General features: G+C 41.8%; 1 protein-coding gene across 6 annotated transcripts; it reads left to right on the forward strand.

The window, feature by feature from the left end:
• The first annotated feature begins 31,853 nt into the window (after window positions 1-31,853).
• On the forward strand, window positions 31,854-97,557 carry LOC147894113 (phytyl ester synthase 1, chloroplastic-like). 6 transcript variants are annotated; one of them, XM_087385194.1, is made up of 18 exons: window positions 31,854-32,358; window positions 39,548-39,752; window positions 39,891-39,995; window positions 55,728-55,907; window positions 56,077-56,174; window positions 80,320-80,506; window positions 80,612-80,662; window positions 80,790-80,864; window positions 81,132-81,211; window positions 84,781-84,829; window positions 90,138-90,194; window positions 90,268-90,374; window positions 90,765-90,902; window positions 91,208-91,307; window positions 92,648-92,663; window positions 92,812-92,876; window positions 96,976-97,082; window positions 97,303-97,555. In XM_087385194.1, exons 1-17 carry the CDS (start codon window positions 31,931-31,933, stop codon window positions 97,042-97,044), a joined length of 2,010 nt encoding a protein of 669 aa, XP_087241320.1. In that variant the 5' UTR covers window positions 31,854-31,930; the 3' UTR covers window positions 97,045-97,082; window positions 97,303-97,555. The 6 variants fall into 6 exon arrangements, 5 of the variants coding, with proteins under 5 accessions (XP_087241320.1, XP_087241322.1, XP_087241323.1 ...); XM_087385199.1 differs by lacking the exon at window positions 55,728-55,907 and having other exon boundaries at window positions 31,855-32,358; window positions 97,303-97,554; XM_087385196.1 differs by lacking the exons at window positions 92,648-92,663; window positions 92,812-92,876.
• Window positions 97,558-127,921: the final 30,364 nt, after the last annotated feature.

The raw sequence follows: 127,921 nt of genomic DNA on the forward strand, positions 1-127,921 counted from the left end.
ATTAGTGGTTGGATCCAACACTTCAGATCTGCTATCCTAACAATAGAATCTAGAATAGATAGCATGCATTGGGGATAGCTTATGCCTTCTCAATTGTATTTCAAGCTTACATATTTTTCTCCTTAATGAGCCTATGATCAATGTTGCATCTGATACCACCGATGAATATTTAGCCATGTACATAGCAAACCACCTTCAGCCCATATTATTTTAGCATATAGGCTTGACAAGCTACCATGCCTTATCAAATTTTCTAGCCCCTTGAGTACATTATAGTACCGTACTTGCACCTTCATCCCATACTACTATGCAACCCTTAGATCACTCTACCACAATGACTATGTGATCTTCTATGGCCGTAGATCCTATGATAGATATTACTTAATTACCATAATGACTATGTGATTTTCTATGGCTGTAGATCCTATGATAGATATTACTTTAATTACCACACACCTCCAGCACTATTATTAGTTCTTTTGGTTTTTTTTTTTCGAGTAAAAAACATTATATTTTTATATTATAAAATTTTAATTCCAAAGTAAAAAAGCGTTGTGCACATAAAAAGACGATGAATATTGAGCAAGCAAAACATCCAAGAAAGCCTCACGATTCTTCCCAAAATGTTGTGTAGCCCTAGTGATAGAGTCTTTCAAATCTGTGCTTAGTGCCTTTGACAAAGGCACATGCTAGAAAATGACTAGATTTTGCAACTACCAGATGTGGTGAATAACCACTAAACAAACAAGAGACCACACAAAAGCCACTCAAACTTCTATTGAGGCAACCACAATAGCGAAAGGAGGAACATGTATAATAATGACCTTACCCTATTTACTAACCGCCATTGCCACGCATCGAGCAGTTTGCAAAGGTTAAGCATTTATGACTAGAAAGGTCATGAAGCCTAGAGGGCCCAACCTTCAACTCTTAAAAAGCACATACTTGAGGTCGATAACAATGGACAACTGCAAGGAGGGATGATAACTTCCAGTGGGCACACAAACCCTAGACGTTCCAACTTAGCAGACTGACTTCTCGTTGATTGCGCATGATATTATTGATTATACATTACATCACCATCATCCTCAGAAAGGTCGAGCAAAGGCACATATAGATTCGTGAAGGAAGATTGATGGCGAGCAACTCCTTTGGCAATCGAAGATTGTGGCATAGGAGCATGAGAAATAGTGCCATGCAATTGGGGTTCGGCCACTTGTTGCTTTGCATGCATATCATTGCCTTGAATGGTGCATGCTTTACTCTGCTTAACTATAGGTTACCGAGGTGGAATAGCATGGTACCTTACCAAACACTGTATTAGGGTGACCGCCCCCGTTAGCAGTGGAGCAATGATGTACAATAGAATCCAGTGCTACCACAATGTCCATTGCTAGAGGAACATGCACAATAGCAACGTGCATTGGAGAGGATGGAGGCAAATCAGCATTCTGCACACGACTAGAACATTGTCTAGCCAAATGACCAGTCTGCTTACATTTGTAACAAGCATCAGGAAAGGATCCAAAGACAACCTTAAATAAAATCTCCCAGTCATTAGGAGTGGATAGTGACATCTGCATGGGTGACTCCTCCTGCAAAGAATACATGCTTTGGGACTAGAGTGTTTGCCTTATGAAGGGGGGAGGTATAGCACCCGTCCCAATGAAGATGCAATTTCATGCAATTGTGAGTGAAATAGCTTGTGTAGTCCTGGGAAATGCGCCCATACAGGGCAATGATGTTGTAGGATATCATCAGTTAAAAAGGTGGCTGACCAAGGAAGCGAGTAAACCAGATCACCCCGAAAACCAATCGAACAAGACTAAATCCAGTCCCTTTCCACAGTAGAAGTAATTGATGCTTGAAAAATACCCCGCCCAATGAAATGAAAGTCCCTAAGGGAGCACTTGCCTTTCAAAGGTTTGATCAAACCATCACTGGAATTCATCTTCCACCCAAAAAAAGAAGGTAGAAGCCATAGGAATGTAACCAATTATACTCACACAACACACTATCAGGAGAAATAGACACATTAGATTTGAAAAGACAGATAGTGTCATGTTGATCATGGTGTTTTGCATTTAATTCCTTGAGATCACGAGCGAGACAGTTGTACAGTACCGGGTTCACAGCATGTCTTTTCCACTCTTACTATCAATGGTTTTCTAGATTTCGAGATTCTTGGGAGCATATAATTTGTTTTGAAGCAAGAACCATCAACTTCATCAATATGGAACACATTTGGGACCACTAGGAGGGACAAGTTTGATCACATTTTTCTTTCAAAGAACCTTGCTCGAAGAATCAAGTACTATTCATTCATGTAGTTTAAGAGTGTTTTTAGTTTTCAACTCAAATGAGGGTCTATCAGAGCAACTTGCATGGAGAGATTCATTATTTGGATGTGTGAGCTAGAGGAGAATGACGTGAGCCATGAGCAACTTTCAATGGTAACCCAAGACACAAGGTCTAATCACCAAGCCTACAGAAATAATTAGGTAGACCAAAAGTCAGCCCTTATCAAGATTCACACTAGGCACCCATGAATAATTCCATCAAGGTAGACATTGAAACGACTCATTTTTTAATACGATCTCATCGATTTATACGTTATTAAATTAAATACCCTTTGAGTTGATATCCCAATAGTATTCATGCCTAGATTTCATATTTCCTCCTTGGGCAAATGTAGAGAGGATAGAAGCAAGCTATATAATCCCTACACATTCCATAACCAATGGTTTGTTTTATAGGAATTCACAAGATTTAGAGAAGAGTGTGTCAAAAAGGCTATGTGAACCTTAGTTGCATGTCGTTTGTGCCCTCAAGCTCATCAAAAGTGTGAATAAAGTTTTAAGAGATTATCAATACTCCACAATGTTCAACAATGAGTTTTGATTTCAAAACTCCTTGTTGAATACTATGGACAACATAGCTCTAAAGAGGTCCCATATGTGCAGTGTGATGAGCAAATAACAACTGAGTGCAACACTTATATTAATCCAAGAGATCCATGGCCAATACCAATAGCCAGGTACTGCATAGACTCATGCCTCGACTCAAGCAAACCACTTACTCTTGCAACAAGACACTATGACCACCCAAAATTGCTTCTCATACAAGATACTACGAGCCAAAAACTCATTTCTCTATTACAATAAGACTCTTATAGACTAGTTTCCCTCTACCATGCAATTCTAGCAATTGACCTACGAAATTCCTATCTAGGAACCTTACCTGCTGACTGTCGCTAACTATCATTGGACCAATTTGGTGTTGATGTGCTGCTTGTCCTTACTACCAGAATCTCCACAACTTGGTGCTTGGCTACCCATTGGGCCAACTAGGGTGTCTAGTTGCTAGGCCCTTGGTTTGGTTCTTGTGTCAACCAAGAGTCAACACAAAGGTTTTGAGTATCCATAAGAAAAACCTCTGTGCAACAAATTCTCGCCTACAACTAGAAGAGGACGGAGTCTTACCCGACAAACATGCCAAAGGAAGTAACCTCTAAGTACCATCATCATACATGAGGTTAAAGATGTTGTTATTGAATTTTGGACATTGGAGACTTGAGTCTCCCCCAACAAAAAATATATATGTACAAGAGGATGTAGAGACATGATTTAAGAAAACAATACAACATCTGTGCTCAACAGATAACAGGAATTCGTATGCAAGAGAGAAAAGAAGATAGTATGGAGAATAAAAAATTTGATTACTGTAAAATTGATACAATAGATGGCGCTACCTCCCAGCCATGCACTCCTATGTGAGAAGCTTCGATGGCATGCTGGAAACAGTAGAGGATGGAGCTGGATGCTAAGGAATCAGGGTTGCTATAGCCAGTGATGAAATGGGCTTCACGGGCTTGCTCTTATATAGCCACCAGTCATAGTTGGTTAGACCCAGTTGGGTGATCGACCCAGTCTGCCCAAAACGACCGACTGGGGTTCCGTCCCAAAATAGGCCATCGACCACACGATAGAACCGTGGCACAAAATAGAGCAACTGCCTACAGTTCCCTATGATTCTCGTTCAGCCCAGAGCCATCTGGGATCATCTGGGGCTTCAAACGGACCCCGCAATGCGAGAGTGGGCTGCCCCGAGAAATGCTCCATCTACCCTTAGTGCGGTCAGTCATGGGATGTCTTCCCACACTTGCATGTAGCCTACTTGTCAGTGTGCCAACTCTATCTGAAGCTGTCCAACCATCAAGCCACACATGGCCCCCATTTGGTGTCTAAACTAGGACCTATCGGATAATCGAGCTACTCAAATGCCTTCTCCTCATATGGGGGGAGTGGAGCAATGATATCTAACAATGATTTTGTAAATCATCCCATATATTTGATTGATGAGCCTCATGTTCATACTCTGCATTCATCGAAGAAAAATTAAATGCAGTCCTAGAGCATCTTATGGTAGCCTTATACTTGTAAAAAGTAGATTTAAAGTACTTTACACTAACCCAACACGCTTTTAACATATCTACACACTTTTAGGTACTAGAAAAAAACTTGTACCTTAAAGTGGTATGTAAGTAATTCCAAGTGGTCATTAAACACTTGCATATTGTCCTAAAGTACTTTACACTTGTTGTAAAGTACTTTTACTAGCCCTAAATAATTTTTGGGTGGACTTTCAATGGCACAAATCAATTTATAATAATTTTAAAGTGATACTAAAGCACTTCAAAGGATTTTAGTACTACTTGGAACAACTTGATTATCCCTTAAAAATACTTGGAAGTACACTTGGAAAAACTTTTGTTCACTTGAAAATGCTTATAAGTACTTTTGTGCCATTGATGGTTTTGTAGGACCACCTAAAAGTGCTTCAAATATTTTTATAAGTACTTTAGGCCAGTGTAAATTACTTGGGGAGCATGTATAAGTACTTTAAATAGTTCCAAGTACTTTTACAAGTTTATCCAAGTGGTCATATAAATTTAATACTTTTAGAAGTACTTCCAAGTGATCACATAGAACTTGTATTTAATTTAGAGTACTTTGCAAAGACTTGAAGCACTTTTAATAGCTCTAAAGTACTTTGTAGGTCACCTTAAGGTGCTTTGAATAGCTCTCAAAAGCTTGTATCATTTTTCAGTGACCTTGAAGTTCTATTAAGTGCTCCTAGAGTACTTATATCTAATTCTAAAATCTTTTGCAAAGGCCACAAAGTACATTGAGGTCCCATAACCCATCGAAAATCCCCTATCAATTCACACAACTAAAGATTGTATGTCATGGGACCCACACTGCCTTCCAACCCATGTCATGCTAAAGAGGATTTAAAGAAACAGAAGAAAGCATCCCTTTCATGACCCCATTATATAGCTTTGGAATAAAGGTGATGTGGACTTCGTTACTTCTAATCTTTAATTGGATGTTATCCTTTCTACTATCTATGTATTGAATTCCCATCTCATATCCCAACTAAAGATTATATGTCATGAAACCCACACTAACTTCAATACACATCACATTGAAGAGGATTCAAAGAAATAGAAGAAAGCATTTGTTCCATGACATCATCATCCAAGATTTGGAACAAGGAAGTGTGGATTCCATGACTCATGGTCTTTAGTTGGATAATATTCTATCCCTTCTCTATGCTTCCTATCGAGAAATAGTATTTAGTGGTCCTTAAGTAGCACTCAAGGATCCAGAAGTACTACTAAGAGGTCCTTAGGTACATATTTGTGGTCAAATACTAAGTGTCCTAGAAGCACTATTGAGATGTCTATTAGTGCAACTTTATGACACTTAAGTACTTTTAAGTGGTCCACAAGTACTATTACATGGTTTTGGATTGCTTTTAAGTGGTGCAGACATACCATTAATAGTATAGAAGAACTTTTAAGACTCAAAAGAATTTTAGACCCATTAAAAGTTATTATACATGCTCCTCAAGTACTAAATGGTGTTATTTATTATTATTTAATACTACTCACATACCACTCTCAGCTAGCCACAATGGCAAATCACTTGTGTTGCACATTGGCCTTTAATGAAGTTATACATATTTTTCCAATACCTTGATGCCACGTCTAATGGAACAAGATGAATAAGAAAAGAGGATCATAAAGAATATTGCTATCTCCAAATTGTACTCCATTATATTTAGAACTTCATCAAAGGTCAATGCAATTAGTCAATTTTTTATTGAGCCTAGGTTAAGTGTAGATTCATGTACTAAAGCTAATATGTTGAGCCCTCCTATACCTTACATATCTACCCCATCTAGAAGTACTATTAAGTGGTTCTTAAGTATTATTAAGTGATCCAAAACTTTTACTAGTGGCCCCTATGTACATCTAAGTGGTCCAAAGGAACTATTAAGACATTCTTAAGTGCTTCCTAGTTGTCCTTTAGTACTTTTAAGTGGTCTATAAGTAGTATTAAGTGATTTTAACGTACTATTAATTGATATAAAAGTACTATCAAGTGTTTTAAAATTGCTATTAAGTTTTCCTAAAGTACTTCTAAGTTGTCCAAAAGTGCTACTAGCTGCACTTCCAAGTGGTCCAAATGTATTATTAAGAACGTCTAAGGTACTACCTATTGGTCCTTAAGTACTTCAAAGCTATCCAAAAGTACTATTAAGTGGTACTATTGATTATACAAAGGTACTCTTTATGGCTTTGAAGTCCTAGTAAGTGGTCCTAAAGTACTCATAAGTGGTTCATAAGTGCTATTAGTGGTCTTTAAGATGTCTAAGTGGTCCAAAAATATTGTTAAGGGGTCATTAGGCACTTTTAGGTGGTCCAAAAGTACTATTTAGTGGTCTTCAAGTACTTAGAACTGAGTGGTCAAAATTACTATTAAGTGGTATTGAAGTACTTCTAAGTGGTTAGTAGTAATTTTAAATACTACTTAATGGTTTTGAAGTACTATTTGATGGCTCTTAAGTAATTCTATGTGGTTAAAAGTTCTATTAGGTCGCCCTTAACTGATAGTTAGTGGTCTAGAAGTACTACTACCTGGTACTTGTGCATAGAAGTAGCAATAAGTGGTATAGAACCACTTTAACACTTAAAAACATGTGTATTAATGACCTTGTTTTGTGATAAGTGGATAATCACTCGCTCCTTCCTTTGAAGGTCTTGGTTTAATAGATGAAATATAGTGATTTTATATGCTTCTTTACACACAGATTAAGAGTTTCATTCAACACAATTTTATTTGCAATATTGAGAAGTTTCCATCTGTTGTTGTGGTCTCAATAGTTGACTTTGCTAAGAATTACTCCTTTAAAAAGTAGAATGAAATACAGTCCATGCACTTGTATAATTATTAGGTTACAATCTTAGTGCACATAACATATGTGTGCACAGATTCAAGTGATGTTAGAAAAACTCTCCATTTGCATATTTCAGGTGATAAGAAAGAGAGAGAGGGAGGGAGAGGGAGAAAGAGAGAGAGAGAGAGAGAGAGAGAGAGGGAGGGAGGGAGAGAGATTTTTTTCCTTAAGGAATCTCCATATTTTGGCTAAAGTCATACATAGCATTGATGAAACACTCTGCATGACCATCTTCTAACCTTTTCAAAGGTACCAAGCTATTAAGTGCTAACCAAACTTGAGCTTTTTCCAATCTTTTTTTCCCCTTCCCCCTTCATTCACATGCATGGTGTAATTTTCTCCATACATCAAACTCATCAGCACGTTTGTGTCTGTCATTCTTTTTCTTTGCAGAAAGAAATTTTAAAGTCTTGACACCACCAATGCTTGGCTTACAAGGAACATTGCCTATTTTTCCTGATCTTTTCTCATCTTTTGTAATCTTAACTTGCCCAGAGTGTAGACCCATATCTAAAAGGGCCTTTTCAATTCTTGCAATCATCCTTTCACTCTCTTGTTGGGGCTTCAAGTTATGTGCATCAATTATGTATAGGTGCACCAGCTTTTCAATTATTCTGACAATATCATGAAGGGCACAAATATGTAATCTCTCAAGAAGAATTCAAGAATTGGGCTCCATGATGGATATTTCCCTAGAACATCATGATTTGGTTCCTTAGTTTGATCAATCTCCGCAAGTTCAAGAGCCCAATGCTTTTGGTTCTTTTTACCTGCCTGCAATGGTACTCTCTTCTGCATGCATAATGGATAAGGAAGTCTTGTATTTGCTCCATGTGCCACATTAAACATACATTTAATAGTATTGAGGTCAACAGCTAGATGCCATTTCATATGGTAGGAATCATAGCCCTCAACTTCAAGCATCTCACCATTGTCATGACCTTTGATCACACTTGGGATATCAGTTTGGTCAAAGAACCACTTCAAAATTGAAGGTGACTCCTTCCACACTTGCAAAATGGATTCACATTATAATTCAAAATATTGTAATCATTTTCCATTATGAAATCAAAATTCAAATATCCATGAAACCTAGAATGCAATTAGAAAACAAATCGAATGCACTGATTGCATGTTAAACTACCTTGCATTATCAAGCTTAACCTGAAGGTCCAGTATTCTATTCATCAATGTCAAACTAACTCTTTCTAACTTTTAACCTTTTACCACTTCACTTTCATCAAGATTTATTATGATCTTTAGTTGACCCATTGCAGTCTTCCATAGGCGTATCATAAAATCTTACCATGGCCTGCAAAACTCTTTGAACATCCATCACAAAGTTGTTGCTGACTATGAGTTCTTTGGAATCTCTAGTCTTCCCTTTTGTAGGAATAGGAATGGAGAAGGATTGTGAACACAAGAGAACAAGAAATGAACACAAGTAAAATCCAATTGAAATGTTCAACCAAATGAAGTACACGTACTTGATATATATAGTCCAAGTACAGGAACACTCTAAAACTCCAAAATAGACAAAGTCCTAGTCTATCTTGCACCACCATATCATTGTATATATCTCTATACCTTTCGTAGTTAGTGTACTACACACATGCTAAGGCTTGCCAAACTAAATCAAGTACACCCAAATTGAGAGCATGCATTGCCTTATCAACATCAGTTGGTTTTGGAAGCGGGGCTTTAATTTTTTATCCTACAGAAAGACATGCTTTCTCTAAGCTCTTACACATGAGCTGATATGCCTTTGTACTTAGTCCTATAGTATCACAGACTCCCTATGCATTACTTGCATTGAATTTCTCCACAACTTTGTTCATTGACTCAGATGTAATCTCTAATTTTAGACTTATAGAATTTGGAATGTTGTATAGTAGAGTCCAATATCTTTTTTGTAAACACTTCGCCCATAGCACCAGAGTGTTCATCATGGATAGATAGAAGTTTTGAAGTAGTCCTACAAGCTCTCACTCAATGCTTCCAGTGACTACCTTCCTTGGATATTTCATTCATTGGATGCAATTTCCTCTTATGAAGCCTTGGACCCATAGGAGTATACTTCATGAATGCTAATTTTCACAGATGTGTTTTGCACCTGTAAGTGAATTGCATTTACAATGTGATCTCCCAATTGACTATCTAATGTTTAAACTTTTACCTGTAATTCTTGATTTTTATTCTCTATGCCATCATACCATCTTTCTTTCACAACCATCAAATACTTGTAGCTTGCATAGATGATACCAAATGTTGATTCTAGGACTTAAGCATTGCAATCCTTTTGTCTCTTTTGTTAAGCAAAGATTGGTAGTGAAGGCTACTTGCTCCATGAGTAATCAACCTCTAACAATATCCTAACAAACTATCCTCACCCTTATATAGAAAGTTTATTAAAACCTAGAATTGAGGAGCTTGATAAGTTTGTCGATCTACTAGATAAATTTGCCATCCAACCACAAATCCATATTTGTTTTGCCTTGATTTCAAAGAGCAACATAATCACTTTCACTCGCTAAAAAAAGGAGGATTCAATCCTCTTTAGAGATGGTGCATTCTCTGCATCAATTTGAAAATGGATGTCCAACTTTCTCTTTTTTCTAGGGGCCTCCATGGTTTTATACACTTTACACCTAACGTAATATAATATTGACATCAGCAAATAACATAACAAATATAGAATCCCTACTGTATACAAAATCTAATTATGGAAATGTATAAATCCAAAAATACATATACTTAGCATCAAGTAATAAATGATGGTTACCCAAATCAACCATGCTAACATAAAAATAAAAAAGGTCAATAACGTCAACACATATAACATGGTAAAAGGATGACAATAAAACTAATATCATATATATGGATCCCATAGATAACAAATAAAATGACCTTAATTAGAAAAAAATAGTCACACAAGTTAGTAAATTACACAAACAAAACATGTATCCTAGGAGGCTGAAGTTGATGGATCTTGCTCTTTAAAAAATTATATGCTCCCAAAAATCTCAAAAACTATTTCAAACAATCTTCTATCAAAAGTTGTACATAGTAAGAGTGTATGTGTTTGAAAATATTTATTTGCTTGAAAAGATATCCAAAATGACTACTTTATGATTGTTGCACTATTTTTTCTTGTAAGAAATCCTCTTTGAGCTCACTTCTCATAAAATTTATCTCAAAACAAACAAGTCTTTCAATATTTTCAAACCATGTAGTTAAAGAAAACAACACAACTAGAAAAAACGAACTACAAATTAACCGGTTTTCCAAAGTTGCATCATTAAATCTACATTCTTGTCATTTTCATTTTCTTGCATTGCTACAAAGGATATCTCACCTCAACCTCCATGGAAGTTGCTTGGATGGACCCCAAAACTTCATAAGTCTTTGAAATCATGCCTCCCATAGAACAGTGTTGAGAGATGGGCAAAAAAAATGTTTTATTTTCATGCATAAGCAAGTGTAATGCCTAAAAATCAATCTTCTTTCATCTTTTCTCAAAGAATCTCATCTAGTAGCTCCTTCTAGGATCGAAACACCTTGCATCATTCATGGTTCATCCAGAACATGATTGCCTCGAGTATCTGTATGAAAACTATTTGTGATTGCAATAGAATCTTGGCTGAGAGAAGAAGTGGCAAGATTTAAAGGAGTGGCCAAAATAGAGCAAGAAGAAGGAAAAGAAAATCTCGTTCAAAAACCTTGAAAGTTTTGAAAGAATGAAAGTGAAATGGGAGGGAAATAGAGAAGGAAACTGATGAGATTTTGGTGTGAGATTATGTCCCATGATAGGGAGAATAGAGAAATGATATTCCCTCTCAAAAGAAAGGAAGATATTTAAAAATAGGGTTTGAGTAAGAAAATTTTGAAATGGAGCTTAATTGATTGCCCAACACCAAGTTCTATCAAGAATGACCTGTTTGCCCATGGCATAACATAATATCTATTAGCCACACTATGGTTATTTATAGATATGGTAAATTCCACACAACCTATTGCAGTCGAGGTCTTTCCATTCACATCACATGTACCATGACACAAGTAGGTTCTAGGGTTACCTTAAATGTCAAGATCTGGGTGCACATCTCACAGGATATCAGGTTATGGCTTGCCCTAGGGTTGCCAGAGGCTTCCACAGAGCAAATAGTTTCCCTACATAGTTGAAAGTCCACTTGTACCCTAGCAGGGAAAATAGTGAGATCGTCCATGTGGATTAACCCTTCTACACATGCTTTGCAAGTTGTTATTAGCCCTAAGTTTATTGCCTTGGCCTACTAGCAGGCTCTAGCTTCCTCTATTGCTTGCTACTTCATGTGTGCAACCTCTCTCTTTAGCACTTCTTCCTGATGGATGGCTTGCAGTGTTTGAAGCATAAGGGGACCGTAATAGCATTTGAGCTTACTGTTGTTGATGTAACCATTCATCTCAACTCCATCAAGGGTTGTGATTTGGCATGACCCTTGTGGTGTAATTTCCACAACTCTATATGAAGTGTTCCTCATATTATATAATAACACAAGTTCTCCTTCTTTTAGGTCCTTGTTCTGGAGGTTGTGGTCGAACCATTTCTTGCACCCCAGGTGCTCTCAAAACATCCCTGGTCTTCCTTACTCTAGGTGTACAAACAGAAGGAATATCCTTCCTTCTCTCCCACTATCTTCACATAAGCAAGGTTTTAGTAGTCTCAAATGTCCTAAGAGGAGAGAATTGGACATTTGATGGGTTTTAGATGGCATATTGGAAAATTTTCTTGCTAATTTTGTACTTGACATTGATGTTATTAGAGGATTGTAAGTACTAAATGATTGAAAACCTTGGATGGTTTGCTCTTCTGTTAAATGAATTAAATCAATATATTTGATTCATTGGAAACACAATCAGACTTTATAGGTAAGAGAGTCCTTCTTAAAGGGTTGACATTGGTTTAGGATTGCGAGTACTTATCATTTGGCAATCATAAAAGTGCTAGCTCAAAAAGATAGAGAAGAGGTCATGAAACAACCAATTTCTTGGACTAAGGTAATGCCATTTGAGGATAATGTGCCTTGATATGGTTGCTTAAATAAAAATAGCATTTGATGGAATGTACAGTGTCTACATGACATTAAATAAGATCATGATGAAGAATTCATATGCTAACCCAAAGTGCATAACAAAACTTTTTAATTGACTTATTATTGAACCAAATCAGAGATGGTGGCCAATATTAAAGGGAACTTGCATGGCATGCCATTTGGGCTTGACTTATTATGTCATTAAGGATTGATCTGTGCTTTAGGCTCCCTTCAAAACCTCAAAAATTCTTTCAAGACCATCCTAATGAATGTTCTTTTTTCCTCCTAAATGGTAAGTTGGAAGCCAATTGTTTTGGGACAGTTCATAGACATTATGGAGAAATGAGTTTTGTATGGTTTTGCAAAGCTAAATGTGGATTCCACTTTTAACAAGAATGGTGATTAGCCTAATATGGATTGTTGTCTCACATGTTTTGTTTTCATGTTTAAGTACTCTTTGTTCAAGCCAATAAACACATGATATAATTTTGACTACACTAACACATTATTCAGGTTGGTCTTCATTCTGATATGGCTAAATTTTATACAAATTTATAAAGGAGCGTTGTATAATATTGTTCATGGGAGTAATAGAAACATGGCCACATGCCAAACACTCACATCACATTTGAAAACCCTTTGCCCTTAAGGTGCCCCATCTTTATCTCTCCCAAATTCAATTTCCAAAACAAAATAATGCATGATCATGCCAAATTTTGCCAATAGATATTTTTCCACCTTGCTAATAGAATATGAATTGTTTCTTATCACTAGCATATTATATGCAAACAAAGGGAAATAGTGATATCTTGATTTTGACCTTTCTAGTAGAATCTATAATCTACAAAAGATTGTGTTTAGCATATGTTCAACCAGCATTTGGGTGCTTGTCGTATGATATAAACTCTTCATTTTAGATCTTTCTCAACGTACTATGCATATCTAGTTATTAATGTAGGTATTCCATATAGGGGTGTATGCTACAATACATGTTTCATTTTTTCATGGAAGATGGTAATATCAAAAGTTTAATGTTTTGCACCTAGTGCTTATGGACATTGTGCAAGCTTTTGGCAAACATTTTGGCTTGTATTTCTTGATGCTTCATGAATTGTATGTTAACATCATAAAACCATTTATTTGCATGGCATTTTCCTTGGCAAATTGTACATTTACGATGTTTTGTTAAACAAATGCATTAATTTCCTCGTCAATTCTTGCTTCCAAGTAGTGCTTGAGTGCATATGCAAAAGATTTTGGATCTTTAGTTTGCATGATTGTTAGCATTAAAATAAACTGGTATTTTTGCATAAATTTCTTTGCCTCTTCAAGTATATGTCAATTGTTGAGGTCTCAAGTTGATCTTCTTGGTTCTTGTTCACCTTCATTGTCTTGATCCTATTGTTGTCTTTCTGATTGACCTATTTCTTTTCACTCTTTTAAGTTTGCTGGAACTTTTACTTCTTGATGCGATGAGGTTGTCTCCATTTACATCTTCCTTCATACCTATATCTTTGAAACCAATGAAAATTTTGTTTGTTGGATCTTCAAACTATTGGTTTCTGTTTTGTAATCTACCATGTTGCATTCCTTGATTAAGCAAGTGTGATCATGATTGATATATATGAGCATTAGCTATGATCCTAAAAGTTATGAGATATCAAATTTTGGCTAGTGAATTCTTCGTGTCATGCCATCACTTGTTGGTAGATCATTCAGCAAATACTTGTCACTATTTTTTGCCTTTATAACCAATAATATGATGTTAGACGTTTTTGCATTCATCATGGCTCTAGCATCTTTGATAGGGTATCAATTATTCTATTTTAATTGCATTTTGTGATGTGTATGTGCATATCTTTGATATCCTCATCCTTCTATTTTTACTTTAATAATGTAAGCCAAAAGAAAGTGCTAAAATAATCAATAGATGTCAAATAGTACAATGAAACATTTATGCTTCTTGTCTTAGCATATGCTCACACTTCTAAATGCATTGCGCATAGTGTTCCATTAGATTTTGTTTAAATATTTCCAAAGATGTCTTTGCTTGGTTCATAAATGTCTGATATAATGTCGTACAATGAGCAAGGGCCACATTTAGCAATAGTGAAGCCAAATCTAGTGGAATCCTATGCTTAACAAATTTAGATGTGCGGGTATAACACCATGAAGTGGCATTCTCATCCTATTGGCTTTTCTTTAATAATGTAAAGGTGCTAAAATTATCGACTTGTCAAATGAAACAAGAACCACGTTTGAGCATATACTTGCACATCTAAATGCATTAAGCATAGAAATCCATTTATTTGATTTTGCTATTGCCAAATATTGGTTTTATACATGCCTCATACGTGTCATATCATGAATTGAGTTTGTTGCTAGAATTTTTATTAAAGTAATGTTTTCTACTTAAGGATTTCACCCAATAAGATGCTATTAGATGCTAGGAATTTATCATGGTTGTCGTAATTTCCACTAATGTCTCATTCTTTCTCTTTGCAATTGCACGTTGGCATGTTATCTTCATATGTCTTACAATAATTTCTCAAATTCTTTTGATGTTTCTTTGACAAAGCACACCTAACATTGTGCTAAAATCATCATAGGTGTCATATATACAATGAACCATATATGGCTTCTTGTTTAAGCATATCTTCATACAATAGTCCACTAAGACTAATATTCATGTGGATTTGGTTGTGGTACTATCACCTTCTTTGATAGCTTTGGATGTATCTTGTGTCAGACATCTAATTGGGCTTTTTGGCTTTGCCTTTAAGGCAATCCTTATTATTCATCTTTCCTTTGCTTAAGCCTTTGTAGTGACTTATGCATGTGTCCCTTCAGTACACTTACTACAATAAACCTCCATTCTTTTAGTAGAGCATATGGTCCCTATGTTGAGAGTTGTGATTCCATGAGCACAAAATAGAGGGAAAGTATGAGTAAAGGTGTGAAGTCAAGAGCTTGTTGCCACATGGCAAAGAAGAATAGTTGAAAAGATGCTTCCAATAGAGGCAACAAGGAAGGATAGAAGTAACCCAAATGAATTACTAATGAGCTAAACTAAGAGAGCTCTAATACCATGTTAAAACATGAGTACCTAAGGGTCTATGGAGTGCCTAAACTAATCTAGTGTGGGTAGATCCTAAGTATAAACATAATGATGAGAGCTGGACTAATAAAGCAAGACTCGAGTTCAATTGGTTTACAAGATTTGGACTTGTGCTCATAAAGAGACTTGAGATCTTACATATATTTTTGCATGAAAATGACCTCCCTTTTATAGCATCGGATACATAGTTGCATCAAAATGACCTCCCTTTTATAGGAGTCGATACATCATTGGATTGCTTTCTCATGTGTTAGAAGAGTGCCTATTTGTGTTCTTTTCTCCTCCAATTCTATAGAGGGGTTGAAAAAAAAAAAGGAAGTTAAATGTAAGGGGTGGAGTATTGAGAATCTTAAGGATTTTTGTATGGAAAACTGACAACAATTCAATTACAAATTCAATTACAATCTGGTGCAAAAGTTCATGTTGTCTTATTTTATTTCTACAACAATAGTTGTGCATGATTAGGGATTAGCCTTGGCCATGAATGTCTATAGCTCTCTTATGATTGAGAGTGCTCTCAACGAAAGCAAGAACAGAAGAAGGAGAGAGAGAGACAGAGAGCCACACAAGTTTGGTGGGTGCAGAACCACCCTAATCTTCTTTTTCATTCATTTATATATGTGTTTGAGTATTGTACATAACCGGGGTTAAGGCACAGTGACCTTTAACCCCACAACCTCCCACTTAAAGGACAATGTGCCTTTAAGGGAGAACAACCAGTGAGCATACTATCCAATGCCCATCAATACACGACAATACTCAAACCGCTGACTAGGCAGACTCTTCGTCAGCATATCTGCAGGGTTATCATCTGTATGAACCTTGACAAGCTCTATGCGCTTGTCCTCAAGTACCTCCCTGATGAAATGGTACCTGACCTCAATGTGTTTGGTCTTTGCATGAAAGACCGGATTCCGTGCTAGCTGAATAGCACTCATGGAATCACTATGCAATGTCGGTACACCTATATGAATCCCCAAATCTCCCACTAGCCGATTAAGCCATATAGCCTCCTTGCAACCCTCTGTGGCTGCAACATACTCAGCCTCTGTGGTAGACAAAGCAACGCACTTTTGTGCGCGAGACATCCACGACACTGCACCACCTGCAAAGGTGAACACATAACCAGAAGTGGATCTCCTACTATCCAAATGCCCTGCATAGTCTGAATCTGTGTACCCAAGTACACGCATGTCTCCTTTACCAAAGCAAATGCACATCTCCTTGGTACCCTTCATGTACCTCATGATGTACTTAACTGCCTCCCAATGCCTCTTTCCTGGATTAGCCATATACCGGCTAACAACTCCCACTGCAAATGCAATGTCTGGTCTAGTAGCTATCATAGCATACATAAGACTCCCAACTGCTGATGCATAAGGAACCTTAGCCATCATGGCCCTTTCCTCATCTGATTTGGGACTATCTGTATGACTCAGTTTCACATATGGAGGCAATGGAGTACTCACTGCCTTCCCCCCCTCCATATTGAAACGCTGTAATACTTTTGTAACATACTCTTTTTGTGAAAGCCAAAGGAGTTTCCTACTCCGATCACGCGTGATGCGCATACCAAGAATATGACCTGCAAATCCCAAATCCTTCATATCAAAGGCCTCATGCAACTTGGCCTTTAATGCATCTAGCTCATAAGTATTCTTGCTAGCCAATAGCATATCATCCACATATAGTGCCAGGATTATCAGGCTACTATCCTTAGCCCTTTTAGTGTAGAGGGGCAGTGATCAATTTCACTCCTTCTAAAACCCTGGGACCGAATGAAAGCATCAAACTTCTGATACCATTCTCTAGGTGCTTGCTTAAGACCATAGAGACTCTTCTTCAGTTTGCAAACTAAATGCTCTTTGCCCTTTTCTTCAAAGCCTTCCGGCTGCACCATGTAGATGTCCTCATGCAAATCCCCATGCAAGAAAGCTGTCTTGACATCCATTTGCATAAGCTCCATATCCTCTACTGCCACTAGTCCAAGCATGCATCTAAGTGTGGTCATCTTCACAACCGGAGAGAATATCTCATCAAAGTCCACACCCTTCTCTTGCTTGAACCCTTTAGCAACCAAACGGGCCTTATATCTAGGCACATCATCACCTGTGACCTTCATTTTGTAGACCCATTTACATGGCAATGCTTTCTTTCCATGTGGCAAAGAAACCAAGTCCCAAGTCTTATTCTTCATAAGTGAACTCATCTCTGATTGCATTCTCTGATTGCATAGCATACTCCCACTTGCGTTGATCCTCACGCATCATAGCCTCTCTGTAGCAAGAAGGCTCCCCGCAATCAGTAAGCATCACATAGTCTACCCCTGGAACAAACCTATCAGGCGGTCTAGACACTCTAGATGATCTTCTCAAGGGCATTTCAGCTTGCTGTCCCACTTCCATATCAGCCACATTTGGCTCATCATTTCCACCAATAGATGATCCATCATCTACCCTTGATTGTATACCTGTGGGAGTACTTGGTTGTACCATTTCTTGCACATTTGGTGCATGGACAGCTTGCTGTCTATCAACATATGCAGGTGGATTCACATCCTGGAAAGTGATTCTCCTCATTTCCACATCCCTCATGGGTGCCTTATGCATCTTCTTCTCATTGAAGACCACATCATGGCTGCGTATGATCTTCTTTGCTTCTGGATCCCAGAGACGATAGCCCATCTCTCCACTTTCACCATAACCCAGAAAGAGGCATTTCCTAGACTTAGGATCTACCTTCTTTCGAAGCTCTTTTGGCACATGTGCATATGCCTCACACCCAAATATACGCAAATGAGAGTAAGAGGGCTTCTTGCCACTCCATGCCTCTTCAGGAATACCACCATCCAAACTCTTACTAGGTGATCTATTGATCACATGCACTGCAGTCTTCATTGCCTCAGCCCAAAAACCACTAGAAAGACTTGCATTGGAAAGCATGCATTGCAACCTTTCTTGAATGGTATGGTTCATCTTTTCTGCAACTGGATTTTGCTCTGGAGTACGAGGGGATGTGAGCTCCCTCTTAATCCCACGTGTATCACAGAAATGCTGAAAGTCATGAGAGAGATACTCTCCACCATTGTCAGTCCGTAGGCATTTAAGCATTTTACCTGACTGATTCTCAACCAAGGCCAGCCATTTCTGAAATACCTGGAATACATCACTCTTCCGAGCTATAGCATAAGCCCACACTTTCCTAGTTGCATCATCAATGAATGTCACATAGTATTCGGCCCCGCCTAATGACCGTGTAGGCATGGGACCACATACGTCTGAATGCACCAAATCAAGCATTTCAAACTCTTTCTTTCCCCTTCTTTTATGGGCTGATTTAGTTTGCTTCCCATAGAGACAATGCTCACAAAATTCAAAATCAGAGAAACTCAAATGCGGTACATAACCCAAACGGCATAAGAGTTTCATTCCATTCTGGCTCATGTGCCCCAACCTGCAATGCCACAAAGAAGTGCTTGGCTGCTCCGTTATTGCAACAACATGATCAAATACCCCTGATACATGTAAGGGATACAAAGTCCCACACTTGGCACCCCTAGCCAAAAGCATAGAGCCCTTTTGAATTTTCCAACTTTGAAAGCCAAAAGTGGTGTGAAAACCAGCATCATCTAGCTGACCCACTGAAATAAGACTCTTGGTCAGCTTAGGCACATGTCTCACATGTTTCAAAACAAATGCAGACCCATTTGCAAAAGAAAACTTTATGTCACCTGCTCCCACTATGTCACATGCATAGTCATTTCCAAGATGCACACAACCTGTCTTTCCACTATCATAAGTGGAGAACCATTCCCTATGGGGAGTAACATGGAATGAAGCACCAGAATCCAAAATCCAATCCTGGGAATATGCATCATCTGAAGTGGTAAGCAACTCTGCAGATAAAGTAGACATGAAGAGAACATCATTGTCACTATCATGTGTGACTGCATTGATCTCCTCGATCTTCACTTTTCCTTTGTCCTCCCTTGGACTCTCTTCCTTTTGATTTGCACCCCAATTTGCATTCTTTTTCTTATCCTTTTGCTCTCTTTTCAGCTTGTAGCAATCCTTTTTCATATGGCCCTTCTTGCCACAATGGTAACACTCAATGTTCCGTGCCCTGGATTTGCTACGTGACTTCACTCTTTCTTGGGACTTCCCCCTGAACTGTGATCTGCCCCTTTGCACATTTAAGGCTGCATCCTGCTTGTTGCCATCCATAGACTTCCGTCTAATCTCCTCGGCCAACAAGCTACCCACAACATCATCAAATTTCAGTACTCCACCAGGTGCAGAGTTATTGACAGCTGTACGGAAGGTATCCCATGAGGATGGCAATGAACATAAGAGAAATATTGCCTTAGTCTCCGCATCAAAATTCATCTTCTGAGCCTGAAGCTGGCTGAAAATAATATTGAATTCATTCAAGTGAGAAGCAATGGAGACCCCTTCCTTCATTTGTAGCTCAAACAACCTCTTCATGAGGTAAACTTTATTAGAGGCAGTTTCCTTCTCATAAGTGGCACACAGTTTCTTCCACAAATCTTCCGTAGTCTGCTCATTTACTACTGTGAAATAAACTGACTCTGCAAGATGAAGTCTAATAGTAGACTTTGCTAATGCATCCAACTCATTCCAATCATCCTCAGACATATTTGCAGGCTTAGCTTCAATCCCTGCCAAGGGTCTAATCTGCTTCTTTTGAATAAGCACATCCCTTATTTGTTCTTTCCATAAAGAAAAGTTTGTCCCATCAAACTTTCTAATGCTGAAAAACTCCTTTTCAGACGTGGAAGAGGATGCCATGATGCAAATGAAACAAAATCCCAAATGCTAGTGCCTGCAAGAGAGAATCACACCAAATACTAGGTGCACCCAAATGTGTATGCCACAATAGAGTGAAATGTCACCAAAACTCAAAGCTCAAAGCATCAAAAGATGCATCTGACTCATGTGCATATACTATGCATCCATATGAGCAAATCTGGCCCAAAAGAAAATGCCAATAAGTGCCAAATGACTCAAGCATAAACACCATCCACTGGCATATGCATCAATAATATCTCATCCAAGAGAGCATAGCACTATCAGTGCATCACCAGCAATGTGTCAAAGCTGTCCCTCAGCATAAAATAGCATCCATGTGCAAAGCGTCCATAAAAATAGCATCCCACAAGGCAATTTGGGCCTATCAGCGCATCCAACAAGGACCGCAATGCATCCAAATGGCCTATAAATCATCCACTGCAACCCAATGCATACCACGAATGAGCGCACACTGCTCAAACTGCAACCAGAGTGATCTGCATAAGGTATGCTCAAGAAATCATAGTCCCACGGTAATGAGCGCTACTGAAAATAGAACCTGAGATGCCTCAAAACATGGGTGCCATTGCATAATCGGACTCAATAAGAAAATTTGCAAATATCTCTCTTCTGCCAGAACTCCAAAATCCCAACCGATGAGTGAGAAATGGGAGTCAACACTTATCCATTGCCATGTGGCATAAATCTAAGGTTTCAAAACCTTAGAATGAAAAATGCATAACAGAGAGACGAAATCGAATACACAGAGATCTATAACTCTGAAAATCCTCCACCAAATCGCGCAAGAACTGATAGGTAGGGGTTTTTGGGCGTCCGGAACGCAATGGGATAGACGGTTTTGGAAACCGTGGTCTCAATCACTGGGTCCAACACACGGACTGAAAAACGTTTTTGGAAACAGAGCTATCTGTAAACTCCACCGGAGTGCGAATGATGAGCAACATAGAAGTTTTAGGACCTCCTGAGTCCACCGGAACTGACAGATCTGCAAATGGTTGCTCCAAACTTGAGTTCCAACACCCGGGCAAAAAACGCAGGAACTGACACAGTGAGTCAGAAATCCAATGAAATGATCCCAGATTCAAGAATGAAGGTGTTTCCAAGCTCCTGAAGTAATGTGGACAGCAAAAGCAAGCAATAGTTGCCTCTACAAGTCAATATGGAGTCTCTGTCATCGAACGGCATCGAACGGAACAGGGAAAAGCTCAAAAAATGACTTTTTCTTTGAAAGCTCTTAACAGGCTCTCAAAACCACTTCGTAAAGCCAAAGTGACTTTTCCAAAGGTTTCTCCAAGGTCTCTGCACACTCGGATGCAAGTAAAGTCACCCACAAAGCTTCCCACAGAGCTTCTCCTTCCTCCCACAGAGTTGCTGAGCTTCCAAGCATTCACGCACGCTCAGCTAGATCACCCAGGCTCTGATACCAGTTGAGAGTGCTCTCAACGGAAGCAAGAACAGAAGAAGGAGAGAGAGAGACAGAGAGCCACACAAGTTTGGTGGGTGCAGAACCACCCTAATCTTCTTTTTCATTCATTTATATATGTGTTTGAGTATTGTACATAACCGGGGTTAAGGCACACTGACCTTTAACCCCACAATGATTAATTGAAGATTTGTTCTAGACAAAATAGTTATGTTTTGTCCTTGGTCGTGGACCTGCACCCGGGGCTCCGAGAGAGTGAGTTTCCTTATCAGAATGCATATTGCTTATAGATAGTACATGTAAGACTATCATATCTTCTACCATCTGGGTGGCTTATGTGAACAAATTGCTCTATACTTTCATTACTAAATCTATGTTAGATACTTGAAGGCCTATCCTTTTGTATTTATATGTTTGGAAATCAATGATTCATTCAATGTTGGCATGCAGGCAAAAGCCACAGAATGGAAGGGTGTGAGAATTTGTGAGCTTCAAGAAGGAGATATCTAGGGCAATGTCACTTCAACTAACAACAACACAAATGTTCTATGCATGACAAACAATGATGTCAAAAACACACGCAAACAATGATTGATAATAGAAAGACACAAGCAAAGTAGTGGCAAATAATAGGACAACTCAACAAAAGTAGACTGCATGCAGCAACACACATTGCAACATAGAAGACACGAGCAAGAAACAAGACAAAGGCATAACAAGAAACACTCTCACATGAGTAATGCCACAAATAGCCACAGGACACCAAAAGTGATAGCCAAGCATGACACAAGGCAAGAAGGAGGACTGTGATAGTAGACAACAAATAGTCAAAGAAAATCCTACAATCAACACAAACTACGGGCCAAAAGTTGAGATTTGGTCATCAGCTGTGGTAGAAAGTCTGGTAAACGCACATGGTCATTGTTGGAAGATTTTCTTGCATCAAGAGTGAGTGCCACCTCCTTTCCAAGCATGTGTCCTCAAACCAAGATCATACTCTAAACCGGGCTGGCAGTCAATGGAATCTCATTTGCTGACATAAATTATCGTCAGGAACTAGGTAGAGTTGGTGCATTAGTTCCAAAAACAGTCCATGGAGAAGCTGTTACACCAAAGCATTTTAGCTTGCTATCCCACCTGCATATCAGCCACATTTGGCTCATCATTTCCACCAATAGATGATCCATCCTCTACCCTTGATTGTATACCTGTGGGAGTACTTGGTGGTACCATTTCTTGCACATTTGGTGCATGGACAGCTTGCTGTCTATCAACATATGCAGGTGGATTCACATCCTAGAAAGTGATTCTCCTCATTTCCACATCGCTCGAGGGTGCCTTATGCATCTTCTTCTCATTGAAGACCACATCATGGCTGCGTATGATCTTCTTTGCTTCTGGATCCCAGAGACGATAGCCCATCTCTCCACTTTCACCATAACCCAGAAAGATGCATTTCCTAGACTTAGGATCTAGCTTCTTTCAAAGCTCTTTTGGCACATGTGCATATGCCTCACACCCAAATATACGCAAATGAGGGTAAAGGGCTTCTTGCCACTCCATGCCTCTTCAGGAATACCACCATCCAAACTCTTACTAGGTGATCTATTGATCACATGCACTGCAGTCTTCATTGCCTCAGCCCAAAAACCACCAGAAAGACTTGCATTGGAAAGCATGCATTGCAACCTTTCTTAAATGGTACGGTTCATCTTTTCTGCAATTGGATTTTGCTCTGGAGTATGAGGGGATGTGAGCTCCCTCTTGATCCCACGTGTATCACAGAAATACTAAAAGTCATGAAAGAGATACTCTCCACCATTGTCAGTCCGTAGGCATTTAAGCGTTCTACTTGACTGATTCTCAACCAAGGCTAGCCATTTCTGAAATACCTGGAACACATCACTCTTCTGAGCTATAGCATAAGCCCACACTTTCCTAGTTGCATCATCAATGAATGTCACATACCCCGCCTAATGACCGTGTAGGCATGGGACCACATACGTCTGAATGCACCAAATCAAGCTTTTCAAACTCTTTCTTTCCCCTTCTTTTATGGGCTGATTTAGTCTGCTTCCCATAGAGACAGTGCTCACAAAATTCAAAATAAGAGAAACTCAAATGCGGTACATAACCCAAATGGCATAAGAGTTTCATTCCATTCTGGCTCATGTGCCCCAGCCTGCAATGCCACAAAGAAGTGCTTGGCTGCTTGATTATTGCAACAACATGATCAAATACCCCTGATACATGTAAGGGATACAAAGTCCCACACTTGGCACCCCTGGCCAAAAGCATAGAGCCCTTTTGAATTTTCCAACTCTGAAAGCCAAAAGTGGTGTGAAAACCAGCATCATCTAGCTGACCCACTGAAATAAGACTCTTGGTCAACTTAGGCACATGTCTCACATGTTTTAAAACAAATGCAGACCCATTTGCAAAAGAAAACTTTATGTCACCTGCTCCCACTATGTCACATGCGTAGTCATTTCCAAGATGCACACAACCTGTCTTTCCACTGTCATAAGTGGAGAACCATTCCTTATGGGGAGTAACATGGAATGAAGCACCAGAATCCAAAATCCAATCCTGGGAATATTCATCATCTGAAGTGGTAAGCAACTGTGCAGATAAACTAGACATGAAGAGAACGTCATTGTCATTATCATGTGTGACTGCATTGATCTCCTCGATCTTCACTTTTCCTTTGTCCTCCCTTGGACTCTCTTCCTTTTGATTTGCACCCCAATTTGCATTCTTTTTCTTATCCTTTTGCTCTCTTTTTAGCTTGTAGCAATCCTTTTTCATATGGCCCTTCTTGCCACAGTGGTAACACTCAATGTTCCGTGCCCTAGATTTGCTACGTGACTTCCCTCTTTCTTGGGACTTCCCCCTGAACTGTGATCTGCTGCCCCTTTGCACATTTAAGGCTGCATCCTGCTTGTTGCCATCCATAGACTTCCGTCTAATCTCCTCGGCCAACAAGCTACCCACAACATCATCAAATTTCAGTACTCCACCAGGTGCAGAGTTACTGACAGCTGTACGGAAGGTATCCCATGAGGATGGCAATGAACATAAGAGAAATATTGCCTTAGTCTCCGCATCAAAATTCATCTTCTGAGCCTGAAGCTGGCTGAAAATAATATTAAATTCATTCAAGTGAGAAGCAATGGAGACCCCTTCCTTCATCTGCAGCTCAAACAACCTCTTCATGAGGTAAACTTTATTAGAGGTAGTTTCCTTTTCATAAGTGGCACACAGTTTCTTCCACAAATCTTCCGTAGTCTGCTCATTTACTACTGTGAAATAAACTGACTCTGCAAGATGAAGTCTAATAGTAGACTTTGCTAATGCATCCAACTCATTCCAATCATCCTCAGACATATTTGTAGGCCTAGCTTCAATCCGTGCCAAGGGTTTAATCTGCTTCTTTTGAATAAGCACATCCCTTATCTGTTCTTTCCACAAAGAAAAGTTTGTCCCATCAAACTTTGTAATGTTGAAAAACTCCTTTTCAGACATGGAAGAGGATGCCATAATGCAAATAAAACAAAATCCCAAATGCTAGTGCATACAAGAGAGAATCACACCAAATACCAGGTGCACCCAAATGTGTATGCCACAATAGAGTGAAATATCACCAAATCTCATGTCTCAAAGCATCTGACTCATGTGCATATACTATGCATCCATATGAGCAAATCTGGCCCAAAAGAAAATGCCAACTGCAATGGCAATCCAAAATGCCAATAAGTGCCAAATGACTCAAGCATAAACACCGTCCACTGGCATATGCATTAATAATATCTCATCCAAGAGAGCATAGCACTATCAGTGCATCACCTGCAATGTGTCAAAGCTGTCCCTTACCATAAAATAGCATCCATGTGCAAAGCGTCCATAAAAATAGCATCCCACAAGGCAATTTGGGCCTATCAGCGCATCCGATAAGGACTGTAATGCATCCAAATGGCCTATAAATCATCCACTGCAACCAAATGCACACCACGAATGAGCGCACACTGCTCAAACTACAACCAGAGTGATCTGCATAAGGTATGCTCAAGAAATCATGGTCCCACGGTAATGATTGCTACTGAAAATAGAACCTGAGATGCCTCAAAACATGGGCGCCATTGCATAATCAGAATCAGCAAGAAAATCTGCAAATATCTCTCTTCTGCTAGAACTCCAAAATCCCAACCGATGAGTGAGAAATGGGAGTCAACACTTATCCACTGCCATGTGGCATAAATCTAAGGTTTCAAAACCTTAGAATGAAAAATGCATAACAGAGAGACGAAATCGAATACACAGAGATCTATAACTCTAAAAATCCTCCACCGAATTGCACAAGAACTGACAAGTAGGGGTTTTTAGGCGTCCGAAACGCAATGTGATAGACGGTTTTGGAAACTGTGGTGTCAATCACTGGGTCCAACACACGGACTGAAAAATGTTTTTGGAAACAGAGCTATTTGTAAACTCCACCGGAGTGCGAATGATGAGCAACATAGAAGTTTTAGGACCTCCTGAGTCCACCGGAACTGATAGATCTGCAAATGGTTGCTCCAAACTTGAGTTCCAACACCTGGGCAAAAAACGCAGAAATTGACACAGTGAGTCAGAAATCCAATGAAATGATCCTAGATTCAAGAATGAAGGTGTTTCCAAGCTCCTAAAGTGAAGTGGACACCAAAAGCAAGCAATAGTTGCCTCTACAAGTCAATACGGAGTCTCTGTCATCGAACGAAACAGGGAAAAGCTCAAAAAACGACTTTTTCTTTGAAAACACTTAACAGGCTCTCAAAACCACTTCGCAAAGCCAAAGTGACTTTTCCAAAGGTTCCTCCAAGGTCTTTGCACACTCGAATGCAAGTAAAGTCGCCCACAAAGCTTCCCACAGAGCTTCTCCTTCCTCCCACAGAGCTACTGAGCTTCAAGCATTCACGCACGCTCAGCTAGATCACCCGGGATCTGATACCAGTTGAGAGTGCTCTCAACGGAAGCAAGAACGAAAGAGGGAGGGAGAGAAACAGAGAGCCACACAAGTTTTGGTGGGTGCAGAACCACCCTAATCTTCTTTTTCATTCATTTATATATGTGTTTGAGTATTGTACATAACCAAGGTAGAGGCACAGTGACCTTTAACCCCCACATAAAACATATCGCATGAGTCCACATGAAAAAGAATACAGCATCTCCATATCTGTTTAGATAAGGAAGCGAACGTTGTGAACATTAAGATTCTTAATATTTTAAGAGAGGGATCATAGATAGGATATATTCCCCATAATTCAATCTCTAGAGAATTCTAAATTCTAAGGATGATGATAGCATTGGACGAGAGGTAGTGCACTAAGATGGGAACATTGTTACGTACTTAGACAAATCAAATGTAATAAGCCCCTACACTATCCATTGGATAACCATAGGCATAGAAGTATATCCGTGGTTATTTGGAGGTCCCTTGGAACAAAAAGAGAAGGCAGAGCAAGAACCGAAAGCTCCACTATTCTGACCGAAAGATATAGTAAGGTATAGAGGTGGCATATTAAGTGGTAAGGAAGAACCCACTAAGGGTAATGCACTCAGCCCACAAATGTACTGATCATGGCAGCGGAGCAACAGCTCTCTTTAACTAGATGGTAATGATTGGCATGTGTTTGGGAGGTACTAGACCTCCTCGAGACCCACGACTGGGGTATCCAAAGGAGTCTCACTATAGTGAGAACCCAAAAACGTCGACACTCTGCTCGAGCCCTTGAAGGAAAAGAGGAAGTGTGAAAAAGCACACAATAGCTCCCGTGCAGACCCAGTGAATAGAGCTAACACAATTGAACTCACACAATGAGGCATAATATAGCGAAGTACTCCAGACGGTCTGATGGTGAACAAGCCATGGACCTCCCACAGGTTAGTGAATACGTGAAAATAAGCGGGAGGAAGATAAGTAGTACACCATGGTTTTTCTTGCATATGAGCAATACTTCATTATATATAGCTCACAGAGGAACCGAGAAGCCTTCTTTAGATGCAAGGGCCTTGAGGAGCCAAGGATGGCCGCCTTGCTGTAGCTCTGTGCTCTCGGTTTTTAGAAGCATGCTCGAGTTAGTACTAGGGAGTTGTGAGCAATCGGTGGAATACTATATTTGTGGAGGACTCAAAAAGCGAGTGGACGAGCCATACAGTGATGTTATCCCTCTAATAATCCCAAAGGCTTGCGAGACATTCCTTGATCAAGACCCAAACGGTAATATGATATCGATAAGGGGACTCTATTGCATATACTATTACGACGATAATAGCACGACGAACTTAACTCCTACGAATAGAGCCATGTTATTTTCTATCGACGCTGAGAGTTCTCGACGGTGGATCAGTATTCGTCGATGAACACGATAAGCCCGACCATATTATACTTTCATGTTAGTATTGTAGTAATAGCACTCAATGGCAGATTGGTATATTACGAGTTTAGAACATCACCACTGAAGCAACTGTTCACAAGAACTCTGAGATGGGATTTCGTGCAGGTCGACAGATCAGTTAGTAGTAATGACCGATAATGCTAAGACGTGATACTCTCACTGATAATAGAGAGAAACAACAGAGCTACCAATTATAATGTAATCGACAAAACAAGGAGAGACGGAATAGTATGTATCCCACGTTCCTTAAGTATATGTTAGACGTGATCGAAAGTACACTACAGTTGGCTCACCTGTGGAAGACTCAGTGATGGCCGAGGGCGACGACACTAGCCTGAGGATGACCTAAAGTGGAAAAGATTACCTGGAGCCAAGTATTCACGGTTATTAAAGAACGTTAGTGAAGACGCCGATTAGAAGCAAAAGCGTCTTCGACTGTCGACTAGAATAAACTAACCGATGCAGACTCCATGCCCCCCTACATTTCACATAGACTATAGTGATTTCGGTCGTTTGTTCACATGAACAAAAAGAGGTCACTGAGGAAGTACACTAATAACCTGTATTCTTTTAAGCCCATGACGATCAACTTGAGACGAGATATGGGAAACCATACAATAAGGAAGAAACATTGTTAGGATACGAGTCCCCTCTGCCATGATCTACAACAAGGAACTGTCGAGTGGACCTGTCGTAATACAATCAAGTGCTTTATGAAGATTTTCCTCTCTAGTTCGTATGTAGAGTAAGAAGACGAAACATAAGTAGTTAATTTTGTACTACCATGAAGAAGTGGATTGACCATGTATAAGGATTGTGAGCACCTGAAATAGAGATGTCCTCCATTCGAATATACAGTTTTAAAAGAGGCTTAATTTATATTAGTTCAAAAACTGACCACCGATTGTTGGATTTGGTGCATAATACCACACAGTAACCACATGCACTTCTAGTTCGGTAAATAGAGAGATTTCTTAACACTTGATCAGGATGATGGATACTAGTTATTGATTATCATAATAAAAATAGACAGAGAGCAGTATGACCTTTTACCAGGAATATATATTGCTATTTGTAAAAAATTGTTACTGTCATTTACAATACATTTTCACTACCAGTTAGGAATTGTGGAAAACTCTTCTTGGAGTTTATGTGCCTTGATGATAATTAATGCAAGTCAAGTTGGGTAACATGGATAACAACTGCATGTTAGCATTGAGGCCTACAGTCCCACATAAAAAGGTTCTACTAGTCCTAACTTGCCCTTTTTGTGGATGGATGCAGGTGAGCCGATCACTTCTCAACCAGATTTGCAGCAGCTGAATGATTTTGATTAACACACTGGCACACTATTTCCCACTGGAAGATTGGAGGACCATCTTTAGACTCTACTAGAAACTTAGTGGTTTTCCTTTGTTTGACATAATTGTTGGATATAGCATTGAAAGTTTGATTATCAAACAATATTATGTGAGAATATTCCATACTCATTTCAATGTTGATGTATATGTATGATGATTTTAAGCAGAATAGTTAGAAGACACGTTTATCCTTTGACCCAATTATCTAATCCAAGAACTAGTGACTTGGAAAATTTGATTATGAGAGATAGAACTCGCAAGATTGGGACAGCATATATTCCAATATAAACTAATATGTGGATACTTATTCTACTAATTTTTTGAATTTCACAGTGATATGATTGCCATAATTGGGATAGATACATCTAAAATGATCATTGTTGGGATGACTATGGAAAATGGAAGATGAAACTCAGAAAGGAATGACAAGAATTATAAGAGTAATTATTGGATATATAATGGTGGATAAAAACTGATGAAATTATTTGAGGGCATTTAGAGATGAATAGATAAGGGATTTTGAATTGTAAAAAAGGATAAGTCTATATGAATGATTAGAAGAGTAGTTGCAATATAGGTTGAACACACACTTTTACACACACACGCACACGCACACACACACACACATTCTGGTCAACTGGGTTTCATGTAAAGACACATGCACACACACACACACACATTCTGGTCAATTGGGTTTCATGCAAAGACACATGCACACATGCACATACACTACAATATTACTCCCTCTATCACCTTATTTTTGGACGTTATGCTAACAACACTTTAAGTACTCATATTTGGTGTGCTAGGTCTACTTATGGATTATGGCAGGGAACTACTTCCTTGTTAGAAGGTTGATATACTGGATGCATCTGAATCACTATGAAGGATGGGGGCAATGTTGATCTAGCGGAACCATAATCTATTAGGATCTCATACTCGAGGAAGAGATACTTTTCACATGAGTCCACGTCAGGCTTAATAGCATCAAAATGGGGATAGCAAGAGACAAAGTGCTTAACCCCATGTTCTCTGAGGTCACGCTTTGAAGGTTCAACTTCTCTCCTAGCCACATTCGCATAGACAATGTCCCATGCAACCTTGTTAGACAGTTTAGAGAAGCTCGCTGCCTTGAGCTGACAAGAAACCTTTCCAACATATGAGAGGGGTCGCTCCTTAGATCTCTCCCCTTCCTCCCCAAGACTATGTTCCCGCTCCAAAGTACCCCTAGCATGTTCAGATGCATTTTCTTCCCAACCTCCACCAGAACTGAAGACATCTCGGGATCCTCCCTAGCTAGACTTTCACACATATGTCTCTTCAATCCATTACTGCCCGTTCCTTGAGGGGAGATCTCATGCATGCAAGGAGAATGATGACATAGACCTTGAAGCTCACCCACTCACCTCAACGCTCTCCCTTCAAGCTTTTTAGGAAAAGTGTTCATGTAACCTCCATTTAACCTTTTACAACAAAGCTAGATGAAACAACTTTTATAGTGTTGAAATTTGTTTGGCAAGCAACATCATGGGGTCACTTCTTTGTGTTATGGCATATTCATACATGACCCTTCATGCTCCCTCTTTAGTTCATTTTCTCTCTCTATCTCTTGTCATTAAAATTATTATGCAGTTTGAGCGAGAGGAGCCCCTAATGCACGTCCACCATCATATTGTCATCAAGTAGCCCACAGTTGTCTATCGGAGACGAAGAATCTACAATTGGAGAATCTATAATTTTGGCCAAGGTTGGACGAGCATAGTTGCCCAAGCTTGCCTGCATGCAAAAATTCACAGATCTCATGCGTAACTAGGCTAGTGAAATGGTTTCATAGGGGAACAAAATCACCCCCCCTCCTACTCACACACATATGGCCATCTACGAGGGGCACATCTGCTGGGGGCTACGCTGACTAGGGGGCTTCTTGAGGGATTGTGGTAGCTAGCTCGGCCGAACCGCTTGAGTTTTGAGCACCTCCCCAGTTGAATGCTAGTGGGGATGGCTCGACAGTCTCATTACTAAGCTCAGCCCCACATTTCTCCATCCCTGCGCTGGAATGCGAAAGGTCTATACATTGGAGCTGAATCATTCATGAAGATGCTCTCCTCCAGCTTCATTGGCTAAGATCCAGGCAAAACATGCTAGCAATTGATCGCTGGGCTAGGATTGTGGTAACTGAGCAAAACCACACTGCGACGAGAGAGGGAGGGCGACGAGCCAAAGTGGGGAAGAGCGGATAGGCACGTGTAAGAAAGTTGAAGATGCAAAGGTGTAAAGATGTGGTATGATATAGATAGGCCACGTGGCTAATCCGATGTGTCTTTCCCTGTCAATGAGCATTGTTGGATTGCACGAAAGCTTGCTGGCTATGGCGGAGAGCTTGTAGCTATGGCTATGGCTGTGGCTATGGCGTCCCTCTCCTCTGTATCCTGCTTGCCTCATTCTTCGTGTCCCTCCCCTTTCCTCTTCTCGCATCACCAGCTTTCCATTCCTCCAGATTTTTTCAAACACTTTTCCTCTCACCTTACCATCGCCTCTGCCTCTTCTAACGGTGCTCCTTTCCTCCCAGAAACTCAGCCGCATCATCCACACACCTTGCTTGCCCCTGACGATGCGTTTTCCGCCCTGCCTTCTTGCCCTGTGCCGGATTTCTCCACCAGCTCTAGATTCGTCACCCTGCTGAATCCTTGCAAGCTGCCGCTTGCGCCTTCGGACCGTGTAGAGCCAGGCGGAAGGCCTCTATTGGTTTACGTCCCTGGAATGGACTGTACGGGACAGGGGATCCGCAATCAGTTGCCTCACTTGCTTGATGCTGGGTATGTAAGTCGTTTTATTTGGAAAAAGGGAGTGTCCTTATCACTATCCCATAGCAAGAAGGTTCTCTCAAGTAGAAGAAAGTGAGATCTAAATCTGCAACTGAGATAAATAACAACGTTGTGAAGCGTAAGCTCCTACTTTGCATATCACCAAGGTCCATTTGGTCCATTTGGATATCAAGGACCAGGTAACCGCAGTAAGGCCATTGCGTCGAGACGTTCTTCGGTGAATATAACCACCAGATTTTGCACGTCGGTAAGGAATCCGTTCCTCGACAATTGCCCCGCGAGATGACACTCTTAAAATACGTTTGAACAGTTTTCTCATTCATAGTGCAAGATTTATCGCATAAAAAAGGCAATAGTTTGTCCAGCTTTGTCTCTTTCAGTCCAAGCTTTAGCAAGACCCTTTTCTTGTTTTTGAAATGGTCTAGAAAGAAAGAAAGAAAAGAAAAAAAGATATATTAACGTCCACGGGAGGCCTCACGGGCCTATGGGACAAAGTAGACAGAGAAGCGAATTCATACAAGCCTCAGTGGGTTGAAGCAAAGGGTATGCCCCCCCTTGCTGAGTACTAATCTATGCTAACAGAATCATAATTATAGAAAAAAAGTCAACTACAACTGCAGAGTGGGCCATATCAATCAATCTATCTGGGCGCTGGGGCGAAACCGAAGCCTGGTATAGTGATGGCTCTATGGTGGGCTGCAAAAGATGTCTCGTATCTGCGTCTGTTGAGCTGTCTCGCTCTGCGGTGGGAGATGCGGTCTCCTCGCTCTTTGGACTCTCTGGGCTATGTCTAGGGTGACTCCTTGTCTTTGTCGGTCTCCCCTGAGGAAAGCTGTGACAGGTCGGACCTCAATAGAGTGTATTTTGGGGGCTCTCTGTCGCACATGTGGCCTCTGCATCCCTCTCTCGGTGGTACTGTGCCCATTGCTCATCCAGACTGCTCTCAGATCGGCTCGCTCCTCTTCCTCCACTCCACTGTGGCTGGGGGTTGACTCAAATGTATAGAAGTCTGTGACGTGTCTTGTGCTCGGTCACCCTCTGTCCTGTAGTGGTCTGACCATCCTCGGCTGCGTCGCCGCATCTCCATCAGATAGAGCGCGATACAGACCTGGTCATGGAAATGGATCAGTCATGACAAAGGACCGAAGCCACTCCCCTCTAGGTAGAGACAGTGGTAGCGTCCCCGAATCTCGTAGTAGGCTGGGAAAACACAAAGAAAATGCTCCTCTGTCTCAACCGCCCCTAGCGTACATAGCGTGCAAACCCGTTGCTCTCCCTGCCTCGATCCTCAGCTGGTGGGACGAAACCCGCATCTGACCAATGGCAATCCTTAGTGCATGGGAGACTCCTCTATTCTCGAGATACTGGGGTCTGATAATGAATCCCTTCTCTGATACTCTCAGGAAGTGGTCGTGATAAAACTGGGTCTTGGTGGGGAGCTCCTGGTCCTCCCCCCAAGTCCGGGATGTGTGAAGTTGAAGAAGGTCTAACCATATGATACAGTTGAACTCATCTCGCGGGATTGACTTAGGAAGTGAATCCATGCTGTACTGAAAGGGGGGAAGCCTGTTCATTTGGATACCGTGCTTGGCAAGCCATGTAGATATGCGTGCATACCATGTGTCTACCCCACTCTCTGCGAGTCCTCTAGATGACTCTAGGGCCAACCTCGGAAGTCTCCAATGGGGTAAGTCCCAGACTCTGTGGATGAAAATCATTGTATGAAAGATGGCATCAACCTGGAGAGGTGTCATGGCGAACTCTGATTGTACTATCTCATGTGGAACTAAGGGCTTACATCGGATCATCCTAGATCCCATCGTCACTTGGAGCCGCTCGAAGCTCCTCCAATCTGTCCTCGGAAGATCGCACCCCCAGAAAGGTGCTACATACATGACAGTCGGCCGCACTAGTGTGTTGAAAGCCAGCCCTTCGTCGGTGGATTGCCTTGCTGAAATCTCTAATGAGTGCTCTCGATAAACCGCCCATTTACCTTCTTTCCTTGCTTCTTTCACTTCGATAAGTTCATTTGCCCTTTGTTTGAGTTGGGTTGGAGTGAGCTCTTTAGATATCCAAATCGTAGTAAAGGATATTGGTTCTTAAAATCCTTTCTTTAAAATAAATCTGTGCTTGGTTTCCCTTTCGAGTGATATGACTTATGTCATCCCAACCGATTTGTGGCACTGCCTTCTTGAATTGGATAATCTTTTCCTCATCAATGCATTCCTCTTCCATTTCAAAATAGCTAAGGCAACTGTCTTGCAATCCCCCAATACGTAAAATCTTCTTGTTACTTGCTATGACTTGCTGCTCTCTTACCTATGTATAAACATCACATTTGTCGATCTTGTTATGTATTGTTGCTGTAATTTCATGTCCCATGGATTTGAGCTAAGTGGTAACCATTTTGTGGACCTTGGCTACAAGCTTTGGTGTAGGGGTTGCAGTATTGCATTGGTGTAGGACTTCTTGCATTACCTCTTGTCGGCCTTCATTCTTCATTTCTGAAAGAGTCTTCTCTAGGGAAGCAATGCGGAGCTTTGCATCTCTGAGTTCTTGTTGTAGGAAGTAGATTTGCTCATGTGGATCAAGCTTGCTCTCAAATTTGTGAAAAGTCAAGGCATAAGGAGAAGGTGTCAATGCCATGGTAGCGTAGGTTGGCTTCTTGTTAGCTGGAGTCAATGGAAAAAGCCTTGTCTTCGGGAACTCCATGCTGAGAAAGACCTGCGGAATCTGGGACCCCTTTGTTAAAGCTAACACTCCAGATTGAGCCAAGGGTTTAGCTCAGCCTGAGGCTGGGTTGGATGATGACCCCCCTATTGTTGTGAGACATGTTGTGGGAGCTGGGTGGCACTGTGGGCTAGCGGGAGCGGAAGCAGAGGGGCTGGGTGACGGTGAGGGAGAGGATGAGCGACGGAGAGGGGGCTTTGGGCGAGGGGGGGAATGACGAATGGACGGAGAGGGGGGGGCTCACAAACACGAGGGGGGGGGGAGAGAAAGAAAGAAAGAACGAAAGAAAAAGAAAGATATATTAACGTCCATGGGAGACCTCGTGGGCCTATGGGACAAAGTGCACAGAAAAGTGAACTCATACAAGCCTCAGTGGGCTGAAGCAAAGGGTACGCTAGGAGCCTTGCTGAGTACTCATCTATGCTAACAGAATCATAATCATAATCATAATCATATCATATCAATCAATCTATTCAGGCACTGGGACGAAGCCGAAGCCTAGTACAGTGATGGCTCTTTGGTGGGTAAATATCTTGTATCTGCGTCTGTCGAGCTGTCTCGCGTTGCGGTGGGGGGTGTGGTCTCCTCGCTCTCTGGACTCTTTGGGCTATGTCTAGAGTGATCCCTCGTCTCTATCGGTCTCCTCTGAGGAAAGTTGTGATAGGCATGTTTCATGGTGAAGATGGGTCCTGTGAAGACTGCTCCCAAATATGTGTATGACTGCACTATCTCCATTGGTTCACCACGATAGGTGAAAGTGAGTCGGTTAGTCACTGCTCATCAGGTGTTGAAGATCATAACCTTAGTTTTCCCAAGGTTGAGCGTCAGATCTCTCTCTCTGCAAAACACCTCTAAGGCCTACAGATCTCTCTGTAGTCCCTCCGCTGAAGATGATATAAGGACTATATCATCAGCATATAACAGTATCTGTATGAGGAGATCTCCTAGTGATGAGCCCTCACAACCTAGGCGATCTATGAAAGATGTGATCTTATCAATGTAGAGTCGAAAAAGAGTCGGTGAGAGAGGGCAGCCCTGCTTCACCCCAATGGTGCTTTCGACCCACTCCGATAGGCCGTCTGGGGCACGGACCCTGCCTCTGACTGACTCATATAAGCTCATCACACTCCAAATCAATATGTTTGGGATCTGCATCTCGTGTAGTCTCTTGATCATGCGGGATCGTGGAACAGTGTTGAAGGCCTTTCGAAAGTCTACGAAGCATGTGTAGACTTTCTGATGTCTGGACCTCGCCTCCTCAATAATAGCTCTCAGAGTAAAAATGTGGTCTAGAGTAGAGTGCTGTCTCCTGAATCCTGTCCGCCCTAGTGCTCGTTGCCCTTGTGCCTCTGTATGACTGCTGATCTCTCTCTCTAGTACCGATCCATAGATCTTGGCCAGTGTGTGGCCAATCATGAGGGTATGATAGTTCTCGATGTCCATGGGGTCTCCTGCTTTGTGTATCGGCACGATAGTAGTGGTGCTCCACACTGGTTTGAAGCCGTGGCAAACTGCAAGGTTAAACATATGTGCAAGGATCGGTGCTAGGACCTCTTGCCCATGTGCGAAGTGCTTTGTCCGAGGCCTTTGTGATGCTGTGCTTTCCAGTTGTGGAGCCGGCGAAGTGCAGCCCGCACATTCTGCATAGTGAATAGATGAGAAGTAGTGGGCCTGGACATAGTGGACATGTCTGGCGGTGTCTGCCTCGGGACATCATATAAGGAGCATGCATAAGTGTGCCACACGCTCGGATCGGTGATGGGGATGGGTGGCTTTCGCTCCGCGAGGAATCCCCACCCAGTGGTTGGGTCTCCTCCGCGAAATGATCTGATGATCTCATGCATCATATGTGTGAGGAAGGCTTGTCTCTTGCGGCATGTCAGTATCTGAAAGATGTTGTGTGCCTCGTGTGGCGTCAACTGACCCAAGGCTTGCTCCCGTGTGAGGTGGGCTCGCATTTCTTTGCACTCATCATCAAGCTAGGGGTTCTGAGGCATCTTCCCATCTCGTACCTGTGAACATCGGGTCATAGGAAAGGATCTGGTGGTAGCATCCTGTATCACTGTGACAAGGGTAGGTGAGGCGTGGGTGAGGTCTAGATCAGCCTCCAATAAGGCCAGAAGCTCTCTGGCTAAGTGACACACATACACTGGATCAAGAGCATGGTCAAAGTGGATTTGGGTACGGGTAGCAGTAGGAACTCTCCCTGTGTCTAGTGTAGTAGCAAGAACATCGAAGGCCAGATATGAGCAGCTCCAAGTGGGGGGGGGGGAGGGTATGGTGAGGCCATGTATCCGTGAGACAAAAGCCAGTGGGCCCAGTAGGTAGTCCACTGTGCTAGTCCCGCCTCCATGTGGGAAGCATGTGAATCCCTTGGATGATGGCCATCTCTGAAGGCCATTGTAGATGATGAGGTCGTGGACAGCTCCCAACTCAAGCAGGTGTCGCCCGTATGCTGTCACGTGCGAAGTATGTGCAGAGAGTCTCTGAATCCCAAGTTCTATTGCATCCAACTCTGGCATCATGTGGGGATCTCTCTCATATGTGAAGTCAAGTAAGCCCACTTGCGTGTCCCTTGTCCTTGCATTGAAATCCCCTAGAAGGAGGGTGTCTCCTTGTCTGGAGAACTCTATGATATCCTCATGTATTGTCTCATAAGGGCTGTGCCCCTCTGTAGTGACATCATGGGCATATGATGACGTGTGTGGAGGGAAATAGCATACTGCAGTGAAGATAGGTCGGGCATCTAGTGGCTGCACTCGTATCCACATGTGACGTGCATGTTCCTCTCTCCGTACCACAGATATGAGTGGTCTCAAGTGTGTTTTGAAAAGGACAGCTACACCTCTAGAGCCTCGTACCCCACTATCTCTCCTCATTTCTTTCCTATGAGCAGACTCCCAGGTGTACCTTGTCACTGTGGGCAGCCCTCTCCCTGTGGACCAAAGTGTGCCATTACAGTTCCATACAGCCATACTCAGCTTGTTTTGTGCTCTCTTCTCCTGACTCTTGCACCGTCATAGTTCACCCTCTTCTTTCTCCCCTTCTCCCTTGTCACCTCTGTTGACTCTTCTTTGAATAATCACTTTGCAATCCCTATAGGCAGCCCATTTCCATGCCTCTCTTGCTGCCATAACCCGTATCATCCCTTCTCTCTGATGCTCCTGCTGCAACAGCGTGAGATCGTCATCCAAAAATATTCTGGTCCCTTTCAGGGTTGCCCTCATGCTCATGAGAGTGGACCTGTCCATAGCTGTTCGTAGTTTCATTACAAGTGGTCTTGTTGGAGCTTCAACTTTACCAACCCTCCATGCTGTCTCGTGTGTGAGGTTGACTCCCATTTTGGTGAACAAGGTCTTAGCATCGGACATAGGGGTGTCTCCAAGTGTTAGGCCTCTGATCAGGACATTCAAGGCCTTGCTGCTCCTCCTTTTCTCTTCCTCCAGGGCTTCATAGATGATCTCTTTCTTGGGGGCTGCCGTACCCTTCTTAACCACATTCTTCCATTCTAGTAGTATGTCTGCGTTACCTTTAGTGATTTGCTGTGTGAACTCAGCATGCTTCCCTTGTATGGTTGTCTGTAGTGCTGCCATCTCCTTCTTAAGCATCTCATTCTCGGCTCTCATCTCTTCCATTGCCTTGCACGTACCAGAACAGGAAGGGAGGTGGGTAGGATATCTAATCAATCGATATTACATGAGTGGTAGGGAGTTGACCCAACCTTAGCCCCCAATTTCCCACTAAAACTCCCACTAGTTTCCCACTTTTCCCCCTTCATTACATTGAAGTGAGTGAGATTAGAGGCTAGGGGATATATGCCATGTTGTTGATCAGCCATCCATTGTTCAGATATAGGACATAGTGACAGAGAAGCTGGTGATGTGTATACTACCAACAAAACAAGAACATGAAGGTCAACAAGGACTTTATCATCCGTTGCCAGTTCCTTGGGAGTTCATCTTATTTGAAGGTGTTGCTCACCCAGAGCAACCATTTTAACACCTTCGTGCAGCAAATGGTTCCTAGTGTGCACATCTTCTTTGTACTCAGCTAGCATTGAATGTTTCATGAGATATAGAAGATATAATTACTAGTAGGTCATGTTCTCATCCACCATGAGCATTTAATGGAGTTAGTTGTAGTGGTGACGAAGTTTTATCAAATGTGAAAGCCATGATCTTAAAGGTGCAAATGTTTGTGATTAACAATTATGAAGACCTTCGAGGCTCATCAAAGCTGCTTAGCATGATTAAAGGACACTGATATTGACTATTAAACTACAAGTCAAGCTACACTTGGAGGATGGCATGCTAGCATCCATGTCTTGCGTTAGTTTCTTCATCTCAGTTTCCATAACTGCAGAGATGAATTTTTCTCTTAAATTTTGCTTACAAATATATTGTGATGCTTACTGTGTAAGGGGCTTTGAAACTTTTTAGACTTTTTGTAGGTATGATGTCAGATGCGTGTACATTCCCAGCAATGATAGGTCATCTTGGGCAGACCTAGTAGAAATGTTGGTTCCTTTGTTAAAGCAAGAGAAAGGCCTTGGTGGTAACTTATGCTATATGACTTTGCTTGGTGAATCATTTGGAGGACCTTTGGCACTTCGCTTAGCTCTTGCGGCTCCACATTTAATTTCACGCTTAGTTCTGGTATTTACTTTTATTCAAAAAGCTTGTGTAAATCTCTTTTGTATGCCACAAGGTTTGCAACAGGTCGCAGCGTTAGAGTTTTTGCTCTTTGCTAAAGAAACTTGTTGGCTGTGAGGTAACAATGTGGTATTGAAACAGGTTAATCCAGCCACAAACTTTCAAAACAGTAGCCCTTTTGCAAGTTTTTGTTCGAGTACAGGTCTGTTGGCATTGTTCCCTGAACAATTATACAAAGCTGCCCAGGTATAATCTCACACAAACTGTGTTAATGCTTAAAAAGGAGAGTATTAAGTGAAGCTTGTAACATAGCATATAGATGTGTGTTATAGTATACAGCTCTCTTATGAAAGGTTTGTGGCTGGCTTCACATATAGTCTAAGCTCCTTATCTGTAGTAGAATTAATTGGCTCTTTCATGCCTATTTCCAGAATAACATATATTCATAGCGGATGAATATCACTCAAGAAATGGCAAGGTATTTCAAAGGTGATTGTGACATCCCAAGCACGATGATTAGGTAGTACTCCATTGGGGCAATGTGAAGGTGGAAATTATTAGAAGTCAGTGGGAGCATGAAGGGAGCTTAAGAGGGCTCGTTAGGAGGATATGCGGGGTAATGGGAGCCTTCTTCTTTCCTGTTATTATGAGAGGCAAATGTCACAGTTTAAGGGCGCATTCGCATGGGGTGGCTGTTGGGAGCAACGGGAAAATTCCCAACATGGCCTTTCTCAGAAACGCTCAGACAATCCCTGCTTCAACCACTTTGCTTCCAATGTTCGGCCCTTCTTGGCCGTACTTCTGTAGCGCACAAAATCAGTTCTGTACATGCGAAATGCAATAGTGAGTTCAGGGGCAGCAAAGGCCAGTAGAGGCGTTAATCATTAGGGTCACGAAGCAGCTGGTAGAACTAAAGCGGTGGGGACAAACTGCGTGGTGGATCAAGGAGGGTTGGAGCAGGGTGGGCTAGGAATTGGAGAGTTGGAGCGGGGGAACAGGCTGAGCGGGGAGGGAGTGGTGCAGATAGGGGCTGGAGCAGGGTGGGCCGGCAGCTGGAGCAGGGTGAGCGGGGGGATGGAGTAGGGTGGGTGGGGGGTTGGAGCAGGGAGAAAAGAAAGAAAGAAAGAAAGATGTATTAACGTCTTCGGGAGGCCTTGCAGGCCTATGAAACAAGTACAATAAAAATAGTAACTCATACAAGTCACAAGAAGTTTGTGGGTACATTCTTTGATGACATTATTGTGCACTCGAAAGATGAAGAGGAGCATAGGCAACACTTGCTAGTTGTATTTGTAGAGCGTAGGAAACACAAGTTGCTGGTCAACACTAAAAAGAGTGAGTTCTTCATGCCAGAGATTCATTTCTTGGGACACATCATCTCACGAGATGGAGTGAGGATGGACGCTGCCAAGATAGAGGCAATCAAGAATTGGCCTTCATTGAAGAACCTACATGAAGTCCGTAGCTTCCTTGGCTTGTGTTGATACTACAGGCACTTCATACGCTATTTGCTGAGATAGCTTCACCCCTACATGCTTTGCAGAAGGAGGGAGTGCCTTTCCTTTGGGGGGAAGAAAGAAATTGCAGCATTCAATGAGCTGAAAGAAAAGCTATGCTCTGATCCTGTTATCATTTTGCCAGAATTGCGAAAGCCTTTTGTTCTTCAATGCGATGCAAGCGGCAATAGTGTTAGTGGAGTGCTTATGCAGGAAGGCAAAGTGGTTGCATATGAGAGCAGGCTGCTCCGAGATGCTGAACACAACATGAATGTGTATGAGCAAGAATTGGTAGCTGTAATTCATGCTCTTACTGTGTGGAAGCACTATCTTTTAGGTGCTGATTTTTATGTGCAAATTGATCATCAATCGGTGCGATACTTTCTCACTAAGAGAAAGTTGTCAGAGAAGCACATGAGATGGGCAAACTTCCTTTCCATTTTTCATTTTCAGATTGTTCAGGTCTTGTCAAAAGGTGAAGTATGAGAGGCAGAAACAGCTCGGTTTACTTCAGCCTTTGCCTATACAAGATAGACCGTGGCAGAGCATCGCTATGGATTTTGTTTTTGATCTCCCTCGCAATTCTTTTGAGCATGATGACATATGGACTATAATTTGCAGATTTAGCAAGAAAGCTCACTTCATTCCAGTAAGGAAGAAGATTACAGCTGAGTAGATGGCAAAGGAATTCTTGAAGTCTGTTTTCAAGTATCATGGGATGCTTGAGTCTATCGTGAGTGATAGAGATCCATGGATGACCAGCATGTCCTAGAGAGGTTTGTTTGATAACATGGGTACCTCAATGTTATTTTCATCTTCTTATCATCCACAATTTGATGGTCAATCAGAAGAGGCAAATTCTACAGCTTTGGATTTGCTACGTTGTTATGTGTCTGAGCACAAAGCAAAGTGGGAACAGTATTTGCCGCTAATTGAGTATGCATACAACAATACAATGCACTCTTCCACGGGTAAGGCACCGTTTGAAATAGTGGAAGGAGCAAGAAAGGTTCCTCCTATTTGCATACAAAAGAGAAGATATTTGTGGGAGATGAGTATGTGGAAGACTTGCGGACAGCGTATGAAAAGGTTAAGTATGCCCTCCAACGCAGTCAGGACAAGCAGAAAAGAGTTGCAGATAAGCATCGCAAGAACTTGGCCTTCACAAAAGGTGATTGGGTGTTGCTGCGTTTCCTTAAGGCACGCCTCAGGAGCAAGAAAGGGAAGGTAAAGTTGTACACCAAGCTGAATATGATAACTGCAGGTAATTTACCATGGTTTGGTTGACTTGGGTCAAGGGTTCAGTCAGTTTAACCTAACCAGACCATTCTGGTTAGAGGTCTAGTCACAGACTAACCAGACCAGAACCAGCCAGTCTGGTTAGTGTAACCAGCTGGTTACCCATCCAATTACTGTTTAAAAAAAAAAAAAAAAGACAGTTGCAGAGGCTGTTTCTGCCAGCAGTTTTCACCTACCTGCCAGACGTTTACTGTCAGAAAAGCAGCAGAAACACAGTAAAATCAGAGATTTGCAGAAAAAGAATATGCATGCCTTTGAGCAGTGAAAAGAGGGAAAAACGGATGCTTTTTGAAGTCATTTGCAATAGCCAGAAAAGGGACACACAGCTTTGAGTTTATGCCTTGAGTTGACAGCCTGGCACTGGCATAAGTTGTGAATGCAAGACACCTCTTGTTGAGGTAATTTTGTCTTTGAAAAGAAAAGGTTGCGTGCATCAGTTGCATACACAGTGTGTGTGAGAAACTTGCAGACCTTAGACAAGTTGTAGGAGAATGGCTCAATCACCTATCCAGTGGAATTCACAAGATAGGGATGCACATCCAAGATAGAGAAGTGTGTAACAAACTCAGCAAGAATTCGAGCAGATGGTATGCATTCATATGCAGGAGATGGAAAAACTTAGAAGGGATCCAAAAGCTCAGCATCTGTTTCAAGTAGAAACTATGCATGATGTAGCTTATGATGTGCCAATGCCAGAGGCACACTCTCGTGTATAGCCCGAGAGAGAGGGATCTCATAGGGGACGGTCTCATAGCAGGAAGAGATCGAGGCATCATCACCGATCTCCAAGCCCTTCACTGTCTATCTCGAGCTTAACTTCTGTATTTTCTTCTTCATCAGATAAACCATCTAGGAAAAGAAGGAAACACAAGAAGTCTTGGAAGAGCAAGTCTTCCAAGACCAAGGAATTCAAAGATGGAGGTAAATCTGTCAAGTTTATGACCTATAATGGACAATATGGTCATACAGACAAAGCACTGCAGTTCAATAGGTAGTTTGATGTTGCATTTGGTACATAAAACTTTTCAGAATCCTCCAAGTTGAGAATAGTAAGCTTGCACTTGACAACGACAACTAGTGCATGGTGGAGTGCACATACCACAGATGGGTCAGCCCCAAAGAGGTGGAAGGGCTTCAAGAAAGCCTTCTACCAGGAGTTCATGCCTAAACAGCTCAAAGATCATGTCCTTTAAGATTGGGATAGTTTACATATGGATGCAGGGGATACAGTGGACGTGTACAATCAAAAGTTTTGGGATGCTTATTTGCAGGTTGCACCCTTCAAAAAGATCTCTAAAAGAACCCAAATGAGAAAGTACAGAGTAGGTCTCAGTTCAAAAATTCAGGCAGTGGTGAATGCTTTGAGGGCAAAGAACATTCAAGACATTATGCATTCAGCTTCAGTAGCTAGTCTCGTGTAGATACAAGATCCAGCCATAGTGCCATCCTTGCATGCAGGAGGTACTGAAAGAAAGAAACCCGGTTTTTCAAAATCAGAAAAGAAAGAGTATCCCAAGGTTGAGAAGAAAGGGTTTCAGCCTCATAAGCCGAGGGGTATTGAGCTTTCAAAGTCATATAAAGGCAAATCCTCATTCACTCCTGAACAGATAGCTGAATTCTGCAGAGATGGGAAATGCTTTAGATGTGGGAAAGAGGGGCATATGGCTGCCTAGTGCCCTGAGAAGCCTTCGGGTTCTAAGGAGCAGACAAAGCCACAAGTACCACCGAGACCAATGGTGGGAGTAGTACCTCAGACCCAAAGGAAAAAGAGCTTTTGCTATCATGGGGAAAGGTAAGAGATTAGCAAGAAGCATTAATCCTATTTGATCCAGGGTCTACAGACAATTTCATATCCAAAGATTTAGCTCTAAGATTAGGGATTAAAACTGAAGAGCTAGGTAGAGCTCTTGATGCTGATCAAATGTTCTTGGGGAATCCAGTGCACGTTACTCCTTTGATTGGAAAGCTTCGTGTCCATGTGCAGAGTTATATAGATCAGGAGGACTTCTTAATTTCTCCTCTCAAGTAGCATGATGTTGTACTTGGTACACCTTGGTTCTATCGAAAGGGAGTAAAGACGTGAGAGGGTGCTGAGTTTTATCCATAGGGGGAAAAACCATCGTTTAGTTGCCAGGAATAAAGGGGAAACTATCCCCATTGTATCCGATGTTACATGTGGTAAAGCAATAAAGTTTGCAATTTCCACGTACATGGTTTTTGTAAAAGAAAAAGAAAATGATATGCATGCTGAAATGAATGACGCAGACAAAGATAAATTTCAGTTTATTGTGAACTTTAAAGATTGTTTTTCAGATGCTTTGCCAAGGGAGTTACCCCTAGAGAGACCAGAGGATCATCATATAGAGTTAATGCCTGGTAGTGAGCCACCAAATAGACCACCTTATAGAGTCAGTGCGACTCAGAGAGAGGAGATTATGGCTCAGGTATAGGACTTGCTGTCCAAAGGGTTGATTCAGCCCAGCTCATCTCCTTTTTGCTCATCAGTACTTTTAGTACAGAAGAAAGATGGTTCTTTTCGAATGTGCATTGATTACCATGCATTAAATAAAATGACCATGAAAAATAGATTTCCAATACCACGCATAGATGATGTGCTTGACCAGCTCAGAGGAGCAACATTTTTTAGAGGATAGACTTGAAGAGTGGTTATCATCAAGTCAGAATACACCCACAAGATGTGCATAAGACATCTTTTCGCACTACATTTGGGTTGTATGAATACTTAGTGATGCCTTTTGGGTTGACAAATGCTCTAGTCACATTCAATAGAATGATGGGTTGCATCTTCCGAAAGTACAGGCACTTCATGGGTACTTTCTTTGATGATATCCTAGTCTTCTTAAAGAGAGCACAGAGAACATTTTGCTTTGGTGTTTCAATAACTTCGAAATCATCAGCTTTTTGCTAATAGCAAGAAAAGTGAATTCTTTTTGGAAGAGATCCATTATCTGGGGCACATAATATCCAAGAATGATATACAGATGGATCCTGCAAAAATCCGAGCCATCCAAGAATGGCCTGAGCTGAAAATTGTGCATGAAGTCCATAGTTTTTTGGGACTTTGCTCCTATTACAAGAGATTCATCAGGCATTTTGCTGATATTGCAGCTCCATATGAAGAAAAATGCAGCCTTCACATGAGGAATGTCACAGAAGAAAGCGTTTAATACACTGAAGGAGAAGTTGACTATAGAGCCTATTCTTGTAGTCCTAGATCTTTATCAACCTTTTGATGTTGATTGCGATGCCTATGGAGAGTGTGTTGGGGCTGCATTACATCAGAATGGACATGTAGTAGCATACGAAAGCCGAAGATTGTGTGATGTGAGAGATATCTGGGAATCTATGAAGAAGAATTGTTGGCTGTAGTTCATGCTGTGAACACCTGGAAGCATTATCTTTTGGGTGCAGATTTTACTATTAAATCAGATCACCAAAGTCTGAGATATTTTCTAACTTAGACAAAACTCTCTGAGAAGCAGATGAAATGGGCAAATATGCTGTCAATGTATCATTTTTAGATTGTCCATACTCCAAGAGTTCGGAACAGAGTGGCAGATGCCTTGTCCCGAAGACCCCAGGTCAACAATGTGACTTTTGCTTATCATCAGGACCTGGAAGGCATGAGGGAGCAATATGCTAATGATGCAGATTTTGGTGAGATTTTAGCAAATGCAAGAGGGGCAGTCACCAGTCACTATTCCCTGAAAGATGGGTATCTAATGAAGGATGACTGCCTATGCATCTCCCAGGAGATGAGGAAAAAGATTTTGGAAGAATGCCATGCGCCTCCCTATGTTGGACATAGAGGAATTACAACAACAACTCTAGCACTAGAGAGGTATTTCTTTTGGCTAGGGATACGGAAAGATATACATCAGTTTGTTACTGAATGCCTTACGTTTCAGAAAGTAAAGTTTGATAGACGGAAGGCACTTGGCCTACTTATGCCTCTTCTCGTGCCTCAAGCATTGTGGGAAAGTATTACAATGGACTTCATTTTTGATTTGCCAAGATCAAAGTCAAGGAATGATGGGATTTGGACTATCATTGATAAATTCAGCAAGCAAGCTCATTTCATTCCGGTTCGTAAAACCATAAAGGCAGATCATATGGCTAAGCTTTTCATGGCACAGATCTTTAAGCACCATGGTATGCCTAAGTCCATTGTTAGTGATCGAGATCCCAGAATGATGAGTCTATTCTGGAGAGCTTTATTTGATAATATGGGGACGAATCTGAATTTTTCTTCTTCTTTCCATCCCCAAACAGATGGTCAAAGTGAAGTAGCGAATTCTACAGCATTGGATATGCTGAAATGCTACGTGGGTGACCAAGGTTCAGACTGGGAAAAGTACTTACCATTGGTAGAGTTCACTTACAATATAATACAGTACACAGGTCTATAGGGAAAGCCCCCTTTGAGGTCATCTATGGGAAGGTGATTCTGCCACCTATCCTAAGGACCAAAGATGAAATATTTGCAGCTGATCAGTTTGTGAGAGATCGCCAGACAGGCTACAGCCAAGTCTGGACAGCAATTGAAAGGTCTCAAGAGAAGCATAAAAGAGCTGCAGATAAGCATAAGAGACAGTTGGATCTCAAAGAACGGGATTGGGTACTTTTAAAGTTCGAGAAAGCTAGGCTCTGTAAGTTTAAAGGCAAACAGAAAGTGTATGCAAAGTTATCTCCCAAGTACTATGGCTCTTTCAGGGTTACAGAAAGAATAAATGAGGTTGCATACAGGTTAGCATAGCCAGAGTATTGGAGGATTCACAATGAATTCCATGTGAGTCTTCTAAAGAAATTCTAGGGGCCAAAGCCTATAGAGGCAGTATCAGAGGATCCACCAAAAGTGGATGAGTTGGAGGAGGTCCTTCAGCCAGAGCAGATTGTGTACCATACTATACGCAAAGGCCCTCAGGGCAAGGAATTTTACAGGTACCTTGTAAAATTCAAGAATTATGCCAAGTGGATGGATGAAGACATGTTGTCCGATCATCCACAGCTTTTGGATGTTTACAAGGAAGCTTTTCAGTTGAGGTCAACTGAATAGAAGCCGAGGGGATGTCACCACAATGTAAATATCCTAAGTCAAACTTGTAAAATTCAAGAATTATGCCAAGTGGATGGATGAAGACATGTTGTTCGATCATCCACAGCTTTTGGGTGTTTACAAGGAAGCTTTTCAGTTGAGGTTAACTGAATAGAAGCCGAGGGGATGTCACCACAATGTAAATATCCTAAGTCAAAGTATAGCTGACCATTTATTTGATCATAATTAAAGAATTTTCCATCTAGGTTAATTATGGTCAAAAGAGTTCTTCTATTGGTCAAAGAATTGACTACGGTCAAAGATACTTGACTACGGTCAAAGATACTTGACTTCGGTCAAGTAAGCCTGATTTCGGTCAGGAAGACTTGGTTTATACCAAGAAGGTTAACTGTAGTTAACCAAGATGTGCCAACTTCGGTTAGAGAGTTATGCCAATTTCGGTTGGAGAGACTTGACTATAGTTAAGGCGCCTCGACCCTTGGTCAAAGCCCCTTAATCATGATCAAGAGCATTGACTCTGGTCAACCAGAGAATAAATATATTCATATATTTGTTATGTGTGCACATGTGTTCAGTGGGGATGCCCACCGTGACTAGGATTAGTCCACAGTTTATTATTTTTTCATGCAAAGCGCTAATAATTAATGGGTGTCATGGTGGTGCGCTTTAATTAATTGTTGCAGGGACTAGGAAGGGTTATGTTTTCCCAAGCGCTATGGACCCTAACAAGCATCTAGGAGGTTGTTCGCGTGACCAAGTGCTTTGAAGACTCCAGAGTTGCCCTTAGTGGCATGTAATTAGGAAAGTAATTTAGAATTTGACAAGTGGCTTGTTGCCAAGAAAGAGAGCCTAAGAGCTCATGTAATATTATTCACGTTTTGGAATTTGTAACAGCAGCTTCCATGCTGAACTCTTGTACTCAGTTTCTCCTCATGAATAAAAACCTTCGGGGGGGTCCAGCCCGACGATTGACCCGGGCCCTAGTGTGCCTGTAGAGAGAGGGAGAGAAGGAGAGCAAGAGAGTATTTTGTGATTGCAAAGAGAAGGATGTTTATGACATTGAGGTTTCATCTGTTGTGCCTTAGATGATGTCAAATGGCCCAAGGCTCGCTCCCGTGTGAGGTGGGCTCTCACCTCTCTCCACTCGTCGTCGAACCAAGGATTTTGAGGCACCTTCCCATCTCGGGCCCATGAGGATCGGGTCGCGTGGAAAGATCTGGTGGTAGCGTCCTATATTATTGAGACAAGGGTGTCCGAGGCGCGGGCGAGGTCTATATCGTCTCCAAGTAGTACTAGAAGCTCTCTGGCTAAGTGTCACATATATTGGGTCAAGGGCACGATCAAAGTGGATTTGGACATGAGCAGGCGTGGGAGCATGTGGCTGGCATAATAGTAGAGATACGGAAGGCCAAGTATGGGTGGCCAACTCTGAGTGGGGAGGTACAATGAAGTTGTCACAGACATCCACACGCCCTTGGCCATGCTAGCTAGTGTCAGCACAAGCAGCCAGGTCAATGGCCATGCAGGCGTCTATATAGCCATTCAGGTAGCCATGCGCAATCAGCAATCAGCACATAGTCAACGCCACATCCTTGCAGGTCGAAAATGTGGAGTTGACTTGTTTTGGTCAAAAGGCAACGTGTTGACTTTTTGACTTTTTGGTCAACGTCGACTTTTTTGATTGGCCTAGTCAACGGTCGACGTTGACCAAGTCGGCCAGGCTGACCTATCAGCCTATAAAAGGGCAGCCTTTGGCCCTCATTCTTCATCCACTCCTTAGGCCTTCAAGCCTTCAGAGCAGTTGAGTCAGGCCTTCCCACAACAGACTAGCAGGGTAGCCTCAGCCTCTTCAAGGATCTAGTGAGGATTCACCTCCTCTAGGTAGTCTAGTCTTCCAGTTTTGCAATGAGGGTTTCAGCCCCTTCATACAGTTGTATTCAGCCCTTTGGGCATTCATTATTCAATTGTGTCTATTTTCCTCTTCGGAGGTCCACTACATTCTCTCCCTCTGATTCTCTCACTCACATCCACTGCATCACTTTGTGTATTGAGTGCATCATCTTGCAGTTGCAGTTAGTATTGAGTAGGATAGAGAGTGAGGATAGTCTATCTCCCGCTATAGAAGTTGTGTATCCGTGAGGCAAAGGCCAATGGGCCTAGTAGGTAGTCACTGTACTTGTCCCACCACCATGTGAGAAACAAGTGAGTCCCCCAAATGATGGCCATCTCTAAAGACCATTATAGATGGTTAGGTCATGGACTGCTCCTCACTCAAGTAGATGTCGCCTATACCCTGTTACATGTGGGGCATCTGCGGAGTGTCTCAATATCCCAAGCTCTGCTGCATCTAGCTCCGGAACTATTGGGGATCTCTCTCATATGCAAAGTGTAGCAGGCCCACTTGTCTATCTCGTGTCCTTGCATTGAAGTCCCATCCTTGCATTGAAGTCCCCCAAGAGGAGGGTATCTCCCTACCTGGAGAAGTCTGTGATGTCATCATGTATCGTCTCATATGGGCTATATTCAAGTGGAAATTCAGAGACAAATCGTTTGGCTATATTCAAGTGGTACTTTATGGATAGCTTGCTATAGCATGGAATATTAATCTTTTAAAACTCATCTTGTTTTTGTTCTCCACTAGATTAGTTTGTCTTCTATTCCAAGAGTTTTGAAACCAGTAGTCCAAATTAGGTCATGAATCATCCAATAGATTTCCTTTTGGCACTGTTCCAACCATCAGGTGCATTTTCTACATGTTTCTCATTTGTCTGTCGAGTTAAGATTTTTGCGACCACAACTGGTTTGTCCTTTATTCCAAGAGTTTCAAAGACAATAGTTCAAGTATGTCATGAATCACCTATAGGTTCCTTTGCACTTGTGCCGAGTGCTGTGCAGCCAGCATTCGCATTTTCTTCCTGTCTCTTATTAGATTGCTTTGGCTGTTGGGCCAGATTTCTGCAACCACATGATAAGTGGTTGATAAGTAATGTGTTACTTTTGCATGAGATCTCATTTCAAATAGAAGGGGAAAGGGGGGGAAGGGGAAGGGGGGGGTAGCACACTTTTGGTGATCTTTAAAGGGGTAGTAAAAATCCCTAGGAATAATGTTCAGCCTTCCATATATATGCTTTTATGCAAGTCCTTACTCCTGCAAGAAGAGTCCTCCAGCTGCGAAACCTTTTGCGGTACTTCTACATTCATTTGTCAGCTTCATCCACTCTTTTCTTTTTTAAATAGGATGCATAGTAGACATTTGGCCAAGTACTTTCTTCTATGTAAGGAAATCCACTAATATGGTAATGGCATAGCACCAATCTTCCCTAGGGTCTTCATTGCGGTGATTAGTGTAGTGCCTCTTTTTGTGAAGATAGTGGGAGAGAGGGAAGGAGTCTCACTTGCGGCTTTCTCATATACACAATGGGGGAATACACACAGGTGGAGACTGAAAACAGTTTTCCTCTTCTTAGTTGTGAAAGCCAAAAGAACTCTAGTACAAAGAAATAGAAGAACCCTATATGTGGGTCTCAAACCAAACTCAACTAACTAAGGTGGCATACTAACTGAGCCACAAACTAGAGTAGATAAGGATAGCTGTCATCCAGCTATTATTCGTGGGTGGTGTACCAACCGCATCTGCAACTAACAAGTCGGTGACATAAATGCACAACGGTCACCCTGGCATATCACGAGTGAAGCTCGATATCTCAACACTCCCCCTCGAGCTCAATCCCAAATCTTGCACACCAAGCAAGTCTCTGAACTTGCGCAGCTTCTCTGCGCCCAATGCCTTCGTGAATATGTCAGCTACCTGATCCTCTGTGCTGACATAAACTAAATCAATAAGACCTAGTAAAACCTTCTCCCACACATAGTGATAATGCACCTCAATGTGCTTTGTTCTAGCATGATAGATTGGGTTATTTGCCAAGTGTATATTGCTCATGTTGTCACAATAAATGACAACTGGCCCATCTGTAGACTGATTCATATCATAAAGTAGCTTATGCAACCAAGCTACCTCACATGCAACCATTGCTGCACCCCTGTACTCAGCCTCTGTGCTCGACAAGGCAACTATAGGCTGTTTCTTGCTGCTCCAGGTGACTGCAGCACTCCCAAAAGAGAACACATATCCACTGGTAGATCGTCTATCAGAAATACTACCAGCCCAATCAGCATCAGTGTATCCATGCAACTGTATCTGAACCCCAGTCTCATAAAATAGTCCATATTGCAATGTGGACTTCACATACGTGAGTATGCGTCTAGCCGCATCCAAATGCCGTTTCCTTGGAGCCTGCATAAACTGACTTACCAATCCAACAGCATAGCTTAAATCTGGCCTGGTAATAGTCATATAAATCAAACTTCCTACTATGCGTCTGTAAATAGTAGGGTCTTCCAGAAGCTCACCTGCATCTGTGCTCGGCTTCACATTCTGTTCCAAAGGAACTGAAATAGGCTTACAGCCTGTCATCCCATATTTGGACAGCATGTCCAATCCATACTGCCTCTGTAAGAGCTGTATCCCACTTGGTGATCTAATCACCTCAATGCCCAAGTAATAACGCAGCTCTTCCAAATCCTTCATCTCAAACTTCTGCTTCAATAGCATTTTCACATGAAGGATATCTTCATCACTATCACCTGTGATGATCAAATCATCAACATAAATGACAAGCAGCATAATCCCTTTCTTTGTTTTTCTCACATAGAGTGAGAAATCTGCCTTGGAAATCTGAAAGTCAATAGTGACAAGATACTGTCCTATCTTGTCAGACCATGCTCTAGGTGCTTGCTTCAAGCCATATAAGGCTTTCTTCAACTTGCAAACAAACTCAGGATGAATAGCATGAACATAACCTGCTGGCTGCTCCATAAAGACCTCTTCTTGCAAATCACCATGCAAGAAGGCATTCTTTACATCCATCTGATGTAAAGACCATCCCTTTGATGCAGCCATAGCAATGACTGCTCTTACAGTTGCCATCCTTGCAACCGGACTGAATGTTTCTTCATAATCAATGCCATATGTCTGTGCATACCCCTTGACAACTAATCTTGCCTTGTATCTATTCACAGAACCATCTGCATTGTGCTTGATCTTATAAACCCACTTACAGCCAATTGCATTCTTGTTTTTAGGCAAAGGCACCAATTCCCATGTAGCATTGGCTTCCAAGGCATCCATTTCTTCATCCATGGCTTTCTCCCATTTTTCATTTCCCATGGCTTGCTCAAAAGAAGTGGGTCCTGGTTCCTGTATCACTTTGATCATATAGGCATAGTGAATGGCTGTAAATCCATCATATTTCAGCCTATTCACAGGATACCTAGCTCTGGTAGACCTGCGCAAAATAGGCTCACTTCCAGGTGCTCTCAAAACATCCCTGGTCTTCCTTACTCCAGGTGTAACAACAGAAGGAATACCCAACTCATCATCAATGCTCTGTTCTGAGCCATTGGATTCACCATCCACATAAGAGTGACCTGCATTCACATCAAACATGGGCTGATCTACCTTCTCTTTTCCTTTTCGTGATACCTGCGTACCACTATTTGCATTGCTTTGAGGAGATTCTCCTGATCTCAATCTGCCTGTCCATGGCGAAGTATGTGAACCACTGCTAGAGGACACTGCAGATCCACTGATATTTTGTGATTGATATTTTGTGACTGCTGCATTGAATTCTGTGCAGCATTACCATTTTGTGCATCTACATCAATCATCACATTTACTGGTTTATACCAGCTGCTCATCTCATAAAAAACAACATCTCTGCTCACTGTAAACTTATGAGTAGAAGGGTTATAGCATCTATACCCTTTCTGCTGCAGAGAATAACCAATAAAGACACACTTCTCAGCTTTTGGATCCAACTTGGACCTCAACTCATCTGGCACATGAACATAGGTAATGCAACAAAAAATTTTCAAATGAGAAATGTCTGGTTTCCTACCAGTATACATCTCCTCTGGTGTCATGCCATGTATTGTTGCAGTGGGAGTTCTGTTCATTATGTAAACTGCTGTAGCAACTGCTTCAGCCCAATAATAATCTGGTAAATCTTTCTCATTTAGCATGGCCCGAGATACCTCTCCAATATGCATGTTTTTCCTTTCTGCAAGTCCATTTTGCTGTGGGGTATGACTGCATGAATATTGCTGCTTTATGCCATGCTCCTGCAGGAACCTTACAAACTCATTTGAGAGGTACTCTCCCCCTCCATCTAGAGTTACCACGTTCTCCTCCATAGGACTGGTTTTCTTGAGTTTGCTGCATATTTTGATTTCTACCACGGCCTGCAGATCGGCCTCCTCTACCTCTACCTCTACCTTTACCTCTTCCAGCATTTGAGTAGAAGGCAGTTTCTTTTGAAGTTCCTCCTGAAGAAGATGCACCCCCATTTCTCTGCTCTTCAGAAATTAGAAGAGCAAACAACTCTTCAAAATCAAGAAAATTTTCACGGACGGCAATGGATGTCCGGAACTGTGCATAATCCTTTCCTAGACCATTCAAGGTCATAGAAACTAGATCATCATCTTCCACTGGCGACCCAATGGAAGCAAGTGCATCTGCAATACAAGCATGATTCTGCAACTCCCAATATCTTTGCACACAAGCATACGATGCAATTTCTGCGGCAACTTTTCACCGACCAGCTGAGCAGTGGTCGCATAGTAAAAACAGGGCCTTTTTCTGAGTGCATGCGAAGAACTTCCGCCTTCAAAACGGGCCCCGAAATAGCCTCGAATCAAAAAAATAAAGTCACCAAGGGCTTCGTCCTATCCCGCAACATATACTGTCCTCTCGCCACACTGCGAAGGGCGTCTCAATCTGAGACAGTGCACTCTTGCACTTCTGGCTGTGCTACCTGCAGAGATTTGCTCCCAAACTCGAAATAGGAAAGTAACACTGGTCCTCTTACCAGGACACCGCGAACTTGGTTTGCTTTCTTGAGCTCCTTACCACGAATAAGGCTCTGATACCATGTGAAGATAGTGGGAGAGAGGGAAGGAGTCTCACTTGCGGCTTTCTCACATACACAATGGGGGAATACACACAGGTGGAGGCTGAAAACAGTTTTCCTCTTCTTAGTTGTGAAAGCCAAAAGAACTCTAGTACAAAGAAATAGAAGAACCCTATATGTGGGTCTCAAACCAAACTCAACTAACTAAGGTGGCATACTAACTGAGCCACAAACTAGAGTAGATAAGGATAGCTGTCATCCAGCTATTATTCGTGGGCGGTGTACCAACCGCATCTGCAGCTAACAAGTCGGTGACATAAATGCACAACGGTCACCCTGGCATATCACGAGTGGAGCTCGATATCTCAACACTTTTTACTGTTGATTTTGCAACTTCTTCATTTTGCATAATGACTCATGATGAGTACATCTCTCTAACTAAACTAGTGCGTAGATCTTTATTTTGGTTGGCTTCTATGGAGTTGTGTGAGAGTTTATCTTTATTATAGTACAAGTCCTGCAATCTCCGTGGATTCTTTACTTATCAAAAAGATTTCATTCATTTCTATGCTTCATCCACTCTTTTTCTAATGGGATGGATTTTTGTAGATATTTGTCCAAGCACTTTCTACCATGTAATGAAGTCCACTAATATGGTAGTGGCATTGCAAAAACCCCTCTAGAAGAGGGTCTTCGTTGCCATGCTTAGTACGTTGCCCCCCTTTGACTTTTGCATCGTGCATTATCACTCATGATGGATGTGCCTTTCTAAATGAACTAGTACTTAATTTTCTATTTTGGTTGGCTACTATGGAGTTATGTGAGAGTTCAGTTTCTATTGCAGCATGAGGCCTGCAGTCTCCTTGGATTACTTACTCAGGAAAAAGAATCCATGGACCACATAAGAGCATACCTTTCCACTCTCAAATGTTGGCATGTCATGCACACATAGATGGGAAATGCAACGCTTTATGTATTATTGTGTATGCATTGTCTAGGTTGAAGAGGCATGATATATAATGCAATGGCATATTTGCTAGAGCCATGAGTGTTTCAAATTTTTTTGTACGGAGATTTGCAATCTTGTTCCTTGAGTTTCTAAACAAGCCAACTGGAATTTGCTTTTATATTGCAGGACATATTGTTACCTCTTATGGTTAACCGTGATCGTGTCAAAAGGTCTGACAATTTGAATATGCTCTCACCAGTTGACTTAGTTCCAGCTGCATGTGCAGCATGGCGTTTTTCACTACTAAATGATGACACTAGCCTTGATGATGTAGAAATCAGCTCTATAAAGATTCCAACTCTTGTGGTTAGTGCTGAGATTATGACAAAGGTTAATTTGGTGAAGCTAGTGCTCTAATTCTGGGTGAAGGGTTAGAAAACAGGTCGGATGCGAAAATGATGGTCTGTAATTCATTTATGTAAAGTATCTCATAAATAATCTTTAAAGACTAAGAATTTCGTATGATTGCATGCAGTTATCGTCAGCAGAAGATCATGTGCTATCCTCTGTGAAAGAAGGTGGCAGGCTGCAAAGGCTTCTGCTCAATGCAAAGCGCATCATTTTACCGCATAGGTGCATACGTGGACTCTTAAGTATCCCCTATAATAAACAAAAAGGATATAGTATTGTCTATTGAAATAGTTTGTGAACAAAAATGATGTTTCAACAAAAATCTAGCTCATTTTAACTTTTATATTTTACACTCTCCATGTTCTCTTACTGTAAGACCAACCCCCCATCCCTCTCCCGCCCACCCCTTGCACACATCCGAGTGTCTATCCTACAAGGGGATTACCTTAGCCTCAGCCATCCCCATGCAGGTGCACTAGGAATATATCGTGGTATCTTCTCCTCAACTTTCAGAAGTAGTTGCCAGGACCACATGTACTCTCGAGCTGCTAAGCCCTCTACTTTGAGTAGTTTTGAGTAGTCTTAAGAGGTAGTGAGAGGAATAAGAACCCATTGGCCCGTCTCTACTTTGAGTAGTTTTGAAAGTTTGGATAAAAAAGTAATCCATGTATTTGTATATTACAAGAAGACGTCCCTAAAGAGGAGACATACAATTACAATATCATATGATTTCATTGTAAGACAAGTAAATTGAGTAATCTATCTAGCGAATAGACAAGCTATCATAAAGGGATTGCCTGAGCGACGTCCGGAATAGTAAACATGGAAAAAGTAGACTCCCCAAAGACTATGATTTCTAGAGTCCAGAGTTCCCAATATCAAGAACACACACACATGCCCGCCTGCACATCTCCAAAGAAAAGAACTATCTATTAGAAACTGAGAAAATGAAACAAACCAGCAATCCATGGGACTCTTGAGCAATCAAAATGGACAGCTAGCTGCTATACAGCCTACGTCACATGATCCTAATTCACTACCTAGAGTATCCTGGAAGTAGGTGCCAAAACCATGGTGGAGGGCTATACAACCAATGGATTTATCGATTTGTGAGGGTGTAAAATTGCCTACATGCCATGCCTTGCAGAAATGTTATTGCCTTTCCGTATTGTTCCTAGATACGGGAAGTGTACAGATAGGTTGTGTAGAATTTGTACAGGAAGCATACGTACAGCCTTTGTGTAGCTATAGTTTTTGGCTTGGTTGCTTTTGTTCTACAAGAGGCGTACGGAGCTCGTACGGATTGCAGGCTATCTAGTCATCAGGTATGGTTGGCAGGCAGATGCACGTACGGCTGACGTACGATTGACATATGGATCAGCCCATCCTATGCACGGGACTGCCTTGGGCTTGGTGCTTGGCCAAGTGGTTCTTGGTTGCATGGGCAGCAAGCGAGGTAGTGTGGAAAGAATGCTCTCTAATGGGTATGCTTTAGTCCATGCATGAGCTGGTTTGGTGGCTCCGAAGTTGACAGTTATTCTCTTATGCCTTCATTTGGAACTTTGAGCACATCATAGGTCTTGTGTGCGTTTGCTCGCAGGCAAGGGAACTGTGTGATCGATAATGGACTACTAGTAACAGCTCTGAGTATTTATGCAAATGCTTGGGACAGATTTAAATACTTACTGTTAAGCTTGGTGACAGCAATGAATAACAAGGAGTAAGCATGGGGCTTTGAACCCTACCAGAGTGTGAAGCATTGTCAATGGATGGTAGCTGTGTGTCCATGCTTTTTCTTTGTTCTAAACAGGTGAATGGCTAAGAGGACACTCAAGGGAGCAAGCATTAAATAAATACCGTAAGGGGCGCCAAGCCATTTGGGGCCAGTGGGTGCACTGTGTACTATTTTCATTGAGCAGGGGCATTCTAGCCTCACCTTTGTTGTTGTTGAAGTTTGTTTCTAAGTTGTGCTCAGTGGTTGAAGTGACTGAAGCTTGCATTGTGGTTATTTATGAGGTTCATGACTAAGTAGAAGAAGATCACTGCCCTTTTAGTTATCGAAGGGGGGTTTGAGTGGTTCCATTGCTGGGATCGTCACCATCTTCCCATAGAGGTGAGCCTTGGTAGAGTTGGGTGAAGGACACCTTCATTGCAATTGTTGCTATAGCCATCAATCTTAGCAAGCATGTCGCATCGTGAGAGGTCATTGACCATCTCTGAGTAGGAGGGGCAGGAGGAAGATAGAGCATCAGAGAGCTTTGAAGAGGAGCATACCATCAACGGGGGTGATGACCAACAGGATAGTGGGGTACAGCCAGTTTCTCCTGAGCATGCCATTGAGGACTCACAGGATGAGCTAGGTGAGGCAGAGGAGCTTGATCCCAATGCCCTTTTTCAGTTGCGAATGCAAAGTGTAGCGGGAACCCTATCGTAGTTGCAACTTGTTGTCATGGAGATTATGCAAGCTCCTCCCCCTATGGTTGCTCCCCTTGGAAGCATAAAGACAGCTCAGAAGAAACATAAGTAGCACAAGAAGACCCCTAGGCATGTTTCTTTTAGTAGATAGCCTTCAGAGATGCCCTCGATCACCCCTGTAGCGGGTAATGCCAACAACTTTCATTCAGTCAATCAGGGACAGCAAGACCTTCCTCATCCCACGATGCATCTAGGATATTTTGGAGGGGGATTGGTTTTTCTGGCAATGGTGGCACCATCCGCAGAGGCATGTGGAATACCGGGTAGCTTTATGGGCAGCATGCAGCCTGGAATGCAGAATTTCCAGCAACCTATGATGGGTGGAATGCCCCTTGCAAATATCAATATGATGTACTCGAACATTGGGATGCAACCTGGAATGCCTGGGACAATGGGCAATACTTGGAATATGCCACAGATGCAGGGAGTGGGACCTGGAATGCCAAATTCCACCATGGGTATGGGTGGAATGGCTCAGAATGCGGGAGCAGTGATGCCCCCACCATTTTTACAGCCCCCCATCTATGACAATCTCACCCTCAAAGGCAAATTGAAAGATTACAAGGAGGGAGGGGCAACTGTAAAGTTTGAGACCTTCAATGGGATGCATGACAGATTGAAGGCTTTGACATTCGTACAACAGTTTGATGCTGCCTACTCAGGTTGACACTTCACAGAATCCTCCAAAGTCCGAAAGGCAGCCACCTTTTTGAAGGGCAATGCGCTCCAATGGTGGACCAACCTTCTTTTGCAAGGCAGAGCACCTACTGTCACGTACCAGTTGGAGGATGCACATGTGTGGAAGAATGATGCATAAGTTGAGAAGCATTGGCTCTCCAAATGGGGTGGAAGGAGTGCCCACGTGATTGTACTCTTGCTATTGACTACTCTACAATGCTCATGCAATCCACAAACCACATATGAATGCATAATGCCTCATACACACATTCCATGCATACGAGAGGTGACAACCTCTCATGCCTCTTGGGATCCATCCCTTGGGCATACCCCATTGTTCTACCCTTAGCCTATGACTCTTTTATGCCTACCATTTATTAATGCATACCCATGCATTTCTACCCATTCCTATCCTAGGACCTACATGTGTATGGTCCATATATATTAATCAATTAACATATCCAATACATTATCCATATGGCATTTGGCCATTTAAACCTACCTAGCCTACCTTATAATTATTACATTTGATCATGCTAGCCTAATACATTCTAGACTACAAAATCGTGTCATGACATGCCCTCTTGCTTGGGACATAGATGTCCTCATCTATTAGGTATTCCCCTTTGTCTTCATGGTCTTTAGCACTCATTAGGTTCTTGTATAAACTTCCATTCAACAACTTCCATCTTTCATCTTCATATTTGGTACTCCTGCCAAACAAATCCAACATTAGTATGTTTCTTTAAAGCCAATTTTCAAATAAATCAATAAGAAAGACATAGTACTTATCTTTCATGTTGTGTCGTCCATATACTCCTTTGCTTTGGACATTCCTACAAAGACTAATACAACTTTATCCATTAGGGTTAGTAGGAATCCATTTCCGTTCTACTTTTCCTTTCCAACATGATACCATTTCCTAATTCAACTTTATCCATCAGGGTTAGTAGGAATCCATTTCTATTCTACTTTTCCTTTTATTTTCTTCAAATTTTTTTAAATCTTTTATCTTTATCTTTTTAATAAATAAAATAGCAAGGTAAGAGAATTAAAGGGAACTAAGGGAAAAGAAAGGGGAAAATATGAGGAACTAGAGGGACTTAGAGGGAAGGGGACTAACTAAGGAGAGGGGAGGTGAGAGAACTAAGGAGAAAGAAAGAAAGAAAGATATATTAACGTCCACGGGAGACCTCGCGGGCCTATGGGACAAAGCACACAGAAGAGCGAACTCATACAAGCCTCAGTGGGCTGAAGCAAAGGGTACGCTAGGACCCTTGCTGAGTACTAATCTATGCTAACATAATCATAATCATAAACATAATCATAATCATAATCATATCATATCAATCAATCTATCTAGGCGTTGGGACGAAACTGAAGCCTAGTACAGTGATAGCTCTCTGGTGGGCTGTGAAAATATCTCGTATCCGCGTTTGTCGAGTTGTCTCGAGTTGTGGCGGGAGGCGCGGTCTCCTCACTCTCTGGACTCTTTGGGCTATGTCTAGAGTGATCCCTCGTCTCTGTCGGTCTCCTTTGAGGAAAGCTGTGATAGGTCGGACCTCAATAGAGTGTACTCTAGGGGCTCTCTGTCGCACATGTGGCCTGTGCGTCCCTCTCTCGGCGGTGCTATGCCGGTTGCTCATCCAGACTGCTCTCATATCGGCTAGCTCCTCTTCCTCCACTCCACTGTGTCTGGGGGCTGACTCAAATGTATAGAAGTCTGTGATGTGCCACTGTGCTCGGTCACCTTGTATGTCCTGTAGTGGTTTGACTAAACCTTGCTGCTCTTTGATTTGTCGTAGAAGCGCCTCCCCGTGCCTCCGCATCTCCATCAGATAGAGTCCGATACAGACATGGTCATGGAAATGGATCAGTCGTGACAAAGGGCCGAAGCCATTCCCCTCTAGGAAGAGACAGTGGTAGCGTCCTTGAATCCCATAGTAGGCTCGGCAAACACAAAGGAAACGCTCCTCTGTCTCAACCGCCCCCAGCGTACATAGCGTGCAGATCCGCTGCTCTCTAGGTATACCCGTTGCTCTCCCTGCCTCAATCCTTAGCTGATGGGATGAAACCGGCATCTGACCAATGGCAGTCCTTAGTGCATGAGATACTTCTCTATCCTCGAGATACTGGGGTCTGATAATGAATCCCTCCTTTGATACTCGTAGGAAGTGGTCGCGATAGAACTGGGTCTTGGTGGGGAGTTCCTGGTCCTCCCCCCAAGTTTGGGATGTGTGAAGCTGGAGGAGGTCTAACCGTATAATACGGTTGATCTCATCTTGCGGGATCAACTCAGGAGGTGCATCCATGCTGTACTGAAAGGGGGGAAGCCTATCCATTTGGATACCGTGCCTGGCAAGCTATGTAGATATGCATGCATACCATGTGTCTGCCCCGCTCTGGGTGAGTTGTCTGGATGATTCTAGGGCCAATCTCGAAAGTCTCCAATGGGGTAAGTCCCACACCCTGTGGATGAAAGTCACTGTCTGAAAGATGACATCAACCTGAGAGGTGTCATGCCGAACTCTGCTTGTACTATCTCATGTGGAAGTGAGGGCTTACATCGGATCATCCTGGATCCCATCGTCACCTGTAGCCGCTCGAGTATGAGGAGATCCCCTAGTGATGAGCCCTCACTAGCTATGCGATCTATGAAAGATGTGATCTCATTAATGTAGAGTCCAAAAGGAGTCGGTGAGAGAGGGCAGCCCTGCTTCACCCCAATGGTACTCTTGACCCACTCCAATAGGCCGCCTGGGGCACGGACCCTACCTCTGACTGACTCATATAAGCTCATCACACCCCAAATCAGTATCTGTGGGATCTGCATCTCTTGTAGTCTCCCGATCATGTGGGATCGTGGAACAGTGTTGAAGGCCTTTCAAAAGCCTACGAAGCACGTGTAGACTTTCTGATGTGTGGACCTCGCCTCCTCAATGATAGCTCTTAGAGTCAAAATGTGGTTTAGAGTAGAGTGCTGCCTCTTGAATCCTGCCTGCCCTAGTGCTCGTTGCCCTTATGCCTCTGTGTGATTGCTGATCTCTGTCTCTAGCACCGATCCATAGATCTTGGCCAGTGTGTGGCCAATCATGAGGGTACGATAGTTTCTGGTGTCCCCGGGGTCTCTTGCTTTGTGTATTGGTACGATAGTAGTGGTGGTTCATGCTGGTGGGAAGCCGTGGCAAACTGCAAGGTTAAACATATGTGCAAGGATCACTGCTAGGACCTCCTGCCCTTGTGCAAAGTGCTATGTCCGAAGGCCTTCGTGATCCTGTGCTTTTCGGTTGTGGAGCTGGCGAAGTGTAGATTGCACATTTTGCGTAGTGAATAGATGACAAGTAGTGGGCCTGGGCATAGTGGACATGTTTGGCGGTGTCTACCTCGGGACATCATATAAGGAGCATGCATAGGTGTGCCACGCGCCCGGATCGGTGATGGGGATGGGTGGCTTTCCCTCCCACGAGGAATCCCCACTCAGTGGTTGGGTCTCCTCCGCGAAATGATCTAATGATCTCATCCATCCTATGTGTGAGGAAGGCTCGTCTCTTGAGAGGAACTAGGGAGAGGGGACTAAAGAGAGGAACTAGGGAGAGGGAACTAAGTACGAGGGGAGGAGTGATTTTTTTTGAAATGAAAGGGAGGGGGGGTTGAAATACGAGGGAAGTGGGTTTGAAATGAAATGAGGGTAGTAGGTAGAGGGAGGGGTGACTATGGCATGTCAGTGGCGGCAGCTAGACTGCAGATGGTAGAGGCGACAGTGCGGCGGTAGAGGAGGCAGGGGCAGCTGCACTCGCCACATGGCGATTAGAGGCGGCGTGTGGGATTTCAAGGGATGCAGGCTGCAGCAGAGGCTGTTGACAGCGGGGCGACATGGTTGTAGGCATAGGCTGGTGTGGCTGCAGGCGCATTTTGTGGCGCAGATCGCGGCACTTTTGGCGTTGTGCACCACGCGGCACACGCTCTGCGCCTTGGGGACGACGGGGAGCCCAAGGCCTCACAAGGCCTTACTCAAGGCCTTCCATAAGGCCTACACAAGGCCTTATACAAGGCCTTATTACACACGAGTCAGACACTCGGATTACTGCGCGACGGCCATAACAGGGACTTCTAATTCGAATGGCGGCTAGCTTTGTTGGCACGCAGCCTGACGCAGGCTTTCTATTAATTTTGCGCAGAGTGAGGCAGATTGACTTCGAATTCATGATTCTTGAAAAGACGATTCCCCACGAATTTTTACGCCTCCTTTCCTTCTTAGTTTCTTCTCTCATTTTATTTTTTTTCACGAGAATGCAAAATGAACTACAGAGAGTACGAAGCCACTTGGGTAAATTCCTTTGTGCATTGATGTCGCGCTGATGTTGCAGCTTTCACATGACAGGTCCAATAGTCAGAGGATCACTGCTCTGATACCACTTCTCACGTACCGGTTGGAGGATGCGCATGTGTGGAAGAATGATGCATAAGTTGAGAAGCATTGGCTCTCCAAATGGGATGGAAGGAGTGCCCACGTGAGTGTACTTTTGCTATTGACCACTCTACAATGCTCATGCAATCCACAAACCACATATGAAAGCATAATGCCTGATACACACATTCCATGCATACGAGACGTCACAACCTCCCTTGCCTCTTGGGATCCATCCCTTGGGCATACCCCATTGTTCTACCCTTAGCCTATGACTCTTTTATGCCTACCATTTATTAATGCATACCCATGCATTCCTACCATTCCTATCCTAGGACCTACATGTGTGAGTGCTCCATATATATTAATCAATTAACATATCCAATACATTATCCATATGGCATTTGGCCATTTAAACCTACCTAGCCTACCTTATAATTATTACATTTGATCATGCTAGCCTAATACATTCTAGACTACAAAATCGTGTCGTGACACCTACCACTTGGGTCAAATTCAAGCAGGTCTTCTTAGCAGCATGGTTCACTACCACTTTTGAGGCGGATATCATGACCGTTTGGTACAAGTTTGATGCTGCGAATTGCAAAAATTTGGAGGACTACCATAAGAAGTTTTGGGAAGCCCTACTGCCAGTGAATTCTTACATGCATGTACCGTTGTCCGAGCAAATTGAAAGATAATGATGTGGGTTGCCAAAGGAGATTCGGGAGTACTGTATGAAGACAAGGGTCTCCAATATGTCCTAGTAGGTTGAGAATGCCACTATCACTTATGCACTAATGGAAGGGAAAGTTTTTGGGTTCAAAGGAAGCTCACAGGAGACATCAAGGTCAAAGGGCAGCAAGACGGAATCCCCTAAGAAGTTCAGAAAGTTTTTGAAGCCCATGAAGGCAAAGTTTTGTTAGAATTATAGATATAATTCAGCAGTGACCAATGTAATATAATAAGCTAGTTAGGGGCACTTTTCCCTCTTTAAGAGGTTTTTCCCCCTAACCCCAGTTAGTTCACAAACTATGGTTAGTGACTACTAAGGTTTTGTCACTAGGACAAAACCTTATCTTTCTCACTTTGAGTTGTACTCACTCACTCTATTCTATTGCAACTACGTCTTCAGCTTCCAAGCTTCCTACTCTCTCAATCTCTCTTGCTCTCACTCATTCTCTCTATCCTTCATTTGGTATCAGAGCAGGTTCAAGAGTCTCTGGCTCCGTGCTCCCTCAACGTACTCCCCCTGCTCCAACTTGTCCGTATAGTATTCGCCGTCTGCCTCCGTACGTGTCGTCGTCTGCTTCCGTACAGTTCCGTACATCACATCGCCGCTGTACGGTTTACCGTACAGTCCTGTACTGTACCTGCTAGCCGTACCAACGCAGGAATCCCGTACTGTACCTGCTCACCGTACATCGATCGCCGTACAGTTCCGTCAAGTTTCGTACATCGCAGTCGTACAGTACCCGTCGTACAGTATCCGTACCTGTCGTCGTACAGTACCAGTCGTACAGTGCTGTACAAACTGTACGGCATTTCCGTACTGTTCTCACTGTCCGTACTGAATCCGCTTCAGTACAACAGGTAGCTGCTTTGTTTCGAAAAGAACCAGCACGTGTTTTTGACAGACAAATTGTGCAGACAGCCATTGTTTGGCTCAGTATTCTGTGAGTACATTTGGGGCATTTTGTATATTGCAGCATTGCAATCATTGTGCAAGTTTGGAGCTACATCTGGAGCAAAATTGCAGATCTAGTCTGAAATTTGGGGCTTTTGTTTAAAAATTGCAGATTTGGGGCTTTTAGCATTTTTGCCCCTTTCTGGCTGCAATTTCTAGCCACAAATTGGGGCTTTTGTGTTGAGAGAGCATTTTTTTTTTTGGAGTATTCAGTACATACTGCCTTTCTTGGAGTGTTTGGAACACTTTTGGCAGATTTTGGAGAGTTTTAGATGCTTGGACAGATTTCTGACAGCTCAAGTACAGAAATCTAAGTTGCATATACAGCCCGTGCTTGGCTGTGTTTTTGGGAGTTGTGCATTTTATTCCCAGTAAGGGAATTCAGCTTTATATCTGCTTCAATCTCTTTCTCTGATATGGCCCATCAAAATCAGAATGAGTTCCAGTTCGGTGGTCTTTCACAGGAAGACAAGTTGGATGGTACCAACTACTCCCTCTGGAGTTTCATGGTACGTAATATTCTGATTTCTCGCAATTTATGGGATTATGTCAATGGGGATGAAATCCGACCAGCAGATATTGCACCTGCTACCCCTCCTCAGCAAGGAGGTGGAAGAGGTCGTGCACAGGGTGCAGCTGCAGGACAAGTTGTTGGTGCAGCTACAGTCAATACTCCAGAGCAAAAGAGATGGGATTCACGGGATGCCTTAGCCTTGTCATGCATCTCTCTTTCAGTGAAAAGATCAATCATTCCGCATATCCGGTCGTGTAAGACCTCCAGGGCAGCGTGGGATATTTTGGAAAGCATGTATGCAGCACGGAATGATGCCAGAGTATCTTTCTTAAAAAGAGAGTTGAGCAATACACATATGGAGGAGGGTGACTCCATGTCAGTCCACCTCACAAAGCTACAGGATCTCAGAGAGCAGTTGTTAAACATAGAGATGATTACAACCACTCTGAATTCTCTTCCTGAGTCTTATCTCAGCTTTCACACTTCGCTGAATTTATTATTGAGGGGGGGTGCAAATCCTCTCACTTTTCATGAGTTGATAGGACTTCTGCTTCAGGAAGAGCAGACTAGGAAAAATTTGGCTTCACGTGCAGGTGAACAAGCCATGCTCTCAAAATTTAAATAAAAAACAAAGGGACAGGCAAAGACAACAGCAAATCAGCCTTCCAGTGGGTCAGGACAGCCTTCACAAAAGGCTAAAAGTGATGCAAGTAAGCCCAAAAAGAAGGGTTTTTGTCACTACTGCAAAAAGCCAAGTCATCACATAGCAGAATGCAGGAAAAGGATTGCAAAAGAAAAGAAAAACAGCTCAGGAATGGCTGTTTCAGATTCAGCCCCTTGTGCATCTGACACTGGGGATGCTGCAGCCAACTTTGTTGGTCAAGATTATGCCTTTTTATCTTGCATTTCTGATTCTAGGTTGGCTGTTCCAGATGCTCGGGATAGTACAGCCTCTTGCAGTGATGATACATATGCATTCTTGACTTGCAGCTTTGACTCTTCTACAGATGCATCTGCTTTCAGTGTTAATGAAACACTGAACACATGGTATTTTGACAGCGGTGCATCCAAGCACATCACTTCTAGGAAGTGTCTTTTTGCTTCCTTGCATCCACCTCCTGTTGGTAAGAAAGTCACTTGTGCCAACAATTCCTCATATTCAGTACGTGGCACAGGAGAAGTTGAGCTCACTGCAATTGATGGCTCAATTTTCAGACTTTCAGATGTCTTATATGTGCCTGGCATAACCAAAAATCTCCTTTCAGTGTCCACTCTTTACAGAGGGGGATTTCAGGTCATCTTTGAGGATGACAAATGTGCTGTCCGAGACAGGGAAGCTAACTATGCCTTAAAGTTATCTGGTACTTTGCTGCGTGGGCTTTTTCAGCTTGATATTTTTGAGAAAAGAGCAGCCCATGCTCTGGCAGTTTCTACCCCTACAACTGCCATGCAAAATGCAGCACTATGGCATGCCAGATATGGCCACATGCATTATAACAGCTTAATGACACTTCAGAAATTTTCAATGGTTGATGCATTGCCACCTCTTGAGATACCTCCTCCACATGCCTGTGAAGGGTGCATTTTAGGTAAAATGCATAGATTCCCCTTCAAAAAGGATGGTTCAGTTAAAGCTGTTCGCAAATTGCAGCTTATACACAGTGATGTCTGTGGTCCCATGAGGACTCCGTCATTGGGTGGTCATCTCTACTCCACTTTTACTTGGGTTTATGGGCTGAAAAAGAAATCTGAAGTGTTCACAGTGTTTAAACACTTTTCAGCCATGGTTGAAAATGAAACCGGACTCAAGATACAGACATTACGCACGGATAGAGGTGGGGAATACCTATCAGCAGAATTTGATGCTTTTCTCAAGCAAAAGGGTATTGTGCATCAGCTCACAGTCAGGCTGACCCCTCAGCAAAATGGCAAAGCTGAGAGGAAAAATAGAACTCTCATGGAGATGGACAGATGTATGCTGAAAAGCAAACACATGCCTCATAAATTCTGGCTAGAGGGTTTAATGTGTGCCAATTACATTTTGAACAGGGCTCCCACTAAGGCTTTAAAAACTAAAACTCCTTTTGAGGTCTGGAATGACAGGAAGCCTTCAGTGGATCACTTCCGAGTCTTTGGATGCCTTGCCTATGCACATGTGCCAGTTGAATTTAGGCACAAATTGTCAGATAAAGCCATCAAATGCATATTTATTGGATACAGTGCAGAAAGCAAGGGGTATCGTCTCTACAATCCTGCTACACGCAAAATCATTGTAAGTAGAGATGTAATATTTTCTGAAAATTCAGCTCACACTCAGGCTGAATTTCAAATGCCTTCATCTTCAGAGGATGTCTTTCAAGGGTTGCTACCCATTGCTTTGGGCTCCTCTGCTGATTTTTCTGATCCAAATCAGAATTTACAGCAACCTTCAAATGCTTCAGTTCCGCCACAGGATGTCTTGCCTCCTCCACAGGCAGTGGAACAGGTGGTGCAGCAAGAAATTGCAGACATACATGCAGCAAAAACAGTCCCAAACTGGCTGTTACAGACTCTCAGGGAGAGTAAACTTGATGCTCCGTTACCTGGCAGGACTCGCAGTGCAGCAAGGCACATGGAAGGTGCTAATTCAGTGGAATCAGCATATGCAGGTACTCTCCTTGATGACGAGGAGCCTGCCACATTTGAAGAGGCAAAAGGTAATGTGCATTGGATGAATGCCATGCACGATGAGTTGCAGTCCATTGCTAAAAATCAGACTTGGGATGTTGTGGACTTGCCACAAGGTAAACATGCTATTGGCACACGATGGGTATTTAAAGTCAAACAGAAGCCCGATGGCTCCATTGACAGATATAAAGCCAGGCTGGTTGCTAAGGGCTATGCTCAGAAAAAGGGCATAGATTATGAGGAGACATTTGCTCCTACATCCCGGATGACCACCATCCGATCAGTAATTGCAATGGCTGCACATTTTGAGTGGAATGTTCATCAGTTGGACATAAAAACAGCCTTCTTAAATGGGGACTTGCTGGAAGAGGTGTATGCCAAACCGCCTTCCAGGCTTTGAAATTACAGCAAATGCACTTCAAGTATGTAAGCTCAATAAAGCTTTATATGGGCTGAAACAGGCCCCTCGTGCATGGTATGCCAAGATACATGCCTTTTTGACCAGCAAGGGGCTGCACAATAGTCCTACTGAGAGCACCCTCTACATCAAGATGGATGGGGGGGAAATCTTAGTCATCCTTCTTTATGTTGATGACTTACTGCTCACAGGGTCCAATGAAGAAAAAATTGCAGATTTCAAAGCTGATTTGCAGACCAACTTTGACATGTCAGATTTGGGGCTGCTTCACTTTTATTTGGGGATCCAGTTCTCTCATGAGAGACGTGGCACTGTTATGTCTCAGTCCAAGTATGTTCAAAAACTCTTGGACAGATTTAACATGCAAGAGTGTAAGCCCATATCCACTCCTATGGAACCGGGGCTGAAACTCACAATGCATGATGCAGGAGAATCAGTTGATGCCACACTTTACAGTCAAGCTGTTGGATGCCTCATATATCTCTGCAATACTAGGCCTGATATTCAGTTTGCAGTATCTCAGGTGAGCAGGTACATGCACAGCCCCAAAACTATGCATTGGCAGGCAGTTAAGCGCATCTTCCGTTATTTGCAGGGCACCAAGTCTTTTGGCTTACTATTTCCCAGGGGGGGTGACTTGCAGATGCATGCCTACAGTGATTCAGATTGGGCTGGTGATTATGACACTAGGCAGTCCACTAGTGGCAATTGTTTCTTTTTGGGTAAATCTTGCATTTCATGGCTGAGCAAGAAACAATCTACAGTGGCTACCTCATCATGTGAAGCTGAGTACAGGGCAGCTTTCACAGCAACAGTTGAATGTGTCTGGCTGAGACGTTTATTTGCTGATCTTCATCTGTCTTTGGAGGGTCCTTCTCCAATTCTCACTGATAGTCAGACTGCCATTGCAGTGGCAAAGAATCCAGTGTTTCATGCTCGCACGAAGCACATTGAGGTTCACTATCACTACGTCAGAGAGAAGTTGCATGCAGGAGAGATCAGTATGATCTTTGTGTCCACACATGACAACGTTGCAGATATTTTCACCAAAGCGCTACCACGTGAGAAGTTTGAGGCATTTCGCAGTGCCCTGAACTTATATCCATTTGGTGATTGATCAGCCTTGTACATGACATTGGCACTGCAGGGGGGTGTTAGAATTATAGATATAATTCAGCAGTGACCAATGTAATATAATAAGCTAGTTAGGGGCACTTTTCCCTCTTTAAGAGGTTTTTCCCCCTAACCGCAGTTAGTTCACTAACTATGGTTAGTGACTACTAAGGTTTTGTCACTAGGACAAAACCTTATCTTTCTCACTTTGAGTTGTACTCACTTACTCTATTCTATTGCAACTACGTCTTCAGCTTCCAAGCTTCCTACTCTCTCAATCTCTCTTGCTCTCACTCATTCTCTCTATCCTTCAAGTTTCGGGATAGAGGTGCATACCGACCCGTATGTCAGATGAGGAAAAACAAATTCTTTATGATGCGAACAAGTGTTATATTTGCAAGGAGGAAGGCCACAGGGCTTTTGAATGCCCTCATAAGAAGCAGAAGTTCCCTCCTACTGAGCAGGGTGAGCACAAGGAGGAAAAGAGGACTGATAAGAAGAATAAAAAGCCCAAGCCCACTGCTGGTCTTTTGCCAGACTTGATTGGGGCTGCTGAGAATATAGATGCTACAGAGTTATGCCGAGCATGGGGCAAGATAAGAGACTAGACAGCTGTGATGTTTTTCGATCCAGGAGCCAAGGCCAACTTCATCTCTCCGGAGCTGGCTGGAAAGTTGGGAATACGGGCAAAAGAGATGGGTCCTCTGTGTGATGCAGATATGGCTTGTCCGGGACTCAGCTAGTGAGTTACTCTGGTGATAGGCAAGTTGCGGATGCATATTCAGAGCTACATGGACACAGAAGAGTTCTACATTAAGACGTTGAATGGTTGTGATGTGTTACTGGGGATACCTTGGCACTTTCATGTTGGGGCTGCTTTGGATACAAAGAAAAAAACAATCACAATCACTCACCGTGGCAAAACCCACGTTCTTGATGCTAAGTTGAAGGGAGAATCCATCCCTGTTGTATTTGCTTCTGCCATTGGCAACATAATGAAAAAGCAACTTTCAGCGTACTTAGTGTTTGCATCTGAAAAGAAGTCAGTAGAAGACGAGTCTCATTTTTCTAAGCTGAGTGCTAGTTGGCATTCTATACTACTAGTTAGCATACTATAGCACTATTAGCATATTAACAAGTGCTAGTTAGCATACAATGCTAGCAAAAATAAACTACATTGCTAGTAGGCATGCTAGAAATATCTAACTTCTCATATTCAATCCATGTAGTCCAAAGATGGAGCACCCAGATCATAGCATATTAGATTGCTAGTGTGGTATTTACAATTGCTCACCATTGTTTGGTGTTTGAAAAACCCTTTGATTGCCATTCTTAAATCAGTTAGAGTTTATCGTTTGTCTGCTTCTTTTTCAGTTTAGGGAATGTTTTTATGACTCACTTCCATAGGAGTTGCCCCTTGAAAGGCTAGAAGACCACACGTTATATATAATTCCTGGTAGCAGCCCTCCTAGCTAACCTCCTTACAATGTCAGTGTAGCCCAGCAAGAGGAAATTATGAACTAGGTCAAGGACCTGTTGGAGAAAGGGCTGATTCAGCCCAGCTCTTCACCTCACTGCTCACGCGTGCTCTTGGTCCAGAAGAAGGATGGATCCTGGTGAATGTGCATAGACTACAGAGCCCTCAATAAAATTACCATTAAGAACAGATTCCCTATACCCAGGATAGATGATATTTTGGATAGGTTACAGGGGTCTGGAATGTTCAGCCGCATTGATATGAAGATTGGTTATCACCAGATGAGAATTCAGTCAAAGGATGTTTACAAAACAGCATTTCGTACCACATTTGGTCTGTACGAGTTTCTTGTCATGCCATTTGGGTTAACCAATGCACTTGCCACCTTCAACAGAATGATGGACATGATTTTTAGAGAACACCGAGCCTTTGTTGGCACTTTCTTCGATAACATCATTGTGTTCTCTCAAGATGAGGCTGAACATAAGAAGCACCTCGCAATTGTTCTTGAGGAGCTACGGAAGCATAAGGTCAATGCCAAGAAAAGTGATTTTTCATGAGATCCATTTTCTTGGGCACATTGTTTCCAAGGATGGAGTTAGGATGGACTCCGCCAAGGTAGAGGCCATCAGGAATTTGTCACACTCGAAGAACATCCATGAAGTACGTAGCTTTTTAGGCTTGTGCTCGTACTACATGAGATTCATTCGGTATTCTACAGAGATTGCATCTCCTTTACACGCCTTACTGAAGAAAACACTTTCAGATGGGGTCCCAAAGAAATTGCGGCTTTTGACCTATTGAAGGAGAAACTCTGCTCAGATCCTGTGATTATTTTGCCAGATCTTCACAAACCCTTCGCTATCCAAGTAGATGCAGGTGGGAACAGCATAGGAGGGGTACTTATGCAGGATGGTCGAGTCGTGGCATATGAGAGTAGAGTGCTCTAGGATGCTGATATGAATTTTGGCATCTATGAGAAGGAGATGTTGGCTGCCACACATGTTCTTTCGACCTGGAAGCATTATCTTTTGGGTGCTGACTTTCATGTTCAGACCGACCATCAATCACTGCGGTACTTTCTCACTTAGAGAAAGTTGTCTGAGAAGCAAATGAGGTGGGCAAATTTTCTTTCTATGTTTCATTTTCAGATTGTGCATGTGCCTGGGAAGAAGAATGTTGTTGCAGATGCACTCTCACAAAAGCCCACTCCAGATGCAATGTCTGTTAAGCCAGAAGTTTCAGCAGTGACAATTGCATATCATGATGAGCTTGATGCCATGAAGGATCAATACACCAATGATGCTGATTTTTCACAAATTTATGATTAGTGAGGCATGAGCACTATACTCTCAAAGACGTTTTTTTGATGATGCATGACAGACTGTGTGTCACGAAACGATTGAGGCCCAAAGTGTTGCAAGAGAGTCATGCTCCACCCTAGGGACACAAAGGCATTGATGCCACCATCAAAGCTGTGGAGCATTATTTCTTTTGGCTGTCATTGAGGAAGGATGTCGAGGCATATGTCAGGACATGCATCACCTGCCAGAAGGTGAAACTGCTGCAGCCTTTACCTATCCCCGATCGACCCTAGCAGAGCACTGCCATGGATTTTATCTTTGATCTTCCTCGTACACCATCGGGACATGATGGGATATGGACCATTATTTGCAGATTCAGCAAGCAGGCCCACTTTATTCCCGCAAGGAAGAAGATTACAATAGACTAGATGGCGATACTTTTTATGTCTCATGTGTTTAAACATCACGGGATGCCTCAATCAATTGTCAGTGATAGAGATCCGTGGATGACGAGTCTTCTATGAGCACCACGCTGAACTTTTCATCCTCTTTTCATCTTGAATCCGATGGGCAGTCTGAAGAAGCCAACTCCACCGCCCTTGATCTTCTCAAGTGCTATGTTTCGGATCAGCAATTGAAATGGGAGCAATTTATGCCACTTGTTGAGTTCGCTTACAACAACACTGTACACTCATCCACTAGGAAAGCCCCCTTTGAAATTGTGGCAGGAGAATGGAAGGTACTTCCCATTCTGCATACAAAAGAGAAGATTTTTGAAGCGGACAGATTTTTGGAGAGCTTGGACGTTGCTTATCAGAAGGTCAAAACAGCCCTCCAAAATAGCCAAGGGAAGCACAAACGGGCAGTAGATAAGCATCGCTGAGAGTTACTCTTGAAAGAGGGCGATTGGGTGCTGCTGCATTTTCAGAAAGCACAACTCAGGAAGATGAAAGGCAAGACCAAAGTGTACACAAAGCTGAAGATGAGGTATTATACTCCTTTTCAAGTTTTTGAACGCATTAATGATGTAGCTTATAGGCTGAAGCTACTTGCCACTTGGACCATACACAATGCCTTTCATGTGAGTTTATTGAAGCCTTTCCAAGGCGATGTGCCTGCCGAACTGCTTCATGAGGATCAGCTCGAGGTTGAAGAGTTGGATGAAATCTTGGGTTCGGAACAGATTTTGGCACATATGGAAAGAAAAGTGAAAGGTAGAATTTCCCGTCGCTACTTGGTGAAGTTTAGGAATTATCCTGCACTGGATGCGAAGTGGATGGAGGAGGGTGACTTGGCAAAGTCACCTCAGATTTTGCAGCTCCACTTGGACACGTTTTAGCTTGCGCCCACTGTGGTACAGGTTCCTACAGGTTCAGCAGAGCAAAGATTTGGAGCATTGCCTATTGCGCGAGAGGAGGGTAGCACCTCCCCTTAATTCAGAGACTGCTCATGTATCTGGAGATCGCTTGGTGGCACCGATTGTCTCACCCGAGATGTTGCTTGCTGTTAGTACTTCTGCCGTGAGGGCTCCATGATGGGTGTTCATGACACTCAACACAGAGGATGCATTGATGTATGGGTGGACTCTCGAGCTCTCCTAGCCCATATTATCATTGCAAGTTGTATGTTACAGATGATGTATATTCTGGTATGGGCTATTTCTGCCTATTTACTTTACTTTCAGTGTAATTTTTTCAGTAGCAACCTAGGTAGTTTGTTGTTTAAAGAGGAGGGTATGTCACGGGGACGTGAAAAGTGATGTAAAGTATCTTTGTAACTCGACCCCCGCTTAACCCAAGGTTAACATTGGTTAAGTGTAGTAATGGTTTGGCCGTCGTGAAGGCCTGACTGGAGGAAGTGCATGCTTCCTAGAAGTTCCTAGGGGCAAAGTGTAGGTGCACCACTAGGTCCTAGGGGCAAGGCAAAGACTTTAAAGAGGGGTCTAAAGGTTGGGCCCAAGGACAACCAACGTTGTCCTTGGTATGGGGGTTAGGACTTGAATGAAGGAGAAAATGGCAAGAAGGAGGTGCCATAATGCATGCCCTTCCCCCACCTTCTATCCCTCTCCCCTCACTCTCTTGGAGGTTCTGGACGTCTAGCAAAAGCTCCCTGTGTGGTTTTCGTTGCATTTTGTTGCTCTTGCTATTGTGTTGCTACTCTGGCTGCTCCCCTCCCTTTGACACGTTTCTCGAGGGAGCTTTTCTATAGACACGCACCTTGAGAGATTGTACAGAAGCTGGCGCGGATCCCAAAGCAGGAAGGCGGACATTTATTGTAGTCTGTATAGCCATATGGACTGTATGGAACAAGGTGCAGCCCTATCAATGTGCTATATGGGCTGGTTGATGCGAGGAAATGAAGCCCAGATCTCGGTGCTGAGGCTGTGAGGAAGATGTGCATGTTTGCCCTTTGAGGGTAGACGCCATCAAGTACATTGCAACTCCAGCGGACTCAGATGACAATTGGGATTTGCCATCCACGCAATTCTTCAGGTTGGTTAACATGCTCTTGGAGATCGCCCTTGAGAAAGATACATCATGTCCTTTCACTTGCTCTACTGCTGCTTGAGAAAGCTTGACTCCACCATCTTTACTAATCTGAGCGTTGGGTTATACATCTAGAATATCCTGTCGAGAATTGGTTTTAGGTTCTGTTTTTCCTTGTTCTTTCTTGCTTTGCAGCTTTTTGCAGTGCATGCATGTTGTTTGCAGTCCTTTCAAGACTCCTAGAGGTTCTAGCAAGCACCCAAAGGCAAGGGTGTTCTTGTGGCAGACCTAAGGACTGTGTGGATGCATGTGATAGCCTTGAGGCTGCCTTGAGCTCAGTTTGCTAGTGGTTTGGATGCTTGAATGCCTCTCAGTTGGGTTAGATCAGAGGTGGATGCCTGAGTATGCTTTGCCAGTGGGAATTCTAGTGGTGCACTTGGATTAGATGCCTTGAAGATAGGTAGAAGATTTGTAGAGAGGAACAGTGCAGGGTTGAACCCAAGAGAGGAAGAAGGGAGGGATTTAGAGGGCTTGAAGTGTAAGTCACATGAAGAGGATGGGAGTGAAAGGGTGTCTGATGTCAAGGGGGAGAGTGGGGTTTGGGATATTGGAAGAGGAGGGAGGCTAGATGGAAAAGAAGAAAAATGAAGGGATTGGGTGGGGCTTTATATGAAAGGAGGCAGGGGTGTGGAATTAGTCAACAATTGTCCAAGTTTAGGTAGAGGGGATTTTTTTGTAGATGCTTTAACAATCTTTAACCTTCCATTAACCATTACTTTTCATGGTAGGTGCTTTAACCATCCTTAACCTTCTATTGCCCTTTCATGGGTATTATGTTAAATGAAAAGTCTTCATAATTTTTAAATTTACATAATGATACATGGGATGTTTTGTTTTTTGATCAGTTCTTTGATGAGAAAACATAAAATTGTTGAGACTTAACACGTGCTACGGCTAGTTATTGAGTCTTAACAAGAACAAGACTTGGTCCATTTGGATGGGATCATACCTCACATCAATTCACACATACATGAGTACTAGAACTTAGCTTCATTAGTTACTCAAGGAGCATTGGAAGGGTTGACCAAGATAGGTTTGGCTACAAATTGGTGTCAGTGTGTATCTGATAGTATAAAGGACCAACCTCCTGTCAAGAAGAGGCCTTAGGGACAAGCCACTAGCATGGGACCGTGATTGGCTGGGATGGTGAGGGATTTAAACGGGAAGGGAAAAGAGCATCTCGGTGATGAGGATGTGTACTAACAGACAAGAAAACCAAAGGATAGGTACATGTGATGATGACAACATGGATTTGAAGGGGATTAAAAAGACTGGCCAAGGGTTACTAGGGGGGATGGGGGATTAGAGTAAGGAGGGAGAACGCTGACCAGGGGTTAATAGGGGGGACGGGGGATCATATGGAGATGGTGGCGGTGAGGGAGGGAGAAGGTGCACCCTATGCTAAGGTTGTCATTTGCTATACTGATCATTGTGGGGGTGGAGTTGGGCATTGAAACATATGTGGCTAGGTCCAAGAAGTTCTCCCTATCACGAGATCGGATGCCTCATGGAGATATCATCCATCTGCTCATCCTCTGGGGGGGCTTTGTCTAGGGACGCTTTAACATTGTTGTTTTTGTAGAGCCCACTCGTTTAGCATTCTTTATCATTTGCTTCCCTCTCCTTTTGGCCTCCACTCTAGTCCAAACCCCCATCTGATGGGTCCACCCCAAGGGTTTTCGGACTAGGGGTGAGCCTAAGCCAGTCAAGGCGCTAGTTTGGGGGTGGGCTGGTCTTGTCATCTGTCCAACCAAAGGGGAAATCTCAAGGAGCTTGAGGTAGAGAGGGAGGTTGAGTCACGAGTCATGGTAGGCCTTTGCCAAGTGGCCCATCTTCCTACTTATGCATTGCTGTGGTAGGCGTAAGACCTTTGCCCACTGCGTAAACTTAATGTGTCCAACATCACCTCCTTGGGGAGAGTGTTAGGGTGATCCAAAATCGATCGAGCCTTTGGTACTCAATCGGAGAGCACCATGGTGGCTGAAGTAGGGGTCTCTAGTATAGTGCCAAAATAAGCCCCAATAGACGAAATAGTGGCTTTGGATACCTAAATGTGATCAAATATCTTGGCACTTGACAGTCCTTTCCATATCATCCACTGTGAAATCATGGTACCATGGGGTGAAGAAAACCAAATGTAAATTTTTTAGCAATCTCGGTGTCAAATAAGACCCTGGTATTACCGTTGGAATAGACGACGATGACCGTGCAATGTGATGAGGTGGCAATGTGTGCTCACATGTTGCTTGCAAGAATGCTGCTGTTTGGCATTGTGTGCTTATATGGCACTGACGATGTGGTCTAATGACATCACATGCTGACTGTGACTGATGATGTGGCCTATTGATTGACATGGCCATAGCTGACGTGTCTGTTGAGATGGCAAGCTAAAGGTCACCAGGGTAAGATGTTGAGAGCATATCATGAGGGGCAATTAGATTTTCTAAATTTGGGTGAAGAAAGGAATTAGAATGCCCACTTATGGCTTGGCTGGGGGGGGCAGGGAGTAAGCGATAGCCCTGAGAAAAGCATTTTGTCCCTTTTAGGATTGGTGTAGGCCATCTTCTCCCGGTTCTAGTGATGCCCTATGGGCCCTGGTATGTGCCTTGTAGGCATAGTAATAGGCACTCTAGTATTTTAGTGCCTTTTATGCAGCTCTTTGCAGTGATAGCCTTGAGGCGTTTGTGTTTTCAGGTCTTTTTTTTCAAGGGTATCCCATTTGCAATGGCTGGAAACAATCATGATCTATTTGGCATTCTTCGTGAAGATGATAAGTTGGATGGCACCAACTATCCGATGTGGTCTTATCTCATGAAACATATTCTTGTTGCAAGGCATTTTTGGAACATTATTTCTGGGATTGATCTGAGGCAAGCCAATGCTACAGTGGCTGCCCCTATTGCTGGTCCCTCTGCAGAGGGTACTCCTTCTGATGCCTTATCCTCTAGCACCCCTGCTGCTGCTCCTCCAACTCCGGAACAATCAAGATGGGATGCAAGAGATGCAAATGCACATTCGTGTATTGCTTTATCATGTAAGAGAATCATTATTCCACACATCCGGTCTTGTAGGACAGCAAAGGATGCTTGAGACAAATTCGCTTCTCTTTATCAGATTCGCAATGAGGCACGTGTTGCATATTTAAGAAGGCAATTGAATGAACTCAGTATGAATGAAGGTGACTTTATGGATGCGTACCTGACAAAGGTCAAGGACCTCATGGAACAACTTGCCAATATTGATGAGGTGGTGCCAAATTCTGAGCTTGTCAGTACCACATTGAATGGACTGCCAGATACATATCAAGGGTTTGCTACAACCCTATGGGTAATCTAGACCACTATTCTTTTGATTAGCTAGTCACTTTGTTTTTGCAGGAAGAGCAAAGTGGTGCTAATAGACAAGCCATTATTCCTGATCATGCATTTGCTTCACAGCAGACAGGAAGAGGCAAGGCTTCCAAGCCTATGGGCAAGCCTAAATATGGGCCTAGCAGTGGAAATTCCTTCAATGCATCTAAAAATACAGCAGATAAGTCAAAGAAGAAAAGATGCAACTATTGTCGCAAGCCTGGACATGACATTTCAGAATGCAGGAAGCGCATTGCTTCGGAGAAAAAGAAAGCAGGATTGACAGTTAATGCCTCACATGCAATTGAATCCCACGAGCCAGCAGATGCTTGACATGCACATGCTCTCCAGGATGATTGGGCATGGGCTGTCCATTGCTCATTTGATCCCTCCCAAGTTGATGCACTCTTTACTGCTAATGATGCTCAGTCTTGGTATTTTGATAGTGGTGCTTCCAAGCACGTCACATCTTGCAGATAGTTGTTTCATTCCTTAGCTAATGCACCTCGTGGTGGAACTGTCACATGTGCTAATAATGCCTCCTATGCTGTAAAAGGAATTGGAGATGTGTAGCTCACATCCATTTCAAGCCATCCTAGCTCACATCCATTTCAAGCCATCCTGTCACTCTTGACTAATGTTCTTTTTGTGCCTGGAATAGAAGTCAACTTGATTTCAATTTCAGCAATTGCCACTTCAGGTTTCAGAGTGATTTTTGATGGATACAGATGCCTAGTATATGATCTTCGTGATGACAATGCCATAGTTCTCACTGGCACTTTGAAAAAGGGGCTTTATCACCTTGATGATCACTCAGCTGCACTCTCTATTGAAGCATTTGCTATTTCAGATTCACAGCTTGCTGAAACTCATCTTTGGCATGAGAGAATGGGTCATCTCAATTATGGAGCTCTTGCCAAGTTACATTCACAGGACATGGCAAATGATGTATCTCAAATTCACACAGTTTCCAAACATGTGTGTGAGGGTTGTCTTTTGGGTACCTTAGTCCTAGGGTCTTCCTTAGGGTTGTCTTTCCTTAGCCCTAGGGTCTTCCTTCAAGTACCATGTACTTCTCTTTTCATTTTCATCTAGTTGACGTGACGGCTGATATCCATCGACTCTTGAATCTTGTGCTTGCTCTCTCGTTTATCGATCCTACAATTGGAAGGGGAGGAGAGGTAGTGGGGGGATCTATAGCTTCTTTTTGCTAATTTGGCAACTTACATGATGTTACATTGTCTTGGTGTGAAAGCATTCTCAAAATTTTCAAACGTGTTTTGCTATTTCGTTCACAATTTTTTCATCATATGTACTAAACTATTTGTAAACAATCCTAGCATGTGCTCTATGAATAGAACTTTTCTGAAACCTCTATATTGTGTCAAGTGCAATGAGTTTGAGACTATGGTTATGTTTGGTTTGTATTTTAAAATGATCTGTTAAAGCAATGGGAGTTTATAATTGAAAAATAGGAAGTGGACAATGGCACGAATTACACCAAGCTTTTAATATGTGCACGGAACCCTATTCACTGAGATTTCATGTTGAAATGCCATAAATGACGTACCTAAAAAGGCAAATTGGAAATCTAAAGTCCGTACTTCACTTGCCTTTTGAGTTTGGGCTTGCTCAGCAATCAACCTTTTTGCTCTTGTCACCCAATGCAATTTGATGGAGCATCAAATGAGTTCTCTCTCTTTTTGTTGCTTGGCTGTGTGGGAATACAGTGGACACACTGCTCTCCTTGAGGATTCTATAAACTTGTGCACTATTATGGAGGCACATGGGTTTTCTTCACCAAGGTCGGTACAGGAAAGTGACTTCCTAGTCAAACCTAAACTTCTACACAACGTGCAAGAAAAGATGATAGATGAAAGGCTGGATGAATTGGGGAGACTGCTTCAGCCATGGCGGGTGTGTGACGGCTTTTGCTAGATTTTGCCTTTTCAATAAATTGGTGGATTTCAAATGGGAAAATGATGAGTTGTCTTCTGACTTGATTTTGGAAAATCTTCTTAGATTTTGACATCACCTCTTGTAAGTGGTGAAGAGAACCTACCGAATCCTGACGTAAGTTTCCTACCTTGCTCTTCCTTTGAAAGAGAGATGCACTTGCTCACTTTGTTCATCAAACTTACCTGATGGTTTGATTGCTGTCTGTCTTGCCACTTGTAATGTGTTCTTTTTTGGTTCTCAGACAAAGCGGCCACTGCTATTTGTGGGCAATCACACCATGTTTGGTGTATATGATACACCTATTCTCTTTCATGAGGTTGGTATCAACTGTATGGCAGAAAACATCCCCCGAGCTGTCCCTTTTGTTAAGTACCATCATTTCAGAGCCCAGCAATACCTCTTAACATCATACGTATTAGGAAGGTGTCATACAAAGGGGTCAATGTAAAAAGAACTTAGTGAAAATGTTTCATTGTATATATTTAATCATTAAAATAAAGAACACTTGTGCATCTTCCTTGCTTAAGTTGGATGATAATATGCAAGTAGAGAACTAAATTATCCTTCTGCTGAGAGGATGCAGCTCTTTCTCAGGGGTTTTCGCTGTCGTGGCCTAGCTCATCCAGGCCATTGGCGTACTAGTGTTGGCCAGCTATTTGAAAGGTAATCTTTTTTTTTAAATAGTGTACATATGGAAAAGTCATATAGCTTGTTTTCTGAATTGACTTCCAAGACTTGAAAGAGGGTATGGCAAGTCCTTGTATAATCTGAATGTATACACAGACCTATCCATGTGCTTAGAGAGATTGTTTTCTTCTAGTAAAATATGCTTGCATTGTAATTTCCCTTAATCTTATCAGTCTAGACAGAAATTAGAGAAATAACACGGCTCCCCACATTCCCATGCTTTATCTCACAGGTGCTCTCTGCTTTCTCTCTATCTCAAGATGGTGAGTTGAGTGCCTAGTAGCTTGGATAAGTGGACTTCCCTTCCTCCACTTTATCCTTCAACTAGGATTGTCTAGTCCTCTCCCTGATTGCTTGGGATACAGACAAAGACAAGGGGAAAGAGAAGCCCAAAGACAAGAAGGAGAAGGACAAGGACAAGAGAAAGGGTCTTTAGAAACTCAGTATAGCTGCTTATGCTTCGGCACTGATGATGACATAAACATTGCTTTGCTTGCTTTTTTTGTGTGCAAAGAAGCATTGCTTTGCTTGCTAGGTATGTCTACCTTAGGTTTTCGAAAAAAAATTGTTAGCTCATTTTTCTTCTCTTTCGTTTTCTTTGTAGAATTTCGGACTTTAGAATAACAAAATTTGGAATTGTACGATTGGATATGTCCTAGTCTTAGAAAGGCATATATAAGGGAAAGGGTGCAGCTATGGATAGCACAAAGGATCAGTCCAATACAAGGTTTAGTCACAGCAGAAATTAGGTGGATAGCACTGCCACATACCGTGATGGCTCCACTCAGCCCCCACTTACCTCGTGGCAACTCTCCGGGTCCTAAGGCCTCCAAAGATTATCTCCACTCCCCCCAGTCTGTGACTCTATCCCCTTTCTCACTCACATAACGTTCTCCCCACCTAGGTCACACCCCCCAAGGTACCCATGTCATACCAGACTATGAATGTTATCTCTCCAGCTCATACTCTACCCACCACCTCCATGCTATACGCCTATCCACTACAATGTCCCATGGCCCCTCTTTTTTTTCTCCTCAGAGAAAAGAACTTACTATTAATGCTTGGAAAAACCACCATACAAATCAGCAGTCCCTGAGCTGCTGAAACATAGGTAAAGCAAAAACTGCCTGAAAGGAAAACCCGCCTTTTTTTAGAGATCCAAGCGTGTATATATGTATTATAAATAAATAAATTATATATGTGTGTGTGTGTGTAGATACATACAATATAATAACACATTTTTCTTTTTGTTTGGGGGGGTGAAATCCATATATCTTTATCTTACACATACACACACACACACACACACACACACACACACACACACGTGGGTGTGTGTACGGTCATTTACACAAGTAGTGAAACAAAAATAATATGAATCTGTTTATTGGCCAGTCTAGGCAGTCCACTACTCCTATTCCCTTCCTAGGTGAGAGGATGAAAAAGGTTACCTCCAAGGGGATGGGGATAATTCATTGGGAACATCCATGCTGTTTAAGAGCCCAGCCACCCCAAAAGTCCTAGGGGAGAGCTTCTTGGATGGGGAAGAAGGCTTGTCTCTCACAAAGGAGGCTAGTGGAAAAGGGTGTAGGTGCCACCTGAGTGAAGAAAATCCGTAAACCTTTGGATGACTCTAATTGGGCCTCATAATCTCGTCTCTATAACCCTAGTAGCTGGTCTTTGTGTCATCTCATGAAGGAAAATGGCTACCTATTTCTAATTTAAATGGATTGGGAGGTTGGAGAGGGGTCCGCTGAATAGATAATAGTGACGACGTCGGATCTCGTAGTGCACAGGACATCGGAAAGCAAAGTGGTGCTCCGATTTGACCTCCTGCATGTTGCATGAGTCAGATGTGGCCCTCCCTAGGGATGCCCTTAGCATGTCCCCAGTCTTAGTGCATAGCTTGTGACAAGAAACCTGAAACTTTCCGATCAAGATCCCCAAAGCATGAGGGAGGTAGATCTAGGCATAGCCAGGCACGTTGATGAAATCCTCCTCTGAAATCTGTAGACAATGCTCTTTGTAAAAGTTGAGCTTCACGAGAAGCTCGCTACGTGCGAACTAGGTCATGCATGTGTGCAGGTATAAAGATTCTCCCAAATGACTTGGTTTGCCTCATTATTAGTGAGCAGAATAGATAGGGCTCGAGACTAGACTAAAAGGGTAGTAATCTGTCCACGAGAATTCCAAGAGTGGCAAATCATCTACTTGTTAGAGTAGCATAACATCTTTAATCTCTCTCGACTGCTAATGTCATGGATGCAGATAAGGCCAGCCATGGTATCCCGCATCGACTAGAGATGATGAAACCAAAATCTCCGACTCCATGGAGATATGTGATCACGTAGAAGGCTACATCAAGATGGTGGATTGGCAACTCCAAGCTCAGCTAGGAGGATGTGATCTCAGACTAAAGGTTTATTGTAGATCATCCGGGAAAGTAGTAAAAGATGAAGCTTTTCCACACAAGCCCAAACCATCTCTTGTAGGTCTGGGCCCAAACAATCTCTAATGGCAGCCTGTTGACATTGAACTACTCTTTATGCATGACTATTTTACCTCTCAACAATAGATAAATCATGTTTGCGCACTAGTTCCACACATGTTTGGCATATGCATAGATGATAATACAATATTGATACTTCTAAAATGACATTTCCATCAATTTGTTGTTTGTGTTGATCACCCGTGCTAAGGTGCCTTTCTTAGTCATGTGCCCATATGTCTCATATTTTATTTTATTACAACTCTAGCCTATGGATTCACATACTCTTAAATAAAAGGCTACCTTTTTAAGTAAATGTCACTTTTTTGTGTTTTGGATTCCAATGGTAGTACATGATTTAGTGTGATGATTTGGGCATGCTACTCCATGTATCTTCCATAGATCCATGAGTACCATCTTGGCCATTCCAATAGCTTTTGGTCACAAAGCACTTCTGAACTCAAGAAGAGGGGCTCTCTTTGAAGTGCTCTTTTGAAGAGGATGGTCGGATGTGTTGTCATATGTGCTAGCTCTACATGACTTTGAAATGATCAGCAGATACTTAGAAATTTTTGTTCTCTCATTGACTTGAGGCTGTGTTTGGAGGACACTGCAATCTAGTAGGCCTCTTGTTTTAGCAGAAGGTAGTATCACGAGCAACTAGTAGGTCAGCCATTGTGATGCTTTTCGGTAATTGTGTTCTTTGATTCATAAAAGGATCATCTCCCCATTCAATTTTTGTGGATCATCTCCCCATTCAATTTCCACACTTGATAATACTTCTTAATATTGAAAGCTTCTACAGTCTGATTCTACTAATGTTATATGAGTTTGACTGATGTATCTAACAGACAGCCTAATCTTCCATTTTTATCACTGCTAACTGGTAAAGTTTGGTAAGAATCAAGGATAGTTACACTTTGATAATGCCACAATGTAGGGTATCCAAAGTCACACTTATCTTTTATGTTGAAAGGCATGGTTTTTGCAGTGTTTCTGAGAAGATGTTGGGATCTTCCTTTTAAACCCCGAAGTTTTGTCTCTTGAGAATTTGCAGGTATGGCCATGTGAAGGCGACAAAGTTAGCTGCATACAAGCTTTTGAAGGTGAGTTGGTAGGGTGATTGATTGTTGACAAAGCATCTCCTTTTCGGCATTTCGTTTAAGAACTCGTACTTCTTCTTCTTGGGAGTCTATAAAAAGCAAAACATGTTGAGAACTAATTTTTTAACATATCCCTGGGGTCATTTGAAAGCTTCAAAGTTATCGCATACGCACTTTAATAGTTGATTTCACAAAATGACTATGATTGGTTGGTGAAATATTCCTTCTTCGCCCTTTAGGATGCTTACGTACTTTCTTGGGATTGCTTTTAGGATGCATATGTACTTTCTTGGGATTGCTTCCTACTTCTCCTTGGGGACTTCTGTAAAGAATGAGGAGGTTGGCTAGTCTCTATCAGATTCGGAATGAGGAAAGGATTGGCTTTTGCGCAGGCAGTTGGACAATGTCAAGATGGAAGAAGGGGACAACATGGATGCCTATCTCACAAAGGACTGTGGAGAGCAGCTCATAAACGTCTATAAGATTGTGCCTGATTCTCAGGTTGTGTGCACTACATTGAGTGGCCTTCCTGATTCTTATCAGGGCTTTGCTATGACGTTGAGGTTAGTGGCCATGGGTGGTAGCCCCAACTACTACACCTTCAATGCACTTGTCACCTTGTTGTTGCAAGAGGAGCAAAGTTGTTCAGACGAGTATTGAATCCGTGCTTTGCACGGGCAAAGATGCATGTCCATCCTCAACCACTCCCCATTTGAAGGTGGATCTTTGATTCTTAAATTGCTAATCAATTCACCTCGCATACTTGGATTGGATTTTGAGATTTTCGCTAAGTCTTAACCCATGGCTCTGAGACCTTCCATCTCCACTCATTCCATTAACCTTCCATCTCCTCCTTCCTCCCAAAGGTGACCTTCCATCTCCTACATTCCATTGACCTTCTATCTCCTCCTTGCCCCTAAACCTACCTCTTGTCTTTCCACCTCCTCCCCAAAGCCTGTCTCTTGTCTTTCCACCTCCTCCCCCCTCCAAGCCTCCATCCAAGAGCTCCTTCTTTGTGACACGTGGCAGGCTCTTCTCCTCCAAGCTGCCATGTGTCCTTTCTTTTTGTTTTTTGGGTGTCCATGGTTAATAGGTTAAAGATATGGCTGCCTCCATCAATGCAGACCAAGCCTTTGCCACATATCACAAAGGCAAAGTAAAGGAGGGCAGCAAGCCCAAACCTACTTGTGGTTCCTCATCTTTTTCTAACCACATTGATGACAAGAAGAAAACCAGGTACAACTAATTGCAAAAAGCCCATACATGACATCTCATGGTGTTGGAAGTGCATTGCTTCCGAGAAAGTAGCAGCAGCAACGACTTGGAATTACAAATGCTCCCACTGCCATGAGCATAGCCCACTCTTTATGTTGAGAAGAAAGGACCAGATTTGCTGATTTTAATTCTTTATGTTGATGACATGGTTATTACTAGGCTAGATACTCAGAAAATTGCAGCTTTTGGGGCTGATTTGCAGAGATCATTTGCCATGTCAGATATGAGCTAGTTGCAATACTATCTTGGCATCTAGTTTGCACACCAAGGGGGGCATAATGATGAGCGAGTCTAAGTACATTGGGCAGCTCTTACATCGCTTCTAGTTCGAGGATTGTAAGCTGGTTTCAACACCATTGGAGATGGGCGTCCGTTTTTCCGAGAATGGTGGTATACATTTGATGCCACTCTTTACTAGCAGGTTGTTGGCTGCCTTATCTATATATGTCACACTAAGCCTAATTTGTAGTATGCAATCTCCCAGTTAAGCAGGCTCATGCACAAGCCCAATGCACAACATGGGAGGCAGTGAAATGTGTCTTCCGATACTTGAAAGGCTCACAACATTTGGGACTATTATATGATGACAAGTCTTCACTGGTTACACATGCTTTTACGGAGAATGACTGGGTTGGTTATTAGAACATGCGGGTATCTCACAGTGGCAACTGTTTAATGCTTGGCTTTCTTGGTTCAGCAAGAGGCAACCTATGATTGCTACATCTAGTTGTGAGGCTGAGTATACGGCAACCTTTATAGCTACTATGGAGTGTGTCTGGCTCCATACGCTACTTGCCGATCTTGATGTCCGCAAGACCTCGTCTACCACCATCTTCACTGATAGCCAAAGTTCTTTTTCCATTGCACATAATCCTGCATTTCATTCACGTACCAAGCACATTGAGGTTCACTATCACTGTGTTCGAGAGTAATTGTCAGCTAGAGATATACAATTTTTCTATATTCTAATGGAGGATAACTTAGCACATATCCTCACAAAGCTCTACCCCAACGCAAGATTGAAGTTTTTCGGCAAGGTTTACACTTGGTATCTTTTGCTACATGATTTTTGTTGGAATATGAAGCCAAAGTGAGTAAAAAATGTGTGTTCTAGTATGAGTTCTAGTCTAGTGTTTCCTATGGATGCCACGTGTCATATTGGGAGTTATTCCATATGCATAGGTGTTCATATGTGTGTGTGCGCTCTTATATAAGAGCTGTACTTGTCTAGTGTCAAATCAATCAAGTATCAAGCTACAAGCTCTTTGGTCTACATGTGAGTACTCTCATTTTTGTTCATTGCTCTAGTCATTTCATTTCCATTTCATTATGTCTCCTTTTGAGTATCAGTTCCTCTCTCCCTAGCCTACCCTCTCTCTCTCCCTCTTTCCACCATGTTCCTTCATGTGGTATCAGAGCATCCCTTCCTACCTTCCCCTTCTTCTTGCTCTATCTAGAGGATGAGGGAAGCGCGCAAATGAAGCTCTCCTCTCCTCTAAGGTAGAGCCTTCCTTCCTTTAGCCTTGCGATGGTTCCTCATTTGTGAGTTCAGCTCACTCCCGCATCAGTTCGTGGTTCTCCCTCAGCATTGCCAGACATTCCTCGTCAGTCGGTCGTCAAGAACTTGTTTTGGAGCAGTCCAGCGGCTGTTTTTTGACCTTTTGAGGTCCGATTTTGGCTTTTTTTGACATTTTGGCATTGCCTAAACATAAACGACCCTGTCCCGTACCATTTTGAGGGTTTTTTTTTTAATTTTTTGTTTGTACGTCCGTACGGACCTCTGCAAGTGGATGCACAACAGTGCCATGAGTTCGTACAACTTGTCAGAAGGAGATTCCGAGCAGTTTTAGGCTACTTTTTGGCATTTTTTTCTTAGATTTGGACCCCCATGACCTCCACCAATGATTTGAGCTTCCCAAGCTTACCCACAAGTCATTTCGACTGTACCGACACTCCGGTACATTGACTTGAGACTTCTGACAGCGGGGAATACTCTTTTCACACCTCATCATCTCTGACATTGCGATATTGCGGTGTTTGACTGTCCCGAATAGTCAAATGTCATTTCTCTAATCTCGGTACACTTCGGTGACTGATTCGATTGGTGCGCCATCTCTGCTACTTATTGCCTCTTCTGCGCATTCGGTGACTCTCTGATCGGCACATTGAGAGTCATGACGTGATCTCCCTTGGTAGCTACTCCTATGGCCTTCATTGACACATTATGCGAGGGCATCCTTGCCTGGTTCTTCACTGACATACCTCTTTGCATCAGGATGTGCACACTCTTGTGCGGTAGCTACTTCGGCTCAAAATGAATGAAATCTTTTATATATTTTTATATATTTTTGAGTTAAAGGTTCTTTGCCTTGAGAAGTCTCTCTAAAAACAATGTTTGAAAAGTTAATAAAGGTCCTCTGCCTTGGATTGTCCTCCTAAAATGATGTATTTCTTTTATGGTGTGTGATTCCATGTTTGTAGTTAGTCTCTGGAGTCAAGAGGGGGATGTACTATGGGATCCATGTATTGGCATTGATAGGGTCTAATCATCAGGCCTGGCATATGAGTTCCAAGATATTGGTGCATTGGTCTCCTAGACCTCTGAGTTGATCATGCATCCATGCATGATGAGCCTCTGAGCCATGCTAGGTGAGCTTTCTATGTTATGCTCACTAGCCTCTGAGCCATGCTCACTTGCCTCTGAGATTGTGGGGGAGCCATGTCTAGTTCTAGACCCCGGCATGCACAGTTTTGATGATCGTCATTGTCATGTTTTGTTCTTGGTTCCATTCCAGCAATCTCTCACCTTGCCTTCATGGGGGGGGTGTTGGAATATGAAGCCAAAGTGAGTCAAAAATGTGTGTTCTAGTGTGAGTTCTAGTCTAGTGTGTCCTATGGATGCCATGTGTCATATTGGGAGTTAACCCATATGCATAGGTGTTCATATGTGTGTGTGCGCTCTTCTATAAGAGCTGTACTTGTCTAGTGTCAAATAAATCAAGTATCAAGCTACAAGCTCTTTGGTCTACATGAGTACTCTCATTTTTGTTCATTGCTCTAGTCATTTCATTTCCATTTCATTATGTCTCCTTTTGAGTATCACTTCCTCTCTCTCCCTAGTCCACCCTCTCTCTCTCCCTCTTTCCACCATGTTCCTTCAATTTTACTTTCCCTGTACTATCATAGGTTGCAATATCCACACGTGGTATCTTTTGTCACACGATTCTACTCTCCTTGTACCATCATAGATTTGGTGAACCCGGAGGGAAGATTGCCAAGCCTGATTTGTGCATCATCCCGTTGCTGAGTCTTTCGTATCTCCCTCGAGGCCTCTTGGCTACGTTGTCTCCCTAGGGCCTGTAGGTCTATGCTATCTGGCTGGAGAAACTTAGTGATCACACTTCGAGTGGAATTGGGTTGAGCAGTCTTGAGCCATATCTAGAAAAGGTCAATGCAGTGAATTATAATGCTGCTCCATACTACATACTTTGTGAATTGAAGTTACAACACAATCCCACATCGAGCCAAGTCTCGGATACTTCTTTATCAGCTCCGTTATCTACACTCATCTATCCCATTGACTCCTCAAGGTGTGTATAACCTCTGACATGATCTTTGCATGATCTGCCTATATCTTCCACCTGAAAAATTAGATAATATCAACATGAATAAAAATTGAATAAATGAGATACATACTCATAATGACAATTTCCAATTGCTAGAATTTTGATACTTTCAGGGTTGTTGATAAGAATTCCCTTCTTGGATAATTATCAAGCTACAATATAATAATTATTTAGTGTCCTTTGCATTGGTGTACTGATGCCTATGCTGAAATCAAATATAAATTCTGATACGGGATAGCTATCCATTGATCTGGTAATTTCCTCACAAAGTTGCTCTTGCATTCTCACATTGCATTAGGCTTATGTACTTTTTTGTTTTCACTTATGGCTTGTGAGCTTGCTTAAATTCATTCCTTTAGGCGTGTTGTCCAGGTAAGACAGGTTTCCTCATCATAGAAACTGTCATGCAGGAGGGAGAGCGTGTACTACTTTTTCCTGGTGGGGCAAGAGAAGTGTGCAAGCAAAAGGTGATTATTCTTCTTTTTTTCCAAGTCTAATAAAAACCTCAGCCTTATAATGTTAATACATGCTTTGTCTCAGGGAGAAGAATACAAGCTTTTGTGGAAGCCAACAGCAGACTTTGTTCGCATGGCGAGTCGCTTCAATGCCATCATCATTCCCTTTGGAGCACTTGGCGGTGATGATGCGTATGCTTCCTGCCTATGTATAGTCTATGGAGACATGCATTTCGATTTTGCTTTCAAACATATTGTTTTAGGACCAACTAACCACATTTTGACAATTTAGGCTGACATAACATCATCAGAAAAATACATGATCCTGTTACAACTGGGATAATGACTCCAATTTTATTGTCGATGATTGATAGTTTGTTTTGAAATATTCTCTCCCTCCTAATGAGGGTCCATGGTAACAAGGAATAAGTTCCAAACTTGAAACTATGTAGTCCACAGACTTGGGTTTTATCATCTGCTTGATGTCACAGCGATTGCGATTCTTGCAATTGAGACTAGTGCAATATGGTGTCTAGTTATTTCATGAAGATGCCTGACCTAATTTGTGGGGTATATTTTCAGCTTCAAGATTTTGATGGATGGAAAGGAACTGTTGGAATCTCCTCTTGGACCCTTGATGCAGGAAGTGTACGGAAGGCTTAGCATTAGTCTAGATTACATATATCCAGTCACTGCGATTCCAGGAACAAATATACCCAGGTCTTCTCAGTTCCTGTCTGTTGCACCCTCCTTATGGCCCTAGCATGTTGTATTGATCAGGGAAGGATCTACATGGATTCTGTTTGTCCAGCATTTTTCCAAACAGAAAAGCGAGATAAGAGTGAGTATCATGCTGTGGATTAGCCATCAAAGTGACTTCTTCATCAGGCAAGGCATATTGGATGTACATTTATGATTGCATGGCTTGTCAGCACAGTCCAGTATCCATATTGCATCATCATTGTCTGTTTTCTGTTTTTCTTCTTTGGCTTACATTGATGCTGTCTGAATATCATGTGTTGCAGCTTCCTGGCTATTCCCTCCATTGAACGCATTTACTTCCATTTTGCGGAACCTGTTGATACTGCAGCCTTTGATGATTGCAGCTTGGAAGAACGACACAAGGTACACATTTTCCTTTAAAATGTTTAATTCTTATTTTTGTGCTGAGTTTTGCTTAGATCATCCATATATGAATTTATGATTGGGGGCAATTTCAATTGTTTTAAGGGTTCATGTTTCTGAAAATTCGTATTATATATTTCCAACAAGCCACCACAGCCCAGACCCACTGAAATCCTTGCTTGTGGCATTTATCCGTTCCAGTGAAAAGTTGAAATCTGTAGACTGTTTTCCAGGAAAACCACTGCCTGATGGAATCCACATGCTTAAACCCCTGTCAGTGATGAAGAACTTTTAGAACAATAGAGCCAGGCATCAAATCATATCGAATTCATAGTTCTGCCAGCCAACTGGCAAAACTCAATTTCTGTCAAACATCTCTACTTTCAAGGTCCAAACTTTTAATTGAATGACTTTCTAATACCTCCATTTGGTAAGAGAAGCGCCTACAAGGCAAGCCAAAAAGTTGTAAATCACCAAATGTTTTGCCTAAGTTTTAGAGAAGATATAGTGATACGACTTTGAGCCTATTAGGTCATATAGAGACTTGATTGCAAACCTTCACAATATGATACATTTCACATTCGCAGGAAACCTTGACGTTGCGTTGCATTTTTCACCTCTGTTTTTGTGAAAGTTTTGATAACTTATTATTATACATCAAACATCTTGTGTGCTACAACTGTTTGGAATCACTTTTGGATTGATGTATCATCACTGGCTTGGGCATAAATCTCAGAACTTTCACATTCCCAGGAAACATTGATGCTGCATTCCATTTTCCGCCTATGTTTTTGTGAAAACTTTTGATAACCTATTATTATACCTCAAATATCTTGGAATCACTATGAATAGGTATAATAATAGTAAGCATTTTGATAACCTATTATTATACCTATAATAATAGGAGAAATCTGAACTTACAATACATCTGGTTGAATAGAGGAGAAAACGTTATGATTGCTTGGAATCACTTTTGGATTGATGTATCATCACTTACTTGGACATAAATCTCAGAACTGTAGGTGGTGGATTGAGCTGTATGCTTTATGGTTTTTCTTTCTGTGCTTTTAGCAGGTGCTTTGTTGCATGGACCAAAACATGAAGTAATTTGAATCAATTGGGCACCTGTTCTCGTGAGACATGATTAAGTACTGACCTCTGTCCATTAGGAAAAAAAGGAAGCTTAACATAAAGATGTGCTTTTTAATGGGTTCCTCTGGCTGCCTGCTTCTGGTATGGGAGGGGTGGGTCCAATTTAGTTTCATGTCATAGCAGTCACTCAAGGAGTCTAACCTGTGTGTTTTGTTTTTCCCATGTACATTATCTTACTTACACTGCAGTTCAACCAGATGTATTGTAAGTTCAGATTTCTCCTCTATTCAACTTATTATTTGAAAGGACTGCATCTCTAGAGGTTCCTGCCAATTGGTACTTATTATTCAGAATCTTGGAACCAATCAATTTAGGTCATGGATTCTGATTCAATTGCATGCTTGAATGGCAGTGTTGGTGAAAGAGAGAGTAGAAAGAAGCATTGATTTTCTCAGACAAGTGCGATCCAATGACGAGGTACTGAACTAGAGCACATTCCTATGTTTTCTTCTACTTGGCCCTTCCCTCCTGATGTACAACGTTTGAATACCCAAAAATATTTGTTAAGGAACATAGCCAATGAGTGCCACCCTTCCAATCATCCTTGTGAAAAGCAGGATCAATCCCCAAAGGGACCTTCTAAATAGAAGAAAGCCCCATGTTTTTATTGTGGCAACGCAGGACTGGGCTTTGAAGTTTTATAAGAAGAAGGAAGATATGGGTGAAGGTACTTCGTAAGTATAGACTGAGGCATTCAATCTTGGCTCAACTACCTTGTCATGGGCAAGTAGAAAGCAGCCACAATAGTGGCTTTATCATCTAGTAAGGGAGAATATAGAGGATCTACCAATGCTGCCCATGAAGCAGTATGGTTTAAAAGGTTACTCTTAGAACCTGAGATTTAATAGTTGATCCTAATACATTTTATTCTGACAACATGAGCATTATTTAGTTTGCAAAGAACCCAGTGTTTTATGCCTAAACAAAGCATATTGAAGTGCATTATCAATTGATCTATGAGGAAGAGGAGTAATGAACTTCTGGGTAGAGATAGAGGTAGTTTGAAGAGATATGCAGGTGATGAGTCTCATAGACCAACAGAAAAAGATGAAAATGACTTAAAATATGCCATGAAGTTGTTGGTTGCATAGACTACCCTGAGGGTCATGTTACTGATCTGCCACATTGCTCAACTTCTGCTTAGAATTCACAGTTCTCATCAAGTAAGACAAGAAGACATGGGTGTGGCACAGGAGGTTTTGACACATTGATTTTGAAAGGTAGCAAAGCTTCACCAAAATCTGATGGTGTATGGTTTGCCACATGTGACTGAAAAAGTCAGGAAAGTTTGTCATCCCTGTGGCTGTGGAAAGCAACATCGTGACCCCTTCCCAAAAGGTCAAGCTCACAAGGCAAAGGAATGCTTGGGTTGGTGCACATACATCTAATGGGCCCCAATAAGGATCTTTAGAGTTTTCTCAATATTCCATCACATTAGTTGATGACTATTTCAGGAGGACTTGGGTGTAGATGATGGCACACGTGCCTTGCATTATAAATTCTCAAAATATTTAAAGGCTTTGGACAGATCTACCATTAATAATTCCCTTCAATCTGAGAGTTTGGGCACCTCTAGAGCCCATTATAGCCTCTGGACAGATGCCGTACAAAACAAACTGAGTGTCCCAAATCACTTCATCATCCTCAATGCAAGAGTTAACCTCAGGTTCTCTACCATCATCCATATCATCATCAAGAGTTTCCACATTCGATAGCTGGCATACTCTTGGGCTTTGAACATGGTCACCATTAACCATGGTGTCTCCCAAGGTAAAACCACCTGGATCAAATGGGAAAGAAGACTCCCTCGTGGATCGGAGAATCAACTAGGTAAGCAGAAGATTCTCAGGTCTGGCAGGGTGGAGAATATAAATATGCAGCATTCATGGATTTTTGCAGACAATCGGGCATATAGAGAGAATTTATAATAACTCATGCCCCACAGCAAAATGGGGTGGCTGAGAGAAAAAACACCTACAAATGCTGTTACGTATGTGACTCTTGAAGAAGCTTTATTGGAAGGAAACCAACAGTTATGGTACCTCTGGATGTTTGGCTGCAAGAAGTATTTTCATGGATTTTATAGTTAGATTACCATGGACCAACCATGGGCATGATGGCACATAGGTGGTTGTGGATAGACTAACCAAGTTGGTCAGGTTTATCCCAACAAAGAATACATTTCTTGTTCCACAACTGTCACACCAATTGAGGTCATCAACAACCATGATCTTAAGTTCACTAGTCTTTTGTAGCGAGAATTGTTCAATAAGTTGGACACTAAGCTAGGTATGGGTTAATTCCCTGAGCTAGATGGGTAGGAGTGGATTAATTAGTTCTAGAGGATATGTTTCTTGCATATGTATCTCGAAAGCAAGCTGATAGTATCGTCCTATGGCTAAGGTTGCATACAACAGTGCGAGTATGACTTAGATGGTATAAAGCACATCTTGTTGTTGGAATTATTGCCATAGTTCATGGCAGTGACCAATGGATAGTCAATAAGTGGGTTAGGGGCACTTTTCCCTCATTAGAGGTTTCCCCCCTAACCACTGTTAGGATCCCTAACTATGGTTAGTGGATAGGTTAAGGTTTTGTCACTTAGAAAAAACCTTCACCACTTGTATGTTTTCCCTTATCTCTTCGTTTGGTTGCTTTCTTGCTCTCTCTTGTTCCATTTGGTATCAGAGAAAGCTCTTGGACCAGCTCCTGTTCAATCTCGTGCAGCCCGCCATTGTACGTACGTCCGTACAGCTCCACGTTGCTCCTTGTCGTACATCCCATGTGTGGGATCCGTCCGTTCTTCGATCGTAAAACAGATTCTGCACCCACCATACTGCACCGTACAGTTATACGATCGTACGAGGCCTTCTGTGTGGAGACGTCTGTACACACCTCAAGCTGCAGTATCCGTACTATAATACGGATTGTCAATCCGTAATGCATTCGTACCCTGTCGTACAGCGCAGACATCGAGTCTCTGTACAGTTCGTACAGACTGTATGTTCGTTGTTCGTACACGCGCTTAGCTTTTTTGTACACCCGCGCCAGCCATCAGTACAACTACTGTCGGGGTGAGACACGGCTAGAGAATTGTTCTGTGAGATTATGTCTTAGTTGGCAAACATTTCTGTGAGATTATGTCAATGGGGATGAGACACGGCTAGAGAATGTGGTTGCACCTAGCCACTTCTCCTCAACAAGGTGGAGGAAGGGGTAGAGGACAAGCTCAGGGTGCAGGACAAGTGCTAGGTGCAGTAGCTGCTGCAGTGGTGGCTCCCACACAGGAACAGAAAAGGTGGGATTCATGTGATGCACTAGCACTTTCAGCTATCTCCCTTTCTGTCAAAAGTTTATGATTCCGCACATTCGGTCATGTAAGACCTCAAATGTAGCTTGGGATATTTTGGAGAGAGTGTTTTCAGCCCGCAATGATGCCAGGGTTTCTTTCCTGAAGAGAGAGTTGACCCATACTCATATGGATGAGGGTGACTATGTCTGAGCACCTCACTAAACTTCAGGATTTGAGAGAGCAATTGTTGAATATTGATGAGATCATTCTAGATTCAGACATGGTCACTACCACTTTGAATTCTCTTCTTGAGTCTTATCTTGGTTTTCACACCTCATTGAACTTGTCTTTGAGGGGGGGTGGCAACCCTCTCACCTTTCATGAGTTGATAGGACTTTCGTTGTAAGAAGAACAAACCAGGAAGAACATGGCTTCACGAGCTCGTGTTGAAATTCAAGGCCAAAGGGAAGGGGATTGTTGTAGCTATCAATTGGAAATATATAATGGGGTTTCAAAGCCCTTTGTGCCATGGTGAATATGTGGGCACATGAGAATGTGAGGCTTTATATTCATATTTTGGCACAACTTATCATTGCATACAAATGCTCGATACAGGCCTTGGCCCAGGAGGCTTTTTAATACGAGGAGTTATCAAGACAAGATAGAAAAGACTCCAATTTCACACAAGATTATGGTACACATGACAAGGGCTAGTATAAAGCTAGAAAGGAGTGGATTGGAAAATAGGAGATAGTTTGGCAAAAAAAAAGAAGGATGTTTTTTTAATGAAAACTCCACTAGGTAACTTGCGAAAATAGAAGTATGTACCATAAATGTCATATTTTTTTTTGTGAGAAATTTTGGATGGAGTTAACTTTATAAGCATTTGAGGGCACTCATACCACAATTTGTCATCCAACAACCTCCACAGAGTAGCCACCATGTTGTCTTAATTCTTTTTGGGTCTCTTATGGGCATGACTAAATAAAGATGAAGAATTCTAAAATGCATGCATTGGATTGATTTTAGAATTGAAATTAAAATGTTAATCGACTCAAAATACACAATCATAGAAACATCATTTCGCAAGGCTTTTTTCTGAGTTTACTAGAACTCACCTGTTCTCCTACTTGTGTTGTTCTGTTTCTAGTTTTGAAAATTTCTTTAGAGTCTCTTTTAGCCTAGATGTATGAGTTTAAAAGTAGGCTTTCCTATGACGTGCAGGGTAGAGATCTACCAAAACGATTGCTTGGGAGAATTTTGCCACAGTTACCGATGTTCAATAGAAGTTGAATACACACACACACATACACACATATACACAAGTGAAGGTATTTTTTCTTCAAAATGCATCATGTTGTAACTCGTGAATTGTTGAACGCAATGGTGCAACTTATGAAGACTCTTTTGGCACACGTGTTTGATTATGCGCAAATACATGTTCTTCGTTTTCTATCCGTTGTTGACACTACACATCCTTAAAATCCCCACTTTCTTATGCTTTTTCAGTTGCATGTTTCTAAGAAAGTGTAACGTTTATAGGAAGTGCAGTTTGTTTCCTCTCAAAGAAAGGAAGGCCATGCTAAGTCAATCCCAAACTCAAAAAATCATCATGTGTGAAAGAAAGTGATTCAGCCTAACGTAGGACAACATATGAAAGAGGTAGTAATTGTTAAATTGTATCTCGAGTAATCTCTTCTTTTTTCCTTAAAAACATTGTATGAAAATACTAAGGCAATTTTGTATGATGCCCCCTCATGTTATATAGTAGCAAGAGGGCATATGTGCTATAATCATTATTTGGAAAAATTCTTTGACCTATCGAGAGTAGCATATGAGTTGTTAAAGTAATTTTGTTTTTGGCATGATTTCCTACCTAATTGGTCACAAATTTTTTGGGTCTTGAGGTTGATGACATCTTGATTATAGTGGGTATACAAGATTTTCAAGATCATTTTACACGAATCGGGAGGTTTTTATCGAAGCTATATGTATGTATTAATATAAGATCCTTGCAAAAGTTTAGTGAGCTAATTTTTTAAGTTTCATAATATTTTATAAAACATATAAAACTTGTAAATAGGCTAAATGTACAAGCAGACACATATTATAAATATTCTCTTTGTCTCGCATATGGAGATACTGCATTTAAATTAGAGTGCTAAGATGATGCTCCTTCATAAGCATGGTGGTTGGCCAAAAGCACATAGCATACACATCATTTAAATCTTCCCTTTGGCTCCTAAATAAAGATAATGCAATTAAGATAGATTGCTAAGATGATACTCTTTCATAAGCATGTGGGTTGATAAAAAGAATCCAGGCATAGGGGTGCTAAATGAAGACCAAAGTTTTTTGTAGTTTGAAATTAAAAAGCGAAAGCACTCATTCTCTTTCAATAATTATTATTTCTTAAAAGAAATATAATTGTCTTTATCACTTTTAGCTTCTATCATGATAAGCATGGAGGAGCTGGAGCCTCGTTAAAAAAAGGGATAATAATAATTCTCTCTTTCAAGAATTATTCTTTCTTACAAAATTATAACACTTTTATTCTCTTTCACCTTGCATCATGTAAAGCATGGATACATAGGGGCTAGGAGAGTCATAAACTTTGTGAAAGATAAGGGTGGGCAATGGGGGAGCATGCAAAATCTTGGTAGTGAGATATCAAACAAAAGTCAAGTGTTGATGCCCCTTGGTGCTCTTTGTCAAAATCTCTACCAATTTTAATTTGATAGCAAAATGTAAGCCTCAATGTTTGATCCATGGATCTATTTTACCTCACCCATTTGACAATACTTGAAATCAACATGTGGTATGAATAAACTAGTAGCTTGGAGACCCCATTTTTAATCCCATTCATGGATTTCACCTAAGACACCTTTTGAGATTTGGCTCAACACGTGTGTAACCAAAAGACATAAACCAGCTAGTAGGCTACGTGTTGACTTATCAACCCTCGCATCTTATGAGTAGATGCAAAACATGTGAACAATTATTGATGTAGCTAATTGGTTCTACCCTTTGCTTAAATACATCTTACTACTTTTTATTTCCCATCCCTCGAAAAACCCCTATATTCTTGGTGCACTAAGCCAAATGGTGTGTTGGGGCGTTTGGTTAGGGAGTAGTTATGAAGACGGGTGGGTGCATTGTTACGCGGTGGAGATTAGTCTTTTGTGTCCTCATAGTTCAGGCCTTAGTGCTAGAGAATTGATTCTTATTTCTTACGCATACTCTCAATAAATAAGCTAGCTAGCCTATCAATAATTTCTCATTTCATTGTAGTTTTTCATTTAAAATCACCTTGATCTGATGAGAAAGCGAGCTTATTTGCATCAATGAGCTAGCTAGTCACGATGCTTATTCTCTTCTCCATATATGTAGCAAGACGGTTGGTATGCCATGTTTTCACTTTTCTTTCTTTATGCATGGTTAATATATCAAGCTCGCTTTTATCATGTTTTGTCTTCTCTTACTACCCACAGTCAGCTAGTTGGTCCCTACTTCCAACTTGAAATCTCTAAGGTTAAAACTAGCTAGTACATCGTGGTTTTCCTCTCTTCTCAACATTAGCTAGCTAGTTGGAACTACTTTGAATGTCCTTACTTGATGTAACAAGCTAGCAAGTTCCTATTTCTAGAATTAGCTAGTTGGTTGTTGCTTCTAGTCATAAACTTAGTAGAGTAGAAATTTTTTTCTAACAATAGTTCTTAAAAGGAATTTGAATTCACAATCCATAGAAGGTTATATTAGTCACCCAATAGTACACAAAAGGCTAATACACATGAACAATGTAGATAATGTAATTTGCACCATTAATATAGACCACAATAATCATTATGGTTATCTCCTTATAGGAAAACTTGTTACTAGAAGGTGCTTTGAGGCAAAAGGAGTAGAAAAGAACAATATAAACATTATAGTTGATAGTTTACATCATTTTAACAAATATATACTTGTTCTAGAGTACTGTGTAACAATATTTGTTCACAAACTTCAATGTCATATCCTTTCTTACCCTTTGACTTATTCTTGTTTACTTCCCTTGGCGTCCTCAGCACCTTGCCCCTTTGTGCTGAATCGACTTGCTCCAGAGCCAGATATAGGAAGAGTGTTGGGCCACAATACTTTTCTTGAGACGATGATGCAACATGCAAAGATGGGATCCAAGCTTGCACAGTGCTTGGTCCTGGTTGAATCTTGAATCTGTGACTCAAACATTTTAGCAAACGTGGTCAGCCAATCTACTTCTTTCCCATCCTCGTAGGCAGTAAGTGTTCGAGCGATGTATTGGTGAGGCATATACCCAACATGTTTTTTCAGCCCAATGAACTCAGAGAAGAATTAGCAAAATGTAGGAGGATGCATGTTCCTCCATGGTAAGGAATATAGTGCAGATTGAAATAGATGAAGGTGGAAGTGGGAGAAAAAGAGGAAAAATAGAAGGTAGCAAAATAGTAGACGAGTGCAATTGTGAGTGTCGAAGAAGGAAAATGTCCTAAGTGGAGTATAGACGACGAATAATGGCTAAAGATGGATGTCCTGTCACCTTAGTGGCTGCATGATTTAGCAAAACACCCCTATCTTTGGCATGATTAGCCAAAATTCACGCTTTTGTAATGGTTGAATTGCCATGTGTCTGCATGTGAGTTGCCCCATCCACTATAACCAAACCACTCTCACTGGGACGCTTGTTGGTACACCAGGATCAACCAAGTCACTATCGATCGAATGACCTATATTTGAGTCTCATTCTACCGAGTAACTTGCTGCCCGGTAAGGATTTACTTTGCTCCCATTATATAATGCAAAAAACGTTCTTCCTTATAAATCCTCAAGCTGCACTAATCCATTAGGAAACACTTCAGTTAACCTGTGGGGCTCATTCCATCCAAGTTTGAAATTTGTTTTTGAGGGGTCACAACTTGGCATTATACAAGAGCACCAATATTTATTTTTTGTGGTGTTTACACACAATATGCCTATCATGACATGCTTTCCTTCTCCTTTGAATCACCTGCTTTGTAATCAGGCTACTTAAATACGCAGTTCATCGAGGTGGGCTATTTGATGCTATCGCCCCTTGATTGCCTGGGGACTCTCTACGTGATGTTCAACTGCCACTCAAGACATTGGGAACAATGAACTCTAACGGTACCATGACCTCTAAACCAAAATCCATCCGAAATGGAGTTAAGTTTGTGGTGACTTTGAATGCAATTCTATATGCCCGTAATGCAACATGTATTCTGGCATCCCAATCACTCTTATGAGAATGCATGGTCTTGGTCAAAGTCAGCTTGAGAGCTGAAACTGTAGACTTCGGCTTCTCCATTTCTTCAGGGTGAGCAGAATTTTAAATTCATCCTTCAGCAGCAGCTACATGACCTCATTCAAGAAGTGTGTGAATTGATCATGACTGACAAGTTGTATTGGGCATCCATACCTGCATATGATATTTTCGAACACAAATCGGACATGCTCCAAGCCAAGTTATCTCGGAGTGCCTTAGCTTCTGCCCATTTGGTAGCATAATCAGTGGCATCCACTGATACTTATTATGTGTAAACTTGTTAGGTTTGAAAGGACCAACAAAATCCAATTCCCATCTTCAATGGCATAGATTGCTTAGGCAAGAGATGGCTAGTGCGTTGGCATACATTTCATATGAGTTGCATAGTCCTTCCTACAAGACCTTTGAAGCTATCAATTCGCCTTGAAAGTATCCACCAGATGGACTTGAGCTCGCAAGACTATGCGGTAGAACCCAACGACACAGGACACCATCTTCACATTGATGGTAAGAGATGCCCATCAATCAAAGTGAATTTCCAAGCCTTCAAGACGAATTGCCTGTGTTTGTCTCTCTTGGCATACTATCTAGAAAGGTTTCTCGGGATAAATAGTCAATCAAATCAACATCTCACTTTCATAATGATCAGCTGCAAAGAGCTCTGCATGTGGCAGATCAGTAACAACCCCTTGAGTTTCTTCTGGTGCAGGTAGCCTAGCGAAGCAATCGACTCCCACATGCATTTTACCAGGCTTATGTATGATTTTGAAATTGAATTCTTGTAAAAGAAGCATCCAATGGACAAGTCATCCTTGAATGATAGTCTTATTGATCAAATTGAGCAAAGCTTGGTAGTAAATTAATGGATTTTTGAGCAAATAGTGACACAATTTTTGCATATTGATGATCATGTCCAGAGGTTCATGCTCAATAGTGCTATAGCTAGCTTCTATACGTGTTAACAACTGATTGGCATAGTGCATTGAGTAATCCAATCTACCATCTAGTTGCACCAATATAATCCCTAAGGCATATCTAGAGGCATCAACATGCACATGAAAATTTACATCCCATCGAGGTTGCCTCAAGATGTGTAGCTTAGCTTTTTAAGTTATGAAACACATTAAATAACTTGGGAATCCATTCAAACTTGGCATTCTTCTTAGTTAATATACATAATGGAGCTGCAAGGCTTGGCAAAATCTTTTATAAACCATTTGTAAAAATTGATGAAGGCCACACATGAACATAATTGAGTCAAATTTTTTGGCTCTCGCGTGTGCTGAATGGCATGAATTTTACTTGGCTTGGTCCGAATACCATCACACCAACTCGGATATAGAAAACACTCTTAGCTGAATTAAGTGAGATGCTTGCTTGCTTGCAACACTGAAACACCTTTTCTAGAAAGCATAGGTGATCATAGTATGTAGAGTATGCACAGAAATCATCCAAATAAATGGCTACCAGCTCGGTCAGATAGTCTCGGAAAGTTTCTACCATGAACTTCTGAGAGGTTGATGGTGCATTCCTTAATCCAAAGGCATAACCTAGGTTGCATAAGCATCCCACTTAGTGATGAATGTAGTATTAGTTCGATCTCCTGAAGCTACAGTGATTTGATTATAGACACTGTAACCATCGATAAATGAATACATTTCATGACCTGTAGCCTGATCTAAGACCCCATCTAGAAATGATATTGGAAATGGGTCTAGAATAGTTTGAGCATTCAATTTCTAGTAATCCACACATACTTGGAGTTTACCATTTTTCTTTGGCACTATCATGATGGGAAATAATCAATGACTACGATCAACAACATAACTTGCTCAGAGAAGTTGATCCAATTTAGCTTTCACCTGCTTAGCATAATACATATTTATTCTGTTATTTTGTTACTAGATTAGCTTGGCATCTGGTACCAAAGGAATTTTGTGTTGACATAACTTGGGTGGGACTCCCAATGTAATTCCAAGCAAAAACACCTTTGTACCTGGTGAAAAGTCCTTTGACAACTTGAAGTTGCTTGGAAGAAAGAATGGCACTCAATACAATAGTTGTAGGCTTGTTGTCAGTGCCAAGTTTGAGTTCTTATATCGGATTTGGAACTAATTGATTAGTGTCGAGTCGTGTACTAGTGATTGGTGTCTCTGCCAATTCTCTTTCCCCTTCAACATCTTCAGTGAAGTTGCTCGGGAATTGATTTTTCTGAGATGCAATTTGCTTGGTCTTCATTTTCTGCTTGATATCATCTACCACTTGGAAGATATCAATTTCATCGATAAGAACGATATGAAATTCCATTAAGCATAACTCCACATCTTGAGGAAATGGGTCTGCAACTTCTAAATCCTTGGGCTGGTAACTTCTTTGTATGTTTTGAGGGTTAGTGGAAATGCACACTTCCTTGCCATCAGTTTTGATGATCATTTCCTTGGATCCCCAATCATGCAGCACCTTGGCAACAAGCCTATCTCAACAAAATAGGATTATATTTTGCTTCATGGCAATCACAATGAGACTAAAAATGAAATGAATGCCTCCTACGAAAATAACATCCTCCAATAGCATACCGTTGGGGTCAACTAGTCATTTATATCCCATTTGCACTTGGAAGGGAGATAGCTTGAAGGTCTTAAACTTCAGTCGAGTTGCAACATCTTCAGAAATAACGTCAAATCTTGAACCACCATGTATAATCTATTTCTTGACTTTTGATAGTAAGACTGGTACTTTTCATCCACTGTAGGTGTGTCAATGACAGGAATGGTAACCAAAGAATCTACTTCCTTCGGTTTCTCTTGAGATTACTTGATTTACTAGGCAAAAACTTCATGATAATATGCAACTATTCACATCAATTTAGTAAAGGTAAGACTTACCTTCATGTTCTTGAATATGTCCCATGCTTGGGCTAGCTCTATGCTAGAATTTGATGGACTACTCAATTCCTGGTCCGCACTTTGTACTTTGGACTTGAAAGACTCACCTGGTTCAGTTGTTGAAAGTGGTTGGTACTACTTGGATGGCACCTCGACTACTAGTGTCTTGCCCTTCAATTCTATGGCAATGCTTGTAGCTACCTCCCTTGTGTTTTCCAATTCATATCTTTGGCTGACAAATCACTCTTTGTAGAGGTTACAACTGGAGCTTTCAACCTGATGATAACTTGAGCCTCCACTGTTTCTAGTGCAGTTCTCATTTGTACTTGGCTTCCCATGAATGCCCAGTTCCTTCAATGCCTTCTTCAGCTCGAATTTGAGCTAATGGTTCTTCATTGGTTCTTCTTTAGTGTCACTTTTTGCATCTTTCTTCTTTCACTTGCCCTTAAGGCCTACACATTTTTCAAAAGCTACGGCTCGGTCGAGCAATTCCTCACATGTCTTAGTCAGATTTACTATTTCCAACTTGTGCAAGTTCACGTGGGTACCTAGGCTATCATGGACTTGTCATTTAGCATAGTAGTCAATTGGTTAATAAGAGCCTGCATCCAAAGAACAAAGTCTTGGACAAACTCGCCCTTATTTTTTTTGAGTTCTCTAAGCTTGGTGGGAACATCTTCCTCATAATTTCCTGTGTGAATAGACATAGGAATGCCTTAGAGTCAGACAAACATGGCATAGCAATCGAGAAACTACCCAATTACAAGTTGATTGAACCATCTCTATACATTTTTTACCAACGTACATGTGAAATAGTCCATGTATTCCTCGTATGTTGTGGCACTATTTAAATGACACTCCCATAAGAAACTTTGCATATGAGTACACTTATCTTCATCGTTAGTAATATTCTCATGGCCTTGGATTTTCTTGCCTGCTCCACAGGATCTTTCACTCGTTCAACTACATAGATCGTGTATAAATAGTTGCATTGAGTGCTCTTGGCGACTTGTTGATATAAAGAATGAGAAGAGTGCAGCTTTCTACGATTCCCCAGACTGCCAAAGAGACGGTCGTGAGTCGGTGACACCTGCGTTCTAACCTCCACTCAACACGATTCGCGTTTTCGAATTTCATTAAGACCAACGTGACTCCTGAACGCACCATTCAGACAGAATGAATCGGGAGACTGATCCAACGTAAAATTCGTCTGACACGACTGATCGTCTGGAACCAGCCTTTACAGCCTGGTCAACGTGATAAGCATGATCAGACGTATCTCAATTTCAAAGCTATTCTGTCAACTACCCAGTCCGATTTGGCCTGAATCATTGTTGGTTTTTTATACTTCTTGTCCTCCCTTTTCTTGCTGGGCACGCTATACAGACACGGTACTAAGATCTAAAAGAATTAAGAGGAGACTGAAAATTACGTCTTTTCCTTCCTTAACGAGAGTCTCTTACGTAGTGCGATACCACCAGCCAGACCTTACAAAGATCAAATGAGAGAGTGACACTCTTTATTATTGATGTATTTATTATTTATAGTAGTTCTTAACTTTTAGACTATTGTCATTGCTTTTTGTGAGTGTTTTTGTCATTGCTTGTTCTATGGACTTGTTGCACCGCACGCTCAATTTCCACCCCTCGAGAAATAGGATCTTCCTAACAAGGATCTGCAATAATTTATTACAATTCTTGTAGTACAAATTTCATTTCCTCTACTCCCTAGATGCATCCTTTAGGCCAAAGTCTTGCATCTCTTTGAAAGCCTCAAAAGGTTTATTCTTTTCAGATATTTAAAGCCTAAGTTTCAAGTTCCTAAGACTAGGCCCTCACAAAATTGAACACTATTTTTTCAACACAGTCCCTTACGTAAGTCTCAAAGGAGTTTTTTGCTTGAAGCCAAAATTTTAACATAGTAAGACTAGGTCCATTACATACGTCTTGAAAGATTCAACGATCCTTTCTAGCATTCTCTATATGCGGCTCATCATCTTGTTCAAAGTCTGTGACCAACTAATCCTATGACTTTTTCATGCTTTAATGCTTTGATGCATGCTTTCTAATGTCGTTGACTTAAAAATAACCATGATGCATGATGAGTGAATGACACTTTCCATGGCCCAATAATTGAAGATTCATTTGGATGCTCATTCATAGCTTTTTTTTTTCACAAAAAGGGGAGCTATATATACCACTAGATTTGAATACAGCTACAAGGCCAAAATCAAATTCCTTTATTTATAAACAAATAATATAATAAGACAATTAGCTATCATTTTTGTCTCAATGTCTAAGTGCACTTCAATTGTTTTCTTTCATGGCAATTCAAATTTTGTCCACAAAAACATAACAAAGTGGACACATCTAACCATAAATGTTAAGTCCTAGATTTAGATATGTAAGACAAATATATATCCATCCTTATAATTAAAATGTAAGACTTTAGTTCTTCATGGATTAAGGAAGTCCCATAGGTTATATTTTATGAATATATTAGTTGTCTTGGCGATTTACCAAAATAAGATAGATAGTGAGGCACCAAAGTACCCAACTAAATGCAAGATTCATATCAATAAATTTTATACATTTTAGGTTCTCCTTTCTCCTAGATTTAAGTCTTTGAAGAATAGCTCCAAACCTCAGCTAGTTGTATGCTTGCCATAAAGACATATGTATTATATGCATGATCTATACAACTTACCTTAGTTATCTATCTATAAAAGTTGGATTTATTCATAATATTTTGTGAGATTCATTATCTATATTCTATCTCTATTTGCGTTGACCAAACGTGGGTGCTTGTTGAGTCCACACACTAGTTTTTAAGCAAAATTTTTTTGTCAATCCAATCGAGTTCCCTTTTCATGTATAACTAAAAGAACACAAAGATACATAATGCGATAGATGAAAGCCTATTTTTAACACCTAATGATTGAGCCTTATGTGAATGCAAGTACATGTAATAAAGTCCTTGAATACAAAGTGGAAAAGTGTGAAGCCATCTTTTTTTTTTGCTTGTCTATAGACTTTATGTGTGTCTTACTCCAACGAGTTTTGATTTTAGAGTTAAAACTTGCTAGACCATGAAAAAGATTCTATAACTATCCCCCAGGGGGGGCCATTATGTAAAAACCCCATATAGCACGTGCAATAAAGGGGGGTTTAACAAACCCCCCTACCTATGAATGTTTTAACCTATATACACCCCTTTGATAAAAATTGAGATTATTAAAGTACTATGGAAATTTTCATTTTGAATTTTAAAACTCCTTATGTATGTTTATTTTCTATAACTCCATAAAAATATAAAACCCCTTCGATTGATTGCACATGCTATCTTACATATTTCTTAGTGGCACCCCAGGAACTATCCATATAAATGTAACATGGTAAATCAACCATAGCAATTTTATGTGAATACATAACAATCTTTACATTCACAAGAGCACAACAAAAAAAAGGAAATTATATAAAAGGAATATCTTCATAAAAAACACAAGGGTAATATTTTGGTTTATTAGGTTTAAATAGTTATTGTAACGTATAGTATTACAGATTGCATCCATTCATGAAAGATTTGCAAATTAACGTCTCCTCGACGTAGTTTTCTCCATTTTATGAGCATATATTAATTAACGTATAACATGGTATAAGTGCTCATATGTTATTATAAGATCTTTTCAAAGGGTATATATATATTATATATTATTTTAAAACACTTCTAATACTATCACACATCCTTGTTTCAACCTTCCATTATATGTATTTCGAATTATTTGTTATAGCATCTTAACACCAAATTGTTTTTATACAAGAACCCTTACATTGAATCACATTTGTTCTTGATGACATATCTCTTACATCTATATACATATAAGCAACTAAGTCATTATTGAAAACTTCACTAATATACCTATTCATGAATCTAAGGAGGAAAATACTGGTTTTCATTTGCTATGCTTGGCAAGGTTTGTCGTAGCATTCAAGTTATGTAAACACATGTAAGGGGATGCTCTATAAATCTTTTCATTTTGGTATAAAATTGAAATAATTATTCATAGTATACCCTAATAGGAAAAAATTTGTAAAGCAAAAATGTTCTAGAGGAATAAATTTAAAATAATCCATAAATAATATTCTTTTAGGGGATTTTTAGAGAATAGAAAAGCATCCATTATTAAAGGCTTATATCTCCACATACTGAGAGACACTCATGTACACACAAAATAAGTGAAAAGCTAGTGAGGTAGGGCATGCTTATTGATCTTCGAAAATCATGCTATTAGTGTGCATATTGTTGTGGAAGGTGGGGTGAAGTAGTGTGACTCTCTGTCTCCTTTTCTTTAAACAATATTCCTCTACTCTAACATGTCCCCTCATGTTTTTTCTAGGAAGAGCATGGAAAAATAAAAAATCATAAATCATAAGACTTATCACACTATCATTGCATGTGTAAGAATTCAATATTTCTTTTGCAAGTAGTTTCTTACACAATATAAGATTATGAATTTGAAGTAAAGCAATAATTTATTTGCACCATGCAATAGCTTGGGGCACCGGTGCAATGCCGTGTGGGTGGGCGGCTTTGTGGAGCTATCGTCGCCGTAGGTGGCCGTGCCTGTAGGCAAGGCCCTTAAGGCCCTTGATGCTTTAGTAGGGGTGTTAGGTTAGGGAGAGGAGTGCGGGGGGGGGGGGGGGGTGAGAGGAGGGGGGGGGGCACCAACCCAAAAAGGCCCATTTTACCCCTACTTTAACCCCTCGAAACTCATCAATTTGGCGGCCAAACTGGACCCCATTTGAACAACGGTTTCTCACACAGAAACACCATGCTATGGGGCATTTTTCCAGCCCATTGCACACCATTTCGGCATCCTTAGCACTCTTGGATGTGTATAACATATATACCTTGGCTCATCTCTTTAGTGGTTGTCTCCTTGATCGTTGCATTGTGTAAAGGATGTGGCCTTTGAAACACCTACAAATTTGCCACTTCCTTTGAAGCCTAAATTATTTTGTAATTCACTTTTCCTAATGATTGTTTCTAGCCCCTTTCATAGATCCTACTTTAACACTACCCTATTAAAGTCCACCATTAACCTGTCTTTTTGAAATAAGTAGGTCTCCCTTGGGAGCAGGAGGGAGGGCGCAGGAACGACAGGGTGCAGATGCAACTGCAAGAGAGAGTGGCATGGCAGAGTGGGCGTTGCCTATGTGGTGGGCACCATCGTCACCGGTTGCAGGCAAAGCCAGCAAGAGTTGGTTGGGGCACTGGTGCAGTGCCATGTGGGTGGGTGACTTTGTGGAGCTGCGGTTGCCATAGGTGTCGAAGGTGACTTTGTGGAGCTGTCTAATGAGGATCCGCCTAGAGGCCATGACCATGAATCTAAAAGAAGAAATGATGCAAGCTACCGACAAGCATAATATCACAACTTGTGAATGTAATTACACGCCAACAAAAAGAGGTCACCAAGGACCCTAATATTCCAATTCAATCAAGATGAATTCTTCAAAAGAAAGCACAAGCGCCTCTACCTCCATCAAGCATTGAGAAACCAAGCTCATCCACATAAGCTCCGGAGCCTCAAATCAAAGAAGCTCCATACCCAGATTCAGAAGTGGAGAAGGCTCTATTTCAGGAACTTCAACAATGGGTACAAAAGGAACAAGCTCAATTTGAGGCTGAGAAGTAAGAGCAAGATCCAATCCATGACTTGGCCCCACCGAGTATTGATATTGTACTCGAGCCTTTGTTCCAATAATAGAATCCGCAACATAAACTTGAAGGAGCCATGCTTTCTAGCATTCTAAGTTGTCCTATGTGAATTCCCATCGGAAGCCTACTATAAAATTGTCCCAATCTCTAGGAGAGTTTCAAAGGTTGGATTGAACTTGCAAATCCCCCTCCACTTATGGAAGATAGAGAAGATCTCCCTATGTGGATGGGTGAGAGAGATGGCATATGCAACATCACTATACCTTTGATCCATAAGGCATATAATGAAGTCCAAGCCATAGTGGGTGGTGGAGCATGTGTAAATCCCAGACTTTGATGGTCCACCCCAATAATGCTGATTGGGATGTCAGCCTCAGTTTGCTGTGGGACCTTATTTTTCATGGGACAATCTATACAAGAATGGCCTATGCCACAATCTCTGTAGAGTGGTTGGAAGGTAGCAGGGCTACCACGATGAGGGCACTCTACGATACGGTGATTTTCTCCACAACCGTAGCACTTGATTGGTGCTCGATATGTGTTAGTCAAACTTGATTTGCATAGAGCAGTATTAAACCTTCTGTTCCTTCTACATAGTACACTAGGTACTTCGCTTCATACTCGAATGGCAAGGCCACTTCCTAGGCTTGTAGTTGTATTGGAACTGCCTAAGGAGCTAGATTTGGCGCTCTTAGATATGGTCGTGGATTTGGATTCCTAAGTAATTGCGAGACTTGTGTCCAAATGGGAACAAGATTCAGCCTCGGAGCTGGCGGCGCATGCCAGTTGCCTGTACACTGGCATGGGTGCCAGTTGGTATTGTTGAGCTCGAAGCCCATGTAACAAAAGCTTCACATGTCTCAGCTGCCACCTCAGACTTATCCACGGTGATAAAATGTATGGTGCCCACACTGCATGGCCAATCATACAGCAAATGAATGCCCAGTCCTAAGAGCTAAAATCACTGCACAAGCAAATCCACTGCCAAGGTTGTGGTTCCATATCTGTGTCGTCGGTGGCCATGATGATAATAGTTGCATCTTCAACGTGCGCCACAACCTATCCAAGGAGCTCTATGATGAATGGGGTCTCCCACTAGTGCAAAAGGCTAATTTCAACATATGCCTTGCTGATGATTCATGGGCAATCCCTTGGGGATAGTGAATGGCATGTCAACAAAAGTCGTAGTTTTTTGCTTTTCCCTTTAATTCACAATCTTGGATCTCCCTAAGAAATCCTATCAACTCTTGCTGGGACATCATTGGTTGCGGGAAGCATCAGTCCTATTGGAGAACTGATAGACTGACAATCCAAAATCACGACATTGCAGTTAGAGTAAATGTGGGGACAGGAGCAATAAAACCAATTGTGCCTAGAGTGTTGGAAGAAACCTCTTCAATGATGATCTCAAGAAAATTAGCTCCCCCTGCAACAACATGCCATATCTGGTGATACACAAAGCAATGTCAATAACTGGATACAAACATTGGCAACCATCGACAACTGCCATTCATTAGACCCCATCTTCTTGCTGATAGATGCTAGGGTCATGTAGGTAGATCCTCCAGGTGCCATTCTTTATGGCTGACCTCGAGTGGAATAATGAACCTAAAGAAGGTACCCATACCAATAATGACTCAGATTTTCCTTGAGACCTTGAAACTGAGGTTAAGAATGCTCAAATTGAGGATCAAGACTTTGACAATGACTTAGCCATCCTACATGCCTTAATGGCAGTCAAGCTTCCAAAAGTTGAACCTCCAAAGTTGAATAACAGTAGAAGATCCCACAAGAAAGTTGGAGGAAATCGCCGAAAAGCCAAGGCCAAACACTTCAATGAATTTGAACGAGCCCAAACAAGGATCGTCGAAGTGTATCTTTCCAAGCCAACTCCCTCAACATTTGAGCCACCTCCTCTTTAATAATCCCCTGATGGATTGGAAGTAGTATGCACAGCAAATGAACCCTTACTTGGGAACATCTTACCAGTGGAAAAGTTACCCCATAGTTCCGAACATAAAAGTTTTGAAAGTATAAGCCACATGTGCGGATGAAGATTAATCAAGAGACTCTAGAAAAAGAAAGTCACCAAGAGCCTAACAAATTGGTTAATGATAATATGCCACTCAGTACTCATAGCACATGCCAGGCTAGTTCAACACCATTAGAGGCTGATCTTTGAGAAGTGTCGGAGTACTGTATGAATTACACAAGTGGCAGTATCCCCATAGTAATGCCAAGACCACTAAGAGAATTTGAAGTTCAAGAAACTGAGAACATTGGAGAAACCCCAATCTATGAGGGACCGGCAAAAACTCAAACAATAAACCTTGCCCTTGAAGGGGAAGAAGAAAAATTGGTTTTCATTGGGAAACAGCTTCAACAGGAAGATGAAAACAAGCTCAAAGCACTCCTAATGGAATACCATGACCGCCTAGCATGGTCATACAAGGAGATGAAAGGAATTTCACCAGACATGGTAGTGCATATGATACTTATAAGGGAAGATGCCCACCCTAAGCTCCACACATGATACTTATAAGGGAGGGTGCCCACCCTAACGTATGTAGACCTTATCGAACAAATCCTAAGTATGGCACCATGGTTTATGATGAGCTGGAAAAACTCTTAGATGCCAGATTCATCTAGGAGATAGAGTACACTGATTGGGTTTCACCTATTATCATCATGCCTAAACACAACAAGAAGCTAAGAATATGCATAAACTTAAAGAATGTGAATGCCGCCACAATTAGGGATCACTATCTCCTACTTTTAACAGAAATAGTGTTGGAAAAGGTGGCAGGTTCCAAAATATATAGCTTCTTAGATGGCTTCAATGGCTATAACCAAGTGCAAATTGCTCCTAAAGACCAATCAAAAAGAGCATTTGCTACAAAATAGGGTATTTTTGAGAGATCTCAACAACGGAAGTGGAATGGAAGAAGGTGAGAGAGAGAGAGAGGGAGAGCCGGAAGAGAGAGTCACATAAGTTTTGGTGGGTGCAAAACACACTAATCTTCTATGTCATCCATATATATATGTGTTTGAGTATTGTACATAACTGGGGTTAAGGTACAGTGGCCATTAACCCCCACAACCTCCCACTTAAAGGCCAATGTGCCTTTAAGGGAGAACAACCAATGAGCATACTATCCAATGCCCATCAATACACAACAATACTGAAACCGTTGACTAGGTAGACTCTTCGTCAGCATATCTATAGGGTTATCATTTGTATGAACCTTGAAAAGCTCTATGTGCTTGTCCTCAAATGGTACCTGACCTCAATGTGTTTGGTCTTTGCATGAAAGTCCAGATTTTGTGCTAGCTGAATAGCACTCATGGAATCACTATGCAATGTCGGTACACTTGTATGAATCCCCAAATCTCCCACTAGTCGATCATGCCATATAGCCTCCTTGCAACCCTCTGTGTCTACAACATACTTAGCCTCTGTGGTAGACAAAGAAATGCACTTTTTTGTGTGAGACATCCATGACACTGCACCACCTGCAAAGGTGAACACATAACCAAGTGGATCCGCTGCTATCCACATGCCCTGCATAGTCTGAATCTATGTACTTAAATACACGCATCTCTCCTCTGCCAAAGCAGATACACACCTCCTTGGTACCCTTCATGTACTCATGATGCATTTAACTGCCTCCTAATGCCTCTTTCCTAGATTAGCCATACACTGGCTAACAACTCCCACTACAAATGCAATGTCTGATCTAGTAGCTATCGTAGCATACATAAGACTCCCAACCGCTGATGCATAAGGAACCTTGGCCATCATGGCCCTCTCCTCATCTGATTTGGGACTATTTGGCTGACTCAGTTTCACATATGGAGGCAATGGATTACTTACTGCCTTCCCCCCCTCCTTATTGAAACGCTGGAACACTTTTATAACATACTCCTTCTATGAAAGCCAAAGGAGTTTCCTACTCTGGTAATGCGTGATGCGCATACCAAGAATATGACATGCATGTCCCAAATCCTTCATGTCAAAGGCCTCATGCAACTTGCCCTTGAATGCTTTCAATGATTCAAATGAGTAGCGGAATCCAGTTACCGTGGGAAACATGTGATAGATAATCCTGGGGGAGTTCCTTAGTTTCTAGAGATTGGATAGATTAAAATCGGGGTGACATTGATGGCATCAAGCTCATAAGTGTTCTTGCTAGCTAATAAGATATCATCCACATAAAGTGCCAAGAGTATTAGGCTATTATCCTTAGCCCTTTTAGTGTAGAGCCAGTGATCAATCTCACTTCTTATGAAACCCTGGGACTGAATGAAACCATCAAACTTGTGATACCATTCTCTAGGCGCTTGCTTAAGGCCATAGAGGCTATTTTTCAACTTGCAAACTAAATGCTCTTTGACCTTTTTTTCAAAGCCTTCCGGCTATACCATGTAAATTTTCTCATGCAAATCCTCATGCAAGAAAACTATCTCGACATCCATCTACATAAGCTCCATATCCTCTGTTGCCACAAGTCCAAGTACACATCTAAGTGTGGTCATCTTCACAACTGGAGAGAATATCTCATCAAAGTCCACACCCTTCTCTTGCTTAAACCCTTTAGCAACCAAACGGGCCTTGTACTTAGGCACATCATCACCTATGACCTTCATCTTGTAGACCCATTTACATGGCAATGCATTCTTTCCATGTGGCAAAGAAACCAAGTCCCAAGTCTTATTCTTTATGAGTGAATTCATCTCTGATTGCATAGCATACTCCCACTTGCACTGATCCTCATGCATCATAGCCTCTCTGTAGCAAGAGGGCTCCCCGCAATTAGTAAGCATCACATAGTCTACCCCTGGAACAAATCTCTCAGGCGGTCTAGACACTCTAGATGTTCTTCTCAAGGGCATTTCAGCTTGCTCTCCTACCTGCATATCAGCCACATTTGGCTCATCATTGCCACCAATAGATAATCCATCATCTACCCTTGATTGTGTTTCTGTGGGAGTACCTGGTGGCACCATTTCTTGCACATTCGATGCATGGACAGCTTGTTGTCTATCAATATATGCGGGTGGATTCATGTCGTGGAAAGTGATTCTCCTCATTTCCACATCCCTCATGGGTGTCTTATGCATCTTCTTCTCATTGAAGACCACATCATGGCTTCATATGATTTTCTTTGCTTTCGGATTCCAGAGACGATAACCCATCTCTCCACTTTCACCATAACCTAGAAAGATGCATTTCCTAGACTTAGGATCTAGCTTCTTCTAAAGCTCTTTTGGCACATGTGCATATGCCTCACACCCAAATATACGTAAATGAGAGTAAGAGGGCTTCTTGCCACTTCCATGCCTCTGTAGGAATACCACCATCCAAACTCTTGCTAGGAGATCTATTGATCACATGCACTGCAGTCTTCATTGCCTCAGCCCAAAAACCACAAGAAAAGACTTGCATTGGAAAGCATGCATTGCAACATTTCCTAAATGGTGTGATTCATCTATTTTATAACTAGATTCTGCTTTGGAGTACGAGGGGACATGAGCTCCCACATGTATCATAGAAATGTTGAAAGTCATGAGTGATATACTCTCCACCATTATCAGTCCGTAGGCATTTAAGCATTCTGCCTGACTGATTTTTAGCCAAAGCCAACCATTTTTGAAATACCTGGAACACATCGCTCTTCTGAGCTATAGCATAAGCCCATACTTTCCTAGTTGCATCATCAACGAATGTCACATGGTATTCAGCCCCGCCTAATGACCATGTAGGTATAGGACCACATATGTCTGAATGCACCAAATCAAGCCTTTCCAGCTCTTTCATTCCCCTTCTTTTATGGGTTGATTTAGTCTGCTTCCCATAGAGACAGTGCTCTCACAAAATTCAAAATCAGAAAAACTCAAATGTGGTACATAACCCAAACGACATAAGAGTTTCATTCCATTCTGGCTCATATGCCCCAACCTGCAATGCTACAAAGAAGTACTTGGCTGCTCGGTTAGTGTAACAACATGATCAGACACCCCTGATACATGTAAGGGATACAAAGTCCCACACTTGGCACCCCTAGCCAAAACCATAGAGCCCTTCTAAATTTTCCAACTTTGAAAGCCAAATGTGGTCTGAAAACTTTCTAGCTGACTTGCTGAAATAAGACTCTTGGTCAACATAGGCACATGTCTCACATTTTTCAAAACAAATGCAGACCCATTTGCAAAAGAAAACTTTATGTCTCCCACTATGTCACATGCATAGTTATTTCCAAGATGCACACAACCTGTCTCTCCACTGTCATAAGTGGAGAACCATTCCCTATGGGGAGTAACATGGAATGAAGCACCAGGAACCAAAATCCAATCCTGGGATATGCATCATCTAAAGTGGTGAGCAAGTCTACAAGGTAGAATAGACATGAAGAGAATGTCATTATCACTATCATAAGTGACTGCATTAATCTCCTCGATCTTTGTTTTTCCTTTGTTCTCCCTTGGACTCTATTCCTTCTTATTTCCACCCCAATTTGCATTCTTTTTCTTATCCTTTTGCTCTATTTTTAGCTTGTAGTAGCAATTCTTTTTCATGTGGCCCTTCTTGCCACAATGGTAACACTCAATGTTCCATGCCCTGGATTTGCTACGAGACTTCCCTCTTTCTTGGGACTTTCCCTTGAACTGTGATCTGCCCCTTTGCACATTTAAGGCTGCATCCTACTTGTTGCCATCCATAGACTTTCATCTAATCTCCTCGGCCAACAAGCTACCGACTACCGACAACATCATCAAACTTCAGTACTCCACTAGGTGCAGAGTTATCGACAGTTGTACGGAAGGTATCCCATGAGGATGGCAATGAACATAAGAGAAATATTGCCTTAGTCTCCGCATCAAAATTCATCTTCTGAGCCTGATGCTGGCTGAAAATAATATTGAATTCATTCAAGGGAGACCCCTTCATTCATCTGCAGCTCAAACAACCTCTTCATGAGGTAAACTTTATTAGAGGCAGTTTCCTTCTCATAAGTGGCACATATTTTCTTCCACAAATCTTTCGTAGTATGCTCATATACTACTGTGAAATAAATTGACTCTGTAAGACAAATTCTAATAGTAGACTTTGCTAATGCATCCAAATCATTCCAATCATCCTCAGACATATCTGTAGGCTTAGCTTCAATCCATGCCAAGAGTTTAATCTGCTTCTTTTGAATAAGCACATCCTTTATCTATTCTTTCCATAAACAAAAGTTTGTCCCATCAAACTTTTTAATGCTAAAAAACTCTTTTTCAGACATGGAAGAGGATGCCATGATGCAAATGAAACAAAATCCCAAATGCTAGTACCTGCTGCAAGAGAGAAATCACACTAAATACTAGGTGAATCCAATATGTCTGCCTTAATGAAGGATAGTGTTACCAAACTCAAGGCTCAAAGCATCAAAATGCATATGACTCATGTGCATCTACTATGCATCCATATGAGCAAATTTGGCCTAAAAGAAAATATCAACCCTTAAAACACTAGCAAATATAATGCCAATAAGAGCCAAGTGCCTCAAGCATAAACACCATCCATGGGCATAAGCATCAATAATCTCTCATCCAAGAGATCATAGCACAACCTATGCATCCACCACTGCGATATGTCAAAGCTATCCCTCAGCATAAAATAGCATCTGTGTGCCAAACGTCCATCAATAAAGCATCATACAAGGCAATCTGGGCCTATTAGCAGATCCAAAAAGGATTGCAATGCATCCAAATGGCCTGTAAAGCATCCATTGCAACCCAATGCAAACCACAAATGAGTGCACATGGCTCAGACTGCAACCAGAGTGATTTGCATAAGGTATATCCAAGAAATCATGGCCCCACGGCAATGACCGCTAGTGAAAATAAAACTTGGGATGTCTCAAAGCATGGGCGTCACTACATAACCAAACTCAGCATCACAATCTGCAAATATCTCTCTTTTGCCACAACTCCAAAATCTCATCCAAGGATGGAGTAAGAGCCAGTCAACCCTTGCATTTCTTTGCAAAAAATGAACCTTAGGAAACTTAACCTTAGCCAAAATGCCACATGGCAATCAATGAGAAGGTCTTGGAAACTTTGAGAAATTTCCTTTTCAGAGACGATGGAAAAACATAGAGAATCACAACTCCCTCGATTCTTCATAGAATAGCAAGCAACTTTGTAGACATATGTTTCAAGCTGGATCCAATGGGACAAACAGCTCTACAAATGGAGGCGTGGATGTTGAGTTTCCACTCACATAAGAAATGACGGAATGAAGATGTTGGAGTAGATAGGGCTTCACTACAGCTATAGAACTTCACGGAATTAGAAGTAGCTTCACAAGTAGAAGTTTTGGATTGCTCTGAATCCACTTGGAGTGTCTAAAATGCAAATGGTGGCCTGGATATGGAGATCCAACACACGAAATCCGTGCAGGAAATTGAATTTCGTCACTTTTTGCAACAGCTGTAACTTTTCATTGAAAACTCGGATGACAGAGATGTAGAAACAAAAAATAAAGTACTCAAAGTCTTCTACAACTTTTATTTAGATCTCAGGGTGAGATTCAGCTTTCAAAGAAAGATATCTTCATCACAAGACTCTTAGGTTTAAAATAAACTATCTTTTTGCCTCCAAAACCACCTGCTGGCTTGCAAAAAACCACTCAAAGAACTTTCCAAAGGTTTCTACAAGGTCTCTGCACATCAAGATGTAGGTAAAGACACCCAACAGAGCTTCTCCTTCCTCCCACAGAGCTATAGCAGCAGAGTTAGGGCTCCACGCTCACACCCAAGCTCAACTAGAACACCCACGCTCTGATTCCAGTGGAGAGATCTCAACAACGGAAGCAAAATGGAAGAAGGTGAGAGAGAGAGAGGGAGAGCTAGAAGAGAGATTCACACACATTTTGGTGGGTGAAGAACATGCTAATAACACTATATTAGGGAATTTGGGAATTTTCAAATATTTTGGGACTTCCCAATATGGTCAAGATTTGGCCACATGGTCAAATTTGAATCCATTACTTGAAAGTGGAATCCATCCTAAACACCATATTAGGGAATCCTCCCAAGTCCCACTTTCAAATAATGGTTCAAGTTTTGGCCACATGGTCAAATCTTAACCCTTTACTTGAAAGTCAGACTCAAGAGATTCCCAAATTCTCCAATATAGTGTTTAATCTTCTATGTCATCCATATATAGATATGTGTTTGAGTATTGTACATAATCGGGGTTAAAGTACTGTGGCCTTTAACCCCCATAACTTTTGCCTATAGAGTCATGCCATTCGGCCTTTATAATGCCCCGACCACATTCTAGCGAGTCATGTTCACAGTTTTGAAGTCATTTTTGAATAAGTTTTTACAGGTGTTCTTGGATGATTTGTGCATCCACTCGAACTAAAAAGACCACTTCAAATGTCTTGAAGTAGTTCTAATCAAATGCAGGGATTATGGCATCTCCCAAAATCCAACAAAATGCCCGTTCATGGTCATCCATGGAGTTGTTTTGGGACACACCGTTTCTCAACATGGGATTGCAACAACTGACATGGACAAAATCAAAATCATCGTGGAATTACTTCCTCTTACAAATTCCAAATGCATACACGTCTTTATGGGACATGCATGTATTATAGAAGATTTATATTACGGTATGCCATGATAGCCAGACCATTCTACAAGTTATTAGTGGAATTCTTATGGATAGAAGAGTGTGACCAAGCCTTTGAGCTTTTAAAGTGGTGCCTAATCCAGCACCCATCCTTATATCTCCCAATTGGGATATTGACTTTCATGTTCTACTGAAGGATCCAAGTATGCAATTTGAAGTGTGCTTTGTCAACTTGGTGAAAATAAGAAAGACTACCCATGCCGAGATCAACTATACCACTGTCGAAAGAGAAGCCCTAGCAATGGTGTATAGTGTTAAGAAATTTTGGCACTATCTATTGGCAAATGATTTTGTTTTCTACACCGACCATCAAGCATTGTTTTATCTTGTGAATCATCTGTGTACAATAGAAAGAATAACTAGATGGCTCCTCTTGCTTTAAGAATTCAACTTCAAAATAGTGGTCCGCAAAGGTGCCCAACACTACATTGCCGATCACATGTCTCGTGTCAAGTTGGGAGAAGAAGCCACTGGAGTAGAAGATGACTTGCCAGATGCCACACTATTTCAGATAGATGCTATTCCAGATTGGTGTGGAGATATCATTGGGTACTTAATGGCAGGAAGACGACCCCCTGAAATAAAAGTAGTGGATGCCATAAAACTAATTTTAAAAGTTGGATAACTGTACAAGATGGGCAAGAACCTGATTTTAAGAAGATGTGTAATGTCTCATGAGATCATGCCAATCCTAAATGAAGTCTGTGAAGGCATTGCAAGAGAACACTTCCAAGGGGAAGCCATAGCAAGAAAAGTCCTCCTCGTAGGCTACTGGTGGCCAACATTTTGGGAAGATGCCTGTGAATATGTCAAGGGTTGTGATGTATGCCAATGAACCACTAAATCCCAACACAAAGACTTCAATTCCCTAACAACAGTTGTTGCACAAATACCATTTGAAAAATGGGGGATTGACTATGTGGGTCCCATCCATTCAGCAACAAAGGGAACACAGGCACGCTACATCATTGTGGCCACCACTGATTACTTTACCAAATGGGCTGAAGCTAAAGCAGTCAGAAAGGTAGATGCCAGAAGCACATCAAGATTCTTATATGAGAATGTGATCACCCATTTTGGATGCCCCATTGAAATTGTGTCGGATAGAGGTACACATTTTGTCAATGAGGTAATCCAAGAAGTCTTGTCTGGCTTTATGGTAATCCATAGAAAAAGCACACCCTACTACCCAAAGGGAATAGATAGGCCAAATCCACCAAGAAAATATTATGCATTATCCTCATTAAGGTAGTAGAACCACAACGTTTTGATTAGGTAGAGAAACTAAATGTAGCCTTATGGGCATACCGAACCACACTCAAGGTCAGTACACGGAATACACCTTTTCAATTGGTGTATTACCTTCAAGTTGTGGTCCTACTAGAATTTGTAATACCAAGCCTACGCATAGCAGTATAGGAACACATGGGAGATTATGCATCCTTGAAAGAAAGACTCTATCAATTGGAGAAGCATATAGAGACAAGATTAGTCACCTACCATGCCATGACAATAGAAAAATGTAGAAGAAAGGTATGGTTTGACAGAAATCTTAAAGTTAAAGACATCAAGGAAGGTGACTTGGTCTTGTTATACAATGCCAAAGTACACAAGGAAAAAGTCAAGTATCTAGGTAAAGGACACTACTAAGTCAGAAGGATGAATCCCATCGAAGATGTGCTACTAGAAACATTAGATGGAGTCCAATTCAATACAACCATAAACGAGTGCTAATTGAAGCGCTACTACTTCAACACACAAGCCATCCCCAATAAAAATGAAGAATTGGGAAACCCAAGTCTTCCTTAGTTAGGATTAGATTGTATCACGAGAACTCACTTGCATATGTACATCTTCGCACATATAGGTAGCATCAATTGATTACAACCTAGGGCTCAGAAGTGATTCCCGAGTCCTGCCCCTGTGAAATCCCAGCAACAACAAAAAAAGCATATAGTTAGTCCCTACCTAGTTACTAGGTTAGGTGCACTCACACGCTTTTGCTTAGACACATAGTTGATTGCATGAATAATTGTGCCACACACTTTCATTCCACACTCTCAAAGCATGGTGTAAAAATAAGATCTCTAAAAAACACACACAAATGTCATACTTGCATGCCAACATGGATGTCAAAAACACACACAAATGCACATGGATGCAGATTCAAAAACACTACTGCCACTAAAGAGGATGCGAAGAAACCCTCCAAAGTTCGTAGCCATCTACCTCCTCTCAACCACAGTGCTGTTAAGGGGGGGTTAAGAACAAGCCAGGGTGGGCGGACGTGAAGGATTGGAAGAGAGCGAATAAGTTTTATTGGGAGAATCTTGATGCATTTTAGCCTCAACGAAGGGCAACGAGGATATGCCTAGAGACTGTAGGTCCTTTGGACCTTAGGAGCAGTGGGAGAGTTGGAAATGAGGCATGTGTGGTAAATATATATTTATCTTCTACTGGATTTCTAATATGTTCAATCATTCAAATGCCTTGTCATTCATATCTAACTAATTGAATTTGGATCCTCAGGAATCTGTGATTGGAAGGCCTCCAGACAATGAGTATAGAAGGGCCTTCGGGATTGGAGCCAAGGCATGATTTCAGGAGAAGGAGAAGGAGTCCACATCGATTGGGAAAGGGTGGTGGCATGTGAGTATACCCTATTCCTCTTCGTTATCGTTTGAGTATCACCATTGTCTTACAACTAACACTCTTATTTTTTCTAGCTTGTTTTATTCTTAGGGAGGCACGCTTGACCCATCCAAACATCCGAATGGAGAGACGGGATCTAAGGAAGAAGCGGCTAGGTACGCAAAAGAGGAGGGCAAGGGATCGGGTGCATGCAAAGAGACCGAGGACAAGGAGGGTGAGGAGGATGAGGAGGGCGCATGCAGAGAGACCGAGGGCAAGGAGGGCAAGGACGGTGAGGAGGACGATTTGGAGTTCAACACTTTTGCCATTTTGTAGGCATTACTTTGGTGGATTTGCCATTTTGTAGCATATTGCCATTACTTTGTAGACTTTGTTTGCAAAATTATAATGTACACCTCCGCACCTCCGCATTTGTAACATTTAATCATGATTTTAATGGGAAAAAAATTTATGTGGGCAGGATGGGACTGAAACAAGCCCCATCTTGCCCCACATAATTTTTTTAAAGCTTCTATAAAAACATCGATATATATTGATGCGTGTACCAACACTACAGTGCCGATATATAGCAAGACCTACACCAATGCCCATACCAACACTATCGGGCATATTTTACCAATGGTGACATTGACTCCCGCACCAATGATTTCTTTGCGATGTCCACACTGACAAACATTTTGACATTTTCCACTTGTTCAAAAAAAAAACTTCGTATTTAGCATAGGTATCGGTGTCAAAAAGCGGCCTGTGTCTTGTAGTGCAATCCACACCTCGCTTAGTTCATATCTATGAGATCTAAGAAGCTCCTCCATGCGAGTAAGCATGGCATTTGTTTCAAACTCAAACCCTTTAGGATTTGGAAATTGTCTCTTGAGGGCTTTTATACAGGCTTCCTTGGCTTTTTTGTCCTATTGGTTCCAAGGTTTAAATATGTCATTGGGGAAGTGGGTGCTCACCAACCTCCTCATGTATCTTGTGACCACCTTCCCATCCTCATCTTGTATAACCTCCCCAATGTTGCTCACTCTGTAGGAAAGGTCCTCGGGCAAAACAAAGTCTATAGGATTCACGGTGTATGGAGTAGCAGAGCTAGAGTAAGGAGCAAGGAGTAAGGGAGTGGTCTCTGGGGTGCTGCGGCTTGTGAGTGGAGAGGGAAAGGGACTTGGCTAGTACTACATCTCATGAGGAAGGGAAGACCTATAGGGATGTGAGTGTGCAGACTTGTCTACATCCCTCGTTCCATGACAGTAGCCTCGACCCTTACTACTCTTTCTAAACCTACGATGGGTATGTCTAGGTGATGACCCCTTGGAAGGGGCTACAAGGGACAACTGTCGAGTAGGTAAAGCTATCAATGTCCCTAATCTACCCTTAAGGGGTGTAGGAGAGGGAATAGTTGAGGTCCTCTAGGATAGGAGAGAGAAGAATCTCGCTGCCTCCTCGTTCATGGATGCGACAAACTCGCTGAGACTCCCCATGAAGCCATGGACTACTATAGCAAAGGAGTTCCTTGAGGGGTATTCTTAGGGGTAGGCATGAGATGAGTTTTGCCTCATGGGGAGTCCACCTAGGGTACAAACAAGCTACATTCACATTCACTTCTATTCAACAAATTATATATATAGCACAAGACAACATATTCCTAAAATTCTAGGAAATTTTATTGCATCCACTCTCCTTTATTCCACAATCTTCACCAATCACGTCCCTTATCACCCTATCTGCTTTATCCTCCTTAGCTTTTGTACATTTGATTCTTTGCTTTTTCCTTCTCCGCTTCGTCCTCCCTCAATCTTTAAAGTCTCCCCTCCTCTCTTCTTTGTCTCACACCACTCCCTTGCTATATCCCTTCTCACACCACTCCCTGCTCGTCATTCCACTCCTTCCACTCTGCTACTCCTTGTCGCTTCCTTCTCATTGCTCTCTCTCTCTGCTACTCCCCATGGACCCTAGCAAGGAAGTTATGATAGAATACTTGGAGGAGATGTACAGTCAATATTTGATATAAAGGATGGGGAGGTAGATGTACCATTGCTCCCTAGGGTGCATCTATGTCCAAACGCACACACTAAGGGCGAGAATCATTTTGACTAGGCAAGACTGATTGGGAGATCCTAGAGGATTCTATTGATCCAAGAGGAAGGCCACATGCCCAAGGAAGGTCCTTGGGCTAAGGAGCAAAAGAAAAAAGAGGTGAAGGATAAGAAGAAGAAGAGAGATGACAAAGGAGAGGGTAGCACTTCATCAAAGACCAAAAGACGAAGAGAGAGGATTTGGAGAATGTAATTACAGTTTGTAAAGTACTCCGATTTGGAGAATGTAATTACAGTTTCTAGTATATGAGAGGGAGCCCTCTCTTAAATACTTGTTGTAACCCCTCTTTTTATTTGTAATTTGTTATTTGGAAAGAGAGGGGAGAAATGAGAGGAAAAGAGAGGGGAAAGAGAGAGAGGAAGAAGAGAGGATGGAAAAAGAGAGGATGGAAGAGGAAAAGAGAGGAAAGAGAGGGAGAAACAAGAGGAAAAGAGAGGGGAAAGAGAGAGAGGGGAGAAACAAGAGGGAAAAGAGAGGAAAGAGAGGGGAGAAACAAGAGGAAAGAGAGGGAGGGGAGAAGAGAGGATGGAAAAAGAGAGCATGGAAGAGAAAAAGAGAGGGGAAAAGAGGGAGGGAAAAGAGAGAAAAAGAGAGGAAAGAGAGGGGAAAGATAAGGAGGGAGAAAAGAGAGGGGAAAAGAGAGGATTGAAGAGGAAAAGAGAAGGAAAAGAGAGGAAAAGAAAGGGGAAAGAGAGGGAGGGGAGAAAAGAGAGGGGGAAAGGGAGGATGGAAGAGGAAAAGAGAGGGGGAAAGAGGGAGCGAAAAGAGAGGAAAAGAGAGGGGAAAGAGAGGGAAAGAGAGAGGGGAGAAAGAGGATGTGAAAATAAGAGAAAGGGGAAAGAGAGGAGTGAAGGAAAAGAGAGGAGAGAAGGGGAAAGAGAGGATGGAAGAGGAAAAGAGAGGGGAGAAAGAGGGGAAAAAGAGAAGAGAGGAGTGATGGAAAAGAGAGGATGGAAGACAAAAAGAGAGGGGAGAAAGAGGGGAAAAAAGAGGAGAGGGGAGAAGAGAGGAAATAAGAGAAGAGAGGAGAAGAGAGGGGAGAAGAGAGGAGATAAGAGAGGGTAGAAGAGAGGAAAAGAGAGAAGAAAAGAGAGGGGAAAAGAGAGGATGGAAGAGGAAAAGAGAGGATGGAAAAGGAAAATAGAGGGGAGAAGAGAGACGAGTTCCTATGCCCATCACTGAAGGCACTAGCTGTAGGTCAATACATTCACGAAAAGAAAATAAGGAAAGAGAGGAAGCACGCTCTTACTTGGAAATGATGTGTCCGATCCCACTCAGAAGAGGAGGTGTTTTGTGTTTATTGCCCTATGAAGGAGAGGAAACATGCCATTTTAAGAAAACTAATTAGTGAAAGGAGGAGTTTGGAGAAGCAACATTCCAAAGGGTACGAATTGAGGAGACAAAGAGAAGCCTACAAACAAGGAGAAAGCACAAAAGTAATAGGTAGAGCTTTCATACTCTTCTCTTTCATGATTGTTTTTCATGTATTGTTTCTTCCTTTAGAGAAAGAAAAGGAAAGGAAAGGAGGAGAGAAACTTTAGAGAAAGGAAGGGAAAGTGAAAGTAGAGGAAGGGAAACAAAAGGAGAGGTAGAAAGAAATACAAAGAAACCAAACAAACTTGAAATAGAAGAAGAGAGGAATTCTTACCTTGAGATGGAGAGGGAGCTGCAACAAGTCTTGTAGGTGCAGAGAGACAATGTAGGAGAGGATGGAGAGGTGGGAGGGGGAGGGAGGAGGTTTTCCACATCCCTCATGGGTGCCTTATGCATCTTCTTCTCATTGAAGGCTACATCATGGCTCCGTATAATCTTCTTTGCTTCTGGATCCCAGAGACAATAGCCCATCTCTCCACTTTCACCATAACCCAGAAAGATGCATTTCCTAGACTTAGGATCTAGCTTCTTTCGAAGCTCTTTTGGCACATGTGCATATGCCTCAACACCCAAATATACGCAAATGAGAGTAAGAGGGCTTCTTGCCACTCCATGCCTCTTCAGGAATACCACCATCCAAACTCTTACTAGGTGATCTATTGATCATGTGCACTGCAATCTTCATTGCCTCAGCCCAAAAACCACCAGAAAGACTTGCATTGGAAAGCATGCATTGCAACCTTTCTTGAATGGTACAGTTCATCTTTTCTACAGCTGGATTTTGCTCTGGAGTACGAGGGGATGTGAGCTCCCTCTTAATCCCATGTGTATCATAGAAATGTTGAAAGTCGTGAGAGATTTACTCTCCACCATTGTCAATCCGTAGGCATTTAAGCGTTCTACTTGACTGATTCTCAACCAAGACCAGCCATTTCTGAAATACTTGGAACACATCACTCTTCTGAGCTATAGCATAAGCCCACATTTTCCTAGTTGCATCATCAATGAATGTCACATAATATTCAGCCCCACCTAATGACGATGTAGGCATGGGACCACATACGTCTAAATGCACCAAATCAAGCTTTTCAAACTCTTTCTTTCCCCTTCTTTTATGGGCTGATTTAGTTTACTTCCCATAGAGACAGTGCTCACAAAATTCAAAATCAGAGAAACTCAAATGTGGTATATAACCCAAACGGCATAAGAGTTTCATCCCATTTTGGCTCATATGGCCCAACTGGCAATGCCATAAAGAAGTGTTTGGCTTCTCGGTTATTGCAACAACATGATCAAACACCCCTGATACATGTAAGGGATACAAAGTCCCACACTTGGCACTCCTGGCCAAAAATCTCTTCCTTCTAATTTGCACCCCAATTTGCATTCTTTTTCTTATCCTTTTGCTCTCTTTTAAGCTTGTAGCAATCCTTTCTCATGTGGCCCTTCTTGCCGCACTAGTGACAATCAATGTTCCATGCCCTGGACTTGCTACGGGACTTCCCTCTTTCTTGAAACATCCCCCTGGTCTGTGATCTACCCCTTTGCACATTTAAGGCTGCATCTTGCTTGTTGCCTTCCATTGACTTCTGTCTAATCTCCTCAGCCAACAAGCTACCAACCACATCATCAAAGTTCAATACTCCACCAGGTGCAGAGTTACTGATAGCAATATGGAAAGTATCCCATGAGGATGGTAATGAGCATAAGAGAAATATTGCCCTCATTTCCACATCGAAATTCAGATTTTGAGCTTGAAGCTGACTGAAAATGATATTAAATTCATTTAAGTGCAAAGCTATGGATACTCCCTCCTTCATGTGCAGCTCAAACAATCTCTTCATGAGATAGACTTTGTTTGAGGCAGTCTCTTTCTCATATGTAGCACACAGCTTTTTCCATAAAGCTTCCATACTCTTTTCAGTGACTACTGTGAAATAAACTGTCGCTAATGGCAAATTTTGCCAATGCATCCAACTCATTCCAGTCATCTGTGGACATAGCTACAGGCTTAGCTGCAATCCCTTGCAAGAGTTTTATTTGCTTCCTTTGAATAAGCACGTCCCTTATCTGTTCTTTCTACAAAGAAAAGTTTGTCCCATCAAACTTTTTAATGCTGAAAAACTCTTTTCAGACATGGAAGAGGATGCCACGATGCAAATAAAGCAAAATCTCAAATGCTAGTGCCTGCAAGAGAGAATCACACCAAATACCAGGTGCACCCAAATGTGTATGCCACAATAGAGTGAAATATCACCAAAACTCAAAGCTCAAAGCATCAAAAGATACAGCTGACTCATGTGCATGTACTATGCATCCATATGAGCAAATCTGGCCCAAAAGAAAATGCCAACTGTGATGGCAATCCAAAATGCCAATAAGTGCCAAATGGCTCAAGCATAAACACTGTCCATGGGCATATGCATCAATAATATCTCATCCAAGAGAGCATAACACAATCAAT

This window comes from Dipteris shenzhenensis, chromosome 14 (assembly GCF_047967505.1).
Source record: "Dipteris shenzhenensis isolate YYH24624 ecotype China chromosome 14, Dip_SZ_1.0, whole genome shotgun sequence".
NCBI lineage: Eukaryota > Viridiplantae > Streptophyta > Polypodiopsida > Gleicheniales > Dipteridaceae > Dipteris > Dipteris shenzhenensis.

Bases quoted from the DNA above. Each gene is read 5' to 3' on its own strand.
- LOC147894113 (XM_087385194.1), top strand. From the start codon at position 31,931: ATGGCTATGGCTGTGGCTATGGCGTCCCTCTCCTCTGTATCCTGCTTG. The intron at 39,996-55,727 runs GTATAATCTCAC...TTTATATTGCAG, and splicing joins AATTATACAAAGCTGCCCAG to GACATATTGTTACCTCTTAT. The intron at 90,375-90,764 runs GTATGCTTCCTG...GTATATTTTCAG, and splicing joins GCACTTGGCGGTGATGATGC to CTTCAAGATTTTGATGGATG.